This window comes from Podarcis liolepis (assembly GCF_965112155.1).
Source record: "Podarcis liolepis genome assembly, chromosome: 13".
Classification (NCBI taxonomy): Eukaryota; Metazoa; Chordata; class Lepidosauria; order Squamata; family Lacertidae; genus Podarcis; species Podarcis liolepis.
The window spans coordinates 4,275,468-4,386,321 of NC_139573.1; the positions used below are offsets into that span (position 1 = coordinate 4,275,468).

Consider the following 110,854-nt stretch of genomic DNA (forward strand, 5'->3'; position numbering starts at 1 on the left):
TTCTCTTTGACATCTGGTGGGAGGGCGTTCCACAGGGCGGGCGCCACTACCAAGAAGGCCTTCTGCCTGGCTTCTTGCAGGGAGGGAACTGCCAGAAGGCCCTCAGAGCTGGACCTCAGTGTCCGGGCAGAATGATGGGGGTGGAGATGCTCCTTCAGGTATACAGGACCGAGGCCATTTCGGGCTTTCAAGGTCAGCACCGACACTTTGAATTGTGCTCGGAAACATACTGAGGATCTTTGCTGAGGTGGACATTGTGGGCCTTGCTAGGTGGTAAATTCATTCTCCTTTCTTGTGAAAAAACAGTATCTTAGCAGGGTTAAAGGCCACTAGGGTCAAAGCATCCTGTGACTCTTAAGCTGTGCACGGGTCTCAGAAGGCTCCCACATGTCATAGAATTGCAAGGGACCCAGAGGGTCATCTAGTCCAACCCCCACAGTTGAAGAACTCTGGACAGATGGCCCTCAAACCTCTGTTTAAAAACCCCCAGGTGAGGAGAGCCCACAACTGCCCAAGGGAGACCGTTCCCGCGATAACAGGATGCCTTGTTATGTTGTGATGTGATGTGTTGTCCTTCCTTCCAGTAGGCAGTGTGGCATAGTGGTTAGAGCAGGGGTCAGCAAACTGTTTGAGCAGGGGGCCAGTCCAATGTCCCTCAGACCTTGTGGGGGGCTGGACTATAATGGGGGGGGGTGAACGAATTCCTATGCCCCACAAATAACCCAGAGATGCATTTTCAATAAAAGGACACATTCTACTCATGTAAAAACACACTGATTCCCGGACCGTCCGTGGGCCGGATTGAGAAGGCGATTGGGCCGGATCCAGCCCCAGCGGCTTAGTTTGCCTACTCATGGGTTAGAGTGTCAGATTGTTAGGACCTGGATTCAAATCCTTGTTAGGCCATGAAGCTCCCTGGCTGACTTCAGGGCAGCAGTCAGTGCCTCTCTCAGCCTAACCTATCTCACAGGGTTGTTGTTTCGGGGGTTAAATAGGGGGGGGGAGAAGAGCCATGTACACAACACTGAGATCCCTGGAGGAAAAGGTGGGATAGATAGATAGAAACAAACAAACAAACAAAAATGAACAATAGCTTGGCAAAACCATCTCCTGTGTATCGCTGCAGCCCTGGTTCTTAGTGACATTTTGGGGGCTTTTTAGGGCAAGGTGTCCTGCCAACCTAGCAGTTCGAAAGCACGAAGTGCAAGTAGATAAATAGGTACCACTCCAGCGGGAAGGTAAACGGCGTTTCCGTGCGCTGCTCTGGTTTGCCAGAAGCGGCTTAGTCATGCTGGCCACATGACCCAGAAGCTGTACGCCGGCTCCCTCGGCCAGTAAAGCGAGATGAGCGCCGCAACCCCAGAGTCGGCCACAACTGGACCTAATGGTCAGGGGTCCCTTTACCTTTACCTAGGGCAAGGCGAGAGTGCTAGCATGGCCCTGGAAAAGAGTTCTGCACACCGAGGCAGCTCCCCCCCCCCCAATAATTTTTATTATTTTTTTCCAAATATCTTAACCGCAACACAGCTTAACAATATTATTCTCCTTTCAATCTATAAATCTTATCCGAATTAACTTCCCTCCACCCCTCTTCTGACAAACCTAGACAGCATCTTAAAAAGCAGAGACATCACCTTGCCAACAAAGGTCCGTATAGTAAAAGCCATGGTTTTCCCAGTAGTGATGTATGGAAGTGAGAGCTGGACCATCAAGAAGGCCGATCGCCGAAGAATGGATGCTTTTGAATTCTGGTGCTGGAAGAGACTCTTGAGAGTCCCATGGACTGCAAGAAGATCAAACCTCTCCATTCTGAAGGAAATCAGCCCTGAGTGCTCACTGGAAGGACAGATCCTGAACCTGAGGCTCCAAGACTTTGGCCACCTCATGAGAAGAGAAGACTCCCTGGAAAAGACCCTGATGTTGGGAAAGATGGAGGGCCCAAGGAGAAGGGGACGGCGGAGGACGAGATGGTGGAACAGTGTTCTCAAAGCTACCAGCATGAGTCTGACCAAACTGCGGGAGGCAGTGGAAGACAGGAGTGCCTGGCGTGCTCTGGTCCAGGGGGTCACGAAGGGTCGGACACGACTAAACAACCAAACAAAAACAACAATATATACATACTATAAACATCTATAATTCCTTCATAAATTTTTGCATTATTCTTTAGACATACATTCCTTATTATATCACAGCATTACATCTTGCGGTCTAACCAAATGTTCACAATAAACGTTATGAGTTTTATTTCAGTCCTGTGAGTGTCTTTATTTATGTGCAGTTTTCTCGTAAGTATACCATAAATTTGGACCATTCTTGTTGGAATTTCTCATCGTCCTGCCATCGGATTCTTCCAAGTTAGCCTTGCTATTTCTGCATACTCCAATACGTTCTGTTGCCATTCTTCAACTGTCGGAATATCCTGTGGTTTCCATCTCCGATCTTCTTTTTTAATGTACGGGGCAGCTTTTGACGAGTCCCCCAATATTCATTCCCCCAATATTGAATTCAGTTCTTTGCATTCTTGCTCCTGCAAAAAAAAAAAAAAGTTTAAAAAATCCTCCTGTAAATCCATCCATCAGCATTTTATTATTGCTATTCTCATTATTAGTTGGTCGATTCAATACATCAGTCCCTTTTTCCACTGCGACTCAAAGCGACGTGCAACATTTTAGGCAAAAAGCAAACCCGTGCCTATGTGAAAACCGGAGTTTTTAAAAATCTGAATGGCGATTCTATTTTTTAAAAATAGAATTTCTCCTAATTTGCAGTTTTCCGATCTTCCTTTTTAATGCGCGAGGCAGCTTTTGACAAGTTGCGGGACGGGTGGAAGTTCAACCGGTGCAGCTCCCTCCCCGGAACGCATGCGCGCAGTGGGGATGTAGGCATTATTACTCGGAGACTTTATGATATCGACTTACAACAAGAAGGCGCCCTACTCCCGGAGACGTATAGATGTTTAAAAGCTTGGCCTAATTTTGCAGCTGCCCCTTACTTAACTAACATCACTAACAAAGCCTATAGATGGGCTTTCTCTAGAGCCCGCTTTGAGACAATGCCCTCAGCAGTGCTGTACGGCAAATTCACGCGGGTCCCAATGCATGCGCGGCTCTGGCCTTGTATGTCTAATAAGGTAGAATCTGTCACACACATTCTTCTATTTTGCGAATTTTATAGTGAAGAACGAGTTCAACTTATTTTACCGCTTCTATCAAAATTTATACCCCTTCAATATTATTTGGAATCCTCCCCTGAAATTCTTCGAAAATACCTCCTGGAAGATTCCTCAAGCTCAATATCATATGAGGTGGCTAAATTTTGCACTTTAGTAATTAGGAAGCGTAAATCTCTTCTGTTGAATGGCACACTGCGAAGTTCCCTTGTGTAACCTTTTTTCTTTTCTGAGGTTGTTGCTGATTTCTTGTTATCTGATCTTGCGGTGTTTAGTGTCACTGGCTTTGGCCGCAATAAAACTTGACTTGAGTGGGGATGCCGCTGTCGCTTGGCCGGCATCTTTGAGAAGCCCGGAAGCGTAAGAAAATATGCCAATCTTCTAAATCCTGGAGCAGCTTGTTCTCCTCCTTTAACCCCCCCACCTCTCCTTAAGATATTCCTGGCAGCTTTATACCCTCACCTGTTTTGCCCTCACCCGCCCACTAATCTTCTTTTGAGTCGAGGAGCTGTCCAGTTTTCGGTGATCTCGGGCTCTCATTTCCCCAATATTATTTGATTTGTTTTTTATCTTATATTTTGGAAATGTACATCCAGGTTGGTTTTTTATTTAATTTTTTTTTTGAGGCCCCCAAGAGAGTGGGGCCCTACGCTATAGCTTGTTTAGCTTATACCTAAATGCGGCACTGCTGCTATGGGACAAGAAGGGTTTCTGAGGTGAACTAAAGAGCTGATAAACATGGCTTCCGACTTGTGTTGGTTCCCGGCTGTGAGAGCATTGTGAGCTTGCTGCAGGGTGCATTTAACAACATGCACCCCATATGGGCGTGTTACACCAATTTTAAGGCCACACACTCCACAAAAAACTAACCCTTCAAAAAATAGGGAATATTCCCTGGGAGGGGAATAGACACTACATTCAGAGAACAATCCCAAAGCCATCTTGACTCTCTTAAAGGACCCCAGATATTTTCTCTGCAGTAGAAGGAAGTCAAATATTCAATGTAGATTAATATCCAGTTATTCCTCCCTCTGCTAAACGACATTTTTCCCAGTCTTCAATCTGGGACTCTCCAGTTCATTCCTTACTTTCAATGCAAGAGGTCCAGAAGAAGATTCTCCAATTGTTGTTGTATATAAGAATCAAGCTATGGTTTTCCCAGTAGTGATGTATGGAAGTGAGAGCTGGACCATCAAGAAGGCTGATCGCCGAAGAATGGATGCTTTTGAATTCTGGTGCTGGAGGAGACTCTGGAGAGTCCCATGGACTGCAAGAAGATCCAACCTCTCCATTCTGAAGGAAATCAGCCCTGAGTGCTCACTGGAAGGGCAGATCCTGAAGCTGAGGCTCCAAGACTTTGGCCACCTCAGGAGAAGAGAAGACTCCCTGGAAAAGACCCTGATGTTGGGAAAGATGGAGGGCACAAGGAGAAGGGGATGACAGAGGACGAGATGGTGGGACAGTGTTCTTGAAGGTACCAGCATGAGTTTGACCAAACTGCGGGAGGCAGTGGAAGACAGGAGTGCCTGGCGTGCTCTGGTCCAGGGGGTCACAAAGAGTCGGACACGACTAAACAACAAATCAGAATTAACAGTAGTTCTCATCCAGCCCAACACCACAACATTACCTCCAATACTAGGAAACACCCCATCCTTTTCTTTATTTCCTCCAAAATTTCTTCACGGCGTTTATGTATTGGGTCATATAATAGATATTATATAATCCTTAATTCCTGCCTAGGTCATGCAACAGCTGATCATTCTCAAGTGCCTTGACAGACAGAAGAGAAGCCACTCTCATTTTTTTTGTTGGAGACCTTCTTATGTGATGTATGTATGAGAGAACCGAGGTTTGACTGTAATTGCCCAAAGAAAAGCTTCTGGTCTTTGTTTGTTTTTACAAAGGTATTTTGAACATCCTTTTCTTTCTTTTTTATGCTTGATTGGATTTGAAAACTGTACAGCAGAAATGATCAATAAAAGTTGTTATCAAAATAAAAACAAACATTCATTCATTCATTCCTTGGTTGATACTTGTTTTGTATATAATTCTGAAATTCAATTTAACGTAACCCCCGATCTTCTCATTGTGTTCCGAAACAAATTCCTTAAATATGCACTTAACTTTATTTTCGCCCTACTTAAAGATTTTTCAAGTTGTACACGCAGAAGCTCAGTCAAGACCTGCCAACGGAGTGATATTTCAACAATGTTCTTTTACGTGGACTCTGTATATATCCCACTCTCTGGCAAACTTCCCCTCTGTGACACCTCGTAGCCTTGCTGATAGTCTTGCTAATTCTACATATTCTCTTAGTTTGTTTTGCCAGTCTGCTTTGGATGAGATGGTTTCTCCCTTCCAACCTTTTGCAATTAAAATTCTGGCTGCTACTGTAACGTACATGAAGATTTTCCTAAACTCTTTTTGGATTTCATTACCCATAATTCCTAGCAGGAAGGCTTCGGGTTTTTTTAGGGAAGGAACATGGGAACATTTTATTGAATTCATTGTAAATCATTTCCCAAAATGGTCTATAATATTTTTACAGTTCCACTACATGTGGATCCATGTACCTCCACCCTCTGAAGGCTGTTCAACATCCTTTTCACTTCATTATATATAATTCCCCAGTAATTACCAGTTTGCGTACAAGAGATCCGCGGGTGATTCTGTGGCAATGGCTTTACATGCTGTCCTGACTCATTTAGAGAAGCAAGGGAACTATGCAAGACTGTTATTTGTAGACTTTAGTTCTGCATTTAATACTATTCTTCTGCATAGATTGGTGCCCAAATTATTAGACCTGGGACTTCCACCGTGTTTGTGGATATTAGATTTTCTATCAAACCGTTCCCTAAGGGTCAGGTTGGGTTCCCACGTCTCTGCGGATCTCATCATGAATTCGGGGACGCCACAAGGCTGCGTGTTGAGCCCGCTATTATATACGCTCTATACAGCTGACTGTGCCCCCAAATACCCCAGTATTAAGATCATTAAGTTTGCAGATAATACAACGGTGGTTGGTTTAATCGTGGCTGGAGAGGGGGAGGCGGCCTATAGGAAGTAAGTTAAGCAGTTGGGAGAGTGGTGCAGGAAAACAACTTACTCCTTAACTTAAAGAAAACAAAATAGATTATTGTGGACTTTAGGAAATGTAAATTGAATATTCAGCCACATTACTGAGGGGAAGTGCGTGGAACAGGTCTCGGTGTTTCAGTTTCTGGGAATGGAGTTGAGAGATGACCTAACCTGGGGAGAAAACAGCAAAGACCCGATGAAGAGAGCACAGCAGAGGTTATATTTTCTGAGAATCCTCCGGAAAAACAATCTCTCAAAGGACCTGTTGATGGCATTCTACCATTGCACTTTGGAGAGTGTATTAACTTATGGTCTGTGTGTGTGGTTTGGGACTTGCACGGTCAGGGGAAAAACAACGCTGTCCAGGGTTGTAAAGACTGCGGAGAGAATAACTGGGTGCACTCTTCCCACCTTGGATCAAATCTATGCTTCCAGGTGCTATAAGAAAGCTGTAGAGATAGCGCAGGATAGTGCGCACCCCAGAATGATCTCTTTCAGCTTCTGCCTTCTGGAAGAAGGGACAGAGTTATAAAGACCAGGACTAGCCGCCTGAGAAACAGTTTCTACCCAAATGCGATTCTGGCTTTAAACGCAGTGTAAAGTAAAGGTAAAGGGATCCCTGACCATTAGGTCCAGTCGTGGCCAACTCTGGGGTTGCGGCGCTCATCTCGCTTTACTGGCCGAGGGAGCCGGTGTACAGCTTCCGGGTCATGTGGCCAGCAGGACTAAGCCGCTTCTGGCAAACCAGAGCAGCTCATGGAAACGCCGTTTACCTTCCCGCCAGAGTGGTACCTATTTATCTACTTACACTTTGACGTGCTTTCGAACTGCTAGGTTGGCAGGAGCAGGGACTGATCAATGGGAGCTCACCCCGTTGCGGGGATTCAAACCACCGACCTTCTGATCGGAAAAGTCCTAGGCTCTGTGGTTTAACCCACAGCGCCACCCACGTCCCTTTTAAACACAGTGCAGTGGTACCTCGGGTTAAGTACTTAATTCGTTCTGGAGGTCCATTCTTAACCTGAAACTGTTCTTAACCTGAAGCACCACTTTAGCTAATGGGGCCTTCCACTGCCGCCGCGCTGCCAGAGCATGATTTCTGTTCTTATCCTGAAGCAAAGTTCTTAACCTGAAGCACTATTTCTGGGTTAGCGGAGTCTGTAACCTGAAGTGTCTGTAACCTGAAGCGTCTGTAACCCGAGGTCCCACCGTATAAGGAGTCTCTATAGGAGTATATTGTATTTTAAAATGGGGTTTCAGAGCCTTTAGGGGGTTTTGAATGTATTATGCAGAGTTTTCAATTCCATTGTTCTGTATAGGACAATGACAATAAATATATCGTATCGTAAAAATTGGAGGGTCTGGAATTCACCCTCTCTTCTTGCCTTGCTAGGTGACGCGAAGCCGCCATGGATATCGGAGGCCTGGAGACGGTGGTGGCCAATTCGGCCTACGTGTCGGCTCGGGGCGACGGTGGCCCGTCCTCGGGGCGCGACAAGAAGATGCGAGCCAAGCTGAAGTTGCCGCACATCACACAATGCGAGCATCTCAAAGACACCTTGGACCTGGACTTCAAATTCATCTGCCTGAGGCAGCCCATCGGGAAGAGGATCTTCCAGCAGTTCCTGGACGACACGCCCCAGTTCATGGCAGCGGCGGGACTGTGGGAGAGCATTGAGGAGTACAACACATCTGAGGAGGCCATGAGGGGCTCCACCGCCCAGGTGACCATCAACAAGTACTTCGACTCAGCCTCGAAGGAGTTCTGCTCCTTCCTGGAGGAGAAGGCCATCATGCGGGTCAAGGAGGACAGCAAGCACAGCCACGGAGACCTCTTCAAAGAGTCCGAGAAGCAGCTGCTCAAACACCTGGAGGAGAAGGCCTTCGCCCCCTACAAGGAGAGCCTCTTCTTCTACCGCTTCCTCCAGTTCAAGTGGCTGGAGGCCCAGAGCGTGACGGACGAGTGGTTCATGGACTTCCGAGTGCTGGGCAAAGGGGGGTTCGGGGAGGTGTGCGCCTGCCAGATGAAGGCCACCGGCAAAATGTACGCCAACAAGCGCCTCAACAAGAAGAGGCTAAAGAAGCGCAAGGGATACGAGGTGAGGAGGGATCCGGGGTGGAAGATGTTCTTGGTGGCCTTAGAGAGTAAATAAGAGATGTTCCTGGTGGCCTAATAGAGTAAACAAGAGATGTTCCTGGTGGCCTTAGAGTAAATTAGAGATGTTCCTGGTTGCCTTAGAGTAACTTAGAGTTGTTCCTGGTGACCTTAGAGTAAATAAGAGATGTTCCTGGTGGCCTTAGAGTAAACAAGAGATGTTCCTGGTGGCCTTAGAGTTAATAAGAGATATAATAAGAGAAGTAAATGTTGAGGTTGGCCACTTTACTAACCACTACACCTTAGATATTGACACACAAATGCCCTCATACCCCTCCTGTTTAACAGCGCTCAATCAATCAATCAATCAATCATTTATTTGCATGTCGCCTTTCCAAAGTTAAAGGTAAAGGGACCCCTGACCATTAGGTCCAGTCACGGACGACTCTGGGATTGCAGCACTCATATTGGCCGAGGGAGCCGGCGTACAGCTTCTGGGTCATGTGGCCAGCATGACTGAGCTGCTTCTGGCGAACCAGAGCAGCGCACGGAAACACAGTTTACCTTCCCGCCGGAGCTGTACCTATTTATCTACTTGCACTTCATGCTTTTGAACTGCTAGGTGGGCAGGAGCAGGGACCGAGCAACGAGAGCTCACCCTTTCGCGGGGATTCGAACCGCCGACCTTCCGATCGGCAAGCCTTAGGCTCTGTGGTTTCCAAAGTTAAAACCATGCCAAAGGCTGCTTGCAACATATTTTTAAAATTACATAGTGTCAGGAGCGCTGTCCAACCTTCTGATCCTCTGTCATCCCCTTCTCCTTGTGCCCTCCATCTTTCCCAACATCAGGGTCTTTTCCAGGGAGTCTTCTCTTCTCATGAGGTGGCCAAAGTCTTGGAGCCTCAGCTTCGGGATCTGTCCTTCCAGTGAGCACTCAGGGCTGATTTCCTTCAGAATGGAGAGGTGTGATCTTCTTGCAGTCCATGGGACTCTCCAGAGTCTCCTCCAGCACCAGAATTCAAAAGCATCCATTCTTCGGCGATCAGCCTTCTTGATGGTCCAGCTCTTCTTCTTTAGTATGCCACCCTAACACCTTATCTCAGAATCGTAGAATTGGAAGGGGTTCCCCGGGGTCATCTAGTCCAACCCCCTGCAATGCAAGAATCTTTCACCCAATGCGAGGCGTGAAACCGCAGCCCTGAGATTAAGTGTCTTGTGCTCTGCCAACTGAGCTCTTTCTCCCCGTCCTCCTTCAGTGCAAAAATCCCTGCCACAAACCTACTCCAGGGTCCTGCAGTTGCACTTGGTTGTGTGAATATAGTCGTGAGGTCGCCTCAAGGCCACCTACCTTCGAATTCAGGCAGCGGGGAGGGTACTATCACCTTGAAAGCATGCAGGTGAAGTCAGAAAAGGACGATACCGTATTTTTTGCTCCATAAGACGCACGTTTTTCTTCCTAAAAAGTAAGGGGAAATGTCTGCGCATCTTATGGAGCGAATGTGTGGTCCCTGGAGCTGAATTGCTCAGGGGCAAAAAGTGGATCATGCTCTGGTTTTTTTGAAAGAGGGGAGGGGGTGTTGAAACAAAGCCGCTGATCGCAAGCCATCAGAAGTGAGATAAGGGAGGCTAGAGATAAAGGAGGCTGCCTGGGAGGGGGGAGGTAAAGACAGCAAACTTGCAAGGAGAGGAGGCAGGAAGACTAAAGCAACAAGGGGAGAAATGGGAAGAAAAGGAGGAGCAGAAAACTGCTCCAGCTAAGGAAAAGACACTAAGGCAAACAAGAGGGAAGGGAGTGTTGAAAGGAAGCAGCTGATCGGTGGGATCACAAGAGAGATAAGGGAGGCTAGTGGAGGCTGCCTGGGAGGGGGGACGTAAAAGCCCATGGATCCTCAGGATTTTTGCATTGGGTCACCGCAAATTCACCATCGGGTCACATAGCATGTCCATGGCTTCAGCCTGCACCCAAAAAATCACACACCCACTGTTTCCTAGGGCCGCAATGGTGCAGAAACGTGGTTACAAAGCACGGATCCACATGGATCCTCAGGATTTTTTGCATTGTTGTTGTTGTTTAGTCGTGTCCGACTCTTCGTGGCCCCCTGGACCAGAGCACGCCAGGCACTCCTGTCTTCCACTGCCTCCCGCAGTTTGGTCAAACTCATGCTGGCAGCTTCGAGAACACTGTCCCACCATCTCATCCTCCGTGGTCCCCTTCTCCTTGTGCCCTCCATCTTTCCCAACATCAGGGTCTTTTCCAGGGAGTCTTCTCTTCTCAGGAGGTGGCCAAAGTCTTGGAGCCTCAGCTTCAGGATCTGTCCTTCCAGGGAGCACTCAGGGCTGATTTCCTTCCGAATGGAGAGGTTTGATCATCTTGCAGTCTATGGGACTCTCAAGAGTCTCCTCCAGCACCAGAATTCATAATTTTTGCATTGGGCTACCCCAAACTCACTGTCAAATCACATATCTGTGGCCTCAGCATGAACCACAAAAATCATACATCCACTGTTTCGTTCAGAATATATTTTTTCTTGTTTTCCTCCTATAAAAACTAGGTGTGTCTAATGGTCAGGTGGTCTAATGGTTAATCCTTTTTCTGCAGGCAGGAAGTGGGTACAAAATTCACAGCCTAATATCTGCTTCTTTTTGCCCATTTTGAGTCATTTCTTGAACCACTGAGAAGCAAAGAAAGCAATGGGGGTCTTTCCTTAAGGCCCTTGAAGCTGATTGGCTCCCAGGCATCCAGCCTTCTGATTGGCTGAGAGCCCTATATAAGCATTTTGGGCCACTCCCAACCATTCTGGTTGTGGGGAGCAATCAGCAAGGTGGGGTTTGGGACTGGCTGGCTGGCACCCTTGAACCCAGGGCGGTCGAGGGGTTGCAAAACAACAACGCCATATTTATATGGGTACTTACTCAGAAGATGTATAAAAAACAACAACTGTACCCAAAGGAATCATTAGGAAAATAAGAAATATTTAGGGTGGGGCTGCCAAATGTTGTCCTTGCTCAGGGCACTGTATTACCAAAGTCCACCCCGGCTTGCAAGAATAAAATAAATAACATTATTGGTGAAAACAGTTAAAAGCAACCATTTAAACATTTTTTTAAAAAAAATTAACACCAGCAATAACAGCCCTGAGACCACCAGGTATAGGGCAGTATATAAATTCATCCAATCAATCAATAATAAATTAAAAACATGTTGAAACCCACTTTGATATTCTCCTTCACCTTCCACTGCTCAACCCCAGACCTCAATTCAAGAAGGTTCTGGAAAGATGCAGGAATGAGAGAAGAGGCGAGGAATTAATGGACCAGAAACGTGTGTGATGTTGCGTGTGATATCATTCCAATCAAATGTCCTTTATTAGGCATAGCAAACCACACATTATCAAACAGACGCAGTATACAAATTGTGCAAAATACGAGCTCAGCATAACAAGGTTTGTCCCAGTCAGATCTTTAACTCCGGGGGAAATCAATTTGCGTAAATAATACAATATAACACTACCCCATCACCGATCAGTTAAGAACCACTAAATCTCTTTATAATGGCCCAGTCTTTCTACGTGGACAGCACTCAAAAATTCAGCCACTATTAAAGTAATTTGATCGTTCCTGTCCGAAAACAGGTTCTGAACCGTTGGTGGCATAGAATTCAGCCTATTGAGTTGTAAGGCTTCTAATACAGTGGTGCCCCGCAAGACGAATGCCTCGCAAGACGGAAAACTCGCTAGACGAAAGAGTTTTCCGTTTTGGAGGTGCTTCGCAAAACGAATCTCCTATGGGCTTGCTTCGCAAGACGAAAATGTCTTGCGAGTTCCTGCGGGGTTCCCCCCCCCTTTTCTAAGCCGCTAAGCCGCTTATCAGCTGATCCGATCAGCAGATAAGCCGCTAAAAGCCACTAATAGCGCTAATCCGTCAATGGGCTTGCTTCGCAAGACGAAAAAACCGCTAGACGAAGAGAATCACAGAACGGATTCTTTTCGTCTTGCGAGGCACCACTGTAATTGTCTTTGGGCATAAATGACAAAATCACAAGAAAAGAAAATATGCTCGTGTGATATCATTATTCCTCCCAAGAACTCGGAGCCAAGAGTGTTCTTCCTCTGATTTTATCCTAATAACAACCCTTCAAGGTAGACCAGGCTGAGAGGCAGTACGTGAGGACAGCAGAGCCCTTTGACTAGATCAGGCCTGATCCCTGTCTGTTCCAGCATCTTGTCCTCACCGAGGCCCCCCAGACCCCCCAGTGAGAAGCCTGCAAGCGGGTCTCGAGTTCAGGAGTCGCTCTCCCTTACTGTGAATCGCTGGAATAATAATAATAATAATAATAATAATAATAATAATAATAATAATAATAATAATAATAATATTTATACCCCGCCCATCTGGCTGGGCCTCCCCAGCCACTCTGGGCAGCTTCCAAAAAAATATTAACATACTATAACACATCAAACATTAAAAGCTTACCTAAACAGGGCTGCCTTCAGATGTCTTCTAAAACTCTGGTAGTTGCTTATTTCCTTGACATGTGATGGGAGGGTGTTCCACAGGGAGGGCGCCACCACCAAGAAAGCCCTCTGCCTGGTTCCCTGTAACTTGGCTTCTCGCAGTGAGGGAACCACCAGAAGGCCCTCAGAGTTGGACCTCAGTGTCCGGGCAGAACAATGGGGGTGGAGACGCTCCTTCAGGTCTTCTGGGCCTTTGAGGCCGTTTAGGGCTTTCAAGGTCAACACCAACACTTTGAATTGTGCTCGGAAACGTACTGGGAGCCAATGTAGGTCTTTCAAGACCGGTGTTATGTGGTCCCGGCGGCCACTCCCAGTCACCAGTCTAGCTGCCGCATTCTGGATTAGTTGTAGTTTCCGGGTCACCTTCAAAGGTAGCCCCACGTAGAGTGCATTGCAGTAGTCCGAGCGAGAGATAACTAGAGCATGCACCAATCTGGCCGGACAGTCTGCGGGCAGGTAGGGTCTCATCCTGCGTACCAGATGGAGCTGGTAAACAGCTGCCCTGGACACAGAACTGACCTGCGCCTCCATGGACAGCTGTGAATCCAGAATGGCTCCCAGGCTGCGCACCTGGTCCTTCGGGGGCACAGTTACCCCATTCAGGACCAGGGAGTCCTCCACACCAGCCTGCCTCCTGTCCCCCAGAAACAGTACTTCTGTCTTGTCAGGATTCAATCTCAATCTGTTAGCCGCCATCCATCCTCCAACCGCCATTCAGAGGCATAGACTGCCTCCAAGGCTACTGGGGTACTGGGTTTCAGGCAGGATGTTGCCCCAGCCCTACCAGGCGAGGCTGGAAACCATAGAATCGTAGAACTTCAGTTCAAAGGGAACCCCAGCGATCATCTAGTCTAACCCCCCGTCAATGCAGGAATCTCAGCTAAAGCAGCCAGGGCAGATGGCCGTCCAACCTCCTTCTCCGAGGAAGGAGAAGGAATCAAACTGCTCCGCTGCAGAGCTGCAGCCCCAAAATGCATAATTGTTTTTGTCACATCGTGCAGCCAATTGTGAAAAAGTGCGAGAGCAGTTTTTGGCTAGGCGGTGCCATTACGGGACCGGATTTAGGTTTGACAAGGCCCTAGGCTCCTGAAGGTAATGGGGCCCTTTATATGTCCAGCTGTCCATTGTCAACAACAAATTGACACTTTTTTGTGTTGAATAGATAATCATATATATACATGGGTGCCGCTGTGGGTTAAACCACAGAGTCTAGGACTTGCCGATCAGAAGGCTGGCGGTTCGAATCCCCGCGACGGGGTGAGCTCCCGTTGCTCGGTCCCTGCTCCTGCAAACCTAGCAGTTCGAAAGCACCTCAAAAGTGCAAGTAGATAAATAGGTACCACTCCGGCGGGAAGGTAAACGGCGTTTCCGTGCGCTGCTCTGGTTCGCCAGAAGCGGCTTGGTCATGCTGGCCACATGACCCGGAAGCTGTATGCCGGCTCCCTCGGCCAATAAAGCGAGATGAGCGCCGCAAACCCAGAGTCGGCCAAGACTGGACCTAATGGTCAGGGGTCCCTTTACCTTTACCTATATACCGTATTTTTTGCACCATAACACTCACTTTTTTCCTCCTAAAAAGTAAGAGAAAATGTCTGTGCGTGTTATGGAGGGAATGCCTACGGGTGGCATGCCTACGGATTTTCCTCCTCTAGAAACTACGTGCGTGTTATGGTCGGGTGCGTGTTATAGAGCGAAAAATACGGTAATCATATCAATCTTTATTACACTCCAGAGACCCAACAAATTGTTACAAAGCAATACACAATTCATACAGCCCACCTGCAGGTTAAACAAGCATTTTGTTCAGAATATAGGGATCATTGGTTCTTGCAACCACCGATAAAAACTTCGCCACTGCTAATGTTCTAGCGTTTGTCCGGTCTTCCAATAGGAACCTGACATAGTGAGCCTCTGATTTTCCCGGGAAAGGTACCAGCAAGGGTAATATCAGTTCAGCACTGGCTGATCCACGTGCGCGGCCGGCTCACGACAACCGTGTCTCCCTCTCTCAGGCGAACCGGCCTGCTTCCCATCCCGGGATTATTTTCAGATGAAGCAAATTAGCCACCTTAATCCCCACCGGGGCCAATTATTCCCCCGTAAAGAAGCTTGCCGTTTAGCCGCTTGCTGGCCGCGATGGCAGATCTGGCGAAAGAGGTGTCAGAGAACATCAGCGTCAGTGGTTTCGCGGCGGGGAGGGTGGTGTGTGAGATAGGAACCGTGGAACTGTCGAATCGGAAGGGGCCACGAGGGTCCCCTTTTGCCCAGTGCGAAACTCGAACCCATGACCCTTGCTCCATCAAGCGGTGCCCATAGACACCCATAGATCTGATGGCAGTTCACAACAACAACAAAAAAGACAGCATTGCAGCAGGAGAAAGAGGAACCAGCCACCCCAGAACAGATCCTGGGTTGTGAATGATTGACAGGTGACCATCTGCAAAGTGGCACTGGACCGTCTTCCTAACCCGCAGTTCACCCAAGTGTGCAGCCCCAGCAGAAAACTTTCCAGGGTTATTTTCATGCAAAAAAGGCTTCCTTTTTGCAAATGAATTAACAAATTATGCAAATTGCAAACACGGGTAATACGTTTAAAGCACTCTTTGAATGTTTAAGCAGCGTTCAGTGTCGCATGCACTGAGTCCCCCCCCCCCCAAATCCTAGGAATTGTAGTTCTCGCCCTCCCACAACACAGCTACTCTAGTTGTGGGTGTCAAAGTGCATTGGAACTAGTTGAACAGCACCAAAGTGCGTTGAAGAGGATTGCTGGGGTGCTGCCACTAACTGTCAGCAGGTGGCGCTGTTTCATTACCTTCCCCTGCTCTGAAGAACGTTCTGCTTTAAGGAATGGCAAGCTTGGTGGCAACTTTAGGGGTGGCAGGAGGAGTGAGGGAAGGACATTGCCTTTGCCTAAATATGCCATATTTGGCTTGATTTGCATTCAGCGAAGAGGCTGGGAAAAAGAATGGCTGCTGTCTCCAACCAGGTGCCCTCCGGGTGATCTGACTGCAGCTCTTATCAGCTCTGGCCAGCTTCCCTGGCTATGTGTAGTCCCTAATTCTGTGGACACAGTTCCAAATTCAGCATTCTCAACTTGCTTGCTTAAACAAAAGCAAGTTTCTAGACCTTAAGGTGCTTCAGCCAGCCCCCACCTCCCTCTCCTTAATTCACCTGCCCAGCTGTTTCAACTCTCTCTTCCTTCGTCTCAGGGTTGCCCTTGTAGAATTTAGCAAAGCTGGGGCCAAAACTAGAACGAGTTGGCTCTGCTCTGGCGCCACCTACTGTTGGCCTCCCTTGTCTTCTGCCAATAGACCCCTATTCCAATGGGGTCCATGTTGAATTCCCAGCATTTGGCGGTTTCAGATGACTCTGGTCTCGCCGCCCCGTGAGTGGCAGAAGCAGATTAAAATTATGGAAGCTACCTCTTCCAGCTGTGGAAGAATAATTAATCATTGTTGTTTAGTCGTTTAGTCGTGTCCGACTCGTCGTGGCCCCTGGACCAGAGCACACCAGGCACTCCTGTCTTCCACTGCCTCCCGCAGTTTGGTCAGACTCATGTTGGTAGCTTCGAGAACACTGTCCCACCATCTCGTCCTCTGTCGTCCCCTTCTCCTTGCGCCCTCCATCTTCCCCAACATCTTTCCAGGGAGTCTTCTCTTCTCATGAGGTGGCCAAAGTCTTGGAGCCTCAGCTTCAGGATCTGTCCTTCCAGTGAGCACTGAGGGCTGATTTCCTTCAGAATGGAGAGGTTTGATCTTCCTGCAGTCCATGGGACTCTCCAGAGTCTCCTCCAGCACCAGAATTCAAAAGCATCCATTCTTCGGCGATCAGCCTTCTTTATGGTCCAGCTCTCACTTCCATACATCACTACTGGGAAAACCAGAGCTTTAACTGTACGGACCTTTGTTGGCAAGGTGATGTCTCTACTTTTTAAGATGCTGTCTTGGTTTGTCAGCAGGCGTCTTATGATTTCGTGACTGCTGTCACCATCTGCAGTGATCATGGAGCCCAAGAAAATAAAATCTCTCACTGCCTCCATTTCTTCCCTTTCTATTTGCCAGGAGGTGATGGGCCCAGTGGCCATGATTAATAATAATAATAATAATAATAATAATAATAATAATAATAATAATTATTATTATTATTTTATTATGTATACCCCTGTCCATCTGGCTGGGTTTCCCCAGTGGTGACTGTCAAAGTCCATTGGAGCTAGTCTATTGGAAATAGTTGAACACCCCCCTTTGCCTCCTGATTCTGTGGGTCACATGGGGCTGAGGCCCAGACTATTTGAAGGACAACAAACCCGCCTGGGCTCTGGGGTCCCTAGGAGAAGGCCTTCTCTTAGTCCCGCCACCCTCACAGGGCCTGCTTGGTGTGGACGTGCGACGGGGCCTTCTCAGTGGTGGCTCCTCCTAGACAACTTTGGAACTCCCTTCCAAGAGAAGCCAGACTGGCTTCCTCCTTGCTGTCCTTCTGCTGGCAAGAGAAGATGCTTTTATTCCCGCAGGAACTGACTCTTCTTCTTTTTTTAAGAAAACGGCTTTTAAAAGTTCTGTGCTATTATCTGCATTTTAACAGATTTCTACGTTTTTAGCTTTCGGCATTGCATTTGCATTGTTTTTTGAATTCCCGTAAGCTGCCTTGAGCCCTGGTGTGGAGAAAGGGTGGGATCTAAATAAAGAAATCTATTTATTTTATTTTATAGATTTCTTTATTTATATTGCATCCTTTGTGGGAGGGTGGCGGGAAGAAGGGGAAATGGGGGGGAAAGAAGGATGATATGTTTTTGGATAATATGTTTTGTTTTAATTTTGAATAATAAAAAAGAAATTAATAATAATACAAAGACTTGAAGTCTGAGCCAAAACATGTGCCAACACCCTCAGTGACCTGCGCCCCCTGTTTCTTGCTCGTTTTCTTTTTCCCCCAAATGCTTTTTATTGAGATTTAAGAACACCACAACCAACCAACAAAAACATCAAGTCTTGTTACAGATATCCTACGTTATGCTTCATAGAGCCGTTGACTTCCGTCCTTCCCTTCCGCAAGTTTTCTTATTCCAGTCTATAATTCACAGTTTCACTGATTAAAAATTACACCATGACATAAGAATTAATTCAATCCTGCCAACGTTTTCATATTTCTACAGTTCTCTTATATAAACCATGAATTTACTCCATTCTTTTTGGTACTTCGTCTCCTCCTGATTGCGAATTTTGTGTGTCAATTTTGCCATTTCAGCGTATTCAACCAACTTTATCTGCCATTCCCTTACAGTCGGAATCTGCTGTGACTTCCACTTTGGGGCTCTCAAAACTCTAGCTGCTGTTGTTGCATACAAATATAATCTTTGGTCTGTCTTCTTAATATCTTCTCCCACCAAGCCTAGCTTTTTGGAAAAGTATATTTAAACGTCTTTCTCTCGCCCGTTTTCTTCCAGGGTGCAATAGTGGAGAAGAGGATTCTCGCCAAAGTCCACAGCCGATTCATCGTCACCCTGGCGTACGCCTTCCAAACCAAAAATGACCTCTGCCTTGTCATGACGCTGATGAACGGAGGAGACCTCAGGTGGGAGACCCTTTTGCGGGGCAAAAATGTCAGGGTCGGGCTCTCCAAACCGGGCCGGGATGTTCTGCCTATAGTGCGGCTAACACAGAGATACAACACAGACCTCGTCTGTCCCGACTGCCGGTCATTTTTACAGATTCTGCCACCGGAGATCTTAGATCAGGGGTCAGCAAACTTTTTCAGCAGGGGGCCGGTCCTCTGTCCCCCAGACCTTGTGGGGGGCCGGACTATATTTTGGGTGAAAAAAATGAATGAATTCCTATGCCCCACAGATAACCCAGATATGCTTTTTAAATAAAAGGACACATTCTACTTATGTAAAAACACCAGGCAGGCCCCACAAATAACCCAGAGATGCATTTTAAATAAAAGGACACATTCTACTCATGGAAAAACACGCTGATTCCCAGACCGTCCGCAGGCCGGATTTAGAAGGCGATTGGGCCAGATCCGGCCCCCGGGCTTTAGTTTGCCTACCCATGTCTTAGATCTTAGTGGGGTAGGATTGCAGAGGGTACGGGTCACTATTAATAATAATAATAATAATAATAATAATTTATACCCCGCCCATCTGGCTGGGTTTCCCCAGCCACTCTGTGCGGCTCCCAACAAAATATTAAAAATACAATAAAACATCAGACACTAAAAACTTCCCTAAACAGGGCTGCCTTCAGATGTCTTCTAAAAGTCAGATAGTTGTTTATTTCCTTGACATCTGACGGGAGGGCGTTCCGCAGGGCGGGCGCCACCACCGAGAAGGCCCTCTGCCTGGTTCCCTGTAGCTTTGCTTCTCGCACGTAGGGAATCACCAGAAGGCCCTCGGAGCTGGACCTCAGTGTCTGGGCAGAACGATGGGGGTGGAGACGCTCCTTCAGGTCTACTGGGCCTTTGAGGCCATTTAGGGCTTTCAAGGTCAGCACCAACACTTTGAATTGTGCTCAGAAACGTCCTGGGAGCCAGTGTAGGTCTTTCAGGACTGGTGTTATGTGGTCTCGGCGGCTGCTCCCAGTCTGAAAACCAGCGCACCTCTTTCGTTTCAGATAGTACACAGGAAGGGACACAAATTTTCACGGCCCTCTAGCCATGGCTCATTTACCAGAAGCAATGTATTTAGTGTTAACTCTGGAAGTCTGTACAGTGGTACCTCGGGTTAAGACTTAATTTGTTCTGGAGGCCCGTTCTTAACCCGAAACTGTTCTTAACCTGAGGTACCGCTTTAGCTAATGGGGCCTCCAGCTGCCGCGGCGCGATTTCTGTTCTCATCCTGAAGCAAAGTTCTTAACCCGAGGTACTATTTCTGGGTTAGCAGAGTCTGTAACCTGAAGCGTATGTAACCCAAGGTACCTCTGTATTCAGTTCTGACCAAAATATCCCGGTGGATATTTTGCTCTGTGGGCATTCCGCGTTTCGGAAACTTCCGACGGGATTCGATTTGGGGCTTTGCCTCCCTTCCCAGGTACCACGTCTATAACGTCGATGAGAAAAACCCCGGCTTTTCGGAATCCAGGGCGATCTTCTACACGGCTCAGATCATTTGCGGCCTCGAACACCTCCATCAAAACCGTATCATCTACCGTGACCTCAAGCCAGAGAACGTCCTTTTGGATGATGCAGGTAATGGAAGCAACACACTGAAAGATCCAGGACTGGTAAAAGCGAGGAATTTTCCATGTGTGGTTAAACTGCGGAACTCCCCGCCACAGGAGTGGCCTCCAAGCCGATGGCTTCCAACATTCCCAAATAAGTGTAACTTTTCATTTCCGTTTCCAAATGCCGAACCCAGCCTCTCAATCGGTTCCTTATGACAGCTTCTTTTTTCTCTCTCCCCCCCCCCAATCCAGGGCACGTGCGGCTGTCAGATTTGGGCCTGGCGGTGGAACTGGCAGAAGGGAAAGACAAGACCAAGGGCTATGCGGGCACGCCAGGTGGGCACACGATTATTCATGGTCCTCCTCTTCAGTTGCAGTTCCTGCGATTTAGCTGCGACTCCTGCTTCACAGCGGGTTGGACTAGATGACCGCTGGGGGGGTCCCAGCTCCGCAGTTCTGTGATTCTGTGGTTCTTCCTCTCTCCTTTCCCTACAGGGTTTATGGCCCCGGAACTCCTTAAGGGAGAGGAATACGACTCGAGCGTGGATTACTTTACGCTGGGAGTAACCCTCTACGAGATGGTCGCCGCAAAAGGACCTTTCCGCAGCCGCGGGGAAAAAGTACGGCATTTATTTTATTTTATGGCATCAGATTTATACACTCCTTTTCTTCCTTATGTCTCAACAAATGAAACTGATTTGTAAAAATGTTACATGGAAAAAATACGGGAGACATTACACATACTTCTGTAAAACAAGAAAATATTTAATAATAAATAAATAAAAATAAAAATCAAATTTATACACTGTGGAAAAGAGAAAATCAAAGCAGTTAGGGTTGCCATATTTCAAGGAGTAAAAATCCGGAAACTAAAGTTATTGAGCTTTTCTTGGGAAATGGCCCAAAAGTTGCTGAGCTCAAAAGTTAAAATTCGAGCAGAGAATGATACTCAAATACACACTTCCTGGTTCTGTTGGCAAAAACCCGGACATTTTGCCGATTTCCCAAAAATTCCCCCAGATGCTAATTTCGACATTTGAATCCCGGACAAGTCCAGGAAATTCTGGACATATAGCAACCCATTTACACAGAGGTTACAACAATAGCAAGACTGGTAGACGATAATTTAAGTCTTTTGAAAAGTTGAACTAACGCTAAAAACAGATCTTATTTTATTGATTGCTTATTATACCTTGTTCTCCTCTGAGGAGTTGGAGAGAAAAAGTTTGGGTGCTTAGATTATTGATATTAGTCAATAGCATCTTTGCCCCCCCCCCAAAAAAAGGTTTATTTTTCTTAATGTTGTAATGTATATAAAACAGAGCTAACAATCGTAACAACAGATGAAAAACAAAACTATAAAACAAGCACGAAGAACGAGTTCAGTCGCACGTGGGTTGAAATAGCAAAGTCCAAGTACAGATTAGCAGATTATTATTCTAGTTATCAAGTCTAGTTCCAGATTCCCCAGGCTTGTATTGAAAATGATCCTCTTGTATATGTGATAAGGGAATGCCAAACCATCTTTTAATTGTCTGCAGCCGTTGTCGAAATCTCAAAACGTGCATAGTTTCCCCCCATTATTGCTCTATTCCAGAGTGAGGGGCGCCAAACGCCCACTGTAATATTTTGGTCTGTTTCCGTTGAGCCACAATTACTATTTGAGCTGCCGAGATCATAGATGCATGATCAATTCTTTTGACAACATACCTACGTCGGTGTCATCAAAAATATTTGGAAGCATCAATTTTGGATGACAAACAATAGCTCCTTTTAGTAACGTTTAGCGTCAAAGCTAAATTCCAGAAATCTTGCACCAACTTGCATTCCCACCATAAATGAGAAGCGGTGCCAAGTTTATTGCAAAGCTCGGTTAGTAGAGATCGAGACTCTTAATCTCACGGTCCTGGGTTCGAATCCCACATGGGGCAAAAGATTCTTGGGGGTTGGACCAGATGACTCGCAGGGTCCTTTCCAATTCCATGATTCTATGAATTACTAGGTAATAAAGAAAAAAAGATTTTGGCTGCGTACAAAGAGTGTGATAATCATTGGGACCTTAACAGTGCTTTTTTTTTCTATATATAAGAAATGTTTAGGGGTACTCTCATTTTCCTACTCATATTGAATTAGGGACACAGGTGGCGCTGTGGTCTAAACCACTGAGCCTCTTGGGCTTGGCGATCGGAAGGTTGGCAGTTCGAATCCCCACGACGGGGTGAGCTCCCGTTGCTCGGTCCCTGCTCCTGCCAACCTAGCAGTTCGAAAGCACACCAGTGCAAGTAGATAAATAGGTACCACTGTGGCGGGGAGGTAAACGGTGTTTCCGTGCGCTCTGGTTTCTGTCACAGAAGCGCCAGAAGCGGTTTAGTCCTGCCGGCTGCATGACTCGGAAAGCTGTCTGTGGAGAAACGCTGGCTCCCTTGGCCTGAAAGCAAGATGAGCGCCGCAACCCCATAGTCTCCTTTGACTGGACTTAACCGTCCAGGGGTCCTTTACCATTACCATATTGAAATACTGCCCCTCAATATTAAGAAAGTTGATCAAAGATTATTCATGTATGCTACGACTGCTGCCATAATTTTGATAGCCCAAAAATGGAAAACACAGGAATTACTAACCAGATGAAGATGGTCGAATATGCGGAATTAGCAAAACTGACTCACAGGATCCGCAATCAGGAGGAAACAAAGTTCCAAAAAGAGTGGAGTAAATTTATGGACTATATAAGTGAGAACTGTAGAAATTTGAAGACGTTAGGTAAAGGTAAAGGGACCCCTGACCATTAGGTCCAGTCGTGGCCAACTCTGGGGTTGCGGCGCTCATCTCGCTTTATTGGCCGAGGGAGCTGGCATACAGCTTCTGGGTCATGTGGCCAGCCTGACTAAGCCGCTTCTGGCGAACCAGAGCAGCGCATGGAAATGCCGTTTCCCTTCCCACCAGAGCGGTACCTATTTATCTACTTGCACTTTGATGTGCTTTCGAACTGCTAGGTTGGCAGGAGCTGGGACCGAGCACAGGAGCTCACCCCGTCGTGGGGATTCGAACCGCCGACCTTCTGATCAGCAAGTCCTAGGCTCTGTGGTTTAACCCACAGCGCCACCCACGTTGAAGACGTTAGCAGGGCTGAAATAAATCTTATGTCATGGTCTAGATATCACTAAGCAACTCAGAGATCGAAATAAGAAAACCTGCGGGAGGGAGGGAAGTCAATGCTCTGTAGAGAGTAAAGAAAGATAGATGTAAAAGGATATGAAATATTAGTGTATTTTGTTTGTGCATATAAAATGAAAACTTAATAAAAAGCCTATTTTTAAAAAAAGAAACACTGCCCCTCAATGAGGCCAAACTTAGATTCACAAAATGTTTAGGGGCATGCGTACGCCCAGAGAAAAAACCACTGGACCTTAATATTCCCAAGGGGTACGAATATTATGGTACTTATTATTAACAAAAAACGAGACCGCGTGTTTATTTTATATGCCGCATAAAGATTTCCTGCCTTTCTGCATGCGATGGGGAGGCAGAAAAAGCTTTTTAGAACAAGGTCCAGCACCTTTCTCCTTCCTGCCACAGGTAGAGAACAAGGAAGTGACGCGTCGCATCCTGAACGATCCCGTCACGTACCCGGATAAGTTCAGCGCCGAGTGCAAGGCCTGCTGCGAGGGGCTGATGATGAAAGACCCGGCCGCTCGCCTGGGGTTCAAGGACAATGAATGTGCAGAGTTGAAGAAGCACCCCGTTTTCCAGAAGATAAACTGGGGCCGCCTCGAGGCAGGTAAGGACCTCCAGGCCAGGCGGTTGCGGTGGGGTTAAGTGGGATCACCCGACTTCTGAGCCATTACGCTAGCCATAGCTGTCAACTGTCCCTTATTTGGCGGGAAAGTCCCTTATCCCAGCGCCGTGTCCCGCTGCTGTCCCTTATTGATGATGTCCCTTAAATTTCCCGGGTTTCAAAGGAAGCAGCTCCTCTCCCTCCCTCCCTGCCGGCCAGGGAGGAGGGAGGCTCCAACTGTGTTGCTGGGCTGCGCTGCTCACCCAATAAAAAGTCTGAGAATGACTGGGGGGTGGAGCTTGCATGCCTTGTGCCGATCAAATCGGCCGCGTTGCCTGGGGACTCGCCTTTGCTCAGCGCTTCCCAGCGGAGAGGTGATGGTGGTTTCCCTTGCTGCATCCCCTTTGCCGGGTTGTTGTGCTGTGGGAACCACCGCTTGAGGCTTCGTTTGGCTGCTGGCTGGGCTTTCTGCCTTTGGCTCGGAGGGGCTCAGAAGCTGAACATACCTGTGCCCTGAAAATCCCTTATTTTGGCTGCTGATCCCTTATTTTCGAGGCTGCTGGTCCCTTATTTTCAAATCTGTAAGTTGACAGCTATGACGCTAGCACAGGACTGATGGGAGCTGTGGTCCAAAATGTCTCAGAGGGCACAAGGTTTAAAACTTCCGGGAGTTAAAAGTGCAATAGGCTTAGATTAGAACTCGCACCAGCTTTCTAAGTGCTGTAAACAAAATCTGACCTTATTCCCTTATGGGGGACACATAGAGTCCTTTGCAGGTTCTCCATTGGTTGGAGAAAACAACAGAGGCCAACCAGAGAATATTGAAAAGCAAAGCTGCTCGTAAGCCTGATCTTTATTGATCTGTTGCAACAGGGTCTCCCCTCACACGCAGGAAAGGAGGAGGACCCAGAAAAATGGCACGCAAGGCCTTATAAATACTTTTGAAATTGCCACCCTGTAGATCAAGACCAGGGACACGGGTGGCACTGTAGGTTAAACCACAGAGTCTAGGACTTGCCAATCAGAAGGTTGGCGGTTTGAATCCCCGCGACGGGGTGAGCTTCAGTTGCTCAGTCCCTGCTCCTGCCAACCTAGCAGTTTGAAAGCACGTCAAAGTGCAAGTAGATAAATAGGTACCGCTCCGGCAGGAAGGTAAATGGCGTTTCCGTGTGCTGCTGTGTTTCGCCAGAAGCGGCTTAGTTATGCTGGCCACATGACCTGCAAGCTGTACGCCGGCTCCCTTGGCCTGTAAAGCGAGATCAGCGCCGCAACCCCAGAGTCGGCTACGACTGGACCTAATGGTCAGGGGTCCCTGTACCTTTACCTAGATCAAGACCACCCCCCAGATACATCATACCTACATCACAGAAAAGGTGGTCTAAAACAGAAATTTGAATGTTGCTTTTCCTGTTTGCCAGGTTACCTGATTGCCTTTCCTGATAGTCTGTCACCCATTAAAATGCCGATTACTCAATTCCTGAGACAATGGGAAGGCTCCCTGACCCACCCCCTCCCTCCTTGCAGGGAAAACATTTGGTCAGTTTGGGAATCAAAAATGGTTCCAGGTCGGTCTTCCTGTGCTGATCTATGTACGTGCTTGGTTCATAGCTGTCAGCCGTCCCTTATTTGGCGGGACAGTCCCTTATCCCAGTGCCGTGTCCCACTGCTGTCCCTTATTGATGATGTCCCTTAAATTTCCCGGGTTTCAAAGGAAGCAGCTCCTCTCCCTCCCTCCCTGCCGGCCAGGGAGGAGGGAGGCTCCAGCTGTGTTGCTTGGCTGCGTTGCTCACCCAATAAGGAGTCTGAGAACGACTGGGGGGTGGAGCTTGCATGCCTTGTGCCAATCAAATCGGCCGCGTTGCCTGGGGACTCGCCTTTGCTCAGCGCTTCCCAGCGGAGAGGGGACGGTGGTTTTCCTTGCTGCATCCCCTTTGCCGGGTTGCTGCGCTGTGGGAACCACCGCTTGAGGCTTCGTTTTGGCTGCTGGTTGACTAAAATCCCTTATTTTGGCTGCTGATCCCTTATTTTCGAGGCTGCTGGTCCCTTATTTTCAAATCTGTAAGTTGACAGCTATGGCTTGGTTGGTACACTTATGAACATTACCATATATCTAAGCCCTCCAAATTCCTATCGCACTCCCTTCCCCCTTCCGCTTCAGGACTGGTGGAGCCCCCCTTCGTGCCAGACCCCAAGGTGGTCTACGCCAAAGACATTGGCGACGTGGGCGCTTTCTCCACGGTGAAGGGCGTCGTGCTTGACGAGACGGACAAAGCCTTCTACGACGACTTCTCCACGGGCAACATCCCCATCCCCTGGCAGGAGGAGATGGTCGAGACGGGCGTCTTCGGAGAGCTCAACGTCTCTTGGGCCAAGGGCACCACCCCCAGGGATCTGGACCGCAACGCACCTCCAACAAGCACCTCCACCAAGTCGGGGACCTGCCTGCTGCTCTGAAGAGAGGTGGGGAGGTGTGTCTCTGGACACCAGGACTCTGGCCGCTGCGGCGGCCATTGCTGGACTTGCAACAGGGACCAGCTTCCGGCTGGCGGGCGATGCCCACTAGGCTGCACTGCCCTTCCAGAGCTGGGTGGCGGTGGAAAGAAGCTGGGCACTGTAGGCCACCGGGGCCCTCGCTTTCTCTACCAGAGACAGGACTCTGCTTCACTACGTGGGGGGGGGGGCAATGGGGAACTCAAACTGGGTTCTGGCCGGCCTGCTCTGACCACTAGGCTCTGCAACCCTCCTAGCGCACCCGGGAGGCGCTCCCTAATTTTAATTAAATTTTCAGTCTGCAAGGAGGTTCACACACACACACACACACACACACACACACACACCACACACTGGAGACTCCTGGCTTTTGATAGGAAGCGACAGCTATTGGTTAGACGGACAAGGGAGGGGGGCTTATGCACGTCAAAGTGCAAGTAGATAAAGAGGTACCGCTCCGGTGGGAAGGTAAACGGCGTTTCCATGCGCTGCTCTGGTTCGCCAGAAGCGGCTTAGTCCTGCTGGCCACATGACCCGGAAGCTGTATGCCGGCTCCCTCGGCCAGTAAAGCGAGATGAGCGCCGCAACCCCAGAGTCGGTCACAACTGGACCTAATGGTCAGGGGTCCCTTTACCTTTACTTTTATTACGTGCATGGGTTGCTCAGTTAAATGCTGCAGTCCTAGGAAAGATACAGAGTTTGAATCAAAAGGGGCTGCAGCCGCAATCGCACATCTGGGTCCCAACGACAACAATCTTGAGGGGTTGTCCGCCACCAACAGGCAGAGCTGGTCCACGCAGCATATTCTCTTCACCCGTTGCTCAGGTTTTCAAAGGGACGCCTTCCTTGCAATCTCCCATTCTGTCACTAAGAATCACACACACACAAAGACCCTTATGGAGCTAAACTGACTAATTACCCTTTTTAGAATGGTTTTTCACAGATGGGTTTGAAAAGTTGAGAACCACAGGGCTATATAAATTCTAACTGGACTCAGTTTGAATTGGGCAAGTGTATCCAGGCTGCAACTAGTTTTTTGGTCCCTTCGTGGTCGCCATCTGTTGTAAACAAAATCTGCCCTTCTTCCCTTATGGGGTATCCAAGAGCCCATATAGAGTCCTTTGTTCTGGGTCCTCCTCAGAGAGGACCCTGTTGCAACAGCTTTAATAAAGATCAGGCTTACTAGCCACTTTGCTTCTCAATATTCATAGAATCATAGAATCCTAGAGTTGGAAGAGACCACAAGGGCCATCGAGTCCAACCCCCTGCCAAGCAGGAAACACCATCAGAGCACTCCTGACATATGGTTGTCAAGCCTCTGCTTAAAGACCTCCAAAGGAGGAGACTCCACCACACTCCTTGGCAGCAAATTCCACTGTCAAACAGCTCTTACTGTCAGGAAGTTCTTCCTAATGTTTAGGTGGAATCTTCTTTCTTGTAGTTTGGATCCATTGCTCCGTGTCCGCTTCTCTGGAGCAGCAGAAAACAACCTTTCTCCCTCCTCTATGTGACATCCTTTTATATATTTGAACATGGCTATCATATCACCCCTTAACCTCCTCTTCTCCAGGCTAAACATGCCCAGCTCCCTTAGCCGTTCCTCATAAGGCATCGTTTCCAGGCCTTTGACCATTTTGGTTGCCCTCCTCTGGACACGTTCCAGTTTGTCAGTGTCCTTCTTGAACTGTGGTGCCCAGAACTGGACACAGTACTCCAGGTGAGGTCTGACCAGAGCAGAATACAGTGGCACTTTTACTTCCCTTGATCTAGATGCTATACTCCTATTGATGCAGCCCAGAATTGCATTGGCTTTTTTAGCTGCCGCGTCACACTGTTGGCTCATGTCAAGTTTGTCTCTGGTTGGCCTCTGTTATTTTCTCCTACCGATAGGGAACCCACGTAAGGACTCTATACGGACTCTTGGGTACCCCATAAGGGAAGAAGGGCAGATTTTGTTTACAACATTACCACACACAGCCAACTCCAATTCAGGCAGGCCACAAAACTGAGCATCACACGCCCTTTACATTTATGGCCTGCCTTCATTCTTAGAACTTATAACCTGCTCTCTCTTTTTGGGCCAAAGGGTGCTAAAGTACAGCATTCTGACTGGCATATGTGGTCCAAATTATTATTATTATTATTATTATTATTATTATTATTATTATTATTAGGTGAAAGCCCCACTCCAGGGTTTACTTCTGAGCAAACAGACAACCTGATTGCGCTGCCTAGCTCAGGCACCTGCAGATTTGGCCCTCCAGCTTTTCTGGTACTACAATTCCCATCATCCCTGACCACTGGTCCTGTTAGCTAGGGATGATGGGAGTTGTAGTCCCAAAACAGACGGAGGGCCGAGTTTGGGGGTGCCTGGCCTAGCTGCAACCCTACAAGTCCCATTGAGAACAGCGGGGCTTACTCCTGAGTAAATAGGGGGGGGGATGATCTCCGGCTGCCCTTTACTTCCTTTTTTATAAAGTCACTTACCACAAGGTGTTTGGCTCTCTTGGGTAAGCTAAGTTCAGTCAAAACCAGGAGAATTTTTGACTTGCCAGGGGCAAGTTCCCACACCCAGAAGGGACTGGGGGGAGATTCAGTTCAGTTTGTATTTAAAGCAGACCCTAGCTACTCCAAAAACGCTATGCAAACAGAAACGCATCCATCCTTTGAAATTTGTATTTCTCTTTTTGAGTTTCCAATGCCGCTGTCTCCGGCCAAGAAATGTGTACAGGAGAAATAATGCGTGCGTACTGTACTAAGCTAAAGTGTGCATATAAATGCATATACATAAATGTGTGTGTATATATATGTGTGTGTATATATATATATATATCTATATATATAAAACATATCCCCCAAAATTGCACTAAATTAGGGAAAATCGCTTTGCAAAAATGTCTATATCAAGCAGAACAGCATTAAAAAAAATGCGTACGTGAAAATAAATTTGCGCCAAGATGCTGATGAACTCTCACAAGGATTTCTTTTCTGTTTAAAAATGGCAGACTGCCGTAAAAATGGGAAGCACCACGCTTAGGACTGGAAAAACAGCAACATGAAAGTACAGTGGTGCCCCGCAAGACGAATGCCTCACAAGACGGAAAACTCGCTAGACGAAAGAGTTTTCCGTTTTGGAGGTGCTTCGCAAAACGAATTTCCTATGGGCTTGCTTCGCAAGACGACAATGTCTTGCGAGTTCCTGCGGGGTTTTTTTTCCTCCCCCCCCCCTTTTTCTAAGCCGCTAAGCCGCTTATCAGCTGATCCGATCAGCAGATAAGCCGCTAAAAGCCGCTAATAGCGCTAATCCGCTAATCCTTCAATGGGCTTGCTTCGCAAGACAAAAAAACCGCTAGACGAAGAGAATCACAGAATGGATTCTTTTCGTCTTGCGAGGCACCACTGTAAAGGAAGCTGAGACTGCCAGATTCAATCGCCACCCTGTCCCTACACACAACACACACACGGAAAACCTCGCACAACCGCCCGCAATCACAACCGAAATCTGGTCAGGCCGTTCCCAGGCACTCAGCAATCGCACAACTACGCCTCGGACTGAGGCCTCGTCTGCACTGCACAGTGTGCCGTCGTCCCCCAAAGGATCCTGGGAGATGTAGTTTGTTAAGGGTGCTGAGAGTCCTTAAGAGACTCCTCTGGGCTGCCAGGAAACAGGGAATTATGTTCACATGTGTAAATATGTACAATTTTTTGGCAATGGGTGTTTAAGGAGATAACAGAAATCACTGGGTTAAAAGTGACAGAAAGTCCAGAGGTTGCCTTATTATCAACTTACGATGGGGCGGACAGTTCGCAGGCTACGAAGGACTTGCTCACAAATTTATTGACAGCTGCACGAATTATGATAGCTAGGAAGCGGAAAGGGCCAAGGGGAAAATAAAATGGAAGAATGCTATAAAGAGGTGTGGGGTATAGCTATTTATGATAAATTAACATCTGCCCTCAAGGTGAGACAGGGAATACGCGGGAGAAATGATTTTGAGGCGATAGGGAAGGTGTTAATAGAATTTGTCAAAACAGAAAGGGGTCAAACCATCGCTAGAGGTGTCGAAATTTTGGGAGGTTGTATGGTTACAACGGAATGGCCTCGGTGGCGTGGGGTCCACATTTTTATCCTTATTTATTTGTGATGATTACTTTGTCAAAATAAAATTTTAAAAAAGGGGGGGGAAAGAGGAGAGTCTTCTGTTTATGAAGAAACCATTTGCAGAGTAGTTTAACCACCGGCTATGGGAATTGTAAGTCACTGAAGGGTACAGGGTCTCCTTGGAATCACAGAGCCGTAGAATCGGAAGGGACCTCCGGAGGTCATCCAAACCAACCCCCTGCAATGCGGGAAAGCACCCATGACAGACAGCCTTACAACCCTCATGGAGAAGAGAGCTGTCAAAGGCTCCTTGCCGCAATGGCAATGCACTGCCCCCACAGCTGGGATAGCGACTCTCGCACTCGGATCCTGCTCACCATGAAAACAGGAAGCTGGGCTGGACAGGTCGCACCAGCATCCTGTCTCTCCTGTTTTCGGCGCCCGTGGCGAACTACATTTCCCAGGATCCCTTGGGGGAGAAGCTGTGAATGTTGAGAGCGACCTGGTTGTGCGTTAAATGTGCAAAGCGGGGATTAGTGAGCTGGGGGGGGGCAGGAGATGGGGGTGTGTGGGTGTGTGTGCTTTTGCTTGGGAGAAGGATGGCGGCTTCTCGGGAAAAGATGCGCCGCCGTACTCCCTAATCCTCTTGGTCCGCTTTGGCCTGCCCTACGTCGGCTCCGGGGCAGCTGTGGGGCCAGATACTGTTGCTCCTGGATTGCACCTCGTCAAAGTCCAACTCGTGGCCTTGAACCCGGATCCCACGCAGGCAGCCCCGGAAGAAACTCCTCTCCTGGGCCGCCAGGAATTTTTCCTGTCCTGCAACGGAATAGAAATGGAATGGAATGGCTAGGTGGGTATCACAATGGAGGAAAGATGACTTATATGCACTTATAGGCAATGGCCTAAAAAGGTAAAGGTAAAGGGACCCCTGACCATCAGGTCCAGTCATGACCGACTCTGGGGTTGCGGAGCTCATCTCACTTTATTGGCCGAGGGAGCCGGCGTTTGTCCGCAGACAGTTTATCCGGGTCACGTGGTCAGCATGACTAAGCCGCTTCTGGCGAACCAGAGCAGCACACAGAAACACTGTTTACCTTCCCGCTGGAGCGGTACCTATTTATCTACTTGCACTGGTGTGCTTTCAAACTGCTAGGTGGGCAGGAGCTGGGACCGAGCAACGGGAGCTCGCCCCGTCACGGGGATTCGAACCGCCAACCTTCCAATCGGCAAGTCCTAGGCTCTGTGGTTTAAGCCACAGGGCCACCCACCTAGACAGCATCTTAAAAAGCAGAGACATCACCGTGCTCACTGGAAGGACAGATCCTGAAGCTGAGGCTCCAAGACTCTGGCTACCTCATGAGAAGAGAAGACTCCCTGGAAAAGACCCTGATGGGAAATATTGAGGTCTGGGGGCCACATCCTGGAGCTGAGATTCCCCACCCTTTGTGGGGAGGACACACGCACTTCTTAGGGGGACACATACCAGGCAGCCCCCCGACGACGAAGTCCCCCTTTTTCCCCAGCCAGATGTGCTTCAGGCTTTCGAAATCCAGTTTCGGGGTGGGCTTTGAGGTCTCTGCGTCACCCAGGCGGAGCGTGGCGTGGGACGGGGTGATGCTCAGGAGTAGGGGGGCGTCCAGGCAGCCCCCCAGGGGGAAGGGCACCTGAAGGACCGTCTTGTTCCCCAGGTGAGCTGTCAGATCCTGGAACATGAAATGGGGGGGGGGGAGAGAGAAGGGCAGGAGGTTAGGAACCTGGCGAGCCAAGAGAGATCTCTGGAACTCAGAGACACATGACGGGCAGGAAAAAAGGTGGGTGGTGGCGAAATCTGATGTCTCCCCAAAGGTGGGTGTTGGCTGGTACCATGACCAGAGATAATGATGATGATAATAATAATAATAATAATTTATACCCCGCCCATCTGGCTGGGTTTCCCCAGCAACTCTGGGTGGCTTAAAATACAATAGGTAAAGGGACCCCTGACCATTAGGTCCAGTCGTGGCCAACTCTGGGGTTTTGGCACTCATCTCGCTTTACTGGCCAAGGGAGCCAGCGTACAGCTTCCGGGTCATGTGGCCAGCATGACTAAGCCGCTTCTGGAGAACCAGAGCAGCGCACGGAAACGCCGTTTACCTTCCCGCCTATTTATCTACTTGCACTTTGACGTGCTTTCAAACTGCTAGGTTGGCAGGAGCAGGGACCGAGCAACGGGAGCTCACCCCGTCATGGGGATTCAAACCTCCGACCTTCTGATCGGCAAGTCCTAGGCTCTGTGGTTTAACCCACAGCACCACCCGCATCCCTAAAATACAATAGTCCTTCAGATATTAAAAGCTTCCCTCAACAGGGCTGCCTTCAGATGTCTCCTAAAATCTGGTAGTTGTTTTTTTCTTTGACATCTGGTGGGAGGGCGTTCCACAGGGCGGGCGCCACCACGGAGAAGGCCCTCTGCCTGGTTCCCTGTAACCTCACTTCCCACAGGGAGGGAACCACCAGAAAGCCCTCGGCGCTGGACCTCAGTGTCTGGCTGAGCGATGGGGGTGGAGACGCTCCTTCAGGTATACCAAATTCCCCTCCAACCCACGTTTGCAGGAGGGTAGACTCTCCCATCCATCTTTGGCGAGATGCTTGGTGGGGTCAGACCGGAGCGATTGGTCGACAGCCAACCTGGGGTCTTCCATCCATTTTGGACTACAACTCCCATCAGTCCTAGCCAGGACACCTGTGTTGCAAGGGCTGATGGGAGAATGGCCACATTGGCCGGGGACCAGAGCGGTTTAATCACCCATCCCTCTTCCCAGGGAACTCTGGGAAATGTAGCTCTAACAACTCCCAGCACCCTCAAGAAACTACAACTCCCAGAATTCTTTGGGGGGGGGGAGAAGGAAGCCATGACAGTTCACCCTGCATCAAAACTCTTTGTTGAACATGCGGTTCACATGCGCCCAATGTTTTTTGCATTTTGTACACCCCTGTTTCCATTATTTCAGGTTCTCTGGGGTCCTGATGGTACTGTTTTGGGGGCCACGCCTCTTCCATCCCCACCTTCCCCGGGGGTCTACATGTTGCAGCCCTCACCGTGCGACGCAGGCTCAAGCGCAGGGGGAAAGCGGAGGTAGCCAGCAGGGGCGCTGACTGCGGGGCGGCCCCGATCCACATTTCCACAGTCAGGGACCAGCTCTGGTTGGCAGAGATGACTCCGGTAGGGAGGCCTGGAGGGTGAGGGTTGCGGGGGGAGAGAGAAGGGGGGGGTAAATAAGCTTATTGAGAGTTACACAGTCTTCATTGTATCACAATTGAGAGGAGAGAGAATGACTGCATCAACACAGAATTTTGGGGGAAGAAAAAAATATGGACAAATAATTCTTGCACGCAGGACGAAGGGATGTAGATCTTCACTGCTGGATAAATAAATTACGGAATAGTTTAATACAAGTGGAAGTCACAAACATCGCAGCTGTTGAACAAGGGACTATGATGAAGACTGGAATACAACTGGAATACGTAAGATTTTGGAAGCAGAAAAAGAGAGAAAAGAATTGCTGAACCTGTGATCCAGAAAGCGGGAGGTCATCCAGATTACATGATTGGATATTTGATTAATTGTTATTTAATTTGGCATTATATAATAATAATACATATTCACTGGATTATAATAATAATACACATTCACTGGAAGGACAGATCATGAAGATGAGGCTCCAAGACTTTGGTCACCTCATGAGAAGAGAAGAATCCCTGGAAAAGACCCTGATGTTGGGAAAGATGGAGGGCACAAGGAGAAGGAGATGACAGAGGACGAGATGGTTGGACAGTGTTCTCGAAGCTACCAGCATGAGTTTGACCAAACTGCGGGAGGCAGTGGAAGACAGGAGGGCCTGGCGTGCTCTGGTCCAGGGGGTCACGAAGAGGCGGACACCACTAAACGACTAAACAACAACAAAGTTGTGCTGGGTGTACCACTAAGGTTCATAAGTCTAATTGCCCATAATTCAGCCACCGGGCCGCAGCATCCCTCACTCACAGCAGCTTCCGCGAGGGAAGCCCCACAGCGAGGGCATTGCGGCAGCCTGGCCTTAAGGCAACCGGTGTCAGGACTGCATCACAATGGAAGGTCTGTGGCTTTGGTATTCAGCTCAAGCGAACAGAGATCTAGGCTTGGGTGGTGGAATTGGGGGAGCAAGACATTTGCTGGGTCCTGCCCGGCTGGTACCTGAGAGAGCGAAGGTGGCCAGTCCGTTCCCCGGGAAGAAACTCCCCCTGCGGATGGTGGGGAAGCAGACCTTGGTGTCTTTGTCCTCCAGGGACGTCCCTTCCAGCCACTCGGTGCTCTTGTTCAGCCAATTCCATCGCCTCATGCAGCCGTCCATGGCTGGGTTGAGCTGGAAGGCAAAGGGAGCGAAGAGGGTGAAGGGCAGGGAGGGGAAAACCAAAATTCGACAGGGACAAATGCAAGGTTCTGCACTTAGGGGTGGAGATATAGGGCGTGGGCCCCCCAACTCGACCATAGCTGTCAACTTACAGATTTGAAAATAAGGGACCAGCAGCCTCGAAAATAAGGGAACAGCAGCTAAAATACGGGATCAACAATTACTTTGATAAAATACATATTTTGTTGCGTGCAAATGGCTTTAGATACCTATTAGGTCCCTAAATTACCATAGAGCATATATTCAACACCAAAAAACAGCAACAATTTGTTGTTGACAAAGGACAGCTGGACATAGAAAGGGCCCCATTACCTTCAGTAGCTTATTTAAGGGACATCATCAATAAGGGACAGCAGCGGGACATGGCGCTGGGATAAGGGACTGTCCCGCCAAATAAGGGACGCTTGACAGCTATGAACTCGACAGCAGTGTGTGTGGTGATCTAGGGGTCCGAGGGGAGCGTGAGACAGTGGTGTGGTGCCACATGCAGTGTTTCTCAACCTGTGGGTCCCCAGATGTTGTTGGACTACAACTCCCATCATCCCTAGCTAGCCAGAGCTCAGGGATGATGGGAGTTGTAGTCCAACAACATCTGGGGACCCACAGGTTGAGAACAGCTGTGCTACAGCGCGAAGAGCTATTCTAGGCTGCATCAACAGAAGCTTTGTGTCCAGGTCATGGCTAGGCAAACTAAGGCCCTGGGGACTACAATTCCCATCCTCCCTGTCCACTGGTCCTGCTAGCGAGGGATCATGGGAGTTGTAGGCCAAAAAACATCTGGAGGGCCAAGGCTGAGGAAGGCTGCTCTAACCCATGGGAAGGCAAACTAAGGCCCGGGGACTGGATCCAGCCCAATCGCCTTCTTAATCCGGCCCACGGACGGTCTGGGAATCAGTGTGTTTTTACATGAGTAGAATGTGTCCTTTTATTTAAAAGGCATCTCTGGGTTATTTGTGGGGCATAGGAATTTGTTCATTTATTTATTTTTTCAAAATATAGTCCGGCCCCCACAAGGCCTGAGGGACAGTGGACCGGCCCCCTGCTGAAAAAGTTCGCGGACTCCTGACTCCAAGTCAAGGGGAGTCATAATATTCTTCTACTCTGCCTTGGTCAGACCCCACCTGGAATCCTGCGTCCAGTTCTGGGAGCTACAATTTAAGAAGGATGTTGACAAGCTGGAAGATGTGCAGAGAAGGTTGACCAAGATACCAGGGGTCTGGAAACCACGCCTGATGAGGAATGGTCGAAGGAGCTGGGTATGTTTTGATTGGAGGAGACCAAGAGGAGATATGAGAGGCATCTTCCAGTATCTGAAGGTGTATCACACGGAAGATGGAGCAAGCTTGCTTTCTCCTGCTCTGGAGGGTAAGACTCGAAGCCGTGGCTTCAAGTTTCAAGAAAGGAGATTCCGACTAAATATTAGGAAGAACTTTCTGACAGCAAGAGCTGTTCGACAGTGGAATTTGCTGCCAAGGAGTGTGGTGGAGTCTCCTTCTTTGAAGGTTTTTAAGCAGAAGTTGGATGGCCATCTGTCATGGATGCCTTCGTTGAGATTCCTTCATTGCAGGGGGTTAGAATCATAGAATCATAGAATCCTAGAGTTGGAAGAGACCACAAGGGCCATCGAGTCCAACCCCCTGCCAAGCAGGAAACACCATCAGAGCACTCCTGACATATGGTTGTCAAGCCTCTGCTTAAAGACCTCCAAAGTAGGAGACTCCACCACACTCCTTGGCAGCAAATTCCACTGTCGAACAGCTCTTACTGTCAGGAAGTTCTTCCTAATGTTTAGGTGGAATCTTCTTTCTTGTAGTTTGGATCCATTGCTCCGTGTCCGCTTCTCTGGAGCAGCAGAAAACAACCTTTCTCCCTCCTCTATGTGACATCCTTTTATATATTTGAACATGGCTATCATATCACCCCTTAACCTCCGCTTCTCCAGGCTAAACATGCCCAGCTCCCTTAGCCGTTCCTCATAAGGCATCGTTTTCAGGCCTTTGACCATTTTGGTTGCCCTCCTCTGGACACGTTCCAGTTTGTCAGTGTCCTAGGGTTGGACTAGAGGACCGTGGGGCACGTTGCGAGTTGCAATTCATTTCAAAATAAGCCCCCCTCCTCTGAGTGTGGGTTTTCTAGACTGATTTGCGCTCCTAGTTTCCTGCACCGTATTTTTCACTCCATAAGACGCACTTAGTTTTTAGAGGAGGAAAACAAGAAAAAAAATATTCTGAACGAAACAGTGGATGTATGATTTTTGTGGTTCATGCTGTGGCCACAGACATGTGATCTGATGGTGAATTTGGGGTGACCCAATGCAAAAATCCTGAGGATCCATGGGCTTTTACCTCCCCCCTCCCAGGCAGCCTCCTTTATCTCTAGAGTCCCTTATCTCTCTCCTGATCCCACCGATCAGCTGTTTCCTTTCAACACCCCCTTCCCTCTTGTTTGCCTTCACTGGAGCAGTTTTTTGCTCCTCCTTTTCTTCTAATTTCTCTCCTTATTGCTTTAGTCTTCCTGTTTCCCCCCTTTGCAAGTTTGCTGTCTTTACCTCCCCCTCCCAGGCAGCCTCCTTTATCTTTAGTGTCCCTTATCTCTCTCCCCGATCGGCAAACGATCAGCGGCTTTGTTTCAACACCCCCTCCCCTCTTTAAAAAAAAAAAAAGCATGATCTGCTTTTCACCCCTGGGCAATTCGGCTCCAGGGACCACGCATTCGCTCCATAAGACGCACAGACATTTCCCCTTACATTTTAGGAAGAAAAAAGTGCGTCATATGGAGCAAAAAATACAGTAATCTATTTCCCCCCCCCCCCACACACACACATTTATTTGTGGGCCTGTTGTGATAGGCCATGGGTCAGCAACCTTTTTCAGCCGTGGGCCGGTCCACTGTCCCTCAGACCTTGTGGGGGGCCGGACAATATTTTGAAAAAATAACAATGAACGAATTCCTATGCCCCACAAATAACCCAGAGATGCACTTTAAATAAAAGGACACATTCTACTCATGGAAAAACACGCTGATTCACGGACCGTCCGCGGGCCGGATTGAGAAGGCGATTGGGCCGGATCCGGCCCCTGGGCCTTAGGTTGCCTACCCCTGTGATAGACAGCTGTCTCTCGCACCCAGCTAAATTGCCGGAGGAAATTGTGTTTTGGTTTGCACCGCAGAGATTAAGGGATGTTATTGCCGTTCAGATTTCTTCGCCTGAGGGTGCAGCTAGTTCTGTTTCTGTAGAGGCAGCTGGGGCGACAGAAATTCAAACCTGACTTCTGCTGCTTCGATGGTACGTGAGAAGAATTGTTATGACGCTTTAGTACAATTATAATGCTTAACCTTACAACTGCTGCTAAGATTGTGAAAGCTAAAATTTGGGGAGCGCGTATTTCCTGCTATATCTGAATGAATTGAGAAAATATCTGAATGAATTGAGAAAATGTGGTCCATGGGAACTTTGATTAAGCTGACTTACTACAAAAGAATACATATAAACCAGTCTCGCAGGATTATGAATCATCTAGGCCAGGGGTCAGCAACCTTTTTCAGCAGGGGGCCGGTCCACCGTCCCTTGTGGGGGCCGGACTATATTTTGGGGGGGAAATAATGAACGAATTCCTATGCCCCACAAATAACCCAGAGATGCATTTTAACTAAAAGCACACATTCTACTCATGTAAAAACATGCTGATTCCCGGACCGTCCACGGGCTGAATTGAGAAGGTGATTGGGCCGGATCCGGCCCCCGGGCCTTAGTTTGCCTACCCCTGATCTAGCCCAACTCCAGGAATCTTTTGCCCGACTTAGATCTCGAACCCACAACTCCAAAATGTTCCACTGGCTGAGCTATGGAAAAAGGGGTATTTTTCGTACTGTTTTGGAAGAGCAAGTTCAACGATAACGTCCAACCTTGCGCTGAAACCGTATTTCTCCATGCGATTTGTCTTGGGTTTATTTTGTTTAATAAAATAAATAAATATTAAACTGATAGGAATGGTGGGTTCTTGCACGCTGCCGTGGGATCTGTTTGGACGAAGAACGGTATAGGATTCTTAGAAACCCTCCATCCATCCATTGAACAGGGGCTCTATCCATGTGAAGGACCAGGTGCGCAGCCTGGGAGTCATTCTGGACTCACCGCTGTCCATGGAGGCGAAGGTCAATTCTGTGTCCAGGGCAGCTGTCTGCCAGCTCCATCTGGTGCGCAGGATGAGACCCTTCCTGGCCACAGACTGTCTCACCAGAGTGGTGCATGCTCTGGTTATCTCCTGCTTGGACTACTGCAATGCGCTCTACGTGGGGCTACCTTTGAAGGTGACCCGGAAACTACAACTAATCCAGAATGCGGCAGCTAGACTGGGAGCGGCTGCCGAGACCACATAACACCGGTCTTGAAAGACCTACATTGGCTCCCAGTACGTTTCCGAACACAATTCAAAGTGTTGGTGCTGACCTTGAAAGCCCTAAACGGCCTCAAAGGCCCAGTAGACCTGAAGGAGCATCTCCACCCCCATTGTTCTGCCCGGACACTGAGGTCCAGCTCCGAGGGCCTTCTGGCGGTTCCTTCATTGCGAGAAGCCAAGTTACAGGGAACCAGGCAGAGGGCCTTCTCAGTGGTGGCACCCACCCTGTGGAACGCCCTCCCACCAGATGTCACAGAGAAAAACAACTACCAAACTTTTAGAAGACATCTAAAGGCAGCCCTGTTTAGGGAAGCTTTTAATGTTTGAAATATTACTGTGTTTTAATATTTTGTTGGAAGCCGCCCAGAGTGGTTGGGGAAGCCCAGCCAGATGGATGGGGTATAAATAATAAATTATTATTATTATTATTATTATTATTATTATTATTATTATTATTATTATTAGTGACCTGGTGTTCTTTCTAACCTCCACCACCAGAGGGAGCCAGGCTCACCATCTGGGAGGGCAGGGGGCAGCCCCCCAATATTTTCAAGAAGCACCCCCCCCCATTCCACAGCGATGCTTGGCACTGTGAGAGGACCGGTCTCCAGATATTGCAACCCCAACAAACCGTTCAGCTCTATGCTGCCGGAGACGGGGTCCTGATGCAGAAACAGTGCTCTCTAGCGCCACCTACTGTTGGCTCCTCCTGCCATACCTGTGCCAAGGAGCTCCAGCCCCCACCTGCAGCCCCTTCTAGCGTACAAGGAGGGGGACAGGCTCTCTTACTGGGACAAGGAGCTCCTCCGTGGGGATCAGCAAGCCGCCGACGCCAATGCGCAGGGCGAAGACAGGGGCCTCCACGATGGCTTCGGAGACGTGGTTGAGGATCAGCTGGTCAACGCCGTCCACTGCCAGCAGGACGGTGTGCCCCTCGTTCTTCGCCATGATCTGTCGGGCAGAGCGGAGAGGCGTTAGGAACAGGAAAGGCTCAAAATGCCCCCTTCCTTGTCTCTCTACTCTGGCAGGAACAAGGGCGACCATTCAGCGGTTGATATCATATAGGCGCATCGCTCTGCAAGCTCAGGAAGAGTGCTGGGGTTTTCTGTTTTCCTCCTCCCTCCACACTCCTTTCCCTCTAGTGTCGTATCTTCCCCACGGGAGGCTTAATATGACAAACAGGCCCGCAAACGGGTTTTGTTTTTTTTAACATGGCAGGTTTCCCCCAGAAAAAGGGAGGTCTGAATTAAAGCACAGATGGGGAGAGAGATATGGACTGGAATGTCAGTTGTGACATGCAGATGCTACACAGAATTCACACGTGGGCGTGAAAGGCAAAGATCCTGTTATGTACTGAGTTGAATAGGATCCAAACTGCAGCAGTCTGATTGGTTCTAGAACAATAGGATCCAAAATGCAGCAGTCTGATTGGTCCTAGAACAATAGGATCCAAAATGCAGCAGTCTGATTGGTCCTAGAACAATAGGATCCAAAATGCAGCAGTCTGATTGGTACTAGAACAATAGGATCCAAACTGCAGCAGTCTGATTGGTCCTAGAACAATAGGATTCAGAATGCAGCAGTCTGATTGGTCCTAGAACAATAGGATTCAGAATGCAGCAGTCTGATTGGTCCTAGAACAATAGGATTCAGAATGCAGCAGTCTGATTGGCCCTAGAACAATGCAGCAGTATGATTGGTCAGCAGGAGCCACCCAATCATGCTCCAGATAGAAGTGAATCCACAACCTGATTGGCTTACAATAGAATTCCGGAATTAGCCAATCATGTTCAGCCCATTGTGTAAATAATGTATATAAAGCAGATACTTTGAGGGGACTTTCATTCCCTCCTCACCACTATGAGCTGAATAAAGAGCATGAAATCCACTCTCGACTCAGAGTATATTTCAGATCCCATCTCAAAAACAGACAAAAAAAGTGAAAGCAGCCTGAGATTGTAAGATTGAGAGCAGGAGGTGCTTTGCCACTGACGTTTGTAGACATCCCTTTCCCCCTGAAGAGCAGAACAAAAGCGCTCTGATTTTAATATGAACAATGCCCTTCAATGCACTTTAGTGTTGCTCAATTAACACAGAGGCTTTTTGAGCAGAAGCAAATAGCCAAGGGGCTGTGTTTATTTGGGTGTTTGGAAGGGGCCAAGCTGCCTTATTCAGAGTCTGGTAAATTGTCTACACACTGACTGCAGATTTCTGGGGTTTCAGCCAAGACCACTCCCAAGCCTACCTGCAGTTGTCAGGAACTGAACCTGGGACCCAGATGCTCTCGCACGGAGCTCCAGCCCTCCCCCTTCCTTTAGATCAGAGTTTCCCAAAATGGGTGGCACCTAAACAACCGAGCCTCTTGGGCTTGCCGGTTTGAATCCCCGCAATGACGGGGTGAGCTCCTGTTGCTCGGTCCCTGCTCCTGCCCACCTAGCAGTTCAAAAGCACGCCAAAAATGTAAGTACAGTGGTACCTCTGGTTGCGAACAGGATCCGTTCCAGAGCCCCGTTCGCAACATGAGCAGAACGCAACCTGCGTTTGTGGGAGCGCGGGTTGTGAATCGCCGCTTCCGCGCATGCGCGTGATGCCATTTAGAGTATCTGCGCATGTGCAAGCGATGTAACCCGGAAGTAACCCTTTCAGGTACAGTGGTACCTCGGGTTACATACACTTCAGGTTACATACGCTTCAGGCTACATACGCTTCAGGTTACAGACTCCGCTAACCCAGAAATAGTACCTCGGGTTAAGAACTTTGCTTCAGGATGAGAACAGAAATCATGCTCTGGCGGCGTGGCGGCAGCAGGAGGCCCCATTAGCTAAAATGGTGCTTCAGGTTAAGAACAGTTTAAGGTTAAGAACGGACCTCCGGAACGAATTAAGTCTTAACCCGAGGTACCACCGTACTTCCAGGTCGCATCGGGACTCAACCTGAAAACATTTAACCTGAAGCAAACGTAACAAGAGGTATGACTGTAGATAAATAGGTACCGCTCTGGCGGGAAGGTAAACGGCGTTTCCGTGCGCTGCTCTGGTTCGCCAGAAGCGGCTTAGTCCTGCTGGCCACATGACCCGGAAGCTGGACGCCGGCTCCCTCGGCCAGTAAAGCCAGATGAGCGCCGCAACCCCAGAGTCGGCCACGACTGGACCTAATGGTCAGGGGTCCCTTTACCTTTACTAACCACTACACCTTAGATATTGACACACAAAGGCCGTCATATTCCTCCTGTTTAACAGCGCTCAATCAATCATTTTATATGCATGCCGCATTTCCAGAGTTAAAGGTAAAGGGACCCCTGACCGTTAGGTCCAGTCACAGACGACTTTGGGGTTTCATCTCGCTCTACAGGCCGAGGGAGCCGGCGTTTGTCTGCAGACAGTTTTTCCGGGTCATGTGGCCAGCATGACTAAGCCGCTTCTGGCGAACGAGAGCAGCACATGGAAACACCGGATACCTTTCCGCCGGAGTGGTACCTATTGATCTACTTGCACTTTGACGTGCTTTCGAACTGCTAGGTGGGCAGGAGCAGGGACCGAGCAACGGGAGCTCAGTCCTTTAGCATCAGGGGTCCTTTACCTTCACCTGAACAAATGTGGGGTTGGTTTATGAAGCCAAGGGATCAGGAGCATCTAATAGTTTGGGGAGTGGCGGTTTAGGTCCTCCCTGGCACCTCCCAGTCCGAGACCACATATGGGTCCTGCCCCAATATTTGGGGGGCATTTCAGAGGGGTCTGATTGTGTAGAGTGAGTTGCGTCTTCATCTACCTAAACTTTGCATCTGTCACAGGAACAGACACAAACACACACCCCGTACCCGGTGCCATTGGCCGTCGTCGAGGCGCCGCCCCCCGGAAACGGTGACGTTCGTCAAGGTGTTGTGGATCTGGATTTCGGGTTTGCCGTTGCGCAGAGCCAGGAGGAACCAGTTGACTCCGGAGCTCATGTCCCCGTAGAAGATCACACCTTCCGGGTCGAAGGTGCGGAAGTCGAAATAGGAGGTGGCACTGGGGAGACGGAATCAGAAGCTGCTGAGATCAGCCGGGCCCCACTTAAGCCCAGAATGGTAAAGTTGGACAGGACCTCTGAGGGTCATCTAGTCCAACCCCCGCAATGAAGGTAGCTTTTCAAGGTTTAATGATTTATTGTGTTTTTATATGTGTTGGAAGCTGCCCAGAGTGGCTGCGGCAACCCAGTCAGATCGGTGAGGCACAAATATCATTATTATTATTATTACAGATAGGTAGCCCTGTTGGTCTGCCATAGTCAAAATAAAAAAATTCCTTCCAGTAGCACCTTAAAGACCAACCAAGTTAGTTCTTGGTATGAGCTTTCGTGTGCATGCACACTTCTTCAGATACACTGAAACAGAAGTTGCCAGGTCCTTCTATATAGTGAGAAGGTGGGGAGGGGTATTACTCAGAAGGGTGGTGGGAATGGGAGATTGGCAGATAGCTGAGATGAGCCTGTTGACAACTCTTAACGACTGTAATAGGTCTTACAGGAAAAGGCAAGGGGTGAGAAGGTGAGAAATGGCTTAGTCATGTATAATGAGATAAGAATCCAATGTCTCTGTTCAGACCAGGTCTCTCCATGGTTTTAAGTTTGGTAATGAGTTGCAATTCAGCAGCTTCTCTTTCCAGTCTATTTCTGAAATTCCTTTGTAGTAAAACAGCTACTTTGAGATCTTGTATAGATTGAAGTCCTGGGAGACTGAAGTGCTCTCCTACTGGTTTCTCTGTTTTTCACAAAAACAGTTGTTGTTGGTTGTTGTTTTATTTTTTAAGAAGGGTTGTTCCCAGGCAGGCAGAAATCCAACAGGTTTTTTCCTTCTTTTAATAATTTCAGTGGGCGGTGGGGTTTTGACAAGAAATTTTCCGCCCCGGGTACCCCCTGACCTTGCTACGCTACTGCCCCAATGACTCTCAGGACCTCGCGGCATGACTCAGGAGCTTACCTTGTCACCGTGCGCGGATCGATGACCAATGTGGCTGTCGGGGTGGGGTCTCCCCATCTCTGCCCAACGTTCAAAGCACCTGCCTCTCCAGAGACGGACTGGAAGCACTGGCCGTACTGGGGGAGAAAAGATATAATGGCCATTTACTATCATTGGCCACTAGGTGGCAGCACCGACCCGGAAAAGAAATAGGGAACGGGTGAATTACCAGAACTGACCGGTAGGTGGTGATGCTGCTGCTGCTGCAAATAAAGAATATTCCACAGTTCATTACACCTCAACGCCACAAGGTGGCGCTGTTGCCCCGTTAAAATTTAATACATATTTTTCCCCCTGCGTAAACTGCTTTAGAAAGCCGATTGTAATTAATTAATAGCAGGGCTCGTTTTCGGTGCAACTCCGAGCGACTGTCAATTCGGCGTTTCTTTCTTGCGCTGGCGTCTCGTGGGAATGAAACCTGGATTAATTCCGCGGGGGAAGAAAAATAACAGAATTACGTCCTATTTGCCTTAAATAAATAAATAAGGAGCTGCAATAGACGCCTTATTTACCCACCCACCCGGAAGGGGGGGATCTACGCTTTTAAATTGTGCAATAGGCACAATTTCAACCTATAAAGCCTTGGTCAGTAGGAAGTGGAGATGGCGGGTTTCACCTGTTGAATTTCTGCCTGTAGCCCAGCTGTGAAAGGCCCTGGGACCCTATAAACAGAGGCCACTAGATGTAAGTCAATCAAAGCCCCTTCCTGCTGTGCAGATGAGCAGTTATACTGTATTAGCTGTAAGGCTATTATTTAAGATTTAAAGGTAAAGGGACCCCTGACCACCAGGTCCAGCCGTGGCCGACTCTGGGGTTGCGGCGCTCATCTCGCTTTATTGGCCGGCGTACAGTTTCCAGGTGGGCAGCATGACTAAGCCGCTTCTGGCGAACCAGAGCAGCGCATGGAAACGCCGTTTACCTTCCCGCTGGAGCGGTACCTATTTATCTACTTGCACTTTGACGTGCTTTCGAACTGCTAGGTGGGCAGGAGCAGGGACTGAGCAATGGGAGCTCACCCCGTCGCGGGGATTCAAACCGCCGACCTTCTGATCGGCAAGTCCTAGGCTCTGTGGTTTAACCCACAGCGCCACCCGCAATTTATTACTTTACAAAAATACATGCATTGCATTTTCTACAGATGTTTCACTTGTTGCAAGACGTTAGTGTTGCATGCAGTATTGGGTTGGGAAGAGAAGAGAGGGAAATAGGCAGAGGGACACAAGACCCAAACTTTTCTTCTTCTTCTTCTTCTTCTTCTTCTTCTTCTTCTTCTTCTTCTTCTTCTTCTTCTTCTTCTTCTTCAAAATTTCTCAGGAATTAGGAATTAAAATGTCGGCACCCACAAAGGAGGCCCGAACCAACACAGGCCACTTCCTGGGACCTCTGCTTCAGCCCTGATTTCCTCTTCTTTTTATTATTGATTATTATTATCATTATCTTTAAAATTAAATTGGGGGGGGGATTAGTGTCCATCCCCTCTGCCCTTTCACCATTACCATCACTGTTTTTTAGTATTTCACCTTCTTGCCTTTGCTATTGCTGTTTTTCTTTTCTTTTTCCCTTTTTTTGTTGTTTGTAAAGACACACACACACACACACACACACACACACACACACACACAATGAAACAGATTATTAACAATATATTTTTCCTTCCCCTCATTCTCCCAAAGGGTTTTCTTTAATATACCCTTTTATTTTTATTATTATATATAAGTAAGTGGGTAAGGTACTACTTCAACATTTTTAGTTCTTTTTTCTTTTCTTTTCTTTTCTTTTTCTTTCCCACCCCCTTTCTTTCTTTTCTTTTCTTTCTTTCTTTCTTTCTTTCTTTCTTTCTTTCTTTCTTTCCTTCCTTCCTTCCTTCCTTCCTTCCTTCCTTCCTTCCTTCCTTCCTCTCTTTTTCCTTCTCTCCCCCCCCCCCACAAAGCTGTAAGGCAGTTATTATTTCAAAAAATAAACACAGTGTGTTTGGGGGCGGGTACTGTTTTTGTTCGTTACGACAGCATGTATTTTTGTCTTTTTATATTGTAAACTGCCCAGTAATTCAGTTCTTTACTTTCAAAATATTAGGTGACCTGTGGGGAAAAACCCTTCCCAAACTCTAAAAACTCATCCTGCAGCAGTAAAAAGTGGAAGGAAGTAATTTCCCATCACCCACTGCTTCTCCATTTCAGGGAGGAAACTACAAACCCCAGGATGCTTTGCGAAGACAGCCTACAGGGAAAACTTCACCTGTTGAGCTCCTGCCTGCGGCGCAGTTGCGAAAAGGCCCCAGGGATTCTGTGAGGGCAGAGCCATCATTTCACAAAGGATATTTATTTCCCATGCCTCTCTTCTTTAAAGAGACCTTAATCCCCCCCATCCTACGAGCCAGACATTCTTTTCTCTGGCGCTGCTGTAGACACTCTGGACATGCTCAGAGGGATCTCCAGCCCGAAATGTCCCCGAGGCCGAACCCAAAGCGTCAGCGGGAGATGTGGGGCTGAACGCAGCTCACCCGGAGCCCAGTCTCCTGTCTGGGAAGGAGGAGGAGTCCTCCACTCCCATCAGAAGAATCCTGTGGCAGGGAGTTCCACAGTTTAACTGCACAAAAGAGGACTTCCTTTGGCCTGGCCTGACCCTTCCAACGCTCACCTTCATCGTACATCCACACGTTCTAGTGGGAGGGAGGAAATTCTCCAGGCCGGGCTTACTTTTATAAACGTTGCGGCATCCTATGACGTAGGTGGATTTTTCCCTGGTTCCGGCGTTGCTGCAAGCCCTCTGGACATGCTCAGAGGGCTCTCCTGTGCGAAACGCCCTGAGGCCGAATCCAGGCACGGCTGGGACCCAGGCGTGCCCCCCGAAATCTTCCCATCACCCCTCTCCCAGACGCTTGCTCCCTGCTACCCGGCAAATCTCCCAAACTCACCTTGTCAACGTGGACACCCAATATGTCCTGCAGCCCCTCCCCAGCCGCCCGAGGGGGTCCTGAGACCACCAGGAGGACCAGCCAAGGCCAGATGGGGTTCATTTCTCCGGAGGGCGTCAAGATTCAACAGAGTCTGGCAGAGACTGCAGCTGCGAGCCGGGATATGTGGTGGGCAAACAGCAATAATTCTGCACTGTCAGGAAAGGTTGTTGACATAAACTCGTCGGGTCAAGGCTTGCATGGACGCAGCAGAAATCCATGGGGGCAGGGAGACGGGATTTGGGGGCCCGGAGCCAGAGCCTGGCTCTCTGGAGTTCCACAGCATATCCAGGTGTGCTCCTGCATCTTCCATCCTGGTTCCCAAAAATTGCCACCTGGATCCATCTTCTCCCTTCGCCAGCCTCTCCGGACCACGGCGTTTCTTTCCCTTTGTTCTAAATTGTTTTGTTTGAACAGACGATAGGAGAGGTAAGCCTTGTACAAGCTTCGAAGCGAAGAGGGAAGGGAGCTTTGGCCAAACCAGAAACAAGGCCTCTCTCTCTCTCTCTCCTCTTGCAAGCCAAAGAGCTCCTTTGCAAAGATGCGCTTTGCAACAAGCTCGTTTGGAGAGACGTCAGTGCGCGATAAAACGCCGCAAGGCCCACAACTGCAGTCTTAAAATGGCAAGCGGCTGCATCGCAACAAAAAATGCTCCATTTAAGGCAAACCTCACCCCATGCCCCATATGGGACGCGGGTGGCGCTGTGGGTCAAACCACAGAGCCTAGGACAGAAGGTCTGCCGGTTCGAATCCCCGCGACGGAGTGAGCTCCTATTGCTCGGTCCCTGCTCCTGCCAACTTAGCAGTTCGAAAGCACGTCAAAGTGCAAGTAGATAAATAGGTACCACTCCGGCGGGAAGGTAAGCGGCGTTTCCGTGCGCTGCTCTGGTTCACCAGAAGCGGCTTAGTCATGCTGGCCACATGACCCAGAAGCTGTACGCCGGCTCCCTCGGCCAGTAAAGCGAGATGAGCGCCGCAACCCCAGAGTCGGCCACGACTGGACCTAATGGTCAGGGGTCCCTTTACCTTTTACACCCCGTGCATCTAGCCCAACCCGTTAAACGCAGGAATCTTTTACCTGGTGTAAAACTTGAACCCAAGACCTTGAGACTAAGATTCTCATGCTCTACCAACTGAGTTATCATCCTCTTGCATATTGCGAGGGCAGGAGTCACAGATCCCTCTTGTCTCCCATATGGTTTGGGGGTGAGTGCGAGACTCCAAGATCCCCCATTCAGGGGAAAATGGAGGGTACCCCCATTAGGATTAGGTAAAGGGTAAAGGGACCCCTGACCATTAGGTCCAGTCATGGCCGACTCTGGGGTTGTGGCGCTCATCTCGCTTTACTGGCCGAGGGAGCCGGCGTCCAGCTTCCGGGTCATGTGGCCAGCATGACCAAGCCGCTTCTGGCGAACCAGAGCAGCGCACGGAAACGCTGTTTACCTTCCCGCCGGAGTGGTACCTATTTATCTACTTGCACTTCGTGCTTTTGAACTGCTAGGTGGGCAGGAGCAGGGACCGAGCAACGGGAGCTCACCCTGTTGCGGGGATTCGAACCGCCGACCTTCTGATCGGCAAGTCCTAGGCTCTGTGGTTTAACTCACAGCGCCACCCCACGGATAAATCTGCGCTCAGGGCAGGAGAGCCATATATAAGGTGGGGGACACCTGGCTTGCCAGTTAATATATGTGAAAAGGATCTAGGCCATGCGTAGGCAAACTAAGGCCCGGGGGCCGGATCCGGCCCAATCACCTTCTCAGTCCGGCCTGTGGATGGTCCAGGAATCAGCGTGTTTTTACATGAGTAGAATGTGTGCTTTTATCTAAAATGCATCTCTGGATGATTTGTGGGGCACAGGAATTTGTTTGTTTGTTTTTTCCAAAATATAGTCCGGCCCCCCACAAGGTCTGAGGGACAGTGGACTGGCCCCCTGCTGAAAAAGTTTGCTGAGCCCTGAACTAGGGGTCTGAGTGGACCACAAGCTCAACGTGAGCCAACAGTGTGATGCAGCAGCAGAAAAAGCCAACGCTATTCTAGGTTGCGTCAACAGAAATATACTGTAGTGTTGAACTCAAGGGAGGTAACAGGACCGCTTCGTTCCGCCTTGGTCAGACCACATCGGGAATACTGCGTCCCATTCTGCACACAATTTAAGGATGTTGACAAGCCGGAAGGTGTGCCGAGGAGGGTGAAGAAGACGGTCAAGGGTCTGGAAACCAAGCCTGGTGAGGAACGGTTGAAGGAGCAGGGTGAGTTTAGCCTGGAAAGGAGAAGATCTGACAGCCACCTTCAAATATCTGAAGCACTGTCCCGTGAAAGAGGGAGCGAGCTTGTTTTCTCCCGCTCTGGAGGGTAGGACTCGAACTCGTGGCTTCAAGTTACAAGGAAGGGGATTCCGACAAAACATTCGGAAGAACTTTCTGACAGTAAGAGCTGTTTGACAGTGAGACAGTCTCCCTCGGGAGATGATGGGGTTATGGATCCTCTGCCATCGCTTGAGGCCTCAATAGCCTGGAGGGCTTTTCATCAGCTTCGGCTGGTAGCCCAGCTGTACCCCTATCTGGACAGGAATAGCCTAACTACTGTTGTCTATGCTCTGGCAACCTCTAGGCTCCATTAAAGGTAAAGGTAAAGGGACCCCTGGCCATTAGGTCCAGTCGTGGCCGACTCTGGGGTTGTGGCGCTCATCTCGCTTTATTGGCCGAGGGAGCCGGCGTACAACTTCCGGGTCATGTGGCCAGCAGGACTAAGCCGCTTCTGGCGAACCAGAGCAGCGCACGGAAACGCCATTTACCTTCCCGCCAGAGCGGTACCTATTTATCTACTTGCACTTCATGCTTTCAATTTGCTAGGTGGGCAGGAGCAGGGACCGAGCAACGGGAGCTCACCCCATCGCGGGGATTCGAACCGCCGCCCTTCTGATCGGCAAGTCCTAGGCTCTGTGGTTTAACCCACAGCGGCTGCCTCGGAAGACAGTTCAGAAACTTCAGAATTCAGCGGCCAGGTTGCTCACCGGAGCAAGCCAGTTTGAGCATATTGCACCGATCCTGGTCTGACTGTACTGGGCAGTTTCCGGGCCCAGCTCAAAGTGCTGGTTTTGACCTATAAAGCCATAAAGCAGGAGTAGGCAACCTAAGGCCCAGGGGCCGGATCTGGCCCAATCGCCTTCTCAATTCAGCCCACGGACGGTCCGGGAATCAGCGTGTTTTTACACGAGTAGAATGTGTCCTTTTATTTAAAATGTATCTCTGGGTTATTTGTGGGGCATAGGAATTCGTTCATTTCCCCCCCCCAAAAAAAAATATAGTCCGGCCCACCACATGGTCTGAGGGACAGTGGACCGGCCCACGGCTGAAAAAGGTTGCTGACCCCTTCCCCGGAAGGTGGAAACACAAGAACAGGGCCTTTTCTGTGGTGGCTCCCCGTCTGCGGAATGCTCTCCCCAGGGAAGTTTGCCTGGTGCCCTCATTATACATTATGTGCCAGGCAAAAACATTCATCATCAACCAGGCCATTGGTCAATTAAACCACCGATGGCCTTTAAAACTGTTTGGGGGCGGCAGCTGCTGTTTTGTTTTGTTACAATGTTTTTCGTTTGTTTGTTTGTTTTGGTGCTTTTATACTGTAAACTGCCCTGTCATCCTCAGATGAAGGGTGGTATAGAAAAAATCTCTCTATATAAACATGAGGCGTGTGGACCATTCAGGAATTTCTCCAGGATCGGGTTAGGGATCAGACAAGGCGTAGATCCATCAACTGATTAGCTGTGTGAAGGCGCCAACATTATTCTTGTTGGGAGAGAGCAAATTAAAAGTTTGGGGCTTTGGCTGGACAATTGGCTAGAACCATAGAAATGTAGAGATGGAAGAAGTCATCCAGTCCAGTCTGACGCAGGAACCGCAGCTAGAGGATCTCTGGCACAGGTGTGCAGTCCTGCACTCTGTACATGCCCAGAGGCCCCTTGCTTTTCATTCAGAATCCTCCCAAAAGCGGTCAGATGTTGCTTTCGCCTCCCTCTCCCCCTAACTTTTTTTGGATTCCCCTAGGGCTAAAGTACACAGAGGGACAGAGTCTTGCCCTTTATGGCCAGGCTGTGCCACCCCCCACCCCCCAAACTCTAGGGAGATATATTTGACAGAGGGGCCTGTGTGGGGGTCACCTCTGGGCCAGCAACCCCACGCCTTCCTTGCTTTCTCAGCAAGGTGAATCGGTCATCATCCGGAGAGGTAAAAGGCTATGTTTGTCTACTTGCCGGTTGCAACAGCGGTAAAGGATTAAGTGTCAGTGGGGCAAAGATCTAGCATCTAGGGCAGGATTGGTCCTCCGGCAAGCCAGGAACCAATCTTAAAACCAGGGGCTGGAGGGAGCAGATTTACGGCGCAAAAGGAGGGTGGTTTCCCTCCCCCACTCCCCCACCCCACAGAGGCCCCAGAATCTGATTTATTTTTTCTGGGCAGAGACAGGTTGGTGGCGGAGTGGGGGGAACTTGATGAAGTCCACCCACCCCACAGCTAGTCCGTCCCCCCCACAAGGCCAAACAAACACCCCCAAGGTGGGTCAGTCTGAAATCCAGAAAAGATATTAGCTGCTAAACAGGATTGCTATTTCCGAAAAGGTTAAAATCCCAGCAGGAAAAAAGCAGCAACGCAGGATTTCATCTTTCCAACCTCTCTCCTCTGAATTACAGAATCGAAGGTTTTGGAGAAGGGACCCCCGAGGGCCAGGGGGTGGGTCTGGATGACCCTCAGAGGTCCCTAGGGGCCAAATCTACCATTCTGATTCTATATACTCTTCTCAAACAGGCCAAGAACAACTCTGAAAAATAAGGCCCCCTTCCCCCCCAAAAAATCCTGCTATTTTTAGCAGCACACCCAGGCAGCAAACACCCCCCCCCAGGCCACAGGAGGCGATGTGACTGTGGCAGTGTGGGTTAGTGGTTAGAGCAGGCTTCCTCGACCTCGGCCCTCCAGATGTTTGGAGACTACAATTCCCATCATCCCTGACCCCTGGTCCTGCTAGCTAGGGATCATGGGAGTTGTAGGCCGAAAACATCTGGAGGGCCGAGGCGGAGGAAGCCTGGGTTAGTACGTCAGGTTACACGGAACTGGGAGAGCAGGGTTCGAATTCTGTCTTCCGTGGAGCCAGTCACTGCCTGTTTTGCAGGGTTGTTGCGGTGGGGATTCAAGGAACAATGTACGCCCCAGCTTGAACTCTTTGGAGATAGAAAAAGGTGGAATATTTACATATTGTTAGCTGCAACCACCAATTGGGAGGTAACAAAAGACTAAATGTGACCCCCGTTTTCACAAAGCTGGAATACGCGGTGGGCCCTCACCACTGCTGCTACTGCTTTCTTAACAGTTTCTCGTGGAGCGTATAATTGTCTTTTTATTTTGAAGAAGTTATTTGAGTTACACACACAGATGCAGAGAGATAAATACAGTATTTTTTTTGTCTAACGGACTCTTCACACTTGGAACACTTGGAACAGAGACCGGGAAAAAGCGGCAAAAAAAATTATTATTATTCATCCTCGTCATTTAACATTTTTGTACGGATCCGGCCACCCCGCCACCCGCCCGCGTACTGTATTTATTTGTTGCTGTTTTTAAACCCTTGGTATCGTTCCCCCTCCCCTTTCAAAACGGTTTCAGCAAATCTTCTAAAGTGCCATAAAACTACCTAGAGGTGCTTCTAGAAAGTAACAAAAAAATAAAAACCAAAAAGAGAGAGAAAGAGACAAGTTTACATTCAGTAGCAAACGGTCAACAATCACTGAGAGCCCCCCCAGTGGCGAAAAAGTGCAAAAGATCAGAGAGACGGACAGCTATGTACACGTCAGTGACCGCCCTTCTGCCCCCCACCAAGACTGCCCCACATGCCCTCCCAACCCTGGTGGTCCGGAGTGCAACCTCCCCCCAAAAATAACTTTGGTGCTCTCTCTATCTCCCCATTCTCAACCCTGACCGGCCTCTTTCAACGCATCTGCTGCGAGGCGCGCAGGGGTCCTCGCTGGCGACACTGGATCGTGGCCGGAATCGCGCCCCACTGCCAAACCGTGGGGCAAATCCCTGGCGCAGCCTCTTCCTGCTTAGCCGCCCGGCTTGACCTTTCAACCTTTGCAGGCCGAAAAAACGACCCCAGGCCTGCTGACCGCTTGCCATCCTAGGGATGGGTCAGAGCGGCGGGGTGGGGGGGCCTGTATCCCCACAGCCCCATAGCGGAAGGGGGGGAGTTACACAGGGGGCCTGGAGGGCTGGGTGCGAGCGCAAGGGGCCTGCCCTTTCAAGGAATCGACTCCAGGTCTCCAGAATAATGCGCCTTTTATGATGCAGGAGGAATTTGTGAGCGTGATGTGGGGTGGGGTTGTGGGGGGGGAGGAAGAGTCAGGAAGTCACCCCCCCCAAAAAAAAAACCACACACACCCTCGCCCCAAGCAGTGCCTTCTTATCGGTGGCGCAGCAGCGGAGAAGGAATGTGCAATTTTTGCTGCATTGCAGGTGCGCCGCAGTAGGGATGTTGCGGCCAGGTGGAATGAATGGGGAGGCACCGCTAAAGTGCTGGAGGCGACGAGGGGGGGTGGGTGGGTTAGAGGAGGCACTGCGTTGCAATGGGGGGGGGGGGAGAAGGAGGCGTTACCGGCCCTGCTTGGACAAAAACTGGGGTGGTTTTTTTGGGGGGGAGAAGAGAATTCTGCAAGGCCGTGTTTCTGCTCTGCTGCAGAGAGAAGACTGTGATTTCCTTTTGCAGACCTCGGTTTGCTGCAAACAGAAATTGGGGGGGGGGGCAGCTGTGCTGCAATGCGTGGGGAGGGGGGGAAGGCGAGAGAGGCGGCTCGCAGCATATTCCCTGCATTGGAGCAATTGGTGAAATTTTGCACGCCGCAATTCTCTCTCTATGTCCTGACCCCTCTTTAACTCTCCAAACAGGGGGTCTAGAGGCGCCACCAGCTCCCGCCCCCCTGCAAGCCAGTCTTTCTTTGGAAGCCCTTCTGATCCTTGGCCCCCCCCCCTTGTTCAAGCACCAGTCTCCAAGCAGGCCTGGCAAGGCCGACAGAAGATGGAGGTGCCTTGGTTCCACTGAGGGGGAGACGGGAAAATTCAACAGGAGGCTTTTGGGAGCAATGGAGGAGGCGTTTTGCATCCCTTAAAATATTAAGGGAAGTCTAGAGAGGTGTTTTTTTTAACACTTAAAGCTGAGAATTGAGGCTGGCGGAGGCAGGGCGGGTTAAGGTTACCCCCCCCCCAAAAAAAACCACGACCTCCCTTGGCCAGAACTTTCTAGTTTCCGGAAGGAGGTTGCGGAGGCAAAAATACGCAGCGGAGGCTGCAAGTTTCATGGGTGGGGGCAAAGTTGAAGCTCATTTTAGCAGTAAGAGGGTGGTCAGGAGTGATTTCGATTCCAGAAAGGAATTGCATGTCCCTTTCTTTGCAGAAAACTCCACTCCTGGGTTGACTGTCTCCATTTCTGCTAGCTTATCGAAAGCGCAGAATTGTCGGAGGTACCCAAAGGTCATCCATACCAACCCCATACAACGCAGGAATCTCAGTTATCTTATATTTTGGAGGAGGGCGGAAGCTATTTTGCTCCTATTGTTCAACAGGAACCTTTGGAAGTCCGAAAGCTCATCACACCCAGAAATCTAGCAGCAGGACCCTGCTATCGTCTGGAGTTCTGCAATAAATGAGCCTTTTCCCCAACCTAGGGCTTTTCAGATATTTTGAATCACAAAAACCTGGAGGGGACCGGCCCATTTTGCGAAAGGTGCGCCAAAACATCTGGCATGCATAACTCTCCTTTCCTCCTCCCGTTGTCCGAAGCCTTTAGGCAAAACTCTACCCCTCCCTTTAAAAATCTTCGATATCGAAAACCTCCACATATTGTCTCTTCAAAATCCTTCTGCTTGCTTTTTAAAGTTCATGCAGTTTTCCCTAGAAAGGTGAGTTTTCTTTCGCCACCCCCTACTAATTAGGGGTTATTGTGTTTTCGTTTTTAAAGGAAAAAAACAAAATCCCCAGTTTTGGTCCTTTCGTAAGCCAAAAAATATCCACAAATTTAAATGTTTTTTCATCTTGCAAGTAGGCAGAACGCATTACCCCCAGGCTTAGAAAACACCTAAGGCTTTTTAAAATAATGGGGCGATTGCCATCCCTAACCCCGCCCTGCCCATATTCTCTAATCTAAAATAATAATAATAATAAACCCACTCCCCCCAAAATATGAAGAGTGGCCTTCTGGAAAGCCGCACTCAGTTCTCCCTAAATCCTAAAAAATATTCCATTACTTATTTATTTGGGTTCGTAGCAAGAGAAGGGAAGAGGGAGGGGTAAGGAAGAACAGCTTTTTGATCGCCTTCCTGGAGAGGAAGGGAACATTTCCATATCTTAAAACCATTTTGAAGACTTGCCCAGCCGCCTTATGGACAGGGCTGGCTAAAAATAAGGGAGTTTTTCCCCCCCCTGATGCAAATGTAAACCTAAGTGGTCCAGAATGCTCATTTGCATGACAAATGCCTGTGCCCCTTTCAATCCTCGGGAGGCTCAAAGCTCGCTTAAGCCACAGCTGGAAAAATGCTTTCTTGCATTAGGTAGGACTAGTTTGTTTATTTATTGAGAAAGAGAGAGAGGGAACGCAAGCACAAAGAGGGCTTTTGGGTTTTTGATTCCTGGACTGTGAAATGTAACCCAACTGCCCTATTGCTGAGTTTAGGTGGTGTGTGTGTTTGTGTGTGTGTGTTTTGGGGAGGTAAATCCCAGTATGGAGGAAGTGGGAGGGAATGTGTGTTACTGGGAGGGTGGGGTTATGTGCTGTGCTGCTGTTTTTTGCAAAGGCGGCAGAAGTGGGATGAGCTTGGCGGAAATTAAAATCACAGTACACAGTGGAATCCGGTCTGGTTGCCCACCCCACTCCGGCTGAAAGGGCACCCCCCCCCCAAGAGAGAGAGAGAGAGAGAGAGAGAGAGAGAGAGAGAGAGAGAGAAGGGCAAGCTACCAGGATGGCAGCAAACTTGGCAGCCCCCACTCCTGCAAACTGTGTCCATATGCGATGCAAAGCTGTTGTTGCTCTTTTGCGGCTGTTGCAAAAACCCTGGAAGACCAGAACCTACAGAACCGTCCTCTCCCCTCCTCACCATCTCAACAGGACACCCTGCCCTCCTCCTCCTCCTCCTCCCCCCACCCCACCCCTTCCTCCTCCTCCTCCTCCATCCAGCCAAAAGGAAAATGTGATTCATCCCCTTCAAGCTGCAAAACAAAAAAAATCGAACAGGGAGAAATAAAGCAGCTGCCAAAAGCAGAGGCTAGAGATCCGAGGCGCTGGGCCGGAGGAGGGGGGGCCAGAGGGCACACACACCCCCAAAAAGGGGGGAGAGGGGGGAGACAGTTCTGTGGAATGAGACCTTTTCCCCCTTGGCAGGGGGGAAAATGGCGATTTGGGGAAGGAAGAGACCTGGAAGGCAAGAGATAAAAGGGGCATCGGCTGGTGGGAGGAGCCGAAAAAGAGCTCCGCCCCCAAAGCAGAGGCTCCTCCTCCCAGCTCCGCCCCCAAAGCAGAGGCTCCTCCTCCCAGCTCCGCCCCCAAAGCAGAGGCTCCTCCTCCCAGCCGTCCCTTCCCAGGCAGGGGTAACAGGGAGAGCCAAGAAGGGGAGGGGAGAGCAGGATTGGGGAGGGGGGAGACGACGACGAAGATTTGCTTGTGCAAGTTCACTCTGAAAATATATATACGGAGCAAGAAGACATTCATATGGGGTGTGGTTGGGAGAAGGGGGGGAAGAGGGGTTACCCTGTACCTATGTTCGCTGCTACGTCTTTTTTTTTTTTTTTTGTCTGTTAAAAAAAAAAAGTATTATCTACGATGTGCCCACTCGACAAACCACGGGGATGTGAAGTTGTGGGTCAGGAGGCTGCGCTATGCATCCCCCCAACGCCACTCAATGCTCACCTCTGGGTTCCATAGCTCTGTCTCTCTCTCTGCCGCAGCGCTGCCACTGCAATCTGCCTCCACCCCCCACCCCGAACATCCCTTCTCGGGGAGGAGGGGTCGCCTTCCACAACCCCAGAGCGCCCCAAACCCTCCACTGGCTGGGCAGGAGCTGTTGTCCAAAGCCACAAGAGGGTGCCATCTTGGGAGTGGCGGAAGCGATGGCACCCCTCGCCCCCGGCTGACCCCCTCCGCCCCAACCTCCCTTGGTCCTCCCCCTCAGAGAAGGCTCCCTTTCTTCAGCCTCTCCGGGGCAGGCAGCTCCCCTCTGCCCTCGTGCGCCGCGCCAGCCCCCATCGCCATGGCCACACTGGAGGCCGCAGCGGCAGAGCCGTCGTGGACCTCGCCGCGACACGGGTTCACCGAGTAGCTGAAGACGCCGGGGAGGAACGGCAGCGGCTGCCCCTTCTCGTCCGGGACGACCATGTTCAGAGCCACCGGGAGGGTGAAGTTGTAAGGGTAGGCCGCCAGCAGTTGGTGGCCGTACATCAGAGGGTAGGGGTCCGGGTAGAAGCAGACCTTGCCGCCGTCTGCGCCGTCGCCGCCACCTGCCTTGCCCACGCCGCTGAACTGGATGGCGCTGGGGTAGGCGAGGAACGAGGGCGGCTTGTCCTCCAGGTCCTTCCGGGTCCGACAGCTGCCCGGCACCAGCAAGGGCAGCGGGTACTCCTGGACAGGGTATTGCTCCTCCTCCAGCTCGGGCGCCAAGGCCTCTTTCAGAGCAAGACCCGTGTGCGAGATGACGGGGTCCTGCAGGGAGTGCGGTAACCTTGGCGGGAGTTCGGCGAGGCTGGTGGCCGCCTCCAGAACGGGCGGGTGGGCACTGAGCTCCTCTGGAAACGGAGACTTGTTCCCCTCTGCCAGGGGCACGGCCTCCTCTTCTGGCACCGGGGTGCGGCGTCCGTAAGGCTGCATGTCCACCGCGACAGGCCCCTCCTCCTCCTCCTCCTCGGGGACCTCTTGCGGGCACAAGGGCGCTTCGCCGCTGGAGGACGACACCTGCATCTCCTGCATGGTCTCCTCTTTGACGACGGGCGCCGGCACGACAGCCACGGGAGGAGCCTCCGCCGCCTTCTTGGAGTAGGCGATGACGGTGGTGAGGGCCGGCAAGGGCGGTGGCTCGGGCAGCTCACCCTCATGGCGCTTCATGTGGCGGCTGAGAGCCGCGGCTGTCTTGCACACCTTGGTGCAGCGGGCGCAGGTGAACTTGACCAGGGGCTTGCGGCCGACGCGGTGGGCCTGCGAGGGCGCCAGGGGCAGGTTGTCCTTGGCGAGGCGCCCATGCACTCGCTCGTGCTTCCTCAGTTTCTTGAGCGCGGAGAACAGCTTGCCACAGGCGCCACACTCGTGCTTCCACTCGGAGCCGCGCCCGGCTTTGGGAGGCTGGCTCGGCCCCTCAATTTCGGAGGCAGCCCCGCGGCCGGCGGCAACTTCCGCCGGCACTGAGTCGCTGGTCCCCACATCCTCCTCCTCCTCTTCTTCCTCCTCCTCTTCTTCCTCCCCAGCCTTCTCCGTCCTTTTCATCCAGCGCAGAGAGCGGAGCTTGCGGTGCCACCGGGACTTTTTCATCTTGGGCAGCGTGTTGGCGCCAGAGCCGGCCTTCCGCTTGGGCTTGTAGCTGTAGTAGGGCCGCCACAGCTGGTCTTCGGCGTCGCCCCTGTCGCTCTCCTCCTCGCCGCTCTCGTTGGCGTACCCCCTGCCGGCGTGCTTGCCGTGGGGGACTTCTGGCGCCGCCTCCTTCCCACTGCTCTGCTCCCTCCCAAAATCAAAGCGCTTGCCCCCGACGCGGCCGCCCTTGTCCAGCATGAGGTCCGTCTCGGAGATCCGCCGCTTGACGATGGCTTCCTCGCCGATGCGCACCGTGATCTGGCAGAGCGGCGCAGCGCGGCTTTCGGAGGCGGCCCCGACGTACGCCGGCTTTGCCATGTACGTCATAGTCCGCCCGGAACGTGGCCCCCTGGCCCTGGGCTCGCCCCCGCTCTCTTCCATAGCCCGCTCGTCTGCCTTCTGCGACTGGATGTACTCCTTTAGCACTTGCTTCTTGATAGGCCTGGCCACGGCGGAAGATGGCACCTGTGTCGGCGGCAGAGGCCCTGCCTCCGAAGACTTGCTGTTGTAGGTGATCACCGAGGGCGTCTGCGACAACACTGACGTGCTGTGGACGATGACCGAGGAGGCGGGCCGCCCGTAGGCGATGACGGAGGCGGCCTCTGCGCTCAGGGGCCCCGGCCTCTTGTCCGAAGGAGCGTTCTCGCCCGCGGCTGGGAGCGCGGGGATCTCCGGGCCCGCCGCAGTTTCCTGCGGCCGCGGAAAGCGTTCCGGCTCGGGTATCTCCAGGGAGCCGCCGTTGGCAGTGAAGACGGAAGCAATGTCGCCATTGCCCAGCGAGGAGACCAGGTTGCCGTCCAAGGAGTCCCCGTCGCCCAGCGCCATGGGGATGGGCTGAGCCGGGAGCAGGAGGTTGTCGGGCACCAGGCCTTGGCTGTAGGTCTTGTAGGGCCTCTTTTGGGAGCGCATGGGCAGGAGGCGGTAGAGTTTGAGGGCGTTCAGCTTGGGCTTGTAGCCTCCGTTGGGCGTCTTCTCGGAAGAGATCAGGCCGGGGTTGATCCCGTGGAAGGCTTTCTGGTGGGTCTTCAGGTTGTAGTAGGTGACGAAGGTCTCCCAGCAGAAGATGCACTGGTAGCGGCGCTCGCCCGTGTGCCACACCTCGTGTTTGGTGCGGTACTCGGCCAGAGCGAAGACTTTGTCGCAGTAGCGGCAGGGGTACTTCCTCCGCCACGAGTGGACGTTGGAGTGGCGCTTGAGACTCGAGAGCGTCATGTACGAGCGCTCGCAGACGGTGCAGAAGTAGATGATGTGCCCGTCGACCACTTTGACAAAGTGGTCTTGGTCCGAGATGTAGTCCATGCGCTGCAGCCCGCGGTGGCGGAACAGCACGCTCTTCTTGGAAGACGGCGGCGGAGGCGGCTTGGGAGGCAGCCCGGGACTGGGCAGCGCCTCGCACGCGGGGACGCCCTCCTCGGCTTTCTCCATCTCCTTGCACAAGACCTCGTGCGTCTGCAGCCGCTTGATGTGGATGAAGCTCTTGCCGCAGTGCCGGCAGGAGAGAGAACGGCGCGTCCGGTGCAGTTTCATGTGCAGGCTGAGCGCCGACGACGTGGTGAAGGAGCGGCCGCAGCTCCCACAGCAGAAGGAGCTGGCGGCCGGGTAGGAAGCTCCGGACGGGGGCGAGCGAGAGGAGGCCGGCCCTTGGTGGTCCGCCTCGCCGTTGGCGGCCGAGGGGTTTCCGGGGGAATCGTCGTGGTCCCAGCTGACGCCTCCCTTCAGCACGTAAGCTAGGTCTGGCTGGGGTGGCGGCCCGGCGGCGACCGAGCTGAGGTTGTACAGGATCTTGGCGGTCTCTGTTTCAGGGTCGGGCTGGCCATCGCTGGCCGGGCTGGAGGCTTTGGCCAAATCGTGGAAGCTGAGGGGGCTGGAAGGCTCGGCCGAGCGGGAAGGGCAGGTGAGGTCAATCGGCGAGCTGCACGGCCTGGAAGAGGGCCCGCCCGAGTCGTCCATCTTGGTGCCCGCCAAGGGGTCGTCCAGGTCCTCGAGGCGGGAGATGCCGAGGCGGCGGCCGATGGCCCCGATCTCCTTGGCAGCGGCCGGGCTGGGCACGGAGAGCCGGGAGTTGTAGATGAAGTTGAGGACGTCGGAGAAGACTTCGGCTTGGACGTCGGGGAGCTCCAGGATCTGGCTGGGCTGCTGGCAGCTGGACTCCTCCGACAGCACCTCCTTGAAGTAGGGGCTGGAAGCCGCGAGGACGTTTTTGTGGGCCTTGAACTTGGTGTCTTCAGCAATGATGGTGATATCGCAGAACTGGCCACGGAGGCGCTGCTCGTTCAGCTGGACCAGGAGGGAGCTGGAGTGGCCAATGTCCGTGAGCTCCATTGCTGCAGCCATTCAGCTGCCTCAGACCTGCAAGAAAGAGAGAAAATAGGAGGTAGTAATGCCTGAGGTTTTCAACAAAGAGGGGAAACATGCAGGCTTAGTTGCTGCTGCTGTTATTGTTATATAATATTATAATATTATTATAATAATAATAATAATAATAATAATAATAATAATAATAATAATAAATTATTTATACTCCATTCTTAGGGAAATTAGCCCTGAGTGCTCACTGGAAGGACAGATCCTGAAGCTGAGGCTCCAAGACTTTGGCCACCTCATGAGAAGAAAAGACTCCCTGGAAAAGACCCTGATGCTGGGAAAGATGGAGGGCACAAGGAGAAGGGGACGACGGAGGACGAGATGGTGGGACAGTGTTCTCGAAGCTACCAGCATGAGTTTGACCAAACTGTGGGAGGCAGTGGAAGACTGGAGTGCCTGGCGTGCTCTGGTCCATGGGGTCACGAAGAGGCGGATACGACTAAACGACTAAACAACAATATATTTATACCCCGCCCATCTGGCTGAGTTTCCCCAGCCACTCTGGGCGGCTCCCAATCGAGTGTTAAAAACAATACAGCATTAAATTTTAAAAACTTCCCTAAACAGGGCTGCCTTCAGATGTCTTTTAAAGAAAAGATAGCTGCTTATTTCCTTCACATCTGAAGGGAGGGCGTTCCACAGGGCGGGCACCACCACCGAGAAGGCCCTCTACCTGATACCCTTTCACCTCGATTCTCTCAGGAAGAGAACCGCCAGAAGACCCTCAGCGCTGGATCTCAATGTCTGGGCTGGATGATGGGGGTGGAGATGCTCCTTCAGGTATACTGGGCCTTTGAGGCCGTTTAGGGCTTTCAAGGTCAGCACCAACACTTTGAATTGTGCTCGGAAACGTACTGGGAGCCAATGTAGGTCTTTCAAGACCGGTGTTATGTGGTCTCAGCGGCCACTCCAAGTCAGCAGTCTAGCTGCCACATTCTGGATTAGTTGTAGTTTCCGGGTCACCTTCAAAGGTAGCCCCACGTAGAGCACATTGCAGTAGTCCAAGCGGGAGATAACCAGAGCATGCACCACTCTGGCGAGACAGTCCCTGGGCAGGGAGGGTCTTATCCTGCGTACTAGATGGAGCTGGCAGACAGCTACACTGGACACAGAATTGACCTTCACCTCCATGGACAGCGGTGAGTCCAGAATGACTCCCAGGCTGCGCACCTGGTCCTTCACATGGATAGAGCCCCTGTTCAATGAATGGATGGAGGGTTTCTAAGAATCCTATACCGTTCTTCGTCCAAACAGATCCCAGGGCAGCGTGCAAGATAATAATTCGATTTAGAGACTGCCTCTTTGAAACATGTTTATGCAATGTCCGACTTTTTTGGGGGGGTTAAAGTTGTCATATGATAGGCCAGTCAGCTCAGTTAGTTGGCACGTGGTGCTGGTAACACCAAGGTTCGATTCCCATATGAACCACCTGCCTATCATTCCTGCACTGCCAGGGGTTGGACTAGATGACCCCAGGATCCCTTCCAACTCTATGATGATTCTATGACTGTTTATAATTACGATTATTCTGTGTTTTTATATGTGTTGGAAGCCATCCTGAGCGGCTGGCGCACCCCAGCCAGATGGGTGGGGCATAAGTAATAAAATTATTATTATTAATTTATTATTATGAAAAACATACCAGTTATAGGGGGGTCTGACAACTGCTCGACGTAGTCAAAAGACTGGTACCGATTCATTGGAAAGATGCTACTATTGCCCCCCTTTGATCTATGCATAGACAACAGGACAAGACCTCATTGAAGGGATTGCTTTCTGACGCAGATTGTGTCTGGATAATGATACAGTAGACGAAGAAGAAGAGGAGGAGGAGGAGTTTGGATTTGATATCCCGCTTTATCACTACCCGAAGGAGTCTCAAAGCGGCTCACATTCTCCTTTTCCCTTCCTCCCCCACAACAAACACTCTGTGAGGTGAGTGGGGCTGAGAGACTTCAGAGAAGTGTGACTGGCCCAAGGTCACCCAGCAGCTGCAGGTGGAGGAGCAGGGAATCGAACCCGGTTCCCCAGATTACAAGACTACCGCTCTTAACCACTACACCACACTGGCACAGCACAAATGCACAAATGTGGAGGCAGACCATAGAAGAATGGAATCGTAGAATTGGAAGGGACCCTGAAGCTCATCTCATCCAACGGCCTGCAAAGCAGGAATTTGCAGCGGCCCCATACGGGGATCAAACCTGCCACCTCTGGCGTGGTGAGCGCCGTGCTCTAACCAACGGAGCTGTCAATAATAATAATAATAATTTATACCCCACCCATCTGGCTGGGTTTCCCCAGCCACTCTGGGCAGCTCACAGCACACATCAAAACAAACTAAAAACATCAAACACTAAAACTTCCCGATACAGTGGTACCTCGGGTTACATACGCTTCAGGTTACAGACTCCGCTAACCCAGAAATAGTACCTCGGGTTAAGAACTTTGCTTCAGGATGAGAACAGAAATCGTGCTCCGGTGGCGCGGCAGCAGCGGCAGGCCCCATTAGCTAAAGTGGTGCTTCAGGTTAAGTACTGTTTCAGGTTAAGAACGGACCTCCGGAACAAATTAAGTACTTAACCTGAGGTACCACTGTACAGACTTCCAGAGTTAACACTAAATACATTGCTTCTGGTAAATGAGCCATGGCTAGAGGGCCGTGAAAATTTGTGTCCCTTTCAGATGTCTTGTAAAAGTCAGATAGTTGCTTATTTCCTTGACATCTGCTGGGAGGGCGGGTTCCACAGGGCGGGTGCCACCACCGAGAAGGCCCTCTGCCTGGTTCCCTGAAACCTCACTCCTCGCAGGGAGGGAACCGCCAAAAGGTCCTCGGAGCTGGACCTCAGTGTCTGGGCAGAACGATGAGGGTGGAGACGCTCCTTCAGGTCTACTGGGCCTTTGAGGCCATTTAGGGCTTTCAAGGTCAGCACCAACACTTTGAATTGGGCCTGGAAAGGTCCATCTCTTACACATGGCCATGGTGCCTAGTAGCCGTGACCCCTGACCTCTCGAAAAGAGGGGTGCCACAGCTGGGGGAGAGGTCTCAGGAGGGGGTCTCTGGGGGTCTGCCTGATGGCTAGGAACGCCAGCCAGAGTGGCTAGGGAAACTCAGCCAGATGGGCAGGGTATAAATAATAATTATAATAATTATTACATTCAAATCCCACCTCTTTCTCCCCGGGGTTCAAGGTGGCAGGCATAGTTCCTGCTCCTTCCCCGTTATCAGCTCCACAACAACCCTGCGAGGCTGGTCAGGCCGAGAGCGAGCGAGGCCCCCCGGCGAGTGGGGATTCGAACCCGCGCGTAGAAAGGGCTGGGAGAAGGCAGCCAGGAGAACCACAGGGCTCTGCTTCCCGTCAGTCCCGAAAAGTCGCTTGGCTGCCGTTGACATGAGTCACACCGAGGGAAGCAGCGGGGTGATGCTGGCATGGGCAGGCTGAAGGCCATCAGGGGAAGAGAGAGCGGCCTGTTTGAGCGGAGAAGCCCCCAGCCCACCCCTCCTCCCCACAGGGCCCCCCGGTCGCCCACCCCCTCCCCACTCCACCCATTGGGGAGCCATTTTGCTCCAGGAGCTCGTTCCTCCAGCTGGCAAGCCTAAAATGGCTGAAGGAAACAATTTCCCGGTGCCAGCTCGGATTAAGCAGCTGATGCCTTGGCCCGGCCCGCTCTCCGGAGCTCAGCGCGGAAGCCGCTCCAAGAGGCTTGCCTCGTTGCCCCCAGACGCTCAGGCGCCTCCTTTGGCCCGGCCGGCCCCCTCGTGTCAAGGGCTGGCCCCCGAAGGCACGCTCTGGCCTCTCCCCGCTGCAGAGACGTGGGAGAAAATCTTGTGTGTGTGTGAGAGAGAGAGACAGAACAATAGGGATGCCCACAATGTTTTCTTTTCTTCCAAGCCCGTCTTTCGCAAACTTCCCTCCTCCCTCGACCTGGGTGGGACCGTCCCGACGACGCAATTTCAGGCCATGGGTGGGTGTGCGCGCGTGCGAATGGGCTTGTGCCTGCATGCACGGTGAGTGTGCATGCGTGAGTGCGTATAACACGGCGGCAACAATTCCTTGAGGGTCTCTCTCTTTCTCTCGCGCACACGCGCATATATATAAACTCCCTTCCCGGCTGCGACAGGAGTACCCAAACGGAAAGGGGGTTTCTATGGAAACCAGCCTGGATGACGAAGAGAACGGTTGGGGAGGGAGGGAGAAGGAAGAGGCAGCGCTCTGTGGCACACAGCAAGAATTTGAGGAGGGGGAGGCGTGTGTGGGCCTGGCCTGAATGTGGGTAAATGCAGAGAGGGGGCATGCGGGAAGGTCAAGACACCCGATGGCGTTCCGACAGGTCCAGCACCCAGGATCTCTCTCTGGCCAGGAGATCCTGGACCCCACCTGGGGGGTCATCCAGACGTCCTTAGGCAGCCCCCTTCATCCCCATCTCTTGAGCCTGAAATGGGTCTTTAGGCTGACTCTAACCACGCATTCTAGAGACGCGGGTGGCGCTGTAGGTTAAACCACAGAGACTAGGACTTGCTGATTGGAAGGTCAGCGGTTTGAATCCCCACGACGGGGTGAGCTCCCGTTGCTCGGTCCCTGCTCCTGCCAACCTAGTAGTTCGAAAGCACCTCAAAGTGCAAGTAGATAAATGGGTACCACTCCGGCGGGACGGTAAATGGAGTTTCCGTGCGCTGCTCTGGTTCGCCAGAAGCGGCTTAGTCCTGCTGGCCACATGACCCAGAAGCTGGATGCTGGCTCCCTCGGCCAATAAAGCGAGATGAGCACCGCAACCCCAGAGTCATCCGCAACTGGACCCAATGGTCAGGGGTCCCTTTACCTTTAACCATGCTTTCTATCTGGCACCGGGGCCAAAACAGCTGTCACAGATTTATCCCACTATCCCCTAGCATCCAAGCATAGATCCCAGAGGGATCCCAGTTATCTTGGGAAAACCTCACCCCCCACCTTCGACTGACAGCACGGTCGGGTCGCAGCCCGATCCAAGGTGGGTCGCAACAGGAGCACCTGGCAAATACAGTGGTACCTCGGGTTACAGACACTTCAGGTTACAGACTCCACTAACCCAGAAATATTACCTCGGGTTAAGAACTTTGCTTCAGGATGAGAACAGAAATCGCACGGCAGCAGGAGGCCCCATTAGCTAAAGTGGTACCTCAGGTTAAGAACAGTTTCAGGTTAAGAACAGACCTCCGGAATGAATTAAGTACTTAACCTGAGGTACCACTGTATATGTGGGCGAAAGCTTAAGAAGCAGGTCTCTAAATGGCATCAAAATTGCATCCTGGGTCTTAAAATTATTATTATTATTTGGGAGGTTTTTAAGGATTGATGTTTCATTATGTTCTTTATACGTCCTTGAAGCCACCCCAGATGGGCAGGAAATATTATTATTAATAATAATAATAATGTTGAAGAGACCTAGGGTGAGAGTAACACAGAACCACTTTGCCTCCGTGAGCCCTGCACCACAGGAGCTGGGAGGCTTTGCCTTCGGGGCTGAAATACACTCTGCACATGCCCGTTGGAACATGCCATTATACTGCCAGAGCCTGAGACCTGAAGCTCCGAGAACACCTGTAAATACATCAGAGAGAGAGAAAGGTAGAGGAGAATAAAGCCCATATATTCAATAGGGTTGGGTAAGGTCCCCGTACCATAAAGAAGGCTGATCGCCGAAGAATGGACGCTTTTGAATTTGGTGCTGGAGGAGACTCTTGAGAGTCCCATGGACTGCAAGAAGATCAAACCTCTCCATTCTGAAGGAAACCAGCCCTGAGTGCTCACTGGAAGGACAGATCCTGAAGCTGAGGCTCCAAGACTTTGGCCCCCTCATGAGAAGTGAAGACTCCCTGGAAAAGACCCTGATGTTGGGCACAAGAAGGGGACGATGGAGGACGAGATTGTGGGACAGTGTTCTCGAAGCTACGAACATGAGTCTGACCAAACTGCGGGAGGCAGTGGAAGACAGGAATGCCTGGCGTGCTCTGGTCCAAGGGGTCACGAAGAGTCGGACACGACTAAACGACTAAACAACAACAACAAGGGTCCCCGTAACCATCCTATCCGGAGGGCAACCCTTCCACGGACACTGCATTTTCTCTCTGCCCCGAATATGGAAATGAACGCGTGCCCCCCCAAATGGAACGGTCGCGGGAAGGGAAGCAAAAAACTTTATTTGCCTCGCCCGCCACTTCCGTCCGCCTGCAGTCCAGGGTGCTGCAACCGAAACCGGGCTCTGCGACGGTGGGGAGAGGGAAAGGCTGGTGGATCGTAAACAAGAAGCGAGGCAGGATGGATTTCTGCGGGTCTGAGTCACGAAGGCTGAGGTCAGCAGATTGCAGGGAAAGGCACGGCAGCCTGGAAGAGGCTGGAGGGGGGGGTGGAAAGAGGAGGACTGCAATGTTGGGTCTGTGCACCGGAGAGAGAGAACGAAAAAGGCCAGGATAGAAAAAAAGACCCTCACCTGGACCAGCCTGCTGCTAGAACCTTTGCCCACCAGATATTTTGGGACTGCAACTCTCGTCCACTGTGCTGGCTGGGAGTTGCAGTCTGAAACCCGCGATGAGACCAAGTTGGCAAATCTGCCTTTCCGACTTGCGTGTGGGTTTCTAAAAACCTACCAAAGTCACCTCGCTCCGTGGCAGGAGAAAGACCTCTGTCCCGAGGCTGGAAAATCCATAGGTTCCTACATTTTGCCGCAGGTTCCGAGGGATTTTGAGACCTGCCAGCAAGTCTCTGCTCCAATTTTAATCTCCTCAAATGTAGGATTCTTGAGCCTGGTTTGAAAACCACCCTTTGTGACCTTCAGCCACAGGGGGAATCTCTATCTCTGCCAAGCCCGCCGGGCAGGGAAGTTGTAAGGATGAAACAGGAAAAATCTGTATATTTATTCCAAGTGTCTTGGTGGAGGCAGCCTCACCCTATAGAAATTTCAGACGTGCGGAGGCTTGTGGAAATGGGAAATGCAATTCACACATGCTCAGAGGCCCTTGTCACAAGCCACCCTGCATTCTTAGGAGGTGGTAAATTCAAGAGCCTTTCGGACAAGTTCCCGCTGCTGCCGTCTCAAAATTCATTTCCCCTCCCTCTACTCTCTGCCTCAGTTTCCCCCAAAACGAAACAAAAGTAATTGTAATACACAGATTACGCTAGTAGGACTGCAGGAAGTTTTGTAAGGAGGACTATTTGAAATATTGCAAGAAAGACTAGGAGGAGAGTTATTAAGGTAAAGGGATCCCTGACTATTAGGCCCAGTCATGGCCAACTCTGGGGTTGCGGCGCTCATCTCGCTTTACTGGCCGAGGGAGCCAGCGTACAGCTTCCGGGTCATGTGGCCAGCAGGACTGGTGAACCAGAGCAGCGCACGGAAACGCCGTTTACCTTTCCGCCGGAGCGGTACCTATTGATCTACTTGCACTTTGACGTGCTTTCGAACTGGTAGGTTGGCAGGAGCAGGGACCGAGCAACGGGAGCTCACCCCATCATTGCGGGGATTCGAACCGCCAACCTTCTGATCGGCAAGTCCTAGGCTCTGTGGTTTAACCCACAGCGCCACCAGCGTCCCGGGTGGAGAGTTATTAGTTAATGATAATTAAAAGTAACAGAGAAATTAAGAAATGCAGAATAAGTGATAAAGAATGAAAAATCATCAGAGGAGTTGATGGAATTCTAAAACATTGTATGAGATAAGAAATTATGTTATATGATTGCTGGAAATGATATGTTAAAAAAACCAATAAAAATGTATATATATATATAAAAATAAAAACAAAACAAAACAGAAAACCCCAAATGTAGCAGTCATCCTCCCAAACGTAACAAGGTCTCGTTCTTTTTTAAAAAGGAAAAGCCAAGCTCTTTGTACAATTGGGAAGGGCCAAGATGGCTATCACCACCCTGCAGCCAACCACATGACAACCAAAACAGATCAATAAAAACGGCCGCCAAACGGCCTTATGTCTCATCAAGATAGGAAGGCCGAGACTGGAGTCAGAGCCTGTGGACACCTCACTCCAGGTCCCACACGAAACATTTAATTTGTATAGGTTCCTCCTGTTAAAGTCCATTTCTGTTTGTAATTTAGCTCCGGGAGGAAAGGGATCTATGCAACTCTAACAGACTGGCCTTGTATGCTGATGGAGCTGAACAAATAAATATTAAGAGGCTGCAAACTTGGGGTGGGGACCCTCCAGGGCAGAGAAACCAAAAAACCTGTGGCGTTGTGGGTCAGCGCATCTGGCTGTTAACCAGAAGGTTGGTGGTTCGAGCCCACCCAGGGATGACTGTGGGCAGAATTCCAGCATTGCGTGGGGTTGGACTAGATGACCCGCGGGGTCCCTTCCAATTCCAGAATTCTAATTTGTATTTTAATCTTGTTTTTAAGTTGTATTTTAATCCATTGTTTTTATATCTGGTGTTAGCCGCCCTGAGCCCGGTCTTGGCTGGGGAGGGCGGGGTATAAATAAAAGTATTATTATTATTATTATTATTATTATTATTATTATTATTATTATTATTATCATCATCATCATCATCATCTGCAGAGCCAGTTCTCTGGCCTAGACCACCCAGCCAAGGGTAAGGCTGTTTTGCAAGGCAACTTTCAGGCCGGGCGGACTTGGAAACCAACCCATGGGTTAAAAAATGGCGAGCCAAACGGAACGTTCTAGAAGGAGGCAACGAGCCAAAGCGAAGGCTCTAGAAAGAGTCATGGCAACCCAACGGCGGTTGCCATGGGGACCAGAGCTAGAAGCAGGGGCTGGCCTAGATCCAGGCACCGTTGCCGCGGCGACACAGATGGGGTGGTGACTGGCCTAGATACAGCCGCTGTCGCTATGGCGACCGGAGGTGGCGTTTCCATGGAGACCCACGCAGGCCTTCTTCCCCACACCTGGGGGTTAGGACTACGTTTCCCAGAAGCCCCGGCCAGCACCTCTTTCCCTCTTGACAGCACCCCAAGGAGAACAAGTGCAAAGGAAGCGTGATGGACGTCAGCCTTACCTACACGAGTAGACCACATCTACTGGGTGTCTGTGTCCCTGTTGCTCAAGATGCTGTCTCCAAATCCGCCTGAACAGGACCGTCTGGGTGGGGGGGAGAGAAAGAGACGATGTGTTAGCCCAAATTTAAACTGTTTGTTATCCCTGTGCCCAACACACCTTAAATTCTGCCGCTAGAAAAGGAATCTTCCATTAAAACCTATGCAGCTTTTCGTTTCAGTTTTGGATTTTTCTAAAAAGAGGGCAGAAATGGTCAAACGGCGGGCAGAGTTGAGGCTCTGTTGCATTTGGGGTCAGAAACAGGATCACAGCTGTCAACGCTTCCCTTTTTTCAAGGGAAATTCCCTCATTCCAAATAGGATTCCTCGCAAGAAAAGGGGAAAGTTGACAGCTAGGAACAGGATCCCAGGCCTCAAGAGGGGATAGAATAGGCCAGGGGTCGGCAACCAAAGGCCCATGGGCCAAAAGCGGCCCGCGGAGGTCATTTGACCGGCCTCTGAGCCGCCCCCAAACTGAGCTGACCGCTCACGCGCTGCGCTAAACCAATGCAGCGCGGTACGGGGACTCACTTCCGCAGTGCCGGAAATTGCGTCTGCGCACGTGCCGGAAATCGCGCGCTCACAAGCACATGTGATCCAGCTCACGGACGGATCTCTGCGGGACCAATCCGGCCCAGGCAAGAGAAACCGGGCTGACCCCTGGAGTCCAGTGGTACCTCGGGATGCGAACGGGATCCGCATCCTGAAGCGAACACAACCCACGTCTGCGCAGGTCACGTCTCGCCGCTTCCGTGCATGTGCGAGACATCATTTTGACCATCTGCGCATGTGCACACAGCGAAACCCAGAAGTAAAGTGCTCCGTTATTTCCGGGTCGCCACGGAGCGCAACCCGAAAATACTTAACTTGAAGCACATTTATCCCGAGGTATGACTGTAGTCACTTCCTGGCACCCTCCATAAAACACACCCACCCCTCAATCTACCTGCAATTCTGATTCTATAATAATAATAATAACATTTTATTTATATCCCACCCTCCCCAGCCGAAGCCATGGTCTATTAGGCGCAGGAATGAATTCAAATACCCCCCCATTCATCAGAACTAGAAACTTGCTTTATTTTTTCAAGAAAACCGAGTGCGTGACTGACTATCCTTCCTAGGAAGAAAAAGCTTACGATGGTCTGAAATTCTCAGATTCCCCTCTGTCAGATATGACAGCAGTATCAACCAGGACTTATCTATTTAACGTGCCGTTCCTGTTACTTCTGACTGAAGAGAGAAATAAGATCGAAAACAAGACCCACTGCATTTAAAAATATTTTAAAGGCTCGTATTTTTCCACAGCGTCACTCTTTTTTAAAAACAACAACCAAATCTTGCTTTCATCATCTTTCCCTGAATGCTTGCCCGCCATTTCGGCAGAAAAGTTGTATCCGTTCCTCATACGCACATCATGGAAAATTTGCCCCTATTAGCACAATTAAAAGGACTTTGTGATTAACACCTTCCAGCCCAAACTTACAGGTTTCAGTACATTTAGATTACTAAAAAAAGAGAGTCACGTATAGATGTCTAATTAAATGGTAGATACTGGGAGCGAACAGCGAGAGTGGCTGGAAGCCTCAATTGCTCTTACGTTCCGCCTCCTGAAAAATCCAGAAACCTTAAAATAAAATAAAGGATGTCACCAGCTTGCCGAGTTGCTATTTCTGTTCCCCTTTGAGCACAGATTTGCGGACTTTTTTTTTTAAGGTTGTGTGGCTCAGAGCAGGGGGAAATTCGGTCCTCCCTTTCCCCATCTTTCTGGCTGCCTCTTCTGCGCAGCATTCGCAGAGGAGGGGGCACCGGTTTTCCACTAGCTTTGGGCCACAAACGACTGCCTGCCCCTCTAAAACGAAGCCCTGGATTCGAATCCAGTACCCTCAGAAGGCCTTGCTGCGGCTCCAGCAGGCCTGGGTTCAATTCTGCTTCTAAACACAAGATGCAAAATTTCGCTGTGCGATCTCAAGCCCTGGCTCCCTTCCCACCGGACTCCGCTTCCAGAAAACCCCAAAGTCAAGGGATATCCTAGGTGCCGCCTAGCCCACAGATTTCCCCTCCCGGAATCGAAGCCCCCACCATGTTTCCCCGCCAGCGGTGGCGAGAGCTGAGCCTCCGAGCTTGCGTAGCCAAAGGAACCCGATCCTCTGCCATTTCCGGAGAGCCGGTGATCTCAACAGCGCCGACTGCCTTGTGTTAACATCCTCCTCCCCAGCTTACCACTAGAAGAATGCAGAAAGGCAGGCCGGCAGAGAGGGCGGAAGAGGAGAGAGAAATTAAAAGCCCTTCCTGGCTGCCAGAGAGGCCACAGCCTCCCAAAGTCACTGCCTGGCAGGTCCAGGCAGCGTAACCTTTGCTGCGCAACAGGCCGGGGCGCGGGGATCTCTGCGATCAGGCCTGCGTCAGCCTGCGTGTGTCAGGATCTGCAGTCAGGTCTTACAGATGGGCGTAACCAAAGACGGGGACGCGATCCGCCACACCGACACCGTCGGGCTGAAAGGGGCTTCAGGTGTCTTGGGTGTCAGCTGCAAAAGGGGGGCTGCGCGGTTGCACATTCCTCTGCAAAACGGCGGGTGTTATGTGTCCATAGGGAGAAAGCCGGACGCTGTTTCGGTATGTGGGTCAGGCCGAGAGGCCGAGAAGCGTCACCCAGTTGGATTCGGCCTGCACGGGGAGCCCTCAGCAGCGGGGTTTCTACGCCTGGCGCGCAGCGGGCATGATGCGATTCCAGAACGGGCAATGTGGTCGGGAGAATGAGATGACGACGGCCGGGATGGAGTGTGTCCGGCACAGGCAGATATCTCGGAGGGTGCGCTTCTGGAGACAGGAGGAAAAGAGGGGTGAGAGGGTTGCATCTTGCGTCGATTTTGCAGGAAATCTGGAATATAACAGTGCTATGGTTTTCCCAGTAGTGACGTATGGAAGTGAGAGCTGGACCATCAAGAAGGCTGATCGCTGAAGAATGGATGCTTTTGAATTCTGGTGCTGGAGGAGACTCTTGAGAGTCCCATGGACTGCAAGAAGATCCAACCTCTCCATTCTGAAGGAAATCAGCCCTGAGTGCTCACTGGAAGGACAGATCCTGAAGCTGAGGCTCCAAGACTTTGGCCTCCTCATGAGAAGAGAAGACTCCCTGGAAAAGACCCTGATGTTGGGAAAGATGGAGGGCACAGGGAGAAGGGGACGACAGAGGAGAAGGTGGTTGGACAGTGTTCTCGAAGCTACCAGCATGAGTTTGACCAAACTGCGGGAGGCAGTGGAAGACAGGAGGGCCTGGCGTGCTCTGGTCCAGGGGGTCACGAAGAGGCGGACACGACTAAACAACAATGTGCATCATCGGAGCCGCACGAAAAGAAGGCCGTCGTGAGTTTTTCTGCGCATCTTACAGCCACAGTCTGATGGGAGAGGTCTTAGATCTGAGTTCATTGCAGCGCAGAGGGCAAGGGTTCAGAAAAAGTGGTAGGGCATGTGCTATGTGGCGCAGTCGGGTACAATTCTGGCGAAGCGACGAGTCAAATCGGGTGTGTGTGTAGGAAAAAACAAGTATGCATTTGCATGCATCAGAGGGGAAATCGCAAGGGGTGCAAGTCCGCTGTAGTTAAGGTGGAAGGGGGGTGTTGATGGACAGCCGCCTGTGCGTCAGGCAGAGTCCAGCCGATGCTGTTCTGGAGCTAATAAATAACTCTGACGGATTATTTTTCCCTTTCAAGCAAAGACAAGAAAATCGCTTCCAAAGCCAAAGGAAGTAGCCGAGCGCTCGCAAATCATTAACCGAAAAACAACACCAGGCGTCGTCATAGAAACACCAAACACTTCGGCTCTTTTTCCTCGGCAAAGGAAGTCGCTTACCACCCTGACAGAGGCTTGGAGTCCTCCTGGGCAACAGCCAACAACTCGGAGGGGGGCAGGAGAGGTCCTGCTGCATAGCTGTAAGATCTCGAACTCAGGTCCTGGAAAAAGGGATGAAAGGCTCCTGAGGATATTGACACAACTGCTTATTTGGGGGAAATAAAAGCAAATGTCAGCGCAGGCTCATGACAACCGTAGCCAATGGGTACGTCAGAGAGCAAAGGCACAGAAGCGATTCTGAGCTGTGATTGGCCAAGTCGTCCATGACGTCATGCCAGTTCCTTCGTCTCCTCCAACGCAACATGCCACCACGGCCCCCGGTTTTTTACAGGGACTAAAGAAAAACTGCCTAAGAAAACACACTCAACATTCTATGGATGCACGCAGTGTTAAAAATAAAATCCGCAGCAATAGGCCTGTTTGCACATTTCCACAGGCAAACCCCACAGCGAACCCGGTGCAAAGAATGTGCTAAAAAATGAAAAACAAGCCAGGGATTGCAAGATCTCTCTGCCACAAAAAGCCTTCCGAGCGCCCGCAGATGATGCTGTCGCGTACTGGAATGTCTTAAGGTGCTTGCAGGGCCCAAAATCTTCACCCAGCGGCAATGCGCGAGCACAGCACATAAGGATGCAGAAACATGCATTCCATCATTGGGCGTGGGAATAAAGGGAAGGAGAGTGACCCAGAAACGCTCTGAAAGATGTTTGGGGCTGAGCTACAACCTGCTGCCTTGTGCAACCAAATGGTGGTGGGGAGGGCATGGGCCTTGAAATAGCAAGGACCACACCTCCCTCAAGCAAAATCATCACCTCCCAGTCCCTCCAGACCAGGTTAAAGGTAAAGGGATCCCTGACCATTAGGTCCAGTCGTGGCCGACTCTGGGGTTGTGGCGCTCATCTCACTTTACTGGCTGAGGGAGCCGGCGTACAGCTTCCGGGTCATGTGGCCAGCAGGACTAAGCCGCTTCTGGCGAACCAGAGCAGCGCACGGAAACGCCGTTTACCTTCCCGCCGGAGCGGTACCTATTTATCTACTTGCACTGTGGCGTGCTTTCGAACTGCTAGGTTGGCAGAAGCAGGGAACGTACAACGGGAGCTCACCCCGTCACAGGGATTCGAACCGCTGACCTTCTGATCGGCAAGCCCTAGGCTCTGTGGTTTAGACCACAGCGCCACCTGCATCCCTAAGGGGTGTGTAAATTAAAGGTAAAGGGACACCTGACCATTGGGTCCAGTCGTGGCAGACTCTGGGGTTGCGGCGCTCATCTCGCTTTATTGGCCAAGGGAGCCGGCGTACAGCTTCCGGGTCATGTGGCCAGCATGACTAAGCCGCTTCTGGTGAACCAGAGCAGCGCACGGAAACGCCGTTTACCTTCCCGCCGGAGCGGTACCTATTGAGCTGCTAGGCTGGCAGGAGCAGGGACCGAGCAACGGGAGCTCACCCAGTTGCGGGGATTCGAACCGCCGACCTTCTGACCGGCAAGTCCTAGGCTCTGTGGTTTAACCCACAGCCCCACCCACGCCACCAGACCAGGTTACACACACCTCTGGCCAAAATACACAACTCAATAATGCACTGAATTGCCCCTCTGAACAACTGAATATGCACAATTAACAACTATACCTATAAGTAACAAAACATGTTGTTTTGTAAACATGTTTTGTTTTTAAAGTCAAAAAACGACGTTTCGTTCTGTATTTTTGGGTGGCAGCCGATGCTTCTTCGAATACGCCTGCTGAAATTAAGGGACAATGCTAACTTGGGTTTAGTAATTTATATGGGGCTACTCAGAGTAGGACGGCTCGTCGTCTTTCTCCTCTTGTACTTTGAGAGCCACTAAAGCGGCGCGACAATATTTAAAGGTAAACACACAAACCGAAGCTCCAAAGCAATGTTGTTGTTGTTTTTCATTTCATTTCTATACCCCTGTACAGTTTAACGAAACGATCTCAAAGCGGTTTGCAGCACGTTAAACATCAAATAAAACCATCTGGAATAAAGCAACTGCAAGCGTCAAGGAAAATATTCCAGATCTTTTCTAAGTGGCGCTTTGCTTTCCCCATATTCATTTACCTACTTAATTTATAGAGCTTCCCCATAGCAGGACTATAGGAAGGCAGTGGGGTGTAGTGGTTAGAGCAGGAATCAGCAAACGTTTTCAGCAGGGGGCTGGTCCACTGTCCCTCAGACCTTTTGGGGGGCAGGACTATATTTTGAAAAAATAAATAAAAACGAACGAATTCCTATGCCCCACAAATAACCCAGAGATGCACTTTAAATAAAAGCACACATTCTACTCATGTAAAAACTCCAGGCAGGCCTCACAAATAACCCAGAGATGCATTTTAAATAAAAGGACGCATTCTACTAATGTAAAATCACGCTGATTCACGGACTGTCCGCTGGCTGGATTGAGAAGGCGATTGGGCCGCATCCGGCCCCCGGGCCTTAGTTTGCCTTCCCATGGGTTAGACTGCAGGCTTCCTCAACTTCAGTCCTCCAGATGTTTTGGGACTACAACTCCCATCATCCCTAGCCAGCAGGACCAGGGGTCAGGGATGATGGGAATTGTAGTCCCAAAACATCTGGAGGGCCAAGTTTGCCTGTGCCTGCTCTAGATCAGGCTTCCTCAACCTTGGCCCTCCAGATGTTTTTGGCCTACAACTCCCATGATCCCTAGCTTAGCTGGACCAGGGGTCAAGGACGATGGGAATTGTAGTTTCCAAACATCTGAAGGGCTGAGGTTGAGGAAGCCTGGGTTAGTGTGTCGGACTGGGACCTGGGAGGGTTCAAATCCCCACTCAGTCATGAGGCTCCCTGGGGGGACCTGGGACTCAGTCGCAGCCTCTTTGCCTACCTTTCAGGGTCGTTGTGGGGATTAACTTAGCTGGGGGGGGGAGCAGTAAATGAGCTCTTCTGCTCACCTGTTTAAGAAAGCTGGAGGGGCCAGCCAGAGGGGGAGGTCAGCCGCCAACTTCGCGCCTAGAGATCTCCACGGGGCTGCAATTGGACCCACACCAGTCACAGAACACGCCCAGCTGATCACTAACACTGGTTGTGGGGCACTGTCTCCCACAGTCTCCCCAAAACCTCCGCCCTACGGGAAAGCCTGCAAGCAGATTCGCCATTCTGAACCCCAAACCTGTGTTACTTTTATTGCTGTTAACTGCTCTGAGCCCAGCTTCGGCTGGGGAGGGATATGAAGAAATTATTATTATTATTGTTGTTATTATTATTATTATTATTATTATTAAACCCTCCCAACTCCCTCCTCGGAAAAAAAACACACGGATGACAGGAAGGGTGTGTGTGTGAAACCCCGTGGGGGGGAACGATCTTGCATTGCGGGGGGCTGGACTAGATGACCCCGCTGGACCCCCAAATTCCATCCCTGCAGCGATTCTGGGAATAGGCGCTCCGATTCAGAAGCACGTAGATCCAGGAGCACGGAGAAACAGTTCGGAAGCGCCTTATATACATCAAATCCTCTTAACACCCATCTTTAAAGTTGTGTTCCATGTCCTGGAGTCAGGCCATGGTTAGGCAACCTAAGGCCCGGGGGCCGGATGAGGCCCAATCGCCTTCTCAATCTGGCCCACGGACGGTCGGGGAATCAGCGTGTTTTTACAAGAGTAGAATGTGTCCTTTTATTTAAAATGTACAGTGGTGCCCCGCAAGACGAATGCCTCCCAAGACGGAAAACCCGCTAGACGAAAGGGTTTTCCGTTTTGGAGGTGCTTCGCAAAACGAATCTCCTATGGGCTTGCTTCGCAAGACAACAATGACTTGCGAGTTCCTGCTGGTTTTTTTCCCTCCGCCCCCCCTTTTTCTAAGCCGCTAATCCGCTTATCAGCTGATCCGATCAGCAGATAAGCCGCTAAAAGCCGCTAATAGCGCTAATCCGCTAATCCATCAATGGGCTTGCTTCGCAAGACGAAGAAACCGCTAGACAAACGGATTCTTTTCGTCTTGCGAGGCACCACTGTATCTCTGGGTTATTTGTGGGGCGTAGGAATTCGTTCATCCCCCCCCCCAATATAGTCCGGCCGCCCACAAGGACTGAGGGACAGTGGACCGGCCCCCTGCTGAAAAAGGTTGCTGACCCCTGGGCTAGATGATTCATAATCCTGCGAAACTGGACCTGCCTGGCGTTTCGACACCAGTAGAACGTGTCCTTTTATTTAAAATGCATCTCTGGGTTATTTGTGGGGCCTGCCTGGTGTTTCGACACGAGTAGAACGTGTCCTTTTATTTAAAATTTCGTAATTTCGTTGTCACCGAAGGGGGCAATGACAATAAAGATATTCTTATTCTAATCCTTAAAAAAAAATGCATCTCTGGATTATTTGTGGGGCATAGGAATGTGTTCATTTCCTCCCCCCAAAAATATAGTCCGGCCCCCCACACAGTCCGAGGGACGGTGGACCGGCCCCCGGCTGAAAAAGGTTGCTGACTCCTGTCCTAGGAGCCCGTCATGCAAGGTTTCGGTTTTGAGCGAAGGCCTGGAAGACACACACACACCCCGGCTGGGATGCTTTGCCTGGAAGAATGACCTTTTCGGAGAGAGAGGCAGAGCGTGTTTCTGCTAGCTAGCAAACAAGCAAGGAAGGGGGAGGCCGGCCGGCCTCACGCAGCAGCGAGGCAGCATGAAACCGACGGCCGAGGAGAAAAACAACAAGAAGGCAGCCCTAACAATGGAGATCAGAAGGAGGCTGGAAGCCCTCCAGGGAAAACACAGCCCAACCCGGCCACAGTGTCCCCTGGAAATGCCCTCCGCCAGGGCTGGCACCGGGACAAGATGGCTGCCGGCCGGCCACGCAGGGGCCCCTCCGTGTAAAACGGAAACCGCGGGCAAATCTTGCAGGACCCGGTCTATTCTCCCTACAAAATATTCACACACACACACTGGTAACATTCCCTGGTTTCCTATTCTGGGCTTAGGCCTTGTTTTGCTCCAAAATACTGGCGTTAAAACAGATAGTATGTGGAAATGAGAGAGCAATGCGGCCCTCCAATTCCTCCTATGTGGCCCACGAAACGCTCCCAGGCCACACCTCCTTTCTCCAGGCCACGCCCCTCACTAGGCCAGCTTGCTTGGCACCCATCCTTTATACCCCGCCCACCTGGCTGAGTTTCCCCAGCCACTCTGGGCGGCTTCCAATCAAGTGTTAAAAACACTTTGAGGTTGAATCCTGACAAGACAGAAGTACAGTTTTGGGGGGACAGGGGAGGGCGGGTGTGGGGGACTCCCTGGTCCCGAATGGGGTAACTGTGCCCCTGAAGGACCAGGTGCACAGCCTGGGAGTCATTTTGGACTCACCGCTGTCCATGGAGGCACAGGTCAATTCTGTGTCCAGGGCAGCTGTTTATCAGCTCCATCTGGTACGCAGGCTGAGACCCTATCTGCCTGCGGACTGTCTCGCCAGAGTGGTGCATGCTCTGGTTATCTCCCGCTTGGACTACTGCAATGCGCTCTATGTGGGGCTACCCTTTGAAGGTGACCCAGAAACTACAACTAATCCAGAATGCAGCAGCTAGACTGGTGACTGGGAGCGGCCGCTGAGACCACATAACACCGGTCTTGAAAGACCTACATTGGCTCCCAGTACGTTTCCGAGCACAATTCAAAGTGTTGGTGCTGACCTTTAAAGCCCTAAACGGCCTCGGTCCAGTATATCTGAAGGAGCATCTCCACCCCCATCGTTCAGCCCAGACATTGAGGTCCAGCTCCGAGGGCCTTCTGGCGGTTCCCTCATTGCGAGAAGCCAAGGTCACAGGGAACCAGGCGGAGGGCCTTCTCGGTGGTGGCGCCCGCCCTGTGGAACTCCCTCCCACCAGATGTCAAGGAAATAAGCAGCTATCCTATCTTTAAAAGACATCTGAAGGCAGCCCTGTTTAGGGAAGTTTTTAATATTTAATGCTGTATTGTTTTTAACACTCGATTGGGAGCCACCCAGAGTGGCTGAGGAAACTCAGCCAGATGGGCGGGGTATAAATAAATTATTATTATTATTATTATTATTATTATTATCATCATCCTTTCCCTAGTGTAGCGGCTAAGTGACCGACTGAGCTACGATCCGCAGGTCCTGGGTTCAAATCTCGCCTCTTCCGTAAACTCAGAGGGGGCGTTAGGCCAACCCTTCTCTCTCGGTCCTCAGTCCTCCCACCTGCAAAATGGGGGCGGGTGGGGAAGAGCGAGAATAGTGATTTACCTCACATGCGCATCCGTCTGGTTCAGCAATATTTTCATGAGAATTATAGCACGGTTCTTTATTTTTAAAGCATACCTTTCCCTGTTTATAATAATAATAATTTATTATTTATACCCCGCCCATCTGGCTGGGCCTCCCCAGCCACTCTGGGTGGCTTCCATAAAAACCAAAAATACAGTAAAATATCACACGTTAAAAACTTCCCTGAACAGGGCTGCCTTAAAATGTCTTCTGAATGTCAGGTAGTTGTTTATCGCTTTGACATCTGCTGGAAGGGCGTTCCACAGGGCGGGCGCCACTACCAAGAAGGCCCTCTGCCTGGTTCCCTGTAGCTTTGCTTCTCGCAATGAGGGAACCGCCATAAGGCCCTCAGACCTGGACCTCAGTGTCCGGGCAGAACGATGGGGGTGGAGACGCTCCTTCAGGTCTCCTGGGCCTTTGAGGCCGTTTAGGGCTTTCAAGGTCAGCACCAACACTTTGAATTGTGCTCGGAAACGTTTTAAAAGGATTGGGGTTTTTTAATGTTAAAAGGTCCAAAACGCATTGAACGCGAAGGGCTGAAAAGGGGCTGCGTCATGTCTGTTTATTTTCTAGCTCAGTCGGTTCAGCACGAGACTCTTAATCTCAGGATTGTGGGTTTGAGCCTCACGCTGGGCCAAAATGGGCATTGCAGCGGGTTGGTCTAGATGACCCTCGGGGGGTCCCTTCCAACTCTGGAAATCTGCGATTCATTGCCTCTAGATCCCACCTTTCCTTCAAAGAGCTGAAGCTGGCACGGACAGCTCTTCGCCGTGACATCCTCTCCACAACCCTGAGAGACAGGCTGGCCTGAGAGCGAGGGAACGGGCCCAAGGTCACCCAGCCAGCTTCACGGCCGAATTGCCTGGCTTTGGCAAACCTTTCCTTGCCGCTTGGCCTGCGCCAGCCCTGCAGTCCTCCGGGGAGTGGGCCGCACACGGGCCAGGAGCAGGGCTGCAGGGGCCACACGCTTCCCCCAGAAAAAAATTCTCAACAACATGCATCTTAAAAACAGGTCCCTTCGACCGAAGGAAAGCAAGCCGCTGTTTTCTACCCTTTGCCGATAAGAAGCTAACCCAAAGTGCTTTTTTTTAAATGGGGGGGGGCGTAGATTTGCACGCAATCGTCCCCCGTCGCATCGCAGACCCTTCAAAAGCTCACAGAGAAACACAGAAGCTGGGGTCTCCACAGCACTGCCTCGAGGGACGGGGCCATTTTCGCGCTGTGTTTCCTTGCCGCCCCACATGCTCAGATCACGGAGAAGCCCACACGGTATCTCAGGACCCCCAGGCGTTTCTCACAACGGCATTCGGGGCACCCGGAATCACACTGTGCATCGGCAGCAGGGGAGAAACGCACACCGCCGTTCGTAAGCATGTGCGCACCAAAGAGCTCTGCGCACCCAGAAAACAAAACAAGCCTCTGGGCTATGCGCTCAATTCGGACATCCACTCACAGCCACGTTCTCCCATGCGTGCGCAGAGGGCTGCTCTTACGGGATCAAGAGGGAACACGCATCCTCATACGTGTCACCTCATGCGCCCGTGCGTTTGACGGCCCCTCGCTCTCCACCTGCGCGGAGCCCCGGGTGCAAAAGAGACAGCCAGGTCGTGAGAGGGGAAAGCGTTAAGCGAGGGGTGCAGGCAGGGGCATCGAACTGGGGCAGAGAAGAGCGTTAAGGGATTGCGGCAGGAGAGAGTGGAACGCAGGTGAGGACAATGCTTACAAACAGTGCGGTGCAGTGGTTAGAGCAGGCTTCCTCAGCCTTGGCCCTCCAGATGTTTTGGGACATCATCTCTGACCACGGGTCCTGCTAGCTAGGGATCATGGGTGTTGTAGGCCAAAAACATCTGGAGGGCCCAGGTTGAGGAAGTCTGGGTTATGGAGTGTCGGGCTAAGAGGCTTGGGTTCAAATCCTTTTTTCCCTGCCACCCACAGCCACGAAGCGACCTTGGGGCCAACCACCGCCTCTCAGAGCCTACCCTACCTTGAGGGTGAATAAACTGGGGATGCGAAGGACCACGCGTTTGAGCTCCTTGGAAGGAAAGGCAAGGGTGGAAAAAAGGAATAAACAAGAGAAATAAACGTGTGAGAATGAGGGCAGGGGGGCGTGTCGAGAGGGTGTGTTCGGTAGCAGAGAGAAGATTTGAGAGGGGAAGAATTTTGTGTGTTTGTGTGTAAGCTTGCGTGCAAGATGTGGCCGTGTGTGTGTGTGTGTGTGTGGAAATGACATTGCAAATATGGCCTAAGGGATATGGGGTTATTAAAGCCAGTTTGAGAGGGGGAAAATCCCCAGCCTCAGGGTTTTGTAACGGCGCTGCTAAAAGGAATCTGGATGTGACCCTGATCTTCCCTCCCACTTTACTTCCCGCTGAAAGCTGAGATCGGCCACCAAAAATATGAAGTATTTTCCCCAACCCCGGCTGAGGAGGGCATGACAGCATACGGAAGTGTGACGGTCCTGTGTTTTCGGCTGAGGAGGAACAAACGGCAGGCCGGCAGCCTTGCCCTAAGCCGGTTGCAAACAGCAGGGCCCTCACACAAGGCAGTGCGGTATAGTGGTTAGAGACAGCAGGGTTCAACGCTCTACTCAGTCACAAGGCTCGCTGCTGGGTGACCTTGGGACAGTTCTCGGCTCTCGGGCTAGCCTACCTCACAGGGCGGTTGTGAGGAAAAAAGGGAGGGGACGGCGTATGCCACCTTGGAGGAAAGATGGGATACAAATCAATTAATAACGTGACTGTAGGATGATGATGTTAGCTAGGTTTGGCGTGACACCCAGTGTGCATTTTCTGCCTCGGGCCTAGAAAAATGTCCTGCGTGGCCCGGAGGTTTCTGTTTAGGATTTGGCACGTATTTATGTCCCCGTCGCAGGAGTGGGATAGAGTTAAGACACCGAAAGAAATTCGATATAGGGAGAAAGGGATATAGGGAAAACAGGTCTGAGGTACGTACAGTACAAGGAAGGCAGGCGAAGCGAGAGGGGATAACGGGAAACAGAAAGGGTCTGTGGTGCGCACAAGGCTCTGACAGGCGTGTGGTGAGGTTGTCGTGAGGAACGGCAGGTAGCGACACGCACATCCAAGACACGCGAGATGTCTTTTGGAGGTAAATAAACAGGAGATTACGAAGGAAGGAGTCCATGCCGTTAACAGAAAATGGTTTTTTCCATCGAGTGGTAGGCTTGGAAGGGACCCCCCCCCCCCCCGGGTCTTCGAGCGCAACCTTCTGCAGTGCAGGGATCGCAGGGATCTAAGGCAAGCTCTGCCAACCTGGTGCCCTCCGGGTGTTTGAGGGCAGCGATGGGGCTGGTGGGAGCCGTCGTCCAAAACATCCGGGAGGCACCAGACTGGCAGGTTTGAGAAACGGCACATGGGCATGTACGTGAGGCAGGGTGCTCAGCGCCTCAAAAGCAGGGGCCACAGCGGTGGGCGATCGGCGGGAGGCAAACTCCTGAGGTGCGCCAAGCCTGCGCTGTTTTGGGCATGGGATGAGCGCCGCTGGGTCAGGAAAACAACCACAGCTTCGGCCACGTTAACCCTCAGCGTTCCCTTGCGGAAGAGAAAACCAAGAAGAAGACCAGGCAAAGAGATGAAGAGAGCAGGATCCTTCTCCTAATGAGGTCACCCTCACAGCCTCTCCCCCCCTTCCCCGCTGCCCTTCATGTTGGGGTGGGGGGTGCTGTTGGAAGCTGCCCATCCCCATCCCCAAACACAGATCCTCTTCAAAACTCGCCCTTTCCCAATCTTTTTGTATTTCTGCTGCCATGGAAAACATGCCAGCGGAGATCCCTTTTCTAACCCCAAATATCCAGGTCGCCCCGAACACTTCCAAAAAAGGATCCCCCGCTGAGATCCATCGCCTCTCTGTTAACCCATGAGAAGCACAGGAGTGCGTGAGCCTCGCGCGATCCCAGGACCCAAAGAGAATCGCCCCAAACCGCCGGAGGCACCCGCCGCTGCTCGCCTCCCCAAGCGCGCAGCTCCGCGCGCTAGGATCCCAGATCCAGTGTATAGGATGGCTGCAGAAAAGCCGCGGAATCCTCATTCTCTCTCTATATATATATCAGGGTTGCTTCCAGAATTAAAATTAAGGAAGCCAGATCTACCACCACAGGCCTGACTTTTCGACCCAGGGGTCCCAAAAATATCCCGGATCGCCCAGGGGTCATTTCCGGAATAGGTGTTTGGGGAGGGGGTCTCTTCAAGGTCTCCCGTCCACTCCCCCCGCCCCCCTCCAAAAGAGAGAAATCGAAACATGCAATCCGTGGCGAGGATGCTAAATGCGCAGCTTCGCCTCCTCTTTCGCTGCGCCCCTCCCCTCCCCAAAAAATAACACCCAGCCAAGCAGGCTCTCCGCACCCCCCTTCCTAAATCCCCGGGCCGACCTCTTTCCGAGCGCCTGGAGAGTTCTAGAACCCCCGCCCTGGCAGAAGGAAAAAACTTTCCCTTTCTTGGGTGGCTGGGTGTGTGTTTTTTGGGGGGGTGTCCCTCGGTTCTTTCCCGGGACTGGCGCGGACCCCCTCCCTCCCCTCCCCAGCTCCGGAGATCCGGATGCCCAATTACGCAGCTGGCTGGAGGGCGGCGCGCCCCGGCGGCAATCTTGGGCGCGCGTCGCGGGGAGAAAAGTGGCGTCGCCGCGCGCCCCGTTTGGACACCCCCTCCCCAAACACCGCGGGGCCCCGGGACGATCCCCTACCGACCCCAACCCCACCCCGGCTGGCGATCCCGGGGACTAGGCCGCCTTGGAAAAGGGCGCTGGGCTGGGGCCCTCTCCAAGCGCCCGCGGGCAGCCTCGCCCTTGTTTTGCGCGCCCGGAGGGGAGCGCACGGGACCGGGGCGCCTCCGGTGGGAAGCTCCCCCCGTCGGGTCGGCGAGCCCCCTACCTGCGTGTCTGCTGCTGCTGCTGCTGCAGCGGCGCGGCGAGGCAGCCCAAGATGGAGTCTTCTCGCCCCGCCATTCATGCTCGCAGCCTGCTTGGCACGGGACGCCGCTCCCCTCGCTCGCCGCCGCCGCTCCGCGCTCTCCTCTGGCTCCGGCGCTCCGCTCAACCCGCCGCCGCCGCCGCCGCCGCTGCCTCCCCCTCTGACATCATCGCAGAGGCTCAGCCGAATCGGAGCGGCTCAGGCTCGGCGCCGCCACGGCAGCCGCACGCAACTTCGCCCTCGGTGCGGGCCAGCCCTCCGGCCCCCGGGACGCCCCCCAGGAGAAGCCAGCCAGCGAGAGCGCACGTCGGGAGCGCTTGCCTACATCCCGGGGCTGGGGAGGTTGCGGTGCGGGGTGGGAGAAGAGAAGACACGCGCTTTCCAATCACGCGTAACGCGGGTTTTCTCCTCTCTCTCTCTCCCCGCGTTGGTACCTGCAAAGGGAGGCGCCTCTGATCATGTGCAGAGCGCCTGTAAGCGCAACGCGCTCCGGGGATAGCAGCGGAATAAAGGGGAGAGCGGGGCGGGAGGTGCTGTGAAACGGGGCTTGCTCGGAAGTAGGTAGAGTTTCTGGAAGGGGTCACCGAACATGTGCAGAGTGCCTTTTCGCCCCCCGCCTTGCGCGTAACCACAACGCATAAACCTCTCCCGGGGATGCCAGCAAAAGAAGAGGGAGAGGGGGCAAATATACTGTGAATTGGGCCTTACTCGCAAGCAAGTAGGGCTACTGAGCATGTACAGAGTTCCTTTCCGCCTTCACGCGTCAGGACGACACAAACTCTCGTCTGGCGTATGCGGATACAAAGGAAAAGAAACGGGGGTGAGTGTAAAATTGGGCTTTCTCGGAAGTAAGTCGGATTTGTGGAAGGTGCCACCCCTTCTCTAGGGCAGCCCTCTGCAAATAGGGCCCCTTGGGGCTTTATCCAAGGCCAGTTCTACTCAGATGGGCACACTGAAATCAATAGGGGCCATGGGTCTGCCCCAAGGAAAACTCAGCCAGCTGCACAACCTTCAATGGGGCTTCTTCCCAGGTATAAAACTGCAGCCTCACAGTGCAAATGTCTAACAAGGGAAATTCAGAGGTCAAAGTCTATTATTATTATTATTATTAATTGCATTTATATATCCCACATTTTTTCATGCAAGAAGCCCGAGGTGTTGGCCAAGTTTCTCCCCTCCTCATTTAATAACCCCACAACAACAGTAGGTTGGACAGACTGAGAGACACTGATGTCACGACCCACAAGTGATTTGAACCCTGGATCTCCTAGGTCCTGGTCTGACACCCTAACCAACTATACCACAATGACCTACCCTCAAGCATGAATTTATTCTTATCCTTGTTTTATTCTTATCCCAGCTGTACGTGAGCTGTGATTGAGCGGGCGAGACCAGGCGTGGGTCAGAAAGGCAGTTTCTGCATGTGGTGTAGAGGGAAGCGAGGGTCAAGGGAGCCCACCTCAGAAGGAAAACTCCGATCCTCCACCTCCTCTGCCTTGCGGGATATCTTCAGAAGAAAAGTCTCAGGACTAAGCCCCACACAGATCTGGAGCGGAGTCCCTAAAATGCTTGGATGGCGCCTTGTACCAGTGGCGTAGCGTGGGTTGTCAGCACCCGGGGCAAGGCAAGTAATTTGCGCCCCTTAACCCGTGGATTTGCGCCCCCTAACCCTCAGATGTTGCGCCCGGTGCGGCCGGGCCCCCCCCTGCACCCCCCACACTACGCCACTGCCTTGTACGCCTCCTTCCGGCAACCGCTGCAGCCAAGCTGGTGTCAATCATCTTGCTCTGCTTTGGACCACATCAGGGGGGTCTTGTCGTCTGAGCAGCCCAGGACCCCCCACACACACTGCCCAGGCTTGTGCCCCAGAGCTCACTTCAGTGCTGCTAACGCAGCGGTTTGGCCTCACCACTGAAGGCACACTCCATTGTTTTCTGGAGACAGAAAGATGCCAGCAACAGAGGGGAGCAAAATTATTATTATTATTATTATTATTATTATTATTATTATTATTATTATTATTTATACTCCGCCCTCCCCAGCCAAGACCGGGCTCAGGGCAGCTAACAGCAGGTATAAAAACAATTGATTCATTGACAATTTCAATTAACAATTGAAAAGGCGCTCTGCATATGTTTTAAGGCACTCTAGTCCTCATTTGGAAGGGACACGGATGGCACTGTGGGTTAAGCCACAGAGCCTAGGGCTTGCCAATCGGAAGGTCAGCAGTTCAAATCCCCGTGACGGGGTGAGCTCCCGTTGCTCGGTCCCTGCTCCTGCCAACCTAGCAGTTCGAAAGCACGTCAAAGTGCAAGTAGATAAATAGGACCACTCCGGCAGGAAGGTAAATGGCATTTCCATGTGCTGCTCTGGTTCGCCAGAAGCGGCTTAGTCATGCTGGCCACATGACCCGGAAGCTGTGCGCCGGCTCCCTCGGCCAGTAAAGCGAGATGAGCACCGCAACCCCAGAGTCAGCCACGACTGGACCTAATGGTCAGGGGTCCCTTTACCTTTACCTAGTCCTCATTTGAATATTCCAGGCCTTAGTAGCACAGATTCCAGAGGCCTACAGACTGGAGCAAATTAACTCAGGGCTGTTAACTGCTCCGATCTCAGGTGGTTTCTTGCTAGAGAGCCTCTCCAACAGCTTCCCCCAGCCTAGTTCTCTGCAGATGTTTTGGCCCACACCTCCGGCAAGTGCAGCCTTGTATTCCAAAAACACCTGGAGGGCATTGCGTTGCAGAGCCCTGGAGGGGAGGAAAAAGCCATTCCCTCATCCATCATCCCATATAACTTCCTTTGGGGTAGACCTGTTCATCCCTTGCAGGTGTCTAGCAAGTGTCATCCAGCCTGGGGGAAGAGGCCCCGAGGGCGTGACGTCATAGTGGCGCATGCAGGCAGGATGACATCACAATTTCTGCCAGGCGAGGGAGCCAGGCTAGGCGATTGAGGCGGCGGCTTGTTTGTACGGTGGCTGTGAAGGTAGGTGGGGGCTGGGAGAGTTGGGGAGGGCTCCTTCTACAAGCCCCGCCCTTTCCTCTTCTCCATCCCCTGCTACCCGAGTCAGGGGGAAAAAGAGGACTTCAGAAATGGTGACTCTCTCCCCCCGCCCCCCCCCCACTTTGTGGCACCCAGAGTACTAGATTTCCACCCTTCTAGAACCCAGTCATAGAACCCAGACGCCCTGACGACAGATACCGCAGGGAGGGAGGTAGGGTCAGATCAGTGTGGGAGAGAAAGGGGGTGGCTTATAGTCACACCCCACCACTCCTGACCCTAGGAAACATGGAGGAAGAGTTCCGGTTCTTTGGTTTACCTGCGTTGAATATAGAAATCCCCGGGTTCAGACTAGGACGGCACGTCAAGGTAGGGCTGGGGGTGAAATCCGTCTGAAATCAGGGACAACACTGAGCTGGACGGACCATTGTGGTTCAATTTGGGCAGCTTTCTGCGTGAGAAAATCCCTGCCCCGTGCAAGATCACAAGATGCCCTTGGCTCACTGCTCCCCAAACCCACCCACCCCAGGAATATTAGGCAGGTGGTAGAGCTCCAGAAAGGAAAGGTAGACTTCAAAGAGAACAGCTGGGTATGTGGCATAATGGTTAGAGTGTCGGACTGCGGCTTGGGAGACCAAGGTTCGAACCATAGCTGCCAAGCGTCCCTTATTTGGCGGGATAGTCCCTTATCCCAGCGCCATGTCCTGCTGCTGTCCCTTATTGATGAGGCTTCATTTGGCTGCTGGCTGGGCTTTCTGCCTTTGGTTCAGAGGGGCTCAGAAGTTGAACATACCTGTGCCTGGAAAATCCCTTAGTTTGGCTGCTGATCCCTTATTTTCGAGGCTGCTGGTCCCTTATTTTCAAATCTGTAAGTTGACAGCTATGGTTCGAACCCTTCTTGGCTGTGAAGCTCAGTGGGTGACCGCGGGGCCTGCCTCCCGTCTCTCAGTCTAACGTACGTCACAATGTGGCACGGGGTTCGGCTAAATGACCCGTGGGGCCCCTTCCATCTCTACAATTCTATGAATCTGAAGTTGCTGTTGTGATAAAATGGGGATGAGAATGATGCGCCTCACCTTGAGATAAGGTGCTATGTAAATGGAATGAATAAAGAAAACTCGTATTAAGAACAAAACCAGATTATAAGGGGAAACTAGGAAGAAGGCAGGACGCGGGTGGTGCTGTGAGTTAAACCACAGAGCCTAGGGCTTGCCGATCAGAAGGTCAGCAGTTCGAATCCCCGCAATGGGGTGAGCTCCCGTTGCTCAGTCCCTGCTCCTGCCAACCTAGCAGTTCGAAAGCACGTCAAAGTGCAAGTAGATAAATAGGTACTGCTCCAGCGAGAAGGTAAACGGTGTTTCTGTGCACTGCTCTGGTTCACCAGAAGCGGCTTAGTCCTGCTGGCCACATGACCCGGAAGCTGTACGCCGGTTCCCTCGGCCAATAAAGCGAGATGAGCGCCGCAACCCCAGAGTCGGCCACGACTGGACCTAATGGTCAGGGGTCCCTCTACCTTTAGGAAGAGGGCAGATAGCAGACAATTGGGGGGGGGGTCATTGATGGAAAGCAAATGAGAAAGCTGGTCCAATAGTCCAGTCCTAGCACTGGCACAGCATTGGGGAACTGGCTGCAGAATCCATCACCTATGCCAAAAAACCCAGCAGGGTACAGTTAAACTGTGGAACTCCATGCCACAGTAGGCAGTGATGGCCACCCATCAGAAGAGGAATGGGCAAGTTCCTGGAGGAGTAAGGCTATTTTTGGGAGCTAATAGCAACAGTACCTATGCCCTGTCTCCACAACTGAAGGCAGCTGTGCTTCTGAATGCCAGTTGCTGGAAAACGCAGGAGGGCAGAGGACTCTTGCGTTCGAATCCTGATTGCGGGTTTCCCACAGCTTAGCCACTGTGGGAACAGGATAGTGGACTGAATGGATCATTGGCTTGACACAGAAGGCTGTTCTTATCCTCTTAACATTTGAAAACAGTCCTCTCAACTCTCCTTAAAGGTAAAGGGACCCCTGACCATTAGGTCCAGTCGTGGCCGACTCTGGGGTTGCGGCGCTCATCTCGCTTTATTGGCCGAGGGAGCCGGCGTACAGCTTCCAGGTCATGTGGCCAGCATGACTAAGCCGCTTCTGGCAAACCAGAGCAGCGCATGGAAACACCGTTCACCTTCCCGCCAGAGCAGTACCTATTTATCTACTTGCACTTTGATGTGCTTTGGAACTGATAGGTTGGCAGGAGCAGGGACCGAGCAACGGGAGCTCACCCAGCTCTCCTTACTACTACATAAAAAGTTTTAATTTCACATTTGGTTCCAGTGGCATAGCGTGGGTTGCCTGGGCCCGAGGCAAGGCAAGGATCCTCAGCACTGCCTGCCAATAGGCTGAAAGAAAGGGGCAATAGCTCTGCGACCTACACAAATGGCAGCCGCAGCACCTGTGAGCATTGGGCACAGTGGAGAACAGGAAGAGGGAATGTTCGGGAGCGGGTATCTATCAAAAGCTCGTGCAGAGTACGCCTTCACACCTGTTGTTGCCCATATCCAATCCTCATTCTGCCCGCACAAACATTGGGAGATTTTCTGTGTGAGGGGGAGGGCATGCTCTTTTTTAGGTATTATTACTATTTTCTCTTTTTTCCTTTGGAAATTTTGTGCCCCTAAGATCTTTGCACCCAGGGCAACTGTCCCCATGGCTACGCCACTGCTTGGTTAACTAAGACTCCATTTCTGAGACTCACTGAGTAGACAAGCAGGAAGGTTTGGATATTCATCAGACTACAAGTTGGGGAATCTGGCTTAAAACCCTAAATTGATGCTTGGGAAATAAGTTATCACTTAAAACAGCCCCAGTCTCTCCTTAAAGGGACCCCTGACCATTACAGTGGTGCCCCGCAAGACGAATGCCTCGCAAGACGAAAAACTCGCTAGACGAAAGGGTTTTTCTGTTTTGCGTTGCTTCGCTAGACAAATTTCCCTATGGGCTTGCTTCGCAAAACGAAAACGCCTTGCGCTTTTTTCTTAAAGCCGCTTGAAGAGGCGCAGTTGCGACGGGCCGTGCTTCGCAAGACGAAAAACATCGCAAGACGAAAAGACTCACGGAACAAATTATTTTCGTCTTGCGAGGCACCACTGTAGATCCAGTCGTGGCCGACTCTGGGGTTGCGGCGCTCATCTTGCTTTATTGGCCGAGGGAGCCGGCGTCCAGCTTCCGGGTCATGTGGCCAGCAGGACTAAGCCGCTTCTGGCGAACCAGAGCAGCGCACGGAAACACCGTTTGCCTTCCCGCCAGAGCGGTACCTATTTATCTACTTGCACTTAGAAGTGCTTTCGAACTGCTAGGTTGGCAGAAGCAGGGACCGAGCAATGGGAGCTCACCACGTCAAGATTCGAACTGCCAACCTTCTGATCGGCAAGTCCTAGGCTCTGTGGTTTAACCCACAGCGCCACCCGTGTCCCTTTAGTCTCTCCTTGCTTGCAACTTATTTCCGGCTTCACAACACTCCCCTGAGGCGGGCTTGTTTAGAAACCAGGCAGGTGTATAAAAGCTGGCGTTAGAGGTATGCCACTCGAACAGAGATGCCTGGCCTCACTTGCAACCTCCCTTTATTTTCCCCGCCCTCTCCTGCAGGTACCCGCTGGCTCCCAGCAATCCCTTGGCACTCCTGCCCATGGCATCTCGCCCGGGCCCTCCCGACCGAGCGGCCTGGACCGTGGCCGACCTGCTGCGGTTCTCTCCCCCGCCCTGCTCCCCGCCGCCCCCGCCACGACGCCCGCTTTGGAACCGCTACCGCCTGTCGGAAAGCATGAAGGGCCTGCTGGTGGCGCTCCTGGGGGGCGGCGTCCCGGCCGGCTTCGTGGCGCCATTCACCCGAATGGCCAACGAGGCCTCCGGCATCCCTTCGCTGGAGATACTTCTCTTCCGTTGCATTCTGCACCTCCTCTTTGCGTGCTACCTGCGTTGCCAGAAGGCTCCTTGCTTCGGGCCGCGGGAGGCCCGCCAGCGGACGGTCCTCCACGCCTCCATCAACGTCATCTCAATCGGCTGCGCCTACAGCTCCTTCATGGTGGTGCCCAGCGGGAACGCCGCCACCGTCCGCAAGGGCTCGTCGACCATCTGCTCTGTCCTGCTGGCGCTGTGCATCGAGAACGGCAGCTTGACGGGCTACGACTGGTTCGGGTTGGTGGGCAGCACCCTGGGCCTGATCATCATGGTGGTGCCCGACCTCCTGGACCTCGACAAGAGCACGCAGCTGTACGACACCTTCGGCTACGCCCTGGCCTGCCTCGGAGGGATGGCGCTGGCGCTGGGGCTGGTCATCTTCCGGGCCCTGGACTTCCCGGCCAAGCTGGTGACGGTGGCCTTCCTCTTCGGCGTGGTGGGAAGCCTGGTCTGCTCGCCGGCCATGTTCCTCCTCCAGCAGCCCGTCATGCCCCTGGACCCCCTCACCTGGACTTGCGTGGCGGCCATCAGCTTTCTGGCGTTGGTCTCTTTCCTGTGTGCCAGCTACGCCGTCACCAAGGCGCACCCGGCCCTGGTGTGCGCCGTGCTGCACTCCGAGGTGGTGGTGACGCTGGCGGTCCAGTACTACGTCCTGCGCGAAGCCGTCACGCCCTTTGACATCATGGGGGCGGGGGTCATTCTCGGAAGCATAGTCATCATCACGGCCCAGAATATCAGCTGCGACGCGGCCGAAGAGGACGAGGACGCCAGCGTCCAACTGAAGGACAGCACATAGCCGCGGCGAGGCACAAGGTTCGAGCAGACTCCAGGAGGACGGACCGGAAGCAGGGACCTTCCAAAGGACCGACCAGTGAGGACGTCGCAGCTTTAAAATCCGCCTGCCCGCCCCCAACGGACAAGGTGGTGGTGAGGCTTTGGATGAGGGAGCCGTCCGTTGCCTTTTGGACATCGGTGTGGAAAACGGCCCCAAAACCCAATTACCTTTTCTAAGGAAAGGCCAGCGGATTTGGCTGGGACATCTATTGGGTTCGCCTGCTCCTCAGAAAGCGGGTTCAGGGAAATGCCTAAGCCTGTGGTTTTGGTTTGATTTTTTATTGAGTATTACGATTTTTTATCGTCACAATATCAATCACATCCAAAGGAGGGGGGGAAACACATTTCCCATGTTTCCCCCTCCCGTCACGACTTCCCTAAACTTTGTGGGGTTTTTTTTACATATTAACTTCTCTTGCTTGCTTATAACTTGCTTATAAGGTTTTTACAATAATAATTATTGTTCTCTTATCATTTTAGCATCATCATCATATTTTCCGTATTTATTCTGTTAATTGTGTTTGGTCGAAACTTGCTAGTGAGTCCATTTCTTTAGATTGTTTCTGTAGGTGTGTCGCAAATGGTTCCGTGTCTTTCTTGAAGTCTGTTGTCCTTGTCTCGAAGCCTTTTCGTTAGCTTTGCCATTTCAGCGTATTCCATCAGTTTTCCTTGCCATTCTTCTTTCGCAGGTACCGTATTTTTCGCTCTATAGGACGCACCAGACCACAAGATGCACCTAATTTTTGGAGGAGGAAAACAAGAAAAAAAATATTCTGAATCTCAGAAGCCAGAACAGCAAGAGGGATCGCTGCGCAGCGAAAGCAGCAATCCCTCTTGCTGTTCTGGCTCCTGGGATAGCTGCGCAGCCTGCATTCGCTCCATAAGACGCACACACATTTCCCCTTACTTTTTAGGAGGGAAAAGGTGAGTCTTATAGAGCAAAAAATACAGTATTTCTTAACCTGAAATGCCTAGTAAAAAAAGCTCCTGGCCTTTTAACAAAAGTTATCTTAAACATTCTTTTCATTCCATTAGAAATCATTTCCCCATAACTTTTAATTATTTTGCAATTCCACCACATATGGAAAAACGTGCCTTCTTTTTCTTTACACTTCCAACACTTATTAGAGCCTGTTCTAAACATTTTTGCCATTTTTACAGGTGTAATATACCATCTGTACATCGTTTTCATATAATTCGCTTTTAACAGTATACAGCCAGTACATTTTAAATTCACTTCCAATAATTTCCCCCGGTCTTCCATTTATATGTTGTGTCCTATATGTTGTGCCCACTTAATCATAAATAACAACAACAACAACAACAAATTTTATTTATATCCCGCCCTCCCCAGCCAAGACCGGGCTCAGCGCGGCTAACAACCAATAATAAAAACAAGTTGACTGAAATACAACTTAAAAACAAGATTAAAATACATTAAAATGCAGCCTCATCACAGGAGAAAGGAAAAAAGAAAGAGGGGGAGGGAGTCAAACTGATTCTAAGCCAAAGGCCAGGTGGAACAACTCTGTCTTACAGGCCCTGCGGAAAGAAATCAGATCCTGCAGGGCCCTGGTCTCATGAGGCAGAGCGTTCCACCACATTGGGGCCAATGTTGAAAAGGCCCTGCTTCTGGTTGAGGCTAATCTAACTTCCTTAGGGCCCGGGACCTCTAGGGTGTTGCTGTTTATGGACCATAAGGTCCTCCGTGGGGCATACCGGGAGAGGCGGTCCCGTAGGTACGAGGGTCCTAGGCCGTGAAGGGCTTTAAAGGTCAAAACCAGCACCTTAAATCTGACCCTGTACTCCACCGGGAGCCAGTGCAACTGGTAAAGCACTGGGTGAATATGCTCCCATGGCAGGGACCCCGTGAGGAGCCTCGCTGCAGCATTCTGCACCCGCTGGAGTTTCTGGGACAGCTTCAAGGGCAGCCCCGCGTAGAGCGAATTGCAGTAGCCAAGCCTGGAGGTGACCGTCACATTTAACCTCCTCATCTTGGAAACGCCTAACCCTCTGGAACCGGAGACCCAAGGGCTGAACAGGTGTGTGTCGTCTTTCCCCCTACCTCTGAGAGGGTGGAAAGAATGCTGGAGAGATGTCTCCTCAACTCCCTGCAAAAGGCGTTGCTTTTGTGACGTTGCTTCGGGCCGTCAACACATCCTTTTGCAGCGCTGCTTTTATCGCATCCCCGAAAGTGGAAGAGGAGTTTTCTCGCCTTTTAGGCCGGCTGCATCACACACAGAGAGGAAATGGGGGGGGGGAATTGGTTTGCATATTCATCTGACACACATTAGGCCTCTTAGAGGTGGAAAAAGAAGTCAGCTCAGCTGAGCAGAGGACACTTTTGCTGTAAACAAAACCGCAGGAGAGGACAGCCTTCGGATTCTGGGACCGTTTCCTGATGGGTGCGAAGCAGAGGATGGGGAGAGGAAGCAACGGTGGGGTGCGCTGAAGTGAGCACCCCCAAACTGCAGCACGCTTCCCCCGCCTGCAGGAACAGCACCCCAAAAATCAGCTTCAGGAGGGAAGTGGCCAGGGGCTGCCTCCAGCAATTTTTTGTTGGGGGAAAGGACCACGACACTGGAATCTTTCTGAATTCCATATGAAAACTAGACAGTGCCTGCACTTTGGAAGGCATAATAATAATAATAATAATAATAATAATAATAATAATAATAATAATAATAATTTATACCCCGCCCTCCCCAGCCAAGGCCGGGCTCAGGGCGGCTAACAAGCAATAATAAAAACAAGTTGAATGAATGCAACTTAAAAACAATATTAAAATACAACAATTAAAATATTGAAACATTAAAATATTAAAATGCAGCCTCATCACAGGAGGAGAAAGGAAAAAGGAAAAAGAAAGAGGGGGAGGGAATCAAATTGGCTCCAAGCCAAAGGCCAGGCAGAACTCTGTCTTACAGGCCCTGCGGAAAGAAATCAGATCCCGCAGGGCCCTGGTCTCATGAGGCAGAGCGTTCCACCAGGCCGGGGCCAGTGTTGAAAAGGCCCTGGCTCTGGTTGAAGCTAATCTGACTTCCTTAGGGCCCAGGACATCTAGGGTGTTGCTTACAGAATTTCGGGACATTTGGACATCATACGCAAATTTGTATATCCCTTCTGGTTTGCGGGACGCTTCCAGAAGTTTCTTTCCCAGCTATTATTTTGAGGTCTTTTAAGGCAAGGCAGGGAGGAGGCTTATTAATGACGAACCCCAAAATTTGGGACCCCCCAAATTTTACCCAAGTTTTGCAGCGGCAACCCAGCGTTTTGCAGTGTTCCCCGCAAACTGAGCAATCGATACGTAAAAGCAGGGTTCGTAGTTAACACCCCAAAATCCGACGGCGTCCGAGTCACTTCAAACCGGTGCCAAAGTTTGGCAATCGCGTTGCAACGTTTTGCAGTGAAAACCCCCTGCGCTTTGCAGCGCCTGGCCAGACTGAGTGTTCGTAGTTAATGAAGCCACGGGGAGAGGAAGTGGGGGGGGGGGACCCCTGATCATTAGGTCCAATCATGGCCGACTCTGGGGTTGCAGCACTCATTTCACTTTACTGGCCGAGGGAGCCGGTGTACAGCTTCCGGGTCATGTGGCCAGCATGACTAAGCCGCTTCTGGCAAACCAGATCAGCGCACGGAAACGCCGTCTACCTTCCCGCCGGAGCGGTACCTCTTTATCTACTTGCACTTTGACGTGCTTTGGAACTGCTAGGTTGGCAGGAGCAGGGACCGAGCAACGGGAGCTCACCCCGTCATTGCGGGGATTCGAACCGCCGACCTTCTGATCAGCAAATCCTAGGCTCTGTGGTTTAACTCACAGCGCCACCCGCGTCCCACTGAGTGTTCGTAGCTAATGAAGCCACGGGGAGAGGAAGTTGAAGAGCACCCAAATACTGCCAAGGAAGGAAACAGGGTGGGGTGGATTAAAGGGTGCTCCTAAAACGGGCCCCCTCTATCTGACACCCTGGGGTACCTATTCTGTGTGGCTATACCACCCAAATGAGCCAAATGGTGGGGCAGAAATGACTCTGCAACCAACTTTAAAAGGTGGTGGTAAGCACACCCAGTGGATGGGCGCAACTAAGTTTTACTCAGAGTAACCCCATTGAAAATGATGGCCATAACTTAGTCAAACCCATCAAGTCTCTTCTGAGTAAAACGTGAGCTGGATGCCACTCCCTTTTCTGGGCTAAGTTCTCAAAAGCGTTGCTGAAAGCACTGGGCCAGGTGCAAGGAAAGGAGAATGGGAGAGGAAATTGCAGGAAACGGGTGGAAATACCTTTGAGAGGCATGTGGCCACTGAAAGGGGAGAATGGAAAAGAAAAGAAAAAGGTCTCCTCTACTTAACAGTCTCCGCATCAGCAAATCCTGCCTGAAATGGGAAGGCTGTCCTGCAGAGAAAATGCCTGCACTATGAACTACGGAACTCCTTGCCACAAGGAAAATGTTGTGGCAAAAGAACTTGGCATTTTCCAGAGGTGGGTTACTTATCAGCAGAAAGGCTGTGCCTGCAATTCCCAGCTGATTATGCCAAACTCTGCCTCCCATTTGGCGAACAGGTTCAGAAAAGGGCAGTCAAAATAATAATTATAATATTTATAATAATTTATTATTTATACCTCCCCCCCAAATCTGGCTGAATTTCCCCAGCCACTCTGGGCGGCTCCCAATCGAGTGTTCAAAACAATACAGCATTAAATATTAAAAACTTCCCTAAACAGGGCTGCCTTCAGATGTCTTTTAAAGAGAAGATAGCTGCTTATTTCCTTCACGTCTGAAGGCAGGGCATTCCACAGGGCGGGCGCCACTACCGAGATGTGTGGAGAAAACGAATAGGCCTCTCGTGATATAAGAACCCCATGAATTTGTATGGTGGAAAATACAAGACAGGTGAAAGGAAGGACATCGTTAAACTGTGGAACTCCCTCCCACAAGATCGTAGCGACAGGCACCCATTTAGGCGGCTTCGAAGGCCGTGTGCCCCAGAATAACACCACTTTCTAGGCACCACACATGCTCCAGTCTTGCTTGTGGGCATTTGGTGGGCATCTGGCCACTGAGAGAACACAGTGCAGGACCCGAGTGGGGTCCCCTGGGCCTGATCTGTCTGCAAGCATCGTACACGTTATTGTGGCTGATGGGAGTTGCCATGCAAGTACGAGTAAGACGCGGGTGGCGCTGTGGGTTAAACCACAGAGCCTAGAACTTGCCGATCAGAAGGTCGGCGGTTCGAATCCCCACGACGGGGTGAGCTCCCGTTGCTCAGTCCCTGCTCCTGCCAACCTAGCAGTTTGAAAGCACGTCAAAGTGCAAGTAGATCAATAGGTACCGCTCCGGCGGGAAGGTAAACGGCATTTCCGTGCACTGCTTTGGTTCGCCAGAAGCGGCTTAGTCATGCTGGCCACATGACCCGGAAGCTGTATGCCGGCTCCCTCGGCCAATAAAGCGAGATGAGCACCGCAACTCCAGAGTCGGCCATGACTGGACCTAACGGTCAGGGGTCCCTTTACCTTTACTTTAGTAGTAAGCAGAGGAAGGCTGGGGTGAGGTACATCTGATGCAAAGTTTGCACTCTAGCGTAAGAACAGAGTTTGGCCATGGCTTGGCCAGATCTGGGTCCACTTAGCCCAACGGTCTATAAATTAATCTGGAACTCTGGTAGAGGCCACGTCACTAAACAGACTCTGCAGCACCCAGGCCACAAATTTCTCACCCCACTGCTGAACAAGGAAACAGCAGAAGTTCCCTTCGTAGGGTAGGACCCAAACCAACGGATTCAGATTACAGTTGTACCTTGATTCTCGAACTTAAATCTGTTCCGGGAGTCTGTTTGACTTCCGAAACCGTTCGAAAACCAAGGCGCAGCTTCTGTTTGGCTGCAGGAGCTTCCTGCACTCAATAATAATAATAATAATTTATTATTTATACCCCGCCCATCTGGCTGGGTTTCCCCAGCCACTCTGGGCGGCTTCCAACAAAACACTAATATACAATACTCTATTAAACGTTAAAAGCTTCCCTAAACAGGGCTGCCTTCAGATGTCTTCTAAAAGTCTAGTAGTTGTTTTTCTCTTTGACATCTGGTGGGAGGGCGTTCCACAGGGCGGGTGCCACCACCGAGAAGGCCCTCTGCCTGGTTCCATGTGTCATGGCTTCTCGCAGCAAGGGAACCACCAGAAGGCCCTCGGAGCTGGACCTCAGTGTCCGGGCTGAACGATGGGGGTGGAGACGCTCCTTCAGGTATACCGGGCCTTTGAGACCGTTTAGGGCTTTCAAGGTCAGCACCAATGCTTTGAATTGTGCTCGGAAACCTCCTAGGAGCCAGTGTAGGTCCTTCAAGACTGGTGTTTTGTGGTCTCGGCGGCCACTCCCAGTCACCAGTCTGGCTGCCGCATTCTGGATTAGTTGTAGTTTCCAGGTCACCTTCAAAGGTAGCCCCACACAGAGTGCATTGCAGTAGTCCAAGCAAGAGATTACCAGAGCATGCACCACACTGGCGAGATAGTCTGTGGGCAGGTAGGGTCTCATCCTGCATCCCAGATGGAGCTAGCAGACAGCTGCCCTGGACACAGAACTGACCTGCTCCTCCATGGACAGCTGTGAGTCCAAAATGACTCCCAGGCTGCGCACCTGGTCCTTCAGGGGCCCTGTTACCCCATTCAAAGTACACTCAAGCGTAAGCCGCGTTGGAAGTTCGGCTTCCGAAAAACGTTTGCAAACTGGAACACTTCTGAATGTGCAGCGTTCGGGAGCCAGGTCATTCGAGTACCAAGGTACCACCGTACAAGAAGGGAGATTCCAACCAAACATTTGGAAGGACTTTTGGGCAGCAAGAGCGGTTTGGAGGTGGACTCTACTTCGTTGGAGCTTTTTAAGCAGAGGTTGGGTGGCCCTCTCTCAGGGATTCTGTAGCTCCCGTTCCCACATTGCGGGGCGTTTGGATGGATGACATTTGAGGGTCCCTCCCCACTTTGCAGCATTCTGAATTTGGCCGGCATCCGTCGGAGGGAGGCATTCAATCGACTCCCCTGCTCCGCCACACCAAACAGATTCTGCAAATCTGCCTTCAGCTCGGGTGCCCTTAGGATGTTTCAACAGCAGCTCCAAAGGCCTGCTCCCTGCCGAAGAGGTAGTGGAAGAGGACTGGAAAAAATTTAAGGACTATTTACAAAAACATTATAAGTTATATGAATGTTGAGAATTTGCTAAGTTTTGGGAGAACAAGCTTCAGCAATTAAATTTGAATATGGTGGAAACTAAGTTATGACTGCGAAAAGACCAAAGTTTAGAGTAATGTTCCTTTTTTTAGGATTGATGATGGGAAAAAGTGAGCTAACAACAAGTACCCTAAATCTAAAATACAATTAGATGAAAGTACAAAAACGCATGAAACAAGGTATCAATTTGCTGTTATTTTTTATTGTAAAGAACGCAGGGTGTGGAGGATGTGGGGAAGTCCAGTGGATCATGAAAAACTGTTTGGAAAATGTGAATATTTTCTTTTCTAATCTCTTTCTTTTCTTCTGTAAAGTCGCTTTTGCTGAGTTAATGATGATGTATTTGACCTTGGAAAAAAGCAATAAAAAATATTATAAAAAACAAAACAAAACAAAGGCCTGCTCCCTGCCAGGGCTGAGGTGGGAGCCTGAAGCAGCCCGAGGGCACCAGGTTGGCAAAGCCTTGCGTATCCTCGCACCCTCCCTTTTCTGCCACTGTCCTGTTCTGCCAGCGAAGGGGGGAACTGGCGATGCGAAACAAGCTCGCATCCCGATTCACGTGGGACCACCTAAATGTGACTTGGGGAGGTGTTTTTTCTTGGGGGGGTGATATTTGCAGTGTTTTGCCAGCTGCCTGTGTGCTTTTTCTGACAACCTGAAAAACAAAACAGGAAACTGTAAGGATGCGGGAAGGCGGAGAAAACAAACCTCTGCCGACGCGGCTGACGAGTGAGAAAGGAACGACTGGCTGGCTCCAGAGGACAGGGAAGATTTCGCAGCAGCCCCAACCCATCGCACACCCCGGACAAGGCAAAGCGTCACCTGTGCCATGCAACGAGGCCCACGCGGGATCCTTTAAGGACGGCTCGGCCCCTTGGCTTCGCTCTGCAAATGTTAAGGCCGACTTTTAGCAGAGAGAGCCGAGGCAGCTCTGCTTTTGCACAGCAGAAGCTGCGTGCAAATGGATCCCCAGCCTTCTGCTCAGGCCTCGCCGCCATTCTGCCCTCTGGCGGCTCGCTGGCTGCAGGACTTGCCAGGACAGGAAGGGGCTCCCCTCCTCGCAGTGACCAAGCCAGGCAGAGGCCTGAAAGCTTGCAAGGCAGGACACACACACTCCTGCCTGCCTTGCCGAGCTCGCTGGCATTTTCCTGTCGGTGTCCTGCAAAAGCATCCGGATTCTGAGCAAGGGGGCGGAGAACGGGATGTGCAGGCCTGGTTTTACTCTCTCTCTCAAGGGCACTCAGTGCATTGCAAGGCTTTCGGCTACGTGCACAGCCCGTTTGCTACGTTTAGGTAGGACCCTCGTACCTATGGGACCGCCTCTCCTGGTCTGCCCCACGGAGGACCTTGAGGTCCATAAATAGCAACACCCTAGAGGTCCCGGGCCCTAAGGATGTCAGATTAGCCTCAACCAGATCCAGGGCCTTTTCAACACTGGCTCCGGCCTGGTGGAATGCTCTGTCTCATGAGACCAGGGCCCTGCGGGATCTGATTTCTTTCCGCAAGGCCTGTAAGACAGAGTTGTTCCACCTGGCCTTTGGCTTGGAATCCACTTGATCCCCCTCCCCCTTTCCTTTTTCCTTCTGTGACGGAACTCCTATTTGGGGACTTCCCTGGCTTTCTTCTGGCCCACGTAGGACCAGTCTGGATAGTTGGCCTTGGTGAAGATTTGATGTTTTCATCCCCAAAAATGTTTTGTGTTTCTACTGAAATGAGGCTGCATTTTAACGTTGTATTTTAATCTTGTTTTTAAGTTGTATTTTAGTCAATTGTTTTTATACCTGGTGCTAGCCGCCCTGAGCCCGGTCTTGGCTGGGGAGGGCGGGGTATAAATAAAATTTATTATATTATTATTACTACTACTACATCTTGCCTTTACTGAGTGGTGCATACAGGTCTTCCCCTCCTGGTTGCAGCCTCACGACAACCCTGTGAGGTGGGCTAGGCTGAGAGGGGCAGCAACCAGCCCCAAGATCACATGGCATGAGCTTCACAGCCACATGGGGAGTCAAAGGCCTGGAAACGATGCCTTATGAGGAACGGTTAAGGGAGCTGGGCATGTTTAGCCTGGAGAAGAGGAGGTTAAGGGGTGATATGATAGCCATGTTCAAATATATAAAAGGATGTCACATAGAGGAGGGAGAAAGGTTGTTTTCTGCTGCTCCAGAGAAGCGGACACGGAGCAATGGATCCAAACTACAAGAAAGAAGATTCCACCTAAACATTAGGAAGAACTTCCTGACAGTAAGAGCTGTTTGACAGTGGAATTTGCTGCCAAGGAGTGTGGTGGAGTCTCCTACTTTGGAGGTCTTTAAGCAGAGGCTTGACAACCATATGTCAGGAGTGCTCTGATGGTGTTTCCTGCTTGGCAGGGGGTTGGACTCGATGGCCCTTGTGGTCTCTTCCAACTCTATGATTCTATAAGATCACATGGCATGAGCTTCACAGCCACATGGGGAGTCAAACCCCAGTCTCTCTGACAATGTGCTGGTCCCGTGGGTTAACCGTGAGGCGAGGTCTGAGTCCAGTCCGAGGTCGAGGGTGCAGTATGGAGGCAGAGGCTGGAGGGTTACTGGACGGAGGCCGCCTCACCTTCCCCTGACAGGGCTGGGAGAGGAGCACCTGCAGGCAATGGGTCCTCCATCACCTCTGGAGCCAGAGCAGATTCAGCTGGTGCCTGCACCTGAGGATCCAGCACAGGTGAGGACCCTTCAGGCCCAAGCCCCAGCCCCGGCTCAGCTGATTCTGGAGGCGGGGAATCCTGTGCAGGCTTGGACTCCTCAGAGTCAGCCTCCGAGTCCGAATCCCAGACCACCACAATCTATAACCACCAGGCCACCCCTGCCGCCCTCCTTGCTGCTCCTTCCATCCTTACCTTTCTAGCTTCCACTATCCACCTCTCTGTAATTCATCAGCCCTCAGCTCTCACCTGCAGCTCCTAGAAGCTGTGAGCGTGCGACAGCGGCCACACCACGGAAATGGCTTCTGCTGGCCGGCTAAACCAGTTGAGGGGAGCCGATGGGTTTCAAACCCTCAGGGAGTTAAGGACTTTCTCTGCATGCAAAGACAGGCTCCAGCGGATGGAGCAGAGGAGTGGGTCAAGAAGGCAGTTTCTGCACCTGCTGTAGAGGGAAATGAAGGGCAGATGGGGCTTGTCCACCTGGGAAGGTCACCCATGTCAGAGAAGAAAAACTCTGACCCTAAACCTCCACTGCCTTGAGAGATATCTTCGGGAGAAGGCCTTCGAGAACCAGTTGCGAAGGAACTCAAACTGGGAAGGGAGCCGTTGCGCCCAGGTGCTGTTTGCCTGCTTCCCATAGGCATCCAGTCAAGAGTGAGAATTGTCAAGGGAAGGGACCCCTGGGGGTCATCCAGCCCAACCCCCTGCAATGCAGGAATAGCAGCCACTGGGAGAAGAGTACTGCATAGTAAATTGGCCTTTCGCCTGAGCAAGCGGCGTTCTGGCTCCCTGGGCTTTGAATGTCCAATCCGTATTAAAATGGCACCAATGTTAATGTCAATAAAATGGATCTTCTGTTGGAGACCACCACTCCAGACCCTGGAGAGCCACTGCCCACCAGGGGCGAGAGCTGCAGGGCTGGACGGAGAGTGTAATACTTCATGGGCAAGATGTGGTCTGGAGGCTGCCAGCAAGAAGTGATTTGGACCTTAAAAGAGCAGCTTTGTCTCACTGGTCTAGGTAAGGCAGGCTGGTCATCTCAGAAGGAAACATTGCCGGCTTTTCCTTTCTAGCAACTGCAGGAAGTTCCTTCCTGTTTCCACAGCACAAAATGCTAATGCTAATGCAGATTATCCTACTTGGTTGGCTCAGAGCCCTTTTCACCTTCTTTAAAGGAGGCCAGTATGTATTACCCCCATATTACAGACTGGGGGAAAAGGTCCGGGGCTTTTTAGTTTAGAGAGCCGGTGGGGCATAAGGGTTGGAGTATTGGACTAGGGCAGGGATGTCCAACAGGTCGATCGTGATCTACTGGTAGATCCCCGGGAGGTTTCGGTAGATCGCGGTTGATTGCTGGGCCCCTAGCAGCTTGGAGAGCAGGGTTCGAATTCCCACTCGGCCATGAAGCTCACTAGGGGACCTTGGGCCAGCTACCCTCTCTTAGCTTAACTTACCTCACAGGGTTGCTGCGAGGGTGAAATGGGGAGCAAGAGAACCATGCGCTTGAGACTTGAGATCCTTGGAAGATAAAAAGTGGGATACGTTATACAGTGGACGCTCAGGTTGCAAACGTGATCTGTGCGGGATGCACATTCGCAACCCGTGTCTGCGCACGTGCAGGTTGTGATTCGGTGCTTCTGCGCATGTGCAAAGCGCAATTTAGCGCTTCTGCCGAAACCCGGAAGTAACTCGTTCCGGTACTTCTGGGTTTCGGCAGTCCGCAACCCAAAAAAACGCAACTTGAAGCAGACGCAACATGAGGTATGACTGTAAATGTGATAAAATAAAGAGGACCAGCATATAAAATTAGCACGAGAACTCAGGGGATCACGAGGTAGAAGGTTGGAAGATTCGGGACAGATCACTGAATTTTAGAGTTGGAAGGAACGCTGTTCTAACCGCTGCAATGCAGGAATCCCAAACAGATCATATAACGGAGGGCCATCAAACCTCTGCTTTAAAACCTCCAGAGGAATGTTCACCATCTCCTGAGGGAGTCTGTTCCTCCGGCGAACCGCTCTTGCCGCCTGAAAGTTCTTCCTTGCTGTCGGAGTCTCCTTCCTTGTAGCTTTAATCCCTTGGCTCGGGTCCCACTCTCCAGAGCAGAAGAAAACAAGCTTGAAAGAAACTTATTCATACAGTGCAGAGTGAAACTATGGCTGGCTCTAAAAGGGGATGGGCAAAATCGTGGAGGACCAGGCTGTCCATGGCTACTAGCCCATGTGATCTATGGTTTTACTTTCAGGGCTGGAGGGGGAAATGGCCTCTGAACGCCGGCTGCTGGGAACCACAAGTGGGGAGAGAGCTGTTGTGCCCAGGTCCTGCTTTCGGGGGTGATCTGCTTCACATGGGGGGGTTACCTGGTTGCCCACCGTGAGAACAGGATGGGCTACTGACCTGATGCAGGCTGCAGAGCTCTTATGTCCAAGTGGCTTGCCTAAGGCTGTCTATAGCAACAGAGGAGTGCTCCGCTCACCCTCCTGACCGCTACCTGAGGCTAGCTTCTATGAGCGCAGCAGCTGTTGGGGTGAGAGGTGTTTCCCCCACTTCCACCCAGAGCCCCCTGACGCACGCTGAAGAGGGCGGCCCGACAAAGGCCCTCTTCCATCTCTGGTCGCTTGAGAGTCAACACAGACCTTAAGAACACAATGCACCGCAAATCGTGTGCGGTTTTTCCAGTTTTAAGAGACAATTCCTGGCAGGTTGCACAGTGCAAACAGCCTGGCTTTCGGCAGCTGAGCTGACCACAAGTGCTGATATTTCTAAATTCCTAAGCAGTGACTCAGCAGCTCAGACCTGAAAAACAACACAACACAGAATCTGAAGGCTTCCAGTTGCCCTCCATTTCCCCGTCCTCTGGAACTAAACTTACGGCAAGAGCCTCATGCAGTACTGTTTTCCCGCGTGAGGACTAGAAACCTCAAAGGCCTCTTAACAACGGCTGCTTACACGAGCAGCACACTGAGGGTGTGATCCAGGAAGCTGACACTCTCTGCAGCAAAAACACACTCGCAAGCAAAAACACCACAAGAGACTTAGGTTGTTGTTTTTTTCCTTTTTAAAGGCAATTTATTCACAATATTTGATGATAAAAACAGACTCCGACATGGGCGGGGCAACTGCAAAGTGGGCTTTGCCACCGGGGGGGCCCCAGAAGAAGCCTCTCGTGCTCCAATCAGCTCATTAAAATGCAAATGTAATCAGAGGCACTTTAAGGCATCAGACTTCGGTGACAACCAGATGGCGTTCGTATTTATGAGCCCAAATCAGATTCGGCTCCTCAGGAGAATGGAAGAGTTTGCATGGAGAAGGCGGGGGGGGGGGAGAGTTTGTTCAAGGGAACAAAAAGGCATTCAGCCTTTGCGGAATCACCTGTAAGTCAGGAATGGGGAGAGAACCCAAATGTTGTTGGATGACATCCCTGACTGTTGTGTTGGAATCTGCCTGTGCCTGCAGGTGCCACAGGTTAATCACTCTATCTTTAATTTAAAGGGCACGTAACAGGGCATGGGGACTGCCCCTTCACAGAGCTTACTTTTTAAGGTCACTGCTTCTTTTTCTAGGGGGGGGGGAGAACCTTGCTAGTCCAGCGAACTGGAATTCACCCTCCAGAGCTGAACAGCCAATTTCATTTTTTACAGCATGTACAACCCCCCACCACCCCCACATAACATGCACACGTTACGCCAAACAGGGTTTTTCCTTTAAAGCATTAACGTTTGCATGGACATTCCCCATTCCTAGCAACCTCTTCTTTTCTGACTTTCAGCAAGTCCTCTGCAGCCCGAGAGCTCTCGCCCCGCCCTGTGGATCTGCTTGCTTGCTTAGCCTCCTCCCTGTTTGCAAATGCCTCCACACGCCCCCACCGGCCTCTCGCGTTACCAAACAGCTGGCACCCAGAGCCAGTGCCAGCTGGGGAGTTACCAGCGGCCTAGATGAAGGCAGCCTGGGAGAGGAAAGGAGGCGCTGGTCTCACTCGGGCAAAGAGGAAGCCCGGCCCCCTGCTTTTGGCTGAGGCAGGCCCAAGGCCTTGCAGCCATTTCCAGCCTTGGTTTCGCTGGCTCAGATCCCAATCTGGATGGGATGGCCGCGAGCACAGCACGGAGGCGAAGCGGTGCAGCCGCGCCACCTAGCGGGCGGCAGCATGCAGGGGAGGTGCCTGGCTGAAAGGAAGTCGACGGCCAACTCAGCGCCCTGACATCATCACAAAGACTCACTGACGGCCACCTGTTCCCTAGGCTCCCTCCGAGATGCAGCCACCCCCTTCTGCACCACAGATATAGCTATTTCCGCTCTGCTAAAAGGAAAGCAAGCTTTCTGCCTGTATCCCAACCTCCCCAACTAAAGCAGCTCCGGTGTTCAAGGCTCCACATACACTGCATCCAGCTGGGACTTCAGTTTCCCCCTTCCTACCCCAAGTCTTCCTCCTGTCCCCTTGTCACCACACTCCCTGCCACCACATCCAAGCCACTCAGACCTGCTTCTTGTTACAGGCCCCATCCATTGTGTCTTACCCCGAATAATATATTCAAGGTGGTTTGGAATTAATAACATCCTTTAAACACACTAGAGGGTGGCGCTGTGGGTTAAACCACAGAGCCTAGGACTTGCCGATCAGAAGGTCGGCGGTTCAAATCCCCGCGACGGGGTGAGCTCCCGTTGCTCGGTCCCTGCTCCTGCCAACCTAGCAGTTCGAAAGCACGTCAAAGTGCAAGTAGATAAATAGGTACCGCTCCGGCGGGAAGGTAAACGGCGTTTCTGTGCGCTGCTCTGGTTCGCCAGAAGCGGCTTAGTCCTGCTGGGCACATGACCCGGAAGCTGTACGCCGGCTCCCTCAGCCAATAAAGCGAGATGAGCACCGCAACCCCAGAGTCTGTTACGACTGGACCTAATAGTCAGGAGTCCCTTTACCTTAAGCACACTGCTGCATTGGAGGGGAAATTAATGTGGCGCCCTCTCCATGATGGGAAACAGAGGCCAACCACATTTGTAGGACATCACCCTACAGATTAAAAGAGGATATGTGGAGGGGAAGGAGTGTTTGTCTCCATTTTTTCCCCAGTGAAGATTTGTGTGTCAAGCAAGGCTCCTAACCTGCACTGGTGACGACAAGTATGGCACCTGGGAAAGGCAAGCATTCTGCAAGAACACAACCTGTGCGTGCAAGTGGATGGCGAGCTCTTCCAGAAGAGCAGTCACATTCATAAAATACAGTGGTGCCTCACAAGACGAAAAGAATCCGTTCTGTGATTCTCTTCGTCTAGCGGTTTTTTCGTCTTGCGAAGCAAGCCCATTGACGGATTAGCGCTATTAGCGGCTTATCTGCTGATCGGATCAGCTGATAAGCGGCTTAGCGGCTTAGAAAAGGGGGGGGGGAGGAAAAAAACCCAACAGGAACTCGCAAGACATTTTCGTCTTGCGAAGCAAGCCCATAGGAGATTTGTTTTGCGAAGCACCTCCAAAACGGAAAACTCTTTCGTCTAGCGAGTTTTCCGTCTTGCGAGGCATCACTGTAGTGGAGTTGGAAGGGACCCTCCAGTTCAAAAACCCTGCAGTGCAGGAACCACAGTGAAACCACCCCTGGAAGTTAGAGCAAAAATAAAGACTTGTAGCATCTTAAAAGTAGATAGTGCTGCTATCACCCGCATTCCACATTCTGAACTGTCTTCTTCCTACCTCATCTGTAGTCCCAGCTTCTAATACTCACACCCAGGTTACACAACCATAGATCTCCCTTCCTGTCTTTTACTTCCTTCCCTCTGGGGTCTCTCTGCTCTCCAGATATTGAATTCCAATGTCATCAACACCAACCCACTTCTTTTGATTCTCAGTATGTTAACCACACGTTCCTTCCCCCCCAAACCCAGACCTGTTCCAGAAGATCAGCTAGGATTATAAAGGTTTACCAAAAACAGACAATGTGAAGTGTTTTCTCAGTTCTGTAAACAACCAATCACTCTTTCAGCTAAACCTGCGTAGGAACCAAGCGCCTGAAGGAAAACCTGCTCCCCTTTATGAACCTATCTGTGCATTCAGGTAATCTCCAAGCTCCTCCAGTTGCCCACAGAGCACCTCCTCAGAAGTGATGGCCCATTCAGTGAATTTACTTCAGTGAGTCTCATCTACTGCCAACACTGTTCCATGCAAAAAGGTGCTATTAAATCTTCCGGGCTTTCAGAATGTGTATGGGGTTGTTGTTGGTATTTTTGTAGTTAAAAACCCCCAAAACAATGTGATATTTTATCAGTTTTGTAACCCGTCCAGGCAGCTCTGCTGAAGGGTGGAATATAATCTTTTAAATCCAAATAAACTCGATGTGTTACTTCCCATCCAAAATGTTCAGCCAATATCCCCTCCTCCACTCACTCCCAGCACCAAAAACACCAAGCAGTTCTTCGTCTGCTTCCTACACACACAGCTTTTGTCTCCAAAATCCCCATTTACGCAGCCGGCTTCCCCCAAAAAAGACACACCCTTAACTTTCAAGGGAGCCTTTTTAACTCCACAAAAACTTAAAAGGCCATTCTCGCACCACCACCCACAGGTACATTCCCCTACCAACTAAACCTCACCTTCTCCTGATTTTTTTTTTTTTGGGGGGGGCAGCAGCAGCATCCAAAAGCTGGCTGGCTTCCAGACCGAAAACCCCGCCAACCTGAACTCCTTCAATACCCACACATAAGCCCTTCCCCATCACTGCCCAAGTAATTTTCCCCCATTAAAAACCACAAATTCCCATATTGCTACCTACCCCCCCCCCACCAAAAGAAGGTCCAGAAATCTAATTAATTTTTCTTACTCTCCTCAGTCCAAAATGCCAAGTTTTAAGTCTTCTTGGACATTGAAAAATTAATTAATCTTGAAATTGCCTTGCTTTCCCCCTCCCTGCCCCCCAATATTTCTCCAGGGCTCCCCCCCCCCCGATTTTTCTCATTTTCTCACCCTATTCTCTCCCCACAAGTATCTCCAGTGATACTCCTTCAATAAAAAAATTTAGATTTTAAACATTTATTTGACCCCCCACACACATTAAAGATCCACCCCTCGCTCTCCCAAGGCCCCCCAAAACACAAATACCCCCCCAAAAAACACATGTCCAGTCAATTATTTCCCCCCTTTTTCACTCCTACACACCGAGTCTAAACCATTCACCACCACACACTGACCCCCCCAAGGGCCAGGCTCCCCCCATGTCGATAAAGGGCCCCCCCATAAGTAAAGGCCCCCCCACTCAATCCCACGACCCCAAATATGAACCCTCCCCCCATCCAACATCTAGTCAGGAAAAAAATTCCGTGTTCCTAACCCCCCCCCCGTCCCCGTAATCGACGTCAGTTCTAGCCTTCGTTACCCCCAAAGTCTGCTTTAGGTGCCTCCCCCACGAAGGCCTCAGTTCCGGAGGTAGGCCCCGAAGCCGCGGGCTTTCCAAGGGAGAGCGGCGGGGCAGCCTGGCGCCGCCTCTCGGCCAAGCGAAATGCGCGAGCCCGGCGCTTTGAAGGCCCCTCCCCGGAGCGTTCCATCCGCCTCCCCTTCGCTCTCGACAAAAGCTGGCTCTGAGAGAAACCCCGCTCCTCCACCCTCGGTCCCCTTCGGCCATTTTCGGCGAGTTTCGGAACATGACCACGCCCACTTCTTTTATTCTTCCCTCCCTCCCGGGCTTATGAATAGTCAATGAGGAACGCGGAGTCCCTCGCGAAAGCAGCCGGAACTGGGGCGAGGTTCTGCCTTCTTTGCAGACCGAACCATTAGCAAGAAGCGGCGGGGGGAGGGAAGGAGAGAGTAATTCGGCAAGAAAACGTATATTTCGGATTTGCAATCCGATTTAGGAGCATGTCCCATTGAAATCAATTCCGATGCAAAGGATGAGGTTGCGCATACAAAGCTTTCTAACTCATTAAGGTCAGATTTCCCAGTTTAAACCACTGCTGGAAGCAATAAGGTTTCAAAATTGTGGAAAAAGCTGGTTACTCTTTTATTTGTTTTGCAAACGCTTTGCATTTATTTTCGGAAACAAA

General features: G+C 51.1%; 4 protein-coding genes and 1 long non-coding RNA gene across 10 annotated transcripts; 2 read left to right on the forward strand and 3 right to left on the reverse strand.

The window, feature by feature from the left end:
* Positions 1-2,136: 2,136 nt before the first annotated feature.
* On the reverse strand, positions 2,137-3,689 carry LOC310691921. Its single transcript, XR_014518607.1, has 2 exons — positions 3,632-3,689; positions 2,137-2,527 (listed from the first exon to the last, which is right to left on the reverse strand). It is a non-coding gene; the product is annotated as an uncharacterized lncRNA (long non-coding RNA).
* A 2,585-nt stretch (positions 3,690-6,274) lies between these two features.
* Positions 6,275-108,044, forward strand: GRK1 (G protein-coupled receptor kinase 1). The gene is made up of 9 exons (XM_083472697.1): positions 6,275-6,463; positions 7,641-8,346; positions 18,300-18,427; positions 19,884-20,041; positions 20,269-20,352; positions 20,512-20,636; positions 23,593-23,794; positions 25,950-26,905; positions 107,735-108,044. Exons 2-8 carry the CDS (start codon positions 7,657-7,659, stop codon positions 26,243-26,245), a joined length of 1,683 nt encoding a protein of 560 aa, XP_083328823.1. The 5' UTR covers positions 6,275-6,463; positions 7,641-7,656; the 3' UTR covers positions 26,246-26,905; positions 107,735-108,044.
* SHBG (sex hormone binding globulin) lies at positions 30,052-47,296 on the reverse strand. Its single transcript, XM_083472750.1, has 8 exons — positions 47,124-47,296; positions 44,171-44,286; positions 43,031-43,220; positions 40,003-40,164; positions 34,597-34,765; positions 33,462-33,595; positions 31,867-32,086; positions 30,052-31,199 (listed from the first exon to the last, which is right to left on the reverse strand). The coding sequence occupies exons 1-8, from the start codon at positions 47,223-47,225 to the stop codon at positions 31,021-31,023; spliced, it is 1,272 nt and encodes a 423-aa protein (XP_083328876.1). The 5' UTR covers positions 47,226-47,296; the 3' UTR covers positions 30,052-31,020.
* Positions 55,621-85,298, reverse strand: ZBTB4 (zinc finger and BTB domain containing 4). 3 transcript variants are annotated; one of them, XM_083472495.1, is made up of 3 exons: positions 85,128-85,298; positions 70,118-70,200; positions 55,621-61,097 (listed from the first exon to the last, which is right to left on the reverse strand). In XM_083472495.1, exon 3 carries the CDS (start codon positions 61,080-61,082, stop codon positions 57,360-57,362), a length of 3,723 nt encoding a protein of 1,240 aa, XP_083328621.1. In that variant the 5' UTR covers positions 61,083-61,097; positions 70,118-70,200; positions 85,128-85,298; the 3' UTR covers positions 55,621-57,359. The 3 variants fall into 3 exon arrangements, with proteins under 3 accessions (XP_083328621.1, XP_083328619.1, XP_083328620.1); XM_083472493.1 differs by lacking the exon at positions 85,128-85,298 and adding an exon at positions 72,237-72,420; XM_083472494.1 differs by lacking the exon at positions 85,128-85,298 and adding an exon at positions 72,201-72,229.
* Positions 82,281-93,565, forward strand: SLC35G6 (solute carrier family 35 member G6; the record flags this gene model as incomplete). Of its 4 annotated transcripts, none has more annotated exons than XM_083472738.1 (2): positions 82,281-83,350; positions 91,797-93,565. In XM_083472738.1, one exon carries the CDS (start codon positions 91,837-91,839, stop codon positions 92,902-92,904), a length of 1,068 nt encoding a protein of 355 aa, XP_083328864.1. In that variant the 3' UTR covers positions 92,905-93,565. The 4 variants fall into 4 exon arrangements, with proteins under 4 accessions (XP_083328864.1, XP_083328862.1, XP_083328865.1 ...); XM_083472736.1 differs by lacking the exon at positions 82,281-83,350 and adding an exon at positions 85,204-85,409; XM_083472739.1 differs by lacking the exon at positions 82,281-83,350 and adding an exon at positions 87,689-88,148.
* Positions 108,045-110,854: the final 2,810 nt, after the last annotated feature.

Excerpts from the sequence above, each read along its gene's own strand:
- GRK1 (XM_083472697.1), top strand. The coding sequence starts at position 7,657 with ATGGATATCGGAGGCCTGGAGACGGTGGTGGCCAATTCGGCCTACGTG. Across the intron at positions 20,042-20,268 it reads CGTCCTTTTGGATGATGCAG|GGCACGTGCGGCTGTCAGAT; the intron begins GTAATGGAAGCA and ends CCCCCAATCCAG. Across the intron at positions 20,637-23,592 it reads TCCGCAGCCGCGGGGAAAAA|GTAGAGAACAAGGAAGTGAC; the intron begins GTACGGCATTTA and ends TTCCTGCCACAG.
- ZBTB4 (XM_083472495.1), bottom strand. The coding sequence starts at position 61,082 with ATGGCTGCAGCAATGGAGCTCACGGACATTGGCCACTCCAGCTCCCTC.
- SHBG (XM_083472750.1), bottom strand. The coding sequence starts at position 47,225 with ATGAACCCCATCTGGCCTTGGCTGGTCCTCCTGGTGGTCTCAGGACCC. Across the intron at positions 33,596-34,596 it reads GGCCACCTTCGCTCTCTCAG|GCCTCCCTACCGGAGTCATC; the intron begins GTACCAGCCGGG and ends CTCACCCTCCAG. Across the intron at positions 32,087-33,461 it reads GCTTGAGCCTGCGTCGCACG|GATCTGACAGCTCACCTGGG; the intron begins GTGAGGGCTGCA and ends TTCATGTTCCAG.